The sequence below is a fragment of the Psittacula echo genome (genome assembly GCF_963264785.1).
Source record: "Psittacula echo genome assembly, chromosome: 1".
In the NCBI taxonomy this organism is placed as follows: domain Eukaryota; kingdom Metazoa; phylum Chordata; class Aves; order Psittaciformes; family Psittacidae; genus Psittacula; species Psittacula echo.
In genome coordinates, this window is record NC_137735.1 from 143,880,142 (window position 1) to 144,011,879 (window position 131,738).

General features: G+C 41.4%; 5 protein-coding genes across 5 annotated transcripts; 2 read left to right on the forward strand and 3 right to left on the reverse strand.

Annotated features, from left to right (window-relative positions):
- Positions 1 to 19,698: 19,698 nt before the first annotated feature.
- Positions 19,699 to 40,777, forward strand: TRABD (TraB domain containing). Its single transcript, XM_080639156.1, has 9 exons — positions 19,699 to 19,725; positions 21,656 to 21,734; positions 24,323 to 24,489; positions 25,472 to 25,612; positions 30,729 to 30,839; positions 32,192 to 32,331; positions 34,522 to 34,694; positions 37,301 to 37,412; positions 40,364 to 40,777. The coding sequence occupies exons 2-9, from the start codon at positions 21,671 to 21,673 to the stop codon at positions 40,539 to 40,541; spliced, it is 1,086 nt and encodes a 361-aa protein (XP_080495282.1). The 5' UTR covers positions 19,699 to 19,725; positions 21,656 to 21,670; the 3' UTR covers positions 40,542 to 40,777.
- A 9,613-nt stretch (positions 40,778 to 50,390) lies between these two features.
- Positions 50,391 to 65,073, forward strand: SELENOO (selenoprotein O). Its single transcript, XM_080634078.1, has 9 exons — positions 50,391 to 50,933; positions 52,443 to 52,646; positions 53,579 to 53,759; positions 56,526 to 56,656; positions 57,064 to 57,344; positions 57,603 to 57,756; positions 59,900 to 60,085; positions 61,202 to 61,358; positions 62,015 to 65,073. The coding sequence occupies exons 1-9, from the start codon at positions 50,485 to 50,487 to the stop codon at positions 62,198 to 62,200; spliced, it is 1,929 nt and encodes a 642-aa protein (XP_080490204.1). The 5' UTR covers positions 50,391 to 50,484; the 3' UTR covers positions 62,201 to 65,073.
- Positions 65,074 to 67,941: 2,868 nt separating this feature from the next.
- Positions 67,942 to 90,661, reverse strand: TUBGCP6 (tubulin gamma complex component 6). The gene is made up of 26 exons (XM_080612969.1): positions 90,618 to 90,661; positions 89,165 to 89,972; positions 88,039 to 88,202; positions 86,439 to 86,649; positions 85,764 to 85,937; positions 84,561 to 84,682; positions 84,152 to 84,227; positions 83,549 to 83,658; positions 81,733 to 81,824; positions 81,496 to 81,635; positions 79,693 to 79,842; positions 78,969 to 79,050; positions 78,805 to 78,893; positions 78,505 to 78,620; positions 77,661 to 77,799; positions 77,457 to 77,573; positions 75,923 to 77,228; positions 75,485 to 75,540; positions 75,032 to 75,224; positions 74,383 to 74,551; positions 72,864 to 73,005; positions 71,995 to 72,189; positions 71,594 to 71,726; positions 71,147 to 71,360; positions 70,079 to 70,278; positions 67,942 to 68,333 (listed from the first exon to the last, which is right to left on the reverse strand). Exons 2-26 carry the CDS (start codon positions 89,909 to 89,911, stop codon positions 68,242 to 68,244), a joined length of 5,229 nt encoding a protein of 1,742 aa, XP_080469095.1. The 5' UTR covers positions 89,912 to 89,972; positions 90,618 to 90,661; the 3' UTR covers positions 67,942 to 68,241.
- Positions 90,662 to 92,046: 1,385 nt separating this feature from the next.
- On the reverse strand, positions 92,047 to 109,798 carry HDAC10 (histone deacetylase 10; the record flags this gene model as incomplete). Its single annotated transcript, XM_080638938.1, is given in 21 exon segments — positions 92,047 to 92,573; positions 93,191 to 93,350; positions 95,153 to 95,338; positions 95,775 to 95,859; positions 97,407 to 97,460; positions 97,955 to 98,037; positions 99,575 to 99,665; positions 100,066 to 100,339; positions 100,885 to 100,952; positions 102,610 to 102,716; positions 103,704 to 103,793; positions 104,149 to 104,208; positions 104,594 to 104,659; positions 105,178 to 105,304; positions 105,962 to 106,030; positions 106,236 to 106,340; positions 106,992 to 107,089; positions 107,768 to 107,864; positions 108,677 to 108,811; positions 109,699 to 109,777; positions 109,780 to 109,798. Coding segments are annotated over 21 exon segments (2,079 nt in total). The 3' UTR covers positions 92,047 to 92,547.
- Positions 109,799 to 112,879: 3,081 nt separating this feature from the next.
- Positions 112,880 to 115,980, reverse strand: LOC308228413 (secreted frizzled-related protein 2-like; the record flags this gene model as incomplete). Its single annotated transcript, XM_080631729.1, has 4 exons — positions 112,880 to 113,190; positions 113,983 to 114,075; positions 114,978 to 115,147; positions 115,694 to 115,980. 4 exons carry the CDS (start codon positions 115,978 to 115,980, stop codon positions 112,880 to 112,882), a joined length of 861 nt encoding a protein of 286 aa, XP_080487855.1.
- Positions 115,981 to 131,738: the final 15,758 nt, after the last annotated feature.

The window sequence follows — 131,738 nt, forward strand, 5'->3', positions numbered from 1 at the left end:
AGGAAAAAAAGCAGATTTAGCTAGCAGATCACAGCTCTCTAACACAATGCTGGCCATTATTACCATCCCCAAGATAAGTTTGCTTGTGAAGAACTTCACTTTTGATAAGGAATCTCCACATGTGTGAAAATAAGTTCCTGGGTTTTTTTACAAGGACATTTTTTACAAGGGACTTTTTACAAAGGCATGTAGTGTCAGGACAAGGGGAAATGGCTTTAAACTGAAAGAGGAGAGATTTAGATTAGGTATAAAGAAGAAATTCTTTACTGTGAGGGTGGAGAGACACTGGCAAAGGTTGCCCAGAGAAGCTGTAGGTGCCTCATCCCTGGAAGTGTTCAAGGCCAGGCTGGATAGGACTTTGAGTAACCTGGTCTAATGGGAGGTGCCCCTGCCCATGGCACAGGGTAGGAACTAGATGATCTTTAAGATCCCTTCCAACCCAGACCATTCTATGATTCTATGACTTAAATTGGGCTAAGTCACATTTATAATTGTTTGTAAATATTTTGTATCACAAATGGTTCTGCCTTGTAATGACAGTTCTGAGACGTCACTGGGACATTTATCACACCAAGTAAAGCTCTTAGTACTGATATTTACCACCTGTAGGCTTGCCAAAACCTTAGTGTGTCTCATCTACTTCTTTCACAGCTAAGTAGTATTATTTCAGGGTCTTCTGCTGATAGCAAGATTAACTGCACAAGAAAAGGTGTCTGAGGTCAATATGTTTATTACAATACCTAGAAAACATGTTTGATAACTCCAGTGTGCCATCTGTGAACGCTGCTTTAAACCAATTTATTTTTTATGATGCTCAAGTCATACGTATCATACACATCTATAATGTTGTAGTTTTGTTTTGTTTTCCTAAGATAGAGCAGCAAATTTAGGCAGTAACCTGGCTGGGAACTACTCAGTTTTTCAGATGGAGGAATTTTGTTGCAGGGCACAGGTAGCCCTTCAGCAAGTGGTTTAGGAAGTTATTGCTGTTAGTTCCTAGATTCTCATCAGAGATGGAGGGACAGATTACAAGAATGCTTCCAGGCCACTGTCATGCCCAATAGCATGGATTTGCATAAACCTTCACAAGTTCCTTAGGGGCACTAAACTCTTTAAACCACTCTACCAGGACCACAAGCCCACGTGCAAGTGGAAGGAAGCTGTCCATTGTGGTCATAGAGTAGTTTTCACCTTTTTTCCCTAAAAGTCCTTTTCAAACTTGTTGCCCTTGTTTCCCCCATTAAGTTCTTCACTTTCTCAGAAAACATTTGGCTTAAGGTAAAATTCCTGTGTTCAGATCATCAAAAGCATATTCATGGCCCCCCTGTTCCACACTTCAGCTTAAGCTCAACAAAGCAAATAAGGAGCATTTCTCTTTCTTGATTGTATCTACTTCCTTCTCCTCACTCTCACCCTTAGGTATATGCTCCAGGATTTTCTGCAGAAAATTTGATCAACTTGTATTTCTTGGCGTTTACACCTCCTCATTTCAAGGTCTATTAGAGGGCACAGGCACAGGAACTGACATTCTTACTCAAATCCATGCGAGGTAATTGAATATTCTGATCTGAAATAGGTACAATTTTGGATTTTAGGTTCTGATTCTGCATCATACAACTATTCCTTACTACTGAAACATGTACACAAACCAAGCTAGCATTAAGGTGGCCTAATGATTTTATCAGCAACTTAATTTTTTTTCAGGAGAAAGGCATTATGAAGGGACCTTCCATGAGTTAAGCACTTTTCCGATCTAAAATATCCCAAAAACTGCAAAAGCAGATGGGATTTGTGAATCAGAGTATTTCTAGCTAATAGTAATAAAGGCGTTGCAATCTTATGTCAGGCTTGATTTTTTTAATCAAATGATACAGTTGAAGGAAATACAATGTTAACAGTATTAACCCTGTTAATGATGGTCTTCAGCCTTAGCCCACTCAGAGCAAGCTCCTGGAGCCAGGTCCTGTAGCCACTGAAGTATTACAGAACTTTGCCAGGGACTTCAGATGTGCAAGACTTGTCCTTAAATGAACACACGCACACAAAAGGAGTCTTAGAGCTCATGCAGATAGGGGAGTTGATGAGCAGTCAGGCTGACCACAGCACTTTTGAGTAATTCCCATATGGCCATGTGGGGAAGCCACTGCACCACCTACTCCAAATCAATTTACTGTTTGCTTAGAGTGATCCCCCAGGGAGTCAGTGGAAAGCAGGCTGCATCCTGCTCTTTCAATCCACAGCTCAATTTGTGCAGGACAAGCTATTAGTCCTTATGTACGCCTCAAGACTCATGAGAAGGGAGGAATTTAACAGAAAAGTCCCATTGCTAAATTGTCGTCGCGCACGGAGGGAACACCAGCACAATCAATATGATTGATAAAAGTGATCCGTTTATTGTGCTCAAATAATGGGTATATATAGTGTCAAACTGCCACATACACACAGCTTCCCGTAGTGATTGGTTGGCATATACAGCATTGGGTACATTCCAGGTGCATTTCGGTGATTTCCCCTGCTCATATACACATCCTCCTCTCAAGGTCTCTGCTCCTAGTTCACAGACAATTTTTAGCTACAAGGTTGGCCGGCTGGTCTTCTATCTCTATTGGTTAACTTCCAGGGTTTTTCCACTGCTGGCAACTGTACACAACTGGTGTTTTTTCTCACTTTCACAGAATCTGTGCTTAATTAAGCTCAGACATGGGAACATGACCTTTGCTTGCTAACCATGCCTCCACACTAAACCAGGGTTTTCAACACACCTTTAAACTAAGATTCTGGAACTATCCTTTATTCCTTGCATCCACATCTCACATTGACATCAGCAATGATTTTCAGTGCTTCATAATCCAGCCTTTATCTCCAATTCATTTGTTTATTTATTTACAGGGATTACACTCAAAGCCTCCCATAATGCCATACAGCTTTCAAATCTGAGTGCATTAAGGATTGCAAACTGGCTTTAGCCCAGACTTTTCTGCTCTGTAGCTCTAATCCAGCCTGTTATTAGTTGAAGACAGCATTGTGTGGTTTAATTGTTCTTGCGTAGGAACAAATAGCTCCATTGTCTCTCCTTGTCTTTCAAAGCCTATGGGTACTAGGCTCTTTTGCAAGACTTCTGGTTTCCTCCAGAAAGATTACCTTGCACAATCCTAGGCTCCCTCACAGGGGCACATCTCTAGTTTGCCTTCTTTTCTAGTCTTGCCTAGCTCTGATTTGCTTCCTGGATGATCCTTCTTCCTGGACAAGGAAAGCCCAGAGTGTGTCACTCACATCCATCTCACTGTCACACTGTTCACTCCATATGACTCCCAGATGATCCCCAAAACACCCCTGTGCTGACACAGCTCCTGCTACCCAGGCTGTCGCTCCCAGCTACTTGGAGCGCAGTGCCTCTACGGTGCACAGCGTTGTGGTGTGCAGGCCAGCTGTGAATTTAATGGAAAGGGCAAGAGGAAGAGGAAAATGCAGAGAAAGAACAAGGGGACTGTATGGCTCTCCGCCCCCTCTGCCATGAGCAGTATCCTGATCCACATCCTCACTGCAGGTTGCAGCCTGCCTGCACCCACACTACTGCCTCCAGCAGGGCAACCAGAGCTGGGCCTGGAGCACCAAAGCCTTGCTCACAGTCATCAGCTTCCCTTAACAGCAACCACTCTTGACAGACAGGCTGCAAGCATCATGTGAGTTTTAAGGGTAAATTGTAAAGTCCAGAGGGAGCCGAGCTAGAGCAGTGTGTGGTTTGGTTCTTCCGATTTGCCAAATCAGCTTTGTTGAAGCCAGTTCAAACCACGTCCAGCAGCTCAGTCAGCAAAGCAGTGTTGAAGGAACACTTCAACAGTGGGGACCTTCCCAGCACTGCTGTGGGTTGTAGCCTTCAGAAAGATACCCAGATCCCACGCAGGGCACTGGGGCTGGCTGGCAGCCTGGATGCTGCAATCCCTGCAATCCCTGCCCTCCCCTGGCCACCTCTGCATGAGGAATAGGAAGGCCATATCCCCTCTGGTCACAGCAGAATCGCACTTATATTTTCCCTCTCAGCACTTTGCATGCAGTTTAGATGATGTTATTCTGGAGCAACGTAGATATACTTCATGCTCTCGACCTTAGGGAGTTAGGTATATCACCAGAGCTGGCCTGCAGGTGCTTTTTCTGAATAACAAAAACACAGCGAGTGAGATTGAAATGACGTAAACCTGCCTCTCTTCCAGGGAAGCCAGTCACATACATTCTGCGGAGCTATTAACCAATCCTCATGTTCTTCTGCTTCTCATTCGCAGTCCGAAATGGATGGTGCCTCCGAAAATCACGTCAGAAATGACATGAAGTTTCGGGAGAGTCCCACGCTACCGCCCGCGGAAGCCAAATGACGCTAACGCAAGGAGGCCGCCAGAGGGCGCCGCAGCCCCGCGCAGCGCCCTGCCCGCCGCTCGGTTGAGCGCCATGGCCGCCTGCCCACCACCCCTCGCTCCGGAAGCTGCGGGCCTGCGCGGCCGCGGCCCAGCCCCTGGGCAGCAGTGCCGAGGCTGCCCCAGCGCGGTGGTGGTAGAGTCTGCCGCCCTGTTCCACAGCCCCGGCACTCGGCAGAAAGGTCTGGTTTGTGAGGACGGGTGCGCGTAAACTGTAGTCACCATAGGTGACGGGAGGCGGCGGGAGAGACAGAATCCCTTTTGTTATCAAAGAAGCATTTCTAAGACCTTGTCCTGTACAATTCACAGGGAAATCTCTGAAATATGCGAGGTACCATGAACACAAATACAGCACAATGCTTCCTGAAGTCAGGATTACTCAGCAATCATGAAGCAAGGGTCACCAAAGGCCACTAAGTTTGCTTCCTGGCCTGGGTTCTGCACAGCTCTCTTGTCCAGGTCCCTGCAGCGCAGACAGCAGTGGCCACCCCACCACCCCGCTCCTCCTGTGCTCGAAACACCAAAGGTGGTGGGAAACGGTCCAGCTGAGGGGAAAGCAAGTGTGTCCTGCGACCCGCACCCACCTCCACAGGCCAGAGGCTGGGACTTGTGGAGAAACCTCACCACTCACTAGTCTAGAGAAAGCAAAAGGAGACATGACAGTGTTTAAAGAGGTGAAGGCTGCTACAAAAAGCAGAGGGAGAAGGCTGCCCTCCAGACCTGCAGTGAGTAAGGCATAAGCTACTGGACTTGGATGCGAGCAAACACTAGTTCAGGTTGGACACTTGAACAACCTTCCTAACACATGGGTTTAAATGGTAAGGTTGGTTTGGGTGGTAGTGGTGAATCGTTTGTGATTGCAAGTTCTTAAGAATGTAGTGTGGCAGGGACAGACATATGCCTGTCCAGGAAGCAGCTTGGTGACTTCCCTGGCAATCTGTTCAGGGGCCAACTCAAATGTCACACTGGGTCTCTATTTTCTACAAACCAGAGATTGCTGAAGACAATTAAGCAATTCTAGCTAATATCACCATCACTGCTATCAGCTCCTGAGAAATGTGATGTAAACATAACTTGTCAAGAGAGAAAGGAGAGAGGAAGGGATGGAAGGATGAGGGCAGGAGGGAGGGAGAGAAGAAAAGAAGGGAGAGAGAGAGAGACCCTGCGCCCCTGGGACCAGCAGGCATGGAAATGCCAGGGTCTTTGCAGTTTGATGGACTTCCTCTCATTTCAGTGCTCCCTCTCCACTTTCGTAAGTATTGTGTACCACAGATCAGGCTGAAGCAGCACAGTTCAGAACTTCCAACCATACTGTTTCTTGTCAGTAGAAACTTGCATCTTATCTTGGTCCTCGTAAAGACATGTTCAACTACTGCAGCTCTCGCTGAGCCAGCAAAGGAAACACTGCCTGAAGTAACCCAACTGCTGACATAATCAGAGTGCAGCATCATGAGCTAAAGGAAAAACAGGCTAGCAAGGTTCACAGTATTCCCACAAGCAGAGGGCTTGCCAATTAGATCAGATCACATCAGGTGAGGTCTTCCCTGCAGGCTAAGGCAGTGCTTCCAAGCTCTGACCAAAAATCATTGAACCTTTGCAGCTGAAACAGTGGGAAGCTTGGGAACACGTCTGTAGTCCATCGAAGGGCTCATAAGGTTTGCACAATACACCAGTGATGGTGTAGCAGGAGGAGCTGCAGCTCCAGAAATGCTGAACTGACACTCAGGATGCACAGCTTGAACCAAACACATTACACTGCAAACAACCAGGGCTTGAGCCTGGCACACGCTGACAGTTGAGCAAATCTGAGTAAGCGACAATAAAACATGACTGCTGTGTAAGGGACACTGCTGTGACCTAAGATTGGGATTGCTGAGCAGCAGGACCTCAACATATGCTGCTACACAATGTAATACCCGCCACCTGCTACACTATAGCCCCACAGCGGATCCACTGCCAGGAAAAACCCATGTCTAAAAGAGGAGGGATTAGAAACAGACTCAGAAGCAAGCAGCTGTGGTCAGCGGAGAGCAGCTGAATCTGTGTCCTGGGTTCAGCAGTAGCAGTGATTTTTCTCCTTCTTAGTAGCTGGTGCAGCACTGTGTTTTTCACTTTCAGCCTGGGAACAGCACTGATAATACCGATGTTTTTAGTTGCTGCTCAGTAATGTTTACTCTGACCAAGGACTTTCTGAGCCTCATGCTCTGCCAGGGAGGAGGGGAAGCCGGGAGTAAGCAGAGACAGGACACCTGACCCGAACTAGCCAAAGAGGTATTCCATACCACAGCACATCATGCCCAGTATATAAACTGGAGAGAGGTACCCGGAAGGGTTAGATCACTGTTTGGGTCAGGCTGGGTATCGGTTGGCAGGTGGTGAGCAGTTGTATTCTCTTCCGTTGTTATTTCCCTTATCATTATTATTATTGGTGGTAGCACTAGTGGTTTGCGTTATACCTTAGTTACTGAACTGCTCTTATCTCAACCTGTGGGACTTACATTCTTTCGATTCTCCTCCCCATCCCTTTGGGAGTGGGGGGAAGAAGGGGGGAGTGAGCGAGCGGCTGCATGGTTTTGGGTTGCTGGCTGGGCTTAAACCACGACAATCTGGAAACCAGCATTTGGAGTGGGAATGTCCCCAGACGCCAAAAAAAGCCATCTGGTGCAACCCCAGGAAACACAATCAACTTGCTCATGTCCAGTGCAGTGTCCCATCTTCATCAGCGGCCTTCACCCATCAGCTGCGGGGAAAAAAAAGGTATTTGAAATCAGTGTACAGCACTAAGTTAAAATGCCCAAAGTGACATATTCTTCCTTATCTGTCAGACACTAGATGGCTTTTTTCCCCAGAAGGTCTGCATAGCTTATACCTTTACTTGATTACATGTATTCTGGATGTTCACACATGAAGTACCTGTTGTGTGCTTTGTGCTTTTATAGCAAGTTGAAACTATTATTACCCAAAATGGGAAGTGAAATTCCCAACTGTCTCAACATGTCCGTACTTGATTTCTACATACCACATACTTCTCAATCCTAAACTAACTCTGGCTGTGAAGTACAGTCAGAGATAGTAAGAAAAGAACAGAAAATGTGCCCTCAAATCTGTTCTAATGAAGGACTATTTAGGTAATAAACATGTGCTCAGACTAAATGCTGTGACCTATCAGAAACAGAACAGAGAAACAGGCAAAGGGAAGGACACAATTTCAGAAAATGATCAGTAGCTATAACAAACTCTTGACACACCTTTCTTGAAGAAGGTTTTCTTGACCAATAAAATATGTGTCAGCCTAGTAATAGGAAGTATCATCAAATACCCCTTGTACTTAAGCAGGCGGTGCAACACGCATCGCTTAGGTTTCGTGGGTGAAACATTAACTATTCTCCAGCTCAAGAGGAAAGAGAACAGACAGCACAGCAGTGGTAACCAGAGCAGGACTGCATAGAGTGGAAGGCACCAGCAGGGAGGCAGAGATGACACAATTTGACTTCCCTGCGTCTTTCATATTCGGCAGATCCACGACCAAGTCGTGTTTTCACATGGACACCTCGTGCAGTCCCACGCCTGATGATGATCTTACCCCTTACACCTCTACACATTTTCACCCTGCCTGCAACGGCGGCTATGCAACGCCCAACAGAGCAGGAGCTTTACGTTAGCAGCCACAATGGGGACAGCCCTGGGGAGCGCTCCAGAGTCTTGAAGACTTTCAAGTCCAGAACTTGAAGATCGGTACCGAGCTAGACCTCCGATGCCCGCTGGGCCTGGCTTAGGCGACAGCGAGGTCACTGCGGCCCCGAGCGCTGCTTCGGCCGGCCTGGGAGCAGCAGCCTCAGAGAGAATGCGGCTCGATTCCCCGCCAGAGGCTCCCGAGAGCGGCTGAAGGGGCTCGGCACCCGCTGCCAGCACCCCCGCGGCCGCCGCCGAGTCTTTCCCGTCTGGGGCTCCCGCAGAGACACCAGCAAACCCCGGGGGACCTCTTCACTGCACAGACCCAACCGACCCCACTGGGAGGCACAGACACCTGGGCGCACAGCTCCCGTCTCCTAACGCAGCGGGCTTGGCCGCGCAAGGCAGCCAAACGGAGGTAGGGAGGGGAGGAGGCAAGCGGGTTTCCGCGGCTGCCGGGCCCCGCGGCCCATGCGCCTGCCCGTGCGCCCTGGGAGCCGTAGTCCGCTGCGCCCGCTGCCCACCGCAGCTTCCGGGCCCTGCGGCGGCAGGGGACTACAAGGCCCAGGCTGCCCAGCGGCGCCGGTCCCGCCCCGTCCGTGAATGACTAGTGCAGCATGTTGTCCGGGTAGCGTGCCCGGCCGCCGGAGATTCGTGGCGCTGCCGACGCCTTCTTCCTCAGCGCCTCCGCCACCGAGCACGGCAAGTGAGCGAGGGGAGGCGGGGGAAAAGCCGGCCGCGGTGCCCGCTTCCTGCCAGGTCGGGGGGCCTTGGCGGTGCCATGTTGGGGCCAAGCCCCTGTGCGGACGAGTGTGTGTGGCAGGGGGACTGTTGCGTTTCTTCCCGTGCCCAGAGACCCGCGGGAGGGGGTGTGCGGTGAGCGGCGCGCCGTTCCCCCTTGCCGCCTTCCCTTCGCGTATGCCCCCTCCCCCGCCCTTCCAGGTATCCGGCCTGGAGGTACCGCCAGGCAGCGCCCGTTCGGGCGCGAGGCGGCCGGGACGTGGCTGGGGCCGCCCGCTCTTGCCGCTGGACGCGCTCCCTGGGCCTTGCGCCTGTGGCAGGCGAACCGGGAGGGCTGCGGTCGGCGCCCCACAGCGCCCGCGGGGCAGGGCTTCCGCGGCCAGTCCTGCGCTGCCCCTCCTGTGAACCTGCGGGCGGTGAGGCTGAGGGGTGTCTCCGGGCCGGGGCCGGCTCCCGCCAGGCGGGCGAGCTCTTCCTCGGTCTCGCAGCGGGGAGGCTGAGGCGTAAATCCCCGAACCGGCAGGAAAGGGGAGGCTGGAGGCCGCTGCCTGTCCCCTCCTTCCTGAGCCCTGCTCGGAGGCTGGCGCTGCCGGCTCGCCCGCTCCGAGAGGGCACGGCACTGGGAAACGCATCCGTCGGGGTGCGGCCCCGTGTGCGGTTACAGCAGCGCCCGCGCTTTCCGCTCGCTAGGGTAGGGCCGGTTCCTGGCGCGGGGGGTGATGGAGATGGCAGCGGGGCGCGGGCAGAGCACTGCGCGCTGTGCTATGTGTTCGCGGTGGCTGGTGGTTGGTTTGAGGGGTTGGTTGCGACGGTGAGCGGAAGGAGAGAAAAGTAGTTTTTCTCACTTCTTTTTTGGTCTCTAAACAGTTGTGACTCTTCAGACGCCGCGTTGTGCATCACGTGCAATAAACTGTGAAAGCAGGATTTTGATTTGAAAACAGTTCTGATTAAACCGGGTCTCAAAAAGATCTCGTGTCCCACAACCTGTGCTGGGCTTTTGAGGGAAATACATATACTGATGATCGTGTATGCGGGTATGCACACAAAGAAAGTGTTTATTTTTTGCTAGCTTTCAGAAAGAAAGAGAATGTTTTTATTTGGTAAAACTTTGCAGAAACTTGCAGCCGCTGAGTGGTTGCTGCTGGGCTGGAAAAGCTAGAGGATGTGCTTTAAAAAGTTAAATGCTCTTTTACATGTGTGGTGTCAGTAGTTGTCCTAAGGAATATCAAAGGTGTCTGGAGTGGCCTCACTTCTCCATTTTGTAGAGATGTGTATCAGTGCTGTAGTGATGTGTATCAGCTGAACCTACTGTTCAGCTCAATTATGCATGTATTCCTTCTTGGAAAGCTAACAGAGTAAAGAAAAAAAGCTAAACCAAACAGATTTCAAGGGTTTCCCTGCTGTATTTTAGCAGGGAACAGATCTTATACAGCAGAGGTAAACCACAAGTATGTTTAACTAGCCTAAGCTAAATGAGTTTATTAGATACTGGGTTACAGCTGTGGCTCTGGTTTGTGCCCTGTTCTTGTGGCTTTTGTTAGACTTTCAAGTTTCAGTAACTTGAGTTGCTGATGGTAAATTTGTCAGCCGTTGCAGTGTCTGGCACTCTTGTGTCTTAACTGTAGACTGAGATATTGCTTAATTCAGTGCTAGGAGAGTTATGCATATTTTTCAGTGCATTCTTTCTTCCATATGGCAAAATATGGTGAAACATTGCTGCTGCTGGCACCACAGCATTTGAGTAAAACACAGTGGTGTTGGCATCTTACTTGTGGAAGAGTCATCCAGTTGCTTTTTGTAAAATAGTACTTTTCGGAAAGCATCTTCTTTTTCCCTATTTGCTACTGCGAAAATATGGGGAAAGAGATTTCAGGCAGTCTTAGAAAATGAAAAAATGAAAGCAGGCCAGAGACAAGTGTGCTCAAGATTTAATGGGAGTGGTGCGTAACTACAGCTGTCTGAAGTGATCCTGTATCACTTCAGTATCAGTGATACTTCCAGTATCACTTGCCAGGCAGGGTCAGGAGGAAGGAGGGATTCTGCAGCTCTCCTTGTCCTGCCAGGGAGTGACCAGGCTGGTTAGCAGCATTGGTTGCCTGTCATAGACGTTTTACAATTAGTAGCATTATATTCTTGTTGGTAATGGTTGTTACTAGATAAATATTTGCAAATAGGTTTCCAGTGTGGATAATTTCTGAGGTGAGGCCTTCAATTACAGAAGGTTTTTGTAAAAGGCCATTAAAATTTGAGATGCTACAAACGTGTTAGTTAATACTGTGGTTTTCTATTTGAACATGGAAACTCCTAAGTTTTTCCCTGCCTCCAAAATGAGTTGGGGCATATAACTTTAATATTAACTGCAATTGATAGATTTGTATGAAAACATGCATGCACTCAGTGACCAGCTCTCTTCCTTTCCACTTCTTTTTCTTAAAAAAGTAGTAAAGGTAGCTGGAGGGGCTGTTTTCTCTCCTGCCTCCTTCCCAACCTCCCCCTGCCTTTGGCTGATATGCTGTGCATTTTGATTGGAATGCAGAGGCTTTGCATGTCCACACACAGCATTTAAGTGTCCAGATGACACCATGTACCAAGCTGTAGGAGAGACTACACTGGAGCTCCAGGAGTTCATGTTTTCATGTGGTTAATCACTGCAGGCTGTCTGCAGAATAACCTTGTCTGTAAGGACAGGCAACATTGGGCACATGGGTTGAGGGCTGTGTCTCTGTGCAGGAAGGGTGTGCACGCTTGCAGGAGGGAGCAAGAGTCTGCACCACAGCTTAGCAGCAACACGAATGCTGATGAAGTTGAAGGTCTCCAGTCACCTGTGCAGTACATCTGTTTCCTGGTCCTGCCCAGGTAGGACATGTATCTGGTGTGTTACACAACTGGGAGCCATCCTTCAGAAGGACGGTAAGACAGGTAGTTACAGGGTAACTGATAAAGAATGCCTGTGTGAGGAACCAGGATCAGGAATTGTTGAGGGGTTTTCTCATTTCTTTGGAGGGCAGCAGATAGGAATGGAAATAGGGATGATCTTTGAGGGAAGTTATCTTTTTTTTAAAACTATTGAGCTTGTCAGGTGCAGGGTGTTCTACACATTAAATGAGTGGTGTGGCTGGATGGAGTAGTGTGTGTCTGTAGTACTGAATGGTCAGTGCTAACCTGTGGCTCCTGTGTCTGCAGGCCAGCAGGCTGGAATTGGCTTGCTTTCCTGGACCTTTGTCTCTGGTAGCTCTGTCTTGAAACATGACCCTCTTTCTTCAGGTCCCTGCCACATCAGAGCTGTGTGTCTTTGCTTGCTGCCAGCACGTGCACCCATGTCATGTAACAATGCTTTTGGCTTCTATGATTGCTGTATGATTTTCAGAAAGATCAGCTTGTTCCCAGCTACTGTCTGGAGGCTAGGAGTTGAAGGGGCAGGCAGAAGAGCGCTGTAAATAATGTGTTTGACAGTTGGGCAGAATTTTGTCCTACAAAATCCCAATTTTGCCATCATAAGGGTTGCATTTAAAAGTGTTCATAACAAAATGAATGAATGTGTCTGCCAGTACTCTTGAGACCCAGCTTCTGTGTGTATCAGCAGACAGCCATTGACTCGTGGAATAATCATGTATATGGAGTTCTGCAGCAGTTCTGTGGACCACAGTCAGATGTCTTACAAGCCAGTAGTTAGTTGTCCATGGCAGAACTTCTCTACCCATCTGCTTTGCTGGCTGCTTGTAGGTAGTGAACAGAGAATAGCAAATTTTGTAGAACTCCATAGAAACTGTGCATGCAGCAGCTGTGTGCTCTTTTGCTGTTGCTCTACTTAGGAGTGTTTTCAGAGGGTTACCCAGCATCAGAAGTATGACTTGATTCATAGTTTTAATGGCCTGGAGAGAGATGTGCTGAGTGGGTATCTTACCCCAAACTCCTGATCGCAGGAGAGTTATAAAAGTATTTTGGTTCCAAATTGTCCCTGAATTCATATGATTCATGTTGAAATAAAATAGGAATGTGGCTTGGGTAGGTATGTAGGTTCTAAAACAGAGTGAGTTTCCGAGTAGCTGGCCTGACTTTGGGCCATGTCACTTTGGTCTTTCTGTCCCATGTTTCTAAATTTAGCAACCTGTTTACAGCCTCTTTAAACAGTAAGGATTTAGCCTATTGTTTGTTCTCAATTCTGCTGTGCATTAGCATCCTGATTCACCTCATTCTTACTCATTTCTTTTAGTATCGCTAGTCAATGTAATGACAATAATGTCTAAAACCAAAACATATAAGAATGCCTTCTTGTGTTCCACTGATAAAGGTAAATGTGTTCTCAGTACATCATTGTCTCAGGCCAGATATTCTCATGTTCCAGCACCTCCTTTCTCACAAAATTAATTTAGTTGTCTGTGACTTTTTTAATTTCCAAAGTATGCAAATGAATGTTGGCTACAGAGTGTAGGTCCCTGAGTTTAGGCTGCATACATCAGAACAGTTTGTGTTGCAGGAACATCTTGCCAATGCTCACAGGGTAAAGAAAAAAGAAATACGTGTTTTGGAGTTTATGAATTTCTGAGTCATGAGAAACCAGAGCCACAATCTACAACTATCTGTGATCACAGAACCAGTTGCTCAGTTAAGTTTGAAAGGCGTGGGTTGTGTCAAAGAGATACGTGCAATATGTAGAGTAGGTCACCTTGGTGATGGTTTTGAAATATATTCCAATTTCTGAATTTGTGGCTGCTGCATTAATTGGCAGGTTTCAACTGATGCATCGTTCAGAGTATGAGCAGTCTATCAACAAAGGAGAGACACCATTTGGAGCTGGTGGTAGTTTGTTTGTAAACACTTGTAAGGTTTCTGTGCAGAAGCATGGAAAAAGCCTCATCAACCTTAAATACTCTGTTTCCATTGCAGAGGGCAGTGCTGAGACTTAAGTGAGTATCTGTTGATTTGAATTTTACCTTCTTGGAGGTTCAATGGTAGGCATGGAAGGTACTTTGTTAGGTATTCCAGACAATGGGTAAAGAATACAGTGGTTTTTCAGTGGGAGAAAAGTTGTGTCTTTAATTTTTTGAAGTACTAATATGCCTCTTCTGTTTACATAAAGTAAGTCCTGTTAATTGGTAGTGGCATTAATATGACATGTGCTTATGCTGTACCAGCTAAACTGGATAACCATTGCTAGAGAAACTGCAGGTTTAGAGGATTATAAAGGAGCATGGCACATTTAGTGCATGTGGGTGTAAGTAAATGTTTATTGCTGCATCTCACGCTGAGCAGACCAGGGATGTATTCTGGCCAAGGATGCTGGTGTTGGAGTGCTGGGTCAGGAGGCTCATAGCAAGATAGCTGTTTATGTGTGCCTCTGGCTTACATCCAGCGCGGCTCAGTTCTGGTTCAGTTGTGGCATGACCTGTGTGAGCTGTGCTGTGTTCTCACAGGAGAACACCCACTTGATTGTTGGAGACCTTGAATCAAGTTCAGTCCTCAGCCTACCTCTTGTCTTTCCCACAATGACTCTAAAGGAACAAGGATGAGGTATGTTGGCATGTAGTGTGAGGAAGTGCTGTCCTGTGGGAGGAGGTATGGAGAGATCTTCTTCCAAAGGGCTAATGATTAAAAACAAAGGACAGTTCACATTGCAAAACTGAAATGCTTTGAAAGCTCCAGCAGCCTCCTAACTATTTGATTAGATACCAGAGGTCAGGTTTCTAGATGTATTGAAGTATTCATTTGCCTCAGTTCCTTATTTGTGAAAGAGGGAAGTACATATAAACCTATCTCAGAGGCTGTAGGGTTAATACTCTGAGTACTGACAGTTGTTGATACCTTCTTCAACGCTAGTGAATGTTGTAACTGTTGAAAGCAGTAATACATACACTCAGATCAGGGGGAGGGGTTAAGCATAAAAACTGCTGACTTTCTGTTTCAGTAAGAGGTGAAACAGTGTGGCTCCTGGCTTCTTAACTAGTTATTCTGATGCATGTGCAGTGTGTAGAAAATACGGAGCAATTAGTAGAACTTTATTTCTCTCTTGCAGTGTCAACATGTTGAAGATAGCAAATGCTGCTTCTTAAATTTTGCTATAGCTCAGAAGGAAGAAAGCATTCAATAGAAGTCTTTTTAAAGAGTAGCTCACTCTGATAGGTAGGGCATGAGAGGTTTTTTTATTATATTATTCAACTGAATCACTGTCTGAAGGAGGCAAATTTAAACAAGATAATAAAGGAAGAAGTTCAGCCCTGCTGTAGGAGGATACCTGTCTACCCACTGTGGTGTGCTTGGATTTTCTCACTGAACCACCTAATTGAAATAAAAGAAGAAAGGACGTTTGTTCTTCAATGGTAGCTCTTGTTGTAGTGCCTGTAACTTGCCTTGCTAGAACCTCTGAATTGTGAGTGTCTCCTTAAGGTGGCAAGCTCAGTTTCAGATGCCTAAATATGCAGCTAGAATTGAAACACTTTGGTCAGCTAAGACTACCCAGTATGAAAAGTAAGCCAGTAGTCAGTGAGAAGATTTCACCCAAAGAGGAAGCTCTGCTGAAGCTGTTTTGCGTTAGGAAAGCTGAAGGACTGATGTCAGATAACACGGCAGAGAGGTTTTTCTCGCACTGCTTTTGTCAGCCACTGTGTAGGGTAAACATTGCTAGAAGGTGTTGCACTTACCTGTGTGTTCCTTTCTGAACTTGTGTTGAGGGGAAGAGAATAATCCCCGAAGTGTAGGAGAAAAATATAGCCCCTTTTCCACAGGGCTGTTGTCATGTGAATGGTTGTCTTGCATGTGCTGTCAGGACAAAAAGACCTTGAAAGGAAATAGGTGAATATCAGATGAATAATGGCTAAATTTCAGGCTTGCAGTTCATTGGGTGGTCTCAAAAATTCCTGTTTAGTTGCCTAGGTATCTTGAGAGCTGGGGAAAGGGCTTCATTTGTTCATATGTGTACACATAAAAACCAATTTTTAATCACCCAGTGAATGGCAGGCTCCCTCAGACTAGCAAAGATGCAGCAAGAACAAGTATTCCACTTGATGGGGAAAAAGGTGATTGAATTGGGATTCGGTCATCAAGGAGTCCTTTCAAGAAAATTCCAGAGGCAAAACCTGCTCTTGCTGGATCATAAGGAGCCAGGTCAGATTCCTTCTAGCTCCAGGAGTTTTCTTGGTGGCACTCTGGGCAGGAAGAGTGAACTCCAGATCAAGACAGTCTCCTGGCAGATAAGAGAACAGAAATACTTTCTAATCTGTGATCTTTATGAGTGCTTAGAAAGCTGCATCTCTCAGTTTGCCTGAAAGAAATGCACTGTCATAGCCAAGATTTTCAGTATGTGATTTATCTCATGAGGGCCTCTTGCATGCCTTTGATGTAGCTGGAGGAGAGGGATTTGATTGGTTTCGCATGTTTGGGCCAAGTCCCGCCGTAAGTAGAACTTGAGGTTATGAGATGTTGTGGTATATGTATAATGGAACACAGTAATTGTCTGAACAGCTTCTTTTGCCAATGGCTTTACAACTAGGGGTTGAATTTCCTTCTGTTCCCTGGCAGGTTCTGCTGACCTTCTCTTTTTCACATGCACGTGTACCACCCCCTGTAATCTTCAATAATCTTTGCAGTGCTCTGCATTTCATCTCTGAATGACAGAGACTTTCATCTCCCTGCCAAGTTTGTTTAAAATTCACCTAAGGTTTAGCAAACACAGACAAAGAAGCTCTGCCTTGTTACCTTGTCTCATTTCTTTAGGAAGCTGAACTTTATCTAAATAAATAAATGCAAGGTTGAAAAAACAAGCTGTAACATATTTGGCAATGCTGTGATTCAAGTTGCTTGTCAAGATGCTTGTCAGGAATTTATCTAGATCAGCACCTTTTCTTGCTGAATACAATGAGATACAGTGAGAGGATATCTTGCTGGATACAGTGAGAGGAAGTATGTACAGATTCATATGCTTCGGTTCCTTATCTGTATAACAGCAAGTCACGTTCAGTCCTCCATCAGAGGTTTCAGGATTGCTATATCAAGTATCGTGGGATGTGGTTCTTCTGTGAATACACACATGTACAGGATGGTAACTTTTCCACATGGATGAGCTTGATCTTCTTGGAGTCCAAGATATTTGACTAGTTCCCAGGATGTATGTACTTTCTCCTATGTTGTTGCTGAGGATGCTGGCCAGCTGAGCAGCCAGCCTTGTCTTTACTCTGTTGACATGTGTGTTTTGTGCTTTTTGTCACTCGCACTAAACAAGAGTTTGAACACATGCAGCTTTTCATGACAGTCGTTCAGCTGAGTTTGTTTGCTGTTGGCAACCAGTTATAAGATTTTCTTAATATTAACTGAATAACTGGAATTCCTGGGCATATTCAAAGAAGTGGGGGATTAAATCCAGAAACAAGTCAGCATGAGTAAACTTCATTGAAGATCTCTCTTGCTCCAATATCAGAAACATCATTTACTGAGAATGGGATGAGATTTTCTAAGATGTCACTTGGTGGAAAAGAAATCACTTGGTGCTTCTGTATAGAAGTCTGTCCTTTAACTGAAACTTGCAGTTCACTATTTTTAAGAGCATTCCCATAGATAAGAGACATGCTTTCAAACCCCAGTAGACGTTCAGCAAGCTTACAACTTCGGTTTGTATTTAGGGCCAGTTGATGTACTGGCGGAAAAAACACTGGTATTTTGCACATAAAACAATTGAGAACCAAGCCCAGAGCTCAGCATCAGGGTACTGGCATACCCCTGACTGATGCTGTAGTTAGACAAATATTTTCTCAGAGGCCAGCATTGGCTTCAGCATCTCCACTTCATACTGTCCCTTCAGTTTTGCTACTGCAGTTGTTCCTGCAGCAGTTTGATTGTCTGAGCTTGTAATGCCTTGATAAGGTTATTTTTTAACCTGAATCTGCTCTCCAGTCTGGTTTACTGCACAAGTCGACAAATAGTTAAACTAGTTTGTCAGAGGCAGGACAGGATGAAAACAGGTGCTGGGTTTACTTAAGCACACAATGCCACCAGATAGCTCCTGGTCAGGCTGGCTGAGATGTTAGTGAGCTGCCAGGTTGCATTCAGGTTGCAGGTCTCGGAGCAAGGGTTTCCTTCTGCTGTGCTTATTTAGAGCTGTCCACACCACGTGTAAAGCCTGGAAACACTGAAGCAGAAAAGAGCAGTTCAGCTTCATCTACCATTTCAGCTTACTCAGACATCCAAGTTTCCTAGACTTGACCCCTCAGAAAGTGGGAAGGCATGGTCCTGGTTTTGAATTATGCATTGTAGCAAAACCAATGGAGTACTTTCGACGCCTGTTTTTGAATAAATAGTTTGTTGCTGAACCTCTTGGACTGTTTGCAGTGTGTAGTTCTTGTTTTAACAAAGTATTTACCCTGTAGCTTGGGGGCTGCGTCGGTAGCTGATGCCTGCTCGAGTCATGGGGCTCTGTTGGGTTTGATGGGGATTTTGCTCCAAGGAGTCCACAGAAGCCACGCTTTTGGCCACTGCATGTTTTTCTTTCCCAGCCTGCAGCTGTGATCTCCAGTTCGCTGGCTGTTCACTAGCAGTGGACAACTTCAAGGCACGAATTGCTGAAGTCCCTCCATACCTTCACACTTCCCACGCAAACGTTCTTTTTATAGAAATATATTTTAAGCAAAGCTAGAAAGCAAAACAACTCACTTGAAAACAAAGGCTAAAAACCAGGATGCAGAGTGTTGCATTTGGGGAAATGGGAGCTTTTGCCATCATGTCCTGGACTACTACGTCAGCACCCAGCCAACTTGCCTCCAGCCTCTCCCGGGTGTAAGGAAGGAGCCTGACTTGTCCTTCCTCTCCTTGAAGCAGGGCAGCAAATGTGGTCAGGATTGATCTCCAGCCTAATAAAATCAAGCAGACCTCACATGTGCTGTGAAACAGGTCAGAGGGAGGTAAGCCAAAGGACTGTAGTGAAGAAGCAGTGTTTTCTTGGAGTGTTTCACTTTTAGTGGGATAGCAGTGAGAATAAGAAGACTGAGCACGAAGTCGTGCGTTCAGTGTCTTGTGCAGTCCCTTGGAGTACCATCAAAGTCAAATCACAGCACTCTGCTACCTTCAGGGAGAACTTCTGGACTTGAACAATATGGGTGGAAGAAGTTCTCTTAAAGTTGAGAGATGGCAACCATTAAGCATTTGAAACCACACTTCCAAGGGTTTTCCACACAGTCATAATCTTGCTGATGTTCTGACCCTGGCATATTTGTAAATACATACATAATAACATGATGCAGATCAAGTAACAATGTGTGTGGCTCTCTAGTTGCGTATTAAGACTGCAACCGCTCTCCTGTTCCGTATAGCAGTGAAATCCTGTAAATGTAGATGATTTCTAAAATTTGCCTAAAAATTGTCTTGCTGTAGTTTGTTTGGACAAGACAGAACTATTGATCTGGTAGAGCAAGTCTTTTTGCTGTTGCTGAAACCTTTTTGGCAGCCATCTTGTATCTTCAATTACTTACGAGTGATCTGGAGGAAAAAGGCGTTTTTGTAGAATCTGAGACGGCAAAAGCACAAAATCTGAGTTCCCATGAAATCCACTCTTGTTTATCAAGAGATTCTCAGTGTGTTTCAGGACAGGACTATGCTCTTGATTTAGAGCCAACTCAAGAACTGGGTTGAAACAGGCTAATTATATCCTATTGTTGGGGGGGTGGGGTGGTTAACAGCAGCAGAGTTGACGAGGTGGCATTTTTGCATCTTCAATTTGTTGCTTTTATTACTTCAAATTTTATTAAGATTGTAGAGACATTACTGCTTCTCCTCCCATCCCTTACAGTTCTTAAACAAATATTCTGAGTTATAACGTAAATTTTTAATCCTCTTCCATTCCGTTTACTTCTTGCAGTTCTTGTGTGATTGGTGAAAATAAGTCTACGCTGCAGGGATACAAGAGGAGCAACAGCCTGAGGTAGGGCTTGGAGCTGAAGTTTCTTTCTCAGTACGATTGCAGGGGCGGTAGAGACTCTCAATCAGCCAGGTTCTTCCACTCATCCTCAGGGAAAGTCTGCGAAGTCTGAAGGTTGAGACCACCTGTGTGAGACCCCTTTTAAAATGGGGTGGGGGGCTAAAGTGCTGGTTTTTTTGCCACATTTAGGTTCTTCCTTTTCTCCTTTCACATCCATGTATTTCAAAACCTTTTTGTGGTGAAGCTCTGGAATGTTTCCTTATGAGCCAAAAGAATGCTGGTTCCTGTGTCCTGTTAATTAAAAAATGAAAAAAGGAGCAGCAGACTTAATGTGGTGCTTAGTGCTTTTCCCACTGCGATGTTGTTGTGATGACAAAGCCAGCATAAGTGACAGGATTAATTCCATATGTTACAGATGGATACATTTTTCCAAAATATTTTTGTGACTAGAGTTACGTATGCAAGCAGTAAAGTCAAGCCATATGTTGTGATCAAAAGCTGAGCTGGTGTTAAATTATATTTGTGAATGTAATTGCAATTTGCAGTATAATTGCAGTTTGCAGTTGTCACCGAACAGACTTCTGCCTTGTAGTGAATGGGTAATATGTGACTGTGAATCTTTTAAACTTTGCACTGTAAAGCTGTTGTACTTTTTGGTCTTACTCCATGAAATGTATGGTAAGTTTTGCCTTGCCTTCAGTGGGGTCAAGGTAAGACACCAGGATTTATTATCTGAAAATTACTGTTTGGCATAATGGAATGCAAGAAGAAATTAATTACTCTTATTGAAAGCTTTTAACAGTTGGATGTGCTTTGTACAGTCCTGTTTTAAATCTCACCGGGTTAAGTACAAAGTAAATAAACCAGTCATTCTAGCTCAAAATCTGACATCCTTCAGGAAAGCTTGGCTGCTTGCTTGCTGACTCATTAACACTGACTTCCATTTAGAAAGCACTTGAATGATGGTAGGTTCACATCCTGTCTAACTTTTTGACTTAATGTTGTTCAAGAATTCCAGATCCTCTCAATGATCATTCTGATTCAACTTTGAATTAATGTAGCTGCCTAAAGACAGTTTAGAGTTGACCTTTCCCTGATTCTTAACTCTCTCTTTTCTGCATTAATCTTGCCTTTTTGACATGAATGACATAGGCTGAATGACTGGGATTGTTTGAGTTCTATGCATGGCCTGCCTAAAGCCTGCCTGTTAGTTAAAAATAAGAAAGGTTTTGTTAGCCAAAGACCTGCCTCATGTACTTCTAGTGATAATATTTAATATTAATCCCAAGTCAGTCCTTGGGAATCTTTTAAATTACTTTCCGACACTTTAGAGAGCAAAACTACACAGATGCTTTGCATCCTTTTGACTTTGATTTCTGATGTATGTAAAGCCAACATACACATTAAGTTGGGAGTGTGTATTGTAAGTATTCCAAGAGAATAAAATACTTGAGCAGACTCTTCTATAATGGATATGTGTATTTTTGTGAGCACTGGTTAACTTTGTCAGACTCCTGGCAGACTAATGCTTGCTGGTAGTTGAGCCAAGTATGCCATCTTATAAATGTCAATGGTGTTATAATAATCAGTGCACATCTTGGCTTCCAACACAGAAATGTACTACTGTAGCTAGTGATAAACTCGTTCTTTTTATTCTAGAATCAGATTTTGGTTTTTAATGCCATGTCGGGGATAAATATTATCTTCTAAAATAGGCATATAATAGTTTTTAATATGTTATTTCTCATACTTATCCAGCTAGGAGAAAAAACGGTTGTAAAACCACAAATGTTTTGAATTGTTCACACTGCTTAAATTATTTACTTGCTTGAATATTATATGTAGGTTCAAATTGAGTAAACTCACAAGGGGAAAGATGTATTAAAGCATTTCATTATAATTCCCAGCCTCTTTTTGAATTTGTTTCATACAGGCTGCTGCAGATCCAATGTCTTCCTCTGATGCACCAGAAGATGGCCCAAAGGAAACATCAAGTGTATCGCAGAATATCAGTATGTTTCTGGTTTGACTGGGGAGGGTATATCACGTTGGAAGTTTATTAAGCTAAACCTCCATGTCTTTTCCTTCCCTAATAAGGATGTGGCTGTTGGCACACAAGGGAGATGTGAATGAGGTCATATCTGACTTAATCTGTTCTTGATTTGTGGAAAAGCCCAGTTGTATAAACCAAATTTGGAAAGAGCAATGACATATCGATTGTCAGTTTGCTGCTCCCATGCTCTCAAAAGAAAGTAAATGGTTTGTGATTTAAGAGATCTATTTGGCTATTGTTTTAAGCTTAGTTTTTGCTCTCTAAGCCAGAGATGTATAAATACGTATTTGCTTAAACATTCTGGCATTTAGTGTTGTGACGTTGAATAAGTTGTTCCAAGTGGAATACTTTTCCCTTGCTAGCGTTATAATATTTTGATATGAAAGCCAAGCCTGCAGGAATAGAAGTATTATTCCAGCCAGAACTGTCTTGTAAAGCCCAGGAAGAGCATCAGTCCTTACCTTTTAGTGGTAAGGATCAGATAATGACAGACAGTCCTTTCTCAGGAGGAGAAAAACCAAAAGCTTCTTAAGATTTGTTTTATGTTTTGTGATACACTGTTGTCATGTTAATGCACATGGTGCCCATTATGAACAATAGGAACATTTGGGTTGTGCTTTCTGGCAAATAATAAGCTCTGAACCACGATAGGGTGAATTAGTTGGTAACAGCAGCATTGCTGTAATGTTGAAGTTGCTCAATAATCCCTAAGGACTGCAGCTTTCAGAAATAACAATCATGGGAGCAAACAGAGCCTTGACTAAAGCTATGGGAAAACCATTCAGACCTAAAGAAGCAGATTAATTTTTTATGTTGCTTTTTACTCCAGATATGGAAGTTGGTTTAATAAAAACCATGGCTGCTCCTGAGAATGTTTTTCTTGATTATGTACTTAAATGATAGCATCTGGTACTGCACTGATACAGCAGTTTTTCTTCACATGGAACATTATTCAGTCCAGTTCTGAATATATGTATGAGGTGAAGGCCGGAAAATTAATAGAGATTAAATCCTTTAAGAGTTACTGAATACATGGAAACCACTTTCAACTGGCGGAATCTGAGCTATAAATGGCCTTAGGCTAGGAGGGTATTTGGAGAAGGTGTTGTGCACACTTCCCATTTCTTATATTCTTCCTTAGATATCTACTTTTGACCATTGTGGGGGGAGGATGTTTGCTTAGGTAGATTTTGGTTGATCTATTATGGCTACTTTTATGATTATGTGGCTGAGAGCTACAAATGCAACAGCTCTACTCTTCTTGCTTTTACCATCATGTTTTCCCCAACCCTTCCTTAGGAACATGGTCTTAGATCAGACCATACTGACTGCAACGCACCGTGTTCTTGGGTATTGATCATGAAGTAGTAGGCTACTAAAATGCTAACCAAGAAGGGTGTTGGAGGGTGACTTTTGTTTTGTGTTTTTTGTTTGGGTTTGTGTTGGTTTTGACATGAAATCTTGAGATGAGTATTTGTGGGACACATCTGGGGCCAGAGCCACACAGTTAAACCTGATGTGTTAAATGAATGTATGGTAGGAGGCTGTAATTTATGTGCATCTTTGACATCCTGCCTGCAAACTGTTCACTAACCTTTATTTTTTCCCTGGGATTATGATCTTATTCCAGGCTTCTGGACCACTTGAGACCTCTGCTAACTTGTGCAGCAGCTTGCCAGAGAGAGAGAGTTGGTTGAAAACAAAACTCTTGATGGCTTTTTTTTTTTTCTCCCTAAGATTCATTACAGCTTAAAGATGATTTACTCGAAGTTACTGTATTTCCCATTGATGCAGAACTGAAGCTTTTCTATCTCAGTTAATGAGGCTTTCTGGCATTTAACAAGCAACTGTAATGGACCTAATAGCTATTCCTATTTGCCATGGCAAGCTTGACATAGATGGGCTAAACTCCTGTTGTACTATTCTGTTGTAAATAGTTCATTGTTGAAAGTAGGGAAGAATGATTGGTTTCCTGACCTGAATAACTCTTAAGGTTTAATTTTCAATTGTATACTGATACATGGTGTGTTAATCACAGAAAAGGCTAAGACTGGTACTATAGGTATCCTGTATGTGCCAATATGTGCAAGTGACTTTACCAGCACATTCACACCAGTGTACTTGTGTTGCTATTTTATACAGACAAAATCCCAAAAGGGAATGCTTTTGTTCTAGAATTTAAAAATGCTCTTTTTTCTTTATTTTTTTTCCTTCAATTTAGTGTATATCTTTTCTAAGTATTCTTTGCTTCTCTGTCCACCTCACCTGCCACACAGCTTCTCTCTTTCCCTTACTGAACTGCGTGGACAACCTGTCCCAGTGTCCACAGGGTAGGAAACCTGGACTGAGACCCATGCTTGGAGGCAGCCTCTCCAGTGGTGGCACTCTCAATGATGTAGCCTCAGAATTGAATGTAAGATTACAGTGGTAAATCAATGGCCTTTTAGCTCTGCTCTGCTGTTTAGTGGTGACATTTTTTTCTGTTTTACTTACTTGCATTTTATAGTCAAGTATGCTTTTTTTTTCTGCTTTTCTTTACATTTATAGCTGATGCAGATGCATTTAAAATTCTCCTGGAGATGAAGATTAAGAAGAGGCAGAAAAAGCCTACTTTACCAAGCACTGTGACTGAGCTTGACACTGAGGATGGTTCTAAAGTATATGTGGTTGGAACAGCCCACTTTAGTGACAGCAGCAAAAAGGATGTAGTGAAGGTAAATACTAGGTGGGAGCCCTTTGGCAGGATGTTTACAATGTTGTCAGGTTACCATTACATAGAAGGCAGTCCAGCTTTGACGTGGTTCTGTAACCTCCAGACTCTGTTCTTTCCTATTAGCTGTTGGAGGGCTATCAGCGCTGTGGCCTGAGCTAGGAGGCAGACCCATTATCTTAATAATTTTTTTATGCAATACATTGCTTTCCCATCTCAAATATTTTTATTTGTCCTTAAATAATGCAGTTACAGTTGTCAGTGTTACAAATAGAAGTCTAGCTAGGGAATTTACATTCCCTGTCACAGTACAGCATCGCGTCGCACTGACAGTGCATACTATGGTTGTTGTATACTTGCTGTGATGGGGACATGCTGAGAAAATGCAAAGCCTAGCACACAGACTGCAGTTTACAGCTTTTCTCTGCTTGGAGTGTGTAATACTAAGCTGTAAAACCACGCCATCCCAAATTTGGATTCCATTCTCAAGATGCAAATAGTTCTGAAGCTCTAGTGAAAGTAGGAACTATTTCATACTCTACCTCATGCAAAGTCTGAAGTTTAGAGTGGCTTTATTTTCCAGGAGCTAGAGGGGAAGGAATCTTGGGCCAGAATCATTAACCCTAGTTCTTACAAAGCTTATTCCAACTCAAATTGCAAATAATTGCAGAGTATGATCAAAGGAACTTTGTGAATGTAAAATGTTTAACATCAAGTTTTTCTTCCCTCCTCCCTGCATAATGTGTTTCCCACCTCCCTGTCCCAAAGCTTCCAGTATATAAGGCATTTCACTGTTATCCTCCTTAAAATATTTCTCAATACATAGTTATTTGGAGAACTCTTATTTACTCTTTTACTGTTCTTTTAATTGAAAATAACTGCTGGAATGTGCTTTTTATTAAGTCCCTTTTCTCATGGAAGTGTCTATTGGCTGCATTTCTCTTTAATCCTTCCAAAACTGGTGTAAATAAATTCATCTTTTTCAGACAATACAAGATGTGCAGCCTGATGTAGTTGTGGTGGAACTGTGCCAGTACAGAGTTTCGATGTTAAAGATGGATGAGAAGACATTACTAAAAGAAGCCAAAGAAATAAATCTGGAAAAACTTCAACAAGCTATAAAGCAGGTATGAGTCCCATAGAGAGAACTAAAGGTTTCTGTTAAGAGTAATTTGTCAACCTGCAACCAAAACCAGTGTTACCATTAGCTGGGAACCTAATACTGTTGACCTAGGTGAGAATACCATTACAGTGGCAAAGTTAGGTTTAGTATTTTTCTTTTCAGGAGGAATATTGAGGGTTTCTGTTCCACAGGGGTGGTTTGGACAGTTGTTGACCCCACCAGGAATCCTCCTGGGTTTAACAGTTGCTCTGTTTGCAGGATGCAGGTCTAATTTCATAATTGTAATGCTCTGCTAATATATTAAATAGTATAATTCTTGCAATCTCCATCTGTGCCACAGCTGTTCAGGGATCACTTAATTTTAGTATTGTCTGTTGTGATCTGTTTAGCTGCTTTCCTTTGTCATCCTAGTGAGTTGCTCTTGTCAATTCTCATCCACTTGTCTTTTGAGTATTTTCTAATTGATAGTAGCCCTTGAAGGAGGTTTCTGAAAAATCTGGGCTGGAAAGTGGGATTCTGTTCAAATTACAGCTACTCTGGCAGTTTGGTGCCATCTGGGATGCGTGTGCAAAACAAGTGTTGTCCTGCGTTTTTTCAGTTTCAGCCAGTTACCTTGTATTTAAGTAATTTTAAGCTAGGCACAGTGAAACAGCACAAAGGTGGCTTAAAAATGACAGGACATTTGATTAGAATGGCAGTATGTGGTCAATAGTAAAGAGAGGTTCCAGTGTCCAGCTGAATGAACAGATTAATAGATTGTTATTTGGCTGTATGGTAAGTATATATTGGAATTGTTTTATTGATGTAATTGGGGAATTTTTAGGATTGCACCCCTCATATGAATATCACCTGCATCCATGCAGAAGCACTTGTAGTGGCTGGAGGATAGTCTACTGTGTGTATAGTGTCTTGGTGCAGGCTTTCTGACTCACCGGCAGTAACGTGTCTTTCCTGTTTTCTTTATGTCCTGTCAAAGGAAAGGACATTGCAAAACACTTGCATATTGCATGAATTACTGCATCTGTTTATTTTGGGTAAGGTGAATTGTTGTGATGTGTGTAGCCAAAAGAATATGTGCTCACAATGACCAGAGCAGCATAGCTGGGGATCTTCTGACCTCATCAACAGGCACAGAAGCCTATTTTTAATATCAAAGCTAAATGCAACAGTTTTTGTTGTGCTTCTTTGTTAAAAGCAAAAGGACAATGAAAATCAAACAGCAGACTTTTCTCTGTGGTGTAAATTCATGTTGGCATCTTTGTAATTATCACTTCCTGCTAGGGTTTGAAGTGATCTTGTGTGCAGACTGTAGGCTTCAGACTGTGTTGGCTTCAAAGCTAGAGAATAACATGAAGATCCTTCCTACTATTACAGCTTAATCTTAACTTTTGTTACCATGTATAATGCAAATAATAAGATTTGGTCATTGCACCTTCTAAATAATATATTTCTCCATCTATAGTCTCAGCCCAACCTTAACACTTTGCTTCGGTAGCAGTATGGATTATATAGGGAGAACCAGGAAAAAGAGTCCAACTGTCTCATGTTAAATGGTAGTGTGTTTGATAGTGTCTGGTAGAAATCAAGCCAGCTGGTAGGTTGCTTGCTCATGCTTCAGCTGTCTTCTCACTGAAACATGCATTCAGGCCCAAAAGCTACACCAAAAGTCAAAACTACTTGCAGCTTTCATCCTTGAGTATCAAATGAGGAAAACTGTGTCTCATTATAATCACTTGTGTAAAACTTAAGCAGTAAAATTGCATTTCATCGGTCTTAATTGAAGTTGGAAAATGAGCAGAATGTTAACATGAAACTATTACACACTCACAATGGGTCACTGGTACTCACAGCTTACCAAGAAACTGTTGCATGTTAAAAACAGCCTTCTTCCTCCAGACCCTCCTTGAATTTTAAAACCCTTACAGTTGTTTGCAGAGAACTACCTGTTTGCTTTCCATTAAGCAAAGCAACACAGTGCAGGCTGGTATCTGGCTCAAATGTGGATTACCTGAAGATACACAGTAACAATTGGCTTAAACCAAACTGATGAGACAGGTTTTGTCTTATCTTCTCCCCTGTCTTACTGTTTCTACTGTCCCTTCGGTGACCAAACCACAGTCCCATGTTAGTCTGAATAGGGCTTGCTTTTTAGCTGTATCATGTCCATCATGTATCATGGCTGTGTGATTGCTAGTCCTGACATAGGAGGAGTTGAGAAACTTTGTTCTGGGGCAGAAGAGAAAGTGGCCTGGTGACAGCAAAATCTTAGCTTAGCCTCACTTTTTTAACCTACTCTTTTAGGCTGAAGTTACCTGTGCAGGAATATATTGTTATAGTGTATGTAACTTTTTTAATGCTTCTGGCCAGTTAAAAAGGTCTCATTTTGCGCAGTGTAATACAGCCCTCTATGTTTAAATAACCTGCAGGATTGTCTTATTTAGTAAGATGGATATGGTGTGAATCAGTAGATGACTGGTACATTCATGTGGACAGGAGCAGGCTGCTGTCATTTGTTACTGCACTTTAAAGTCAAACCTCCAGTGCACTTGAAGGAAGCAGTACGAAACCAGTTCAGGCTCCAGGTGGCAAGGCTGTGTTTGCACAGGACTGTGTCCAGGGGAATTAGGGTTTTTAAAAGAAGAAATCCAGAGGACTAAAATTCAGACTGTTTCTGCCCACAGTTGTGCAGTTAGTGCTGGATCTGTGACTTGTTATGCAGTTAAAGAGTAGCCCCAAGGCCTCCTTCTTTGGCTGTGTTCCCATATGTAGTATAAGCATTTCTGTGCTGAGTCTGCTTTAGAAGCCCTCTGGCAGCTGCCAGTAACAGATGTCTGGGGAAAGGCATTAGAACCTGCAGTTGTACTTTGCTTGGGTATTCCTACCTCTTCCTGTCCTTTTCACTATCTCCATGCTAGTCATGGTGTCTGATAGATTGTGTCTTCCTCAGACATCCTTTCCCAAACCTCACAAGTATATAACATGTTTAATCTCCTCTCATATGTTTGGTATTTGCACGTTTTCTAGTTCAGGTATCTTGTTTTCAAGACAGCTGTTCACTAAAGGTTGTACAGCAGCCCGTTGATACTGAGATTTTTATTTTGTTCCTTTCCTGGTAATCCCTTTTTTCGTTCTTGCTTTCTAACTGCCATTGAACACTGGGCTGATAAAATTAGTATTTCACATTCTCTCTCGTGTGCTAATAGCTCTGCATCCCTCTGCCTGTGCAGTTAAGTTTTTTCTTACTTGTGCATTGCTTTGATTTATGACTGTTGCATCTAACTTGTGAAATTGCCAGCCACTCAGATTTAATGTTCTTTTGTGATCACCTTTCCTTTATCTGACATGGAATAATGTGATATCAGTAAAAACCTTATTTATTGTCTTGCTCCTGTTGTTTTTTGTACATTTTGCTCTTTATCCCCTGACAGTATCTGGCTGGCCAGTTGTTGCTGGTTTCTGCATAGGCTGCTTGTCACCTTTTATCTCTTTGATGCTGAGCAAATATGGCAGGCACTGATATCCATGCAGGTTGAACACAGATAACTGGGACACACTTCAAAGATGCATTCCTCTGTTAGCCAGCAGCATGAATCTTTCTGTCACTGTGTAGAAATGAAACTTCAAATACATCAGTCCTAAAGGGAAGAGCAGCCAGCAAATAACCTCAGGCTGCATTATCCCAGTTTTCTTTGTGGGCATCTTTTCTGAACTTTTGGAAACCCTTGTCCCCCAGGCTTTGGAACTGTATCTCAAGGTTGCTCAAAACCCTTTATCTTGCTGCCCTTTCTTCCTCATCTCTCCCCAGGAGCCCAGTGCCCTGTTTTTCTGCCATGCTTGCTAGTTTGTAGCATGACAAAACAGATAATCAACTGGTTTTGAAAATAGGCCCTCTTTTGCCAGCTCTGGTCCTCTGTGGCTCTTCAGTCCATTTAATTGTAGAAACTGCCTACAGCCTTTGGAGAGGTCACACAAGTATCAGATGTGGCACAGGGTGGGTCATTTGAGCGTGGCCCTAAATACAACAAATGCAGACCAGGACCTTCCTCTGGTAACTTCAAGCAGCTATATTAATTTAGGCTATCCTGTGTAACCTAATCTTTGATTATGTGAAGCTTGTGATACAGCAGGAAATGAGCCTTTGGTGAGGGAAGGGGGAATGCCTCTACTGGTAGTGGCGTGGGCTGATGCTAAATTGGAGGAGATATGTAACTAAGGTGCAGGTTTCACTCTGGGACTGGTAACACTCACCCACCGAGTCTTAGTTGTAAAAATAGCTGGTTGAGGACAGCCAGAGCTGGACAGAAGGAACAGCTGTGAATGGATTTTTTTGTAAAAGGATAGGGAAGGGAAATTCTGCGTAAGTATATTTGAGGTTTCTTTTTCTTTTTAGAAAGAAGAATCCTTAATTTAGTTCTTTGTTCAGAAAGTTATAGACTGTGCAAGGAGGGGCCTTCAGTCTGCTTATTGGGAATGAATCACACTTGGGATTGTGAGGCTTTTGCAAAGGTGTCATGTGCTGAAGTCATGCACCGCTGTTTCTTGCACAATGCGAGATTCTGTTTCTGCATCAGTTAACCTAACTGGTCCTCAAGCCTAGTTTTTCCCAGGGTTGTGGAAGTGTTTATGATTAGACCATTAGCTATTTCCCTTTCAGTATATCTAGAACATGGCATTCACTCTACAGCCAGCGCAATATACTCCTGTGTTTGGGGTGGTTTTTTTGTAACCAGATGGATCAAGAACAGTCAAATGCACAGTATGGGCTGTTCACCTTTCGGTTATTCAGATGCCTTCTTCAGGCAGGTGAAGTAAATATAGACTGAAGTAAGCCTGCCTGCCCTCCTTTATTTTCTTAACTCTGCCATGCGTTTTTGTTGAAAGTGAGAATACCTTGGCCACACTGAAGTGAAAAGCTACTTTACAACTGATACAAATTGATATAAGAGCAGATACTGATCAGTGAATTGGCTCCAAAAGACAGCTTCAGTGCTGCTTCTTCACTAAGATAATTAATATGGATTTTTCATGACTGTGAGCAGTGTATTCTTCTTCGAAATCCACACAGCTTGTTAATTTTTTTTTTTTAACTTATAATAATGTTTTTCTCCCTCTTCCGCCAGAATGGAGTCATGTCTGGATTGATGCAAATGCTGCTTCTGAAGGTCTCTGCTCACATCACAGAACAGCTGGGAATGGCCCCAGGAGGAGAATTCAGGGAGGCTTTCAAAGAGGTGCGAACTTGAAATGGTTTTTCTGAGGTCAAGGTACTGGCCTTTTGCTCCCAGAGTTGAACTAAATAAAACCATTTTTTAGTGACTGGAAAGGAGTACTCTGGCCACACTTGTGCTGAAGCCTATGAAGGTCTAAGAATTGGTTTCAGCTTCAAAGTGTACTTGAAAGTATAGATGTCTGTAGCCCTAAGTGGCATGAAAGAAACTCCACAAAGGCTTCAGATGATAAGGGTTTTTCCTGATGGTATTTCTGGTGGCATTTGTTTCTATTTCATTAATAATTTATTGCTTCTTGTGTTCCTGCTAAATAACTGGTTTTGAATTCTGGATATGGATCCTGATCCTACTGTTGATGGTGTCAGGGTTTCAGGTTGACAACCAACTCTAAAGCATTAATGCGATCTAACACGCTCATCTAGAAAGATCGTTAGGGAAATGAAATATGTGACTCGTCTGCTAGTCACATCTGGTCTGAGAACATTCCTTTTTAAGGTACTGCCAGCTCTGATACTGGGAAGTAAATAGCTGGACTTCTGCTGTGTATCACAGCTACTCTGTTTCTTTTTGTCAGGGGATCCTGAGGCACTATTTCCCCTCTATATATCCGCCTTGCAGAACTGATCTTGCCATTTTTTTAAGTTACATATTAGTAAGGAAATCTGAGATAACATAGTTGTTAAAGAATCTGAAATTACTTGGTTGGTTTATCCGTAACAAAAAGATAACTATGTCAAGGCTTAGTTTCCTGAGCATTCCAGGCCACAGTGAAACGTTTAAGTGGGAAACTAAAAATGTATCTAAATTAGCTCTGTCCTGTTCTGAAGTGGCTGTTTGATATTTTTAAACAAGCATGCATAGGGAAGAACTTTCTATAAATTCTGTACTGTGCTAAAATTTGTCAGTCTGGGCTACAGTGAAGTCTCACCTCATGTTGTTGTGTGGTATCTGACATCAGTTCTTGTTTCATAAGCTCCTTCTTGAATATATCTTACCATGAGAAAGTGATGGATTACTGATCCTGACAAGTCCTAGGTAAAAGCAAAATGACCACAGTTGTTGTTAGACTTTATTCAGATCCAGAGAGATACTGAGCCCCTTCTGTTTAGCTTTGGTCATAAGCAGAAGCTTAATGCTTAGGTGAAAGTAACCCAAAGAGGGTGGCATTACAAATCAATGTTGTTACTGTAATACTTACTGCATCTTGTAGCTATGAAGCAGTATTTTAGAAACTTTACTGCAAAACCAAAACATGTTTTGCATGTTGAAATATGACACTACTTGCCACTTATTTTAAGTTATCTTGTGTAGAACAATAAAACAAACATTCTCTTAATTTGTATCTTCTTTTTCAGGCCAGTAAAGTACCTTTCTGTAAATTCCATCTTGGAGACCGGCCCATCCCTGTTACATTTAAGAGAGCAATTGCTGCACTTTCTTTCTGGCAAAAAGTCAAACTTGCCTGGGGCCTTTGCTTCTTGTCTGACCCAATCAGGTATGAATAAGCATCCCATATGTTTATTGTGGTGAATTGCTGAGTTCTTTAGTTTGACTTCAGTACAAGCTGGAAGTCTTTGGTACCCAACCTGCTGCAATTAAACTTGAAGTTAATGAGAAGGATAAATATACAAATTACCCTGCAATAAACCATATTTTCTGAAAAGAAAGCTGGCTTTCTGGTCCTGTTCCAGCTCTTTCTTTAATTGCTTTTTGATACATTACTGCCAGGTAAAGTGAAAGATTTAGTGCTGGAGAATTCCTAATGTGCTTAAGAAAAAGCTTTTTTAAGCTTTTATGTATTGATTTATTTTTATTTATTTCTATGCTGAAAATAATCCTTTCCACTACTGTGTGTGAATATTGTAAATAGAAGAGAGTAGGGCCTTGGCATGCTGATTTATACCTCCTTAAGATTTCCAAAGGGCTTGGGCAACGATTCCTGTTGTGCTAATTTATGTGTAGATCAGGGCAGCATGAGAACTGAATCTGCTGACTGAGCATATGTTTGGAACAAGAGAAAACATTTAAATTTGTGAACAACATGTGGACTGTTAGTGATTATTGCCTTTATAAAGGCATATTGTTAAGAACATTTGCCTTACAGTGATATTTCCCAGACAGCTCTTCTCTTTCTTAGTTTGGTTTCCCCTGCCCTTTAGAGACATCCCTGCGCTAAGTTTGCTTCCTCTTTCCACAAGCAGGTGTGTGTAACTTGCTTGAACTGGGTGAGAACATAAGCACAGCTGTTCTAAATTCAGCCTGCTCCTGCCAGACTTGCAGTGGTGGGAGGCTTGCCAGAAATGTATCCTCTGACTCTCAGTGCCTCTGTCATGCCTTGTGACTTCAACTTTTCCCTACTCAGGAAATGATCTATGGCATTTTTTATAGGCTTTTAAAATTGGTCCAGGGCTCAAGCTGTAGTTGTATCAATCAAACCTGCTGTTTTTCTGTACTTAATTGTCATTTCCTGTAAATATTTGCTGTTACAATAATCTGTAAAATGAGTTTGACTCTGTTTCAAGCTATAACTACAGTTCATGCGCAAAAAGTAAGTTTTCTTACTAGTCTAATACCAGCATGAAACTGTTTGCAGGCTTTTGGGGAGGGCATTGAAGAATGTATTTCTCTGTAGCTTCTCCCACTCTTTTATCCATCCTAAGAACATTTTGGTTTTGAACTGGAATATCAAGATAATTATAGTACATGCACACTAGCTTCCCACTGGAGTTTGACAATAATCTCAATTGTTGTCATAGAATTGATCTGCTACGTTGATTTTTACAAATAACATGGGTAGAGGTTGAAAAGAAGAAGTGGTTATATTTGGCAAGTTATTGGGGGTAGGTATTGTGCACCCAGCCATCAATGTGAGATTCCACGGAAAATGGAGTAATAATTCAACATCAGGTTTTTTTTCATTGCCCTGTTGACGTTTGTAGTGTTCTTTTGATCTTGGAAACTAAAGAAAGCACCTTTGGCATCATTCTTCAGTATAGACAAGAGATGTGAAAACAGATGATTCTGTTGCCACAGACTATGACTGTACTACAGCTGTGGGTGCAAACAGAAGGTTAACAGCACCTATGAAAAATACTAAAGCTCATTACGTTTGTTCCTGCAGCTTTTATTTATTTTCTGCCTGTTTCCTATTCTTCTGTTCAAGTAATTGATTTACAACTTTGACTTCCTTGCTGAAGACCTGTGACTGACACTAGGAACCTGCAGAACTTTTTCCATCCCCTCAGACTGCCTTAGGCTGTGCTTTTTTTTAACTTAAATACAGCTTCTGTGTGTTCAGTGATGAGATCTGCTTACTCCAGAGGGTTCTGTGTTGGCTCTTCTAAGCTTACTAATATACACTGAAAGTGGGACACCATGATAACAGTGTCCTTTGAAGCGCTGGTCCTTTGCTCAGTTGAGTTATCAGCTTTTAAACTGGGAAGAGTGAAAATCCAGTTGAACTGCCTAGAGGCAAGTGACCTCTCTCCCTTTCCCTCACTGTAGAGGCATTGTTAGGTATCCAGTTCTACAAGTTTATGGAGACTGTTTTGGTTTTGGAGAAAAGAACTGGTTGGAGGAGATAGGTGAATGGTGTGTATAATACCCAATTGTTTTGACTAAATGGTTTGTCTTTATCAGGCTCCAAAAGCTTAACAGATACTGAGAAAACTTACCTTTCTTTCAGTAAAGATGATGTGGAGAAATGCAAACAGAAGGATTTATTGGAGCAGATGATGGCAGAAATGATTGGAGAATTCCCTGATCTTCATCGAACGATTGTCTCGGAACGAGATATTTACTTGACCTACATGCTGAAGCAAGCAGCAAAGCAGATAGAACTACCTCGAGCTTCAGAAAGTAATTGTTTTAAAGCACATGTTGTAACCAGCAACATGTTCTTTGTGTACTAGTGTGTTCAGCTCTCAGGAAATCTGGGGTGTTCTGTTCATGTGTGCCACATGTCATGTGAGATTACAGTGCTTAAAAAAAATTATGAAGGGATGTTACTCAGCTGTTGCAGCCACCTAGAGCAGTGACTCCAAATTATGATGCCTTTCTCACAGTGCTATTTAAATAAAACTGGAAAATACTAATTAGCCTGACAGGCATCTGGTATTGCAGCACAAGATGGGACAGTCTAGGCTTATGTCCACCTCAGTGCCATCCTGTTATCTCACGAAATTCATTGTCGTCATGACTAGCTGCTCAGAAACACATTTCTTACTTAATTATCTCTAACTTCAGACTTCTTCATACTTTGCCTGTTATAAATTGGGCTGTTAGGAACCCTGATGATGTGGCAATGATAATGAAACATGTTACTCTGCATGTTTCAGCAAGAATAACTGAGTTTCTCTAGCCTTTGGAAGTATTTTGCTGCCACATGTGATCTGCATGCCCTTTCTATATATAAGTATACTGAGGTACAAGTTACCTCTTATTTACTGTGTTAAGAAGATACTCATTGTCATCACTTCAGTGCAGGCCTCTGGCACTATCTTGTGGTTGAAAAAATAGCAAGGGGATTGCACTTGTGTTCTTGCATCTCCCATGCCTAATATTATCTCAGTGCTGCCTTCATAAAGTTTGTCCAAATACACATTATATCCTTTTAGCTCAGATGGTACGACTGAGAGGCACAGATATGTTCAGATGGTCCAAAGAGCAGGCTGAAGATTTATTGTTGGTCCTGGCTGCTCATGAGCCACAAGAGGAATTGCTCTTTGATTTCTTTCCCCCCTTAAATCTACCTTCTTAAAAGCTTAGTCTCTGGAACACTGGTTTAGTGAATGCCTATGAAATTGAAAGGGGTTTGTGTATGTTATGAAGGACTTAAAATACAAGATGGGACCATAGAAGACAACAACGTGAGCGACTACCTGATTGATAGTCCTTGTCTCTTAGTTAACAAGAGACAATGCCAGACAGTTTTGTTTAAAAGTTGTGCATTTATATTATATACATGCAATCTGTTCTATGTGTTCACGCTTTCAAGAGGCAAAAAAGGAGGAAAAAAACCAAAAAGGCAAGTTATATAATTAAGATACCCACAATTCAGATGAGCAGAAATATGACATCACTGCCATTGTCCAAATCAGTTGCTATTGTAGGGACATAATAAGGGGAAATTCCTGGACACTATTTGCAGGATTCAAATACACTTTAGGTCTGATACATTCCTAAACTAGGTCTGATTAGTTTCTAGCCTTTGTCTGGCTATTTGCTTGGGGGATCTCTTCCAAGGAGCTTGCAGATGTCACTTGCGCATTTAGTTTTTCATTCTGTCTTTACTCCATGCAACATATTCTGAGAGGGGGATGGAAGTTTCACTAAGGACTAAGTTTCAGGCAGGATGCTAAGCATTGCTGAGTCCTGCTTAGAAGCACACAAGAACACATGGGTGAGGTTGAAGTAGATGTGGTGTGCTTTGGATAGCCCATTCTGCTGAAGCGCTGTGCTCTGCCTCTGTAGTTGCAGCTCTGATTTAGAGCAACCCTAAAATAGGCTGAGAAGAGGCAAGTCCAAAGAAATTATTTTGAAAATGCATTTAATGGTTTTGGTGTTCTCAGTGCAGTTTTGTTTCACTTTGAGGGGGCTGCTTTTAATTTTCTGTTACTATTTCTGGAAAAATCAAGAGTGGGTTTCTAAAGCAAGACAATGGAACTTACATTCTATATTTATGTATTACATTTATGTCTAACTTTCCTCATAGGAAAGCAGCCTGGTTACTATTGTTTAGCAAGTTTTCTGTGAATTATTTTTATTGTGGCCCAGTACCATTTTTTCATTGGGGGGAGAGTAATCCCACAACTTTCAGGAACAACATTTTAACTTCCACTGGGTGTTGTGAAATTTGGACGGTAGATGGGAGGTGAGGGTGAGAGCTGGCAGGTGTTGCAGTGATCAGATAGTGACTGGCTAGCTGCTGCACACAAATGGATGGGGTTTGCTGTTATGTGCTGAGGCCAGGTCTGTTACCAGTAAATTTAACAGGGGCAGGTGTAGGCTCAAGTGCTGTTCGATTGCTCATTGTTAGCCCAGGTCTTGTCACAATTTAGATGTGTGCCAGATGCCACTGCCCAAAGTGGTGGAGAAAACCCTCTGTTCAGGAGACAGCAAAGACCAGGGCTGTTCCTGATAGGCAATACAGAAACATGACCCACACAGAGAAGGAAAGAAACTAATTTGCTGACTGTCCTGCCCTGAGGCTGGAGCATGAGCCCTGGCTGGATCTGTTTACCAAAACCAGTATGTCCTGAAAATCCAGAAACTGTACTGATTCTTTTTTTCAGACTTTTAAAATAAGAGGCAGCAGATGAGCGTTTACTTCTAGTTTTAATGTCTAGTAGTAAGAGTCCCTACCGCTTGGAGAGCTGAATTTTGTAATCTCACACATTGCCTATTTATTTATAGCTAGGAATTAGTTCTTTTACTAATCTTTTCTCTCCATCTCTCTTTCGCAGGTGAACCTAGAAAATACATCCCAGCTGTTGTAGTTGGTGTTGTTGGGATGGGTCATGTACCTGGAATTGAAAAGAACTGGAACTCTGACTTAAACATCCAGGAAATAATGAGGTAACAGTCATAATTTCCTATGTGTTGACATAACAGATTCTCTTGCTAGAAGACAGCAGTAATTGGTTTGTTTGGGGTTTTTTTTTAATTCTTCGTCACAGCTTGAAGAAGCATTACTGCTGTCACCCCTGTCCTGTCAGCTCACTGACTTGCAGTGCTCACAGATTGTGCTTACTGGAAAGAAAAAGAAAATATCCAAGGGGAAAAACTAAATAGTTGGATATCAAGGGAAGTGGAGGAGATGAGGGAGATGCCCTTGTCTAGGAATAAAATGCATTGATTCACATTTCAGTCTTTTAAATCAAGAATTCAGATGAGGGCTGTAGCAGATGTTGAAAACAGAACCAGGCTTCCAGTATAGCTTTTGTATCGTATTATACAAATTATGTATATCTATATTATATATAGATATATAGTATTTGTAGTATTCAAAGCTTTTGTTGTGTTGGGACACTGTTGGCTCTGACAAGCTTACTCTCACAGTTGCTCGTAGCCTATTTTTAGCTATATGTATATATATAAAAAGTAATAATATGTTCTAATATGTATATCTAAATATAGGCTGATTTAAGTGATGTATCTGGTCAACTCTGCTTCAAAGTACCTATTAAAATAGATGTATGTACTTTTAAAAAGAAGGAATTGGAGAACCAAGATATTCAGACTGTGTATCCTATAAAGCCACTAAGGTCAGGACTTTAGAAATGTAGGAAGGATTATAGTACAACCTGGTAGTGCTGGTTGCAGTGGGTTAGGATGATAGAGCCTTTCAAATATTGGCACTCTGTCTTATCACATTGGTTTACTGTGTTTATGCAAGTGCCTCACTCATCTGTTCAGAATCTCTAAAAAATAGAAGTGGCTGTGCCTCACCTAACTGGTGCAGTTTGGCATTAAAATACAATTTAGACAGACTTTCAGTGTCTGGATCCAGTAATGCAATGTACAGAAGCACTGCCTAACCATTTATAAGTCTCTTTTAAGGCTAAGCCTTGCCTGGAGTCATGAACTAGATGTCCATATTCCTTTGCAAATAACCTGTAAAATGAGGTTGCCCAGATCTATATGGCTAATGTTGCTTGCATTACTGACATTACAGAACTGAATAGCCCAAAGCCAGATTACATGTCTTCAAGGTTACAGAGTGGGTCTTTTCCATCAAAGTTTAAGCTCTTTGATGTGATTGTGTTTACCGTGCCAGTGCCGTGACTAAGTGGAAGGGTTACCAGTATCTTTCATAAGACAGTAATATTGCATTAGCTTGACTTTCTAAAATAATATGAAGCAAATTATATTCTTAAGATTACTATAGTTGAGGCACATTTCTCATTAAACTTTTTTACCCCTTGTGTTGTTGCACTGCAGTTGCAGAGCAGAGTTGCAGGGCTTTTGTGTGTTAGTGGCTGTCACCTCTCTAAAGTGGAAAGTTTTTCAGACTTCTACAGGTATTTAGCTAGGTTGCATGAGTTGCAGTGATCTTGGAAATTGTCTGCATAGAAACACACACATTTCTCAGACTTCCACTTTTTAAGGTTCATGCATCAAATCTGACCCTGAGCAGACGTTGCTGTTCGTTTCAGATTGTTACGAATTGATTTTTTATTGCACTGAGGAACTCCAATTGAGAAAAGATAGAGAAGCAGGAAAGAAAATGTAAAGGCATCTCTTTACCCCATCTCCTGTTCAGTGTGTGTGCTTTTTTGAAACCCTTCCTGTGCATTTCCTTTAATCTGAAAATCTCACCAGGAACAGCTTTGCCCTACTTCGAGCACATGGATCTAAACTGCGTCTAGTTCTACCCTAATATGAGTGCATCTAACCAGGTTTGAGTGTGCCTGTGCTTTTGCACCACTGTAACTGATTGCTACTGAATACATGAGAAACGTTTTCTAGCTAAATGAGAACTTGTGGTTGTTTTGAAGTGACACACAGAGACCGCTGTCACCTGTGAGAGGATTGTCCGAGTTGCACTGTAGGCATGCTGTGGGTGCAGGCTCAGCTGAGCTACTGCAGAGCTTGTTAGTGAAGGTGCAGGGCTGCTTGTGTATGTGGCTGTGCTTTTAAAGACAGCTTTATTTTGAAAGTAGTATTAGCTGTTCATTTAGTACGCAGGTTAGTAAGACTGTTTGAAGGTGGGATAGACCTGGCGTATCTGTTGTCCTCTGCCCTCGTGGTTCCGTGTGGCCATTGCAGAGAAGAGGTGGCTCTGTGAAGATCTTGAAGCCAGCAATACCTGTCAGACTGGAGAGCAGCTTCATGCGAAGCCTCTCTGGTTTGTCCATACTGTCCCCTGCAAAGCCCCAGAGTGCTCGTGTTTGGAGCCCGCAGCTAGGCTGGGAAGCCTGCCTGGCATCCAGTGTGCACCTTGCTGAAACACTCTCTGAATCTGAAAGGGCCAGCCTGGCTCCAGTCCTACCCCTCTGGCTGCACAAACCTGACCAGGTCCTGACACGCATTATCCAGAATATTCAAGCTGTTTTCCTCCGCTGTCCTGAATGACAGTGGATTGACTGTACAGATGTTGGACTTGGGCTGTCCCCTGCATTTCTTCTGACTTTTATCTCTGTGCAGAGATAGGCATAGTAATATATAGTTTGACAAACAATATTAACTTCTAGTATTCTTCAAGAAGTCTTGATGTTTCTTAGTTATTTTGATAGGGTGTTGGGCAAATTAAAGTCCGTAGCCATTAAGAGTGGCATTGTATGTAAGTGGAAAAGGCTTTATTATTATTTTTGTTGTTATTTAATTAGGGTGTGTCCCTTGAATGTGAAAGAATGTTGTTTGTTCATGACACATCTGTTACCTGAAAGCTTCGTGCACTATCAGGGGGAAGGGGAGAAAAGATCCTTGTTGGATCTTTTGGAAAAAGATTGGTTGGAAATGGCTGGAAAATGCCTGCTGTTTCCAGCTACACAGATGTTAACACTATTTTATATCTTTTGCTTCAGTGTGCCTCCTCCATCAGCTTCAAATAAGATTTTCAAATTTGTCATAAAAGCAACAGTTTTTGGACTGATGGGATACGGCTGCTATCGAATAGGTCAAAGGACAGTGCAGTTTATTCTCTCGATGCCAGCAGCACAGAACTATCTTCAGAAGCTGACAGAAATAAGGTCTCATCATTGAACATTGAGTGGAGGAACTATAAGAAGAAGGTGGCTGAAAAAGGGTGACAGGCAACAGATGTGAGCTGGACTAAAAGAAGCGTGAGATGAGGATCCTAATCATGGATGACTCACATTGGGCAACACTGAATCACTGTATAGTAAAAGATTTGATACTAAAATTACACCAGCTATGATCTAATGAGTAGGTTTGATTCCTGGTAAGTGTGTTGCATGAAACCACATGATTCCAGATTGAAGAAATATGTACGCAAATATATATATTATATATATGCATATTGTGTATATATAATGTATATTTCTGATGATGTAGTACAGCTTAAGGAGTGTATGTTCATGGCTTCTTTTCAAGAGGAACAGAACAACACAAAGTAACCTAATCGGCTGCATCTGCTCCGAAGTTCAGGGACACTTGTCTTGAGTGATTCTTTGCTTTTTTTCCCTTGGGTATAATAATACCTAGTGAGTGTTTCTGGTGCCAGACACTTTTACACGTAACTTAGAAGGACGTCTTCTCAATGTGTGTTTTATACTTCAAACATTTAGGCTTTTTTAAACTTGAGAGCTTTCAAACAATTTCAGAACTGTACAGGCTGTCATACGTACACTGCTCCAATTTTTTACAAGCCTTACTGAAGAACAGGAACGTTGCCTTTAGATTGCACCCCTCATTACTGCCACCACTTGGATTGTTTTTCTCCTGCATAGAGAAGGTATAGCCACACCATCATAATGCAATGTGGTTTGTGTCAGATGTTTACAGGACACTCTGTTCCTTTAGATTAGCTTATTTAAAGTGTATTATTTAGCCAAATCCTGCTGGATTCAGTATTGTAAATTGAAGAGACTAGACATACCAAAATATTGTTTTGTTGGTTGCTTTTTTTTTTTTCTTTTGGAGACTTTCTAGCTGGTAAAATTCAATATATTGATGTTTTGCTTTAAGTTATCTACAGCTTTTTAAGGTATCTGCAGGTATTTTAAAAGCTCTGTAGATCTTGGATTTCTGTGCTCAGGTAATTTTACACAAACAAAAACAAATTAAGGTAAATTTTAGGTATGAGCCTTAAACTTGGGTGGGACTAATGCTGAATGATTGTCGCAGAGCATTCTTGCAGACTTAATGTTTTATGCTTTTTAGCCAGAGGTAATCACCGTGTAAGTCGTCCATTCATTACTCAGTCATTTTCTTCAGTTAATACCTTAAGTTGATGGTTTTACTCTTTTTTTACAAAGCATATCAGCAGATTCTTCAAGGAACCTGTTAGTGGATGGAGAATTTGCAGTTTACCTTCCCACTGTTGCAAACTGGCAGATCATATGCATGCAGGATTTACTCAATGGCACTGGAAAGCCTGATGAATTTGCAGAACTAACAATCCTATGAATTCATACACGAATGCTCAGTGTTGTATTATTCAATGTGCTGTACTCTTTATGTAACATAATCAGTGGTTCAGGTCCATTCTTTTCTGTTCTAGTCAGTCCTTTCAGTCTTAACAGCATTCTGTAAAATTTAAATACATGTTGAATTGTCCCAGCCCCTCCTCAACCCTGTGAAGCCATATTGTATTCGTTTGGTGACATGTACATTTGTTTTATGCATTTGTACATGTGATGTAAATTTGAAGTATTTTTAACAATGTGTGCCTTTACTCCAAAGTGATTTAAAGTAAACAGCAGTATGTTCTATGATATAAAGAATAAAGTATTTTAACCACCCTTTCTGTTGAAGGCATTTATTTTCCTTATTCATCAGTATTCGCATTGAGAACAAACACTGGTTAGCTAGGTCTAGGACATGGTAATTTCACCATCTGACATATTTGTCTGAACAAGAATGTCAGGTGGAGTAAAAACCTCCCACTGATGGGCATCTGAGTGTAATGCTGAAGTAGGAAAACTGGTTTCTCTGCCCAACGTATGTTACCAGTTAAGAGAGGAAAGGATGAGTTTCCCTACCCTACTGAACATGCAGGGAGACTGACCTCTCAGTGTGAGTACCTAAATTCAGAGTCCAGAGTTAGGCATGGTGAGCTGACTGTTGTTGTTGCTGCTTTTCTTTTAATATCTCTCCAGTGCTCAATCATGCAAGGAGCTGATGGCCTTAGTCCCAGCCCAGCAAAGCGCTCAAACACTGGCTGAGCATCAGGCACAATCACTTGTGCTAAAAGTGCTGCCTTCTGCATGGAAGTTACAGAATCATTAAGTGGAAAAGGTGTTTAATGGCAAAAAGCATTTAGTCTTTCAAACTGAGCCAGGTAAATTAATATGACCGTTACTTAAAAAAAACTATTAATGAAGTATTCATACTGGATAGATAAGCTGCATTCCATACAGATAATGTACCAGCTGCGTACTCTGCTCTTTGCACACTTTGTCAGCCAGTGGTCCATACTTTTTGATTGTGTGTGCAGCAGAGTGCAGTCCTGTTTTCCTTGGTCAGGCAAAGTTCCCTTCAGCACTTGGAGCTGCATCTGCAAAGTAAACTGTTGCTGGGACCAGCAGATGACCTGCACAGCACATGAGCTGTCAAGCACTGCTCAGTCAGGCAGCCTCAGCTTGCGCACCCAGAGAGCAGCTGCCTGTTCTTGAGTGGATTGTTCCCCATCATGCTGCTGGCCAGGGTTGCTTTCATGATGTCTCTTTTCTATACCAAATACTGAACCAAATTTAAAAGTCTATGTCTGAAGGTGACTAACACTGCCTGGATTTCCACTGGAAGCTGTTTTTCTGTGTGTGTATTGTCAAACATCTAAAAGGTGCTGAGAAATATATCAAGTTATCTCAAAGTGCCAGGCAATAGTGGGAACTACACGTGGAAAAGAAACAACACACTGTCACTTGTGTAACTCTAAGATACTCCTGTATGTATTTTCCTGTTTCTTTCTAAAACTGAAATAAACTTTAATTTTAGACTTGAGTGTGTTGAGACTGATTTTATTTGCATGATTTGGGGGCGGTTCTTAAGAATTTGCAGGAGAAGGATCACTTTCAGCTCCGATTGATGGACAGACCAGCATTGTGCTCAGCTCTTGCGTTGGATGTGTGTGGAACACAGGACACAAGTAGCTCCAGAGATCCAAAGCTGAAATGGATGTATTGACCATTCAGGTGAAAAAAATACAACCAGTGTGCTTATTCCACAGCTTATTCCCACTTCTGGGTCTGTCTGGGAAGGGGATGGGGAATAGCTGGAGCAGCTGTCCTGTTCAGCAGGTCCCAGCTGGAGTATCCACCTCCTTGTCCCTGCCTTGCACATGCTGCTGTCTTACTGACCTGGAGCAAATGAAGCTTTCTGTACTCCAGGGAGGTGACAGCAGCAAAGATGGGGATAGCCTTATCCTCACTTCCAGTAGGGGAAAAGGTGGCAACTGAGAACATGCTCTTGCTCCAGCACAGGACCTTGCCCTTGGGCCCTGGCTCCTTCAGTAGCTCCATGCTGGAGGGGCTGTGGCGCAACATGAGAAAATGCTAACCTTGCTTGTTTAATGTTGGTTCGTTTGATATTGTATGTGGAAGCTCTAGTGGTGCTAGTCTGGGGGGGAAGAGCATGTGTGTAAGAAGATGTACACTATCATGATACTCAGTGCTGATGCATCAAGACTGATGAGGGAAAGTGGAAAGAGTCAGACTAAAAAGCTGTTATATACTTACCTCAGTTTGAATGGGTTGTATCTCCTCCTGGCTAAGTGAGGTTCTTTCAGAGTTAAAATTCATAAACTGGGTAAAAAAAATTAGGAGTGATGTTTTTATTTTGGTGGTTATCAATGCACTGCATCTCTGCCTGCGTCCATGGCCAGCAGGAGTGTTAGTACAGCCCCTGGAGCTGTGTGCAGCCCAAACTGGTGAGATCACTTGGTCCTTTACCCTCGAGCAGCGCAGAAGACTTCTCAGTATGCACCACCTGCCCGTGAGCATCTTCTCTCCACCTTCCTGCATCTCTCTTCCTGCTTCCATCCCTGTGTTCTCTTGCCAGCTGGGACCGTGTTGCATTTTTATTTTGCCTTCTGCAGTAGCTGGAAAATATGAGTAATAGTAATAATTTAGTGCCATCTACTGTCTGCAGGTGGTTTTACCTGGTGCATCTGTGTTTAAGTTAACAGCCCCTAAACTGTTCTCTAAAGGAGACAGGTACCTTGGAGAGATACTTTGGAGATACCTTGGAGATACTGGGTTTTGACTCACAGATGTGGTACCTGGTATTAACTAAACACAAAACAGAGGCAGCCTGCATAGTTACTGACTTGCAGTATATATCCATTTCTTCTTGTTGTGATTGTATTGATGCTTGAGGGGCAGGTTCTTGATGAATCAGCAATAATATATTAATCTCCACTTTAAAAATTTAAATATCTGCCAAACAACATGATGTTGCTTCCAGGGTAAATAGAGAATTACATTGCTAGAGAAGAACATCCTTAGTGCACCTAAATTTTACTGTTGTAAGAATCATGGGTTTTAAAACACTTGAAATTAGCACAGATTGCTTCATTTGTAGCATCTCAAGGATAGACTTAATGTGCCCTTCATGTAAGGCCCAGTCGCAGCAGACCTTTACTCTTATTCTTCTAAAAGGTTAACGCATTTTGTTTGTCACATTGAGGGACTGCTGCTCTTCTAAGGTAGCTGGAGACTCAGTGGGCTTCTCACTCAACCCCACCGTGACCACCCTGGCAGGCTCTTGGTGCCGCTCTTTGGCATGTGGCAAAGCGGGAGGACTTGGGGAGCCCACAGCAGCCTTGATGGTTCATCGTGGTCATCGTCAGTTTCTTGCCTGGCCACTACATACATGGATTGCTACCTGTCTGAATGTGCACAGGCAGCTGGCCAGCAGCAGCATTCCTGGGCCTGACCCGTAAGGTCATCCCTCACCAGGATGCCCAGATCTGTTAGAGGAAGGCTTGTAGGAGGCAGCGCTCCCACAGTGTGGACCACTCCCCTGTGATGGGGTGTGACGCCGCTCCTCAGATCAGTTACCCCAAGATATAACTGAGGAACGCTGTTTATTGACTGCTGAATACAGCATGAGAAAAGTAGAGAAACAAAAATAACCAGAACTTAAGTACCATAATAGTGACCAAGTTACATGTTTATGCAAATTGTAAGGCACAGCTATGAAGCTATGAGCTCTTCATCTCAGATCTAACACATCTCACGCACAGCCACCCCTCCATGGCAGTTTTGTAAGTGCCAAGGTGCAGATTCATGCCCCCACACCACACTATGAAGCCAGAGACCTGATGGAGCCAGTCCAGCAGCTTATCCCAGGCAATGCTCCCAGCCTCTCAGGGCTTGAGTCTGCAGGTCACTGCCACTGCCAGCTGTAGGCATCCACACTCCATCAGCAGGAGCCCTCTGGTCCTCTTCAGTTGACTTAATCCCTCAGCATCAGGAGCCACCTTTCTGACATCTCCTCTCCTCCACCCAAATCCCTCTCAAATAAACAACCTGCTTCCAATTACTTCCTCCCCACTGGTCCTGGTTTTGTTACAGCCACACCTAACTGTGGCAATTTCAGACGCCATTAACCCAGCCTTACATGGTGTTACTGGCTGAAATACCAACTGCAGGCAGCCTGGCTCCCCACAACTCCCCCATAGTTGTCCCATTAGGCTTAGTTTACCTCCTGCAGTTATCAGACACAACTATTCCCCATTAGCCTTGATTCCCGTGCAAGCTGCCCAAGCACTAGCAGGACCTTATCTGTCAGTTTACATACTGGAGGCAGCAGCAGGGGCATTTGCTTGTCACTCTTCTGCCAGCACTGCCAGGGCCTTGGCTCTATGGGGCTGCATGCTCCAGCAGGACACCTTGCTCACAAGCCACCCCCTGGTCTGCTGATCTCCTCCAAGGACAGACAGACAGACCACTCCGGATGCTGATAAACACAATCCCTTCCAGCTGGAGGCCACCACAACTGTTAAGGCTGGCAATGCACGCAAGGTGTTCAACTGGGCACATGAGCACATTCCTCCCTTTTGAAACAAACAGGGCATATACAGAATAAAGAACAACATGACTTCTATCATAACTAACAACAAGTACAGGATTAAGTGCATTAAGTGCTGCATAGCAGTAGTACAGGATTAAGTGCATTAAGTGCTGTATAACAGTAGCTGTGGAAACCAGCTCATGATATGACATAGCAACAACATACAGTTCAGAGTTTCAGTCTCCAGTTCTGACAGTTCCTTACTCGCCAAGGTGGTCTCAGGCTTGCAACTTGTCTGTTCTCCAGCTTCTCAGCTCTCTTCTGTATGCTGTCATGTTGTCTGAATACCCCATCCCAGCGAGGCCGCTCAGCTCCCAGACAGACATCATCAGTCCCACAGTTTGGAACAAAACTCCACTTTTGAGAACAGGCAAACGAATGTAATGCCACCTGGTGTAACACCACAGCTTTGGTCTTCTCCTGGAGCCACAGAGATCACCTTTATCCTTCCGCTCTCCTTACAGGCGAAGCAATGCATATACAGTCTGCATCATTACCAAACACCACCAGTTACACTCTTAGAAGCCACAAGAACACATGAAGGGGGCCTGCAATGCTTTTACAATATTCTTGCTGATGTTTAAGCACAACAATAAGCACCTTGAAGATGGTTCTTGGTGACACAGTGCTCCACACCCATGATCAATCCCACAGCCATGTGTGATCCTGAAGACCAGTCTTACCAACATGTTGGAAACATTCCCTGTGGTTTCAGGGCAGTGGGCCCCATCTACAAACAAAACATACAACACTCACCCCACCCCCTTTTTGTTCCATTTAGTTTTGTGTTTCCCAACCCACAAAACACAGCCACCCCTAAATTTTCTCTGGGCCCTCCCCTTCATACCCAGGGCGTGGATAGGACCACATTTCCCATGTCTGTGGGGCAGGACCACAGTGGTGCCTGGCAAGCTCTTTGTTCCCATGGCCTAGCACACAAACAGGAATGCTCCATCTTAGTCTTCTTTCTTCAGCAATTAGCTTCTGCCTCACCTTGATGCACCTATGAGCTCCCTCCAGTACCCTGTAGGGCTGTGCATGGCAGGAAATATGAGTCAACTGATTCACCCCTTTTACAGGACTTGGGAACTGAAGCACCTGTAAAGTGATTTCCTGTATCTGAACCAGTTAAGACTGGAGGACTGCGTCTGTTCAATACTTCACATAGTCACCAAACAGTGATGTTAGCAGTAGTCTCAGACGCTGCCACTGCCTCTGTCCATCTTGCTGTTCTGCCAGTAACAACAAATACAAACAGACACAACCCCCTCTTCAGCCCCTTAAAGAGACCCACACAATTGATCTGCCACTGTTCAAGTGGTGCCCACTCCCAGGGCTCAGAAGCATAACCCAATGTGGATTTACAGTTCACAGAATGGTTGAGTTGGAAGGGACCTTTACAGATCATCTAGTGTAATCCCTGGGGTTGCAAGGAGCTTCCACCATTCACACACCCCACAGCCCTGGGGTATGTGAATTTCGCACTGACTGAAAACAGACATTTTAAATCCCAGTCCAGTCACCCTTCAGTGCACCCCCCGAGCCTCCTCATAACCCTTCATGCTTCAGTACTCTATGGGTACTAGAACAGGAAGAGGGGATGTCTCTGGCTGGAAGCACCTCATACTCTCCATTTACTACCCGTGATTCTGTTTTACTTTTAGACTGGCACTTTGCTGAATTGGGAGCTCCTGCAGTCACTTCACTTCTAGGTAGCAAAGCAATACAGTTTCCCTCTGTACAGATCTACCTTGAACTCATACAGGAAATTAATTCCTAAAATGTTTGCTGCCCAACCTCCCCCCCCTTTATCCACCCATCCACAACTGGGCTTCTACTTTTCCCTTTCCCACTACAAATACCCAAACAGATTTAGGCAGGACCCTGATAATCTAATAACATTGTTTCTGATCCCATAGCAATTAAGAAAGTAATTTCCCTACCCTTCAACAGACATCATACCCCCATGGAGCCCCTGCCCCCTGCACATCAGGTCAGTGTGGTGGATGCCAATCCCACCGACACCAGGGGATGCAGCTCTTAATCTTTAAGGTCCCCCAAGGATGGGTATAGCTTTCTGTTTGGGATAGGGTGAGGAGCTGATGCATTCATCTGCTTCAGCTTTTCCCAAATCTCCTCTTGCTTCACCCCCTTTTCCTGAAAGATTTTCTTCATTTTGGCAAGTAAAACTCTTGTGGGCTGGCTATCTAGCTCTGCTTCATTCATCCCCTGGCTTATTAAATATCTCCAGATTGTCCCTCTAGGAATGTACTTCCTCCCATTCACCCCCATCCTGTCCTTCTTTGCCACCCCCTGCCCCTCAGCTTCCATCAGGGTCCCCATGTTCTCCAAGGCAGCCATGCATTCACCGAGGGGGCGGCCGATTAACGTAGCCCCCAGGCTGATGAAAATCCCCTTGTGCAGCTCGGGGGCACGGCAGGCCAGCACTGCCACGTCCCCCTGCTCCACGTTCACCCCACACACATCAAAGTCAGGGGGCACTGGCTTCTCCCTCTGCTTTAGCACCCGCAGTAAGACATTCCCACACACGTAGGCTGACGCCTCCTGGACATCCTTCCAGGGTGCCCCGTCCATGTTATCTCTGAGGGGCTCGTACTCTCCCAGGTTCCTGGCCACCAGCCGCAAGATCTCTCCCCCCGACACCTCCTCAGCAGGCAGGGCTCTGACGACGGCCCCCACCTTGGGCCACGGCAGCCCGATGGCGGTCACCACCCGCTTTGCCACCTCCTGCGTGAAGGCAGAGCACCGCTCCAGGGCCCACATTCGGTTCACCCACACGGGCCACCCCTCCTTCTGTTTCCTCCAAACCTTCTCTTTCCCGGACATATCCCCCTCTCCCTGGCCTCCATTTCCCTCCGCCGGCTTTACTTTCCTAGCCGCCGCAGCACCCACTCCTTGCACCGACAGCTCTTCCTGCGCCTCCACACTCCAGCCGTCCCCATCCGACACTTCTGGATCCCAGTCTGCCTTACTGAGAGCTGCCACCTTCCTCTGGTCCAAGCCGCTCCCCAGCGTCAGCAGGGTGCCCAAGCAGTGCACCCTCCTCCGCAGGCGGGCGTTCTCTGCCGCCTCGTCCCGCAGCTCGTCCCGCAGCTGGCGCAGCTGTTCTTCCTGCTCGCTCAGCAGCGAGCTGTCGCACCGCAGCGCCAGCACTTCGTTCCGAGCCACCTGCAGGTTGCTCTGCAGGTTCCGGATGCGCTGCTCCTTCTCCTCCACCGCCGCCTGCAAAGCCCGCGCCAGGTCGAACAACAGCCACTGCAGGGCCGAGCATTTCTTCTCGCCCTTGGGGTGGTACACCGACACGTAGTTCAGCCACTGCCTCTCCGCACCTTTCAGGGTCGGGTCCTGCCCGACGACTTTATAATCCCACGGGTCCCCTCCGTGCTCCAGCATGGCCTGCACCAGCACACCCCTCTCCTCGCGGCTCGGGGAGCTCTCCAGATCCTCCTTCTCCTTTGACTTTCCTCCCCTCGTCAGCCAGGACATCTTAACGCCACCCAGCCCAGCGCCGAGCCGGGACGCGTGCCGCGCAGAGGCGCTTCCTCCTCACACCCGAGGCGCACCTGAGGCGAACGCTCCGTGCCCTGAATAACGGGTGCCAAGGCACCAGCAAAGCGGCAGCAAGCACTCACCCCCCGAGACCTGCTGTAGGCTGCAGTCAGCAGCCCCTCAGCGATGCCTCCAGGCGAGCGGAGGCCACCCCTCACGGGGCCGGCTATTACTTCGCTGTCCGCCCCGCTGCCAGCGCACCGCTTCCCGCCGCCCGGCTCCCGCCCACACCCTAGGGCCCGCTGCGCCCGCCCCTGTCCCCGCCCTCCCCGCGGGCAGGCGGATGGCGGTGACGCTCTTCGGCCGCCGCAGCTTCCCCGCGCTGCTGCTGCTGCGGCCGGCGGTGGGCCCGTGCCGGCACGGGGCCGCGGGTGCCGCCATGCAGCAGGGTGCCGCTCCCGAGGGCGGCGCGGGCTGGCTGGGTGCCCTGCGCTTCGACAACCTTGCGCTGCGATCGCTGCCGGTGGACGCCTCGGAGGCCGGCGGGCCGCGGGCCGTGCCCGGCGCCTGCTTCTCCCGCGTGCGGCCCAGCCCGCTGCAGAACCCGCGGCTGGTGGCCATGTCGCTGCCGGCGCTGGCGCTGCTGGGGCTGGAGGAGCCCGCGGCCGACCGTGAGGCGGCGGAGGCCGAGGCGGCGCTGTACTTCAGCGGGAACCGGCTGCTGGCGGGCTCGGAGCCCGCGGCTCACTGCTACTGCGGGCACCAGTTCGGCAGCTTCGCGGGGCAGCTGGGCGACGGCGCCGCCATGTACTTGGGCGAGGTGCTGGGCCCGCGGGGCGAGCGCTGGGAGATCCAGCTCAAGGGCGCCGGCCTCACACCCTTCTCCCGGTAAGGCCCCGCGGCGCGGCCCGGCCTGGCCCAGCGGGTAGGGGCGGTGCCGGAGGATCCCAGTGGAGCTGGGTTTTGTGGGAGCGGCACCCCGCAGCCCCCCGCGAGGCGACCCCGCCGTGCGGGGAGGCCGGGACGGGGACTGCCTGCTGCCTGCCTGCCCCGGCAGGTGCTGGTGCAGCTGGTCCCGTTCTGAGGATCGCTCCCCGGGGCTGAGGTCGGCTCTTAAGCCCTCACGTTTCCCCTTCGCTGCAGCAAGTGTGGTGCTTTAATGCCAAAGCAGAAGGTGGCAAAATTTCCTCTGGAAAATAAGACTGTAACAGCTTCTCCGTCTCGGGTTATCCTCCTCTGAGTCTTTCCCCCTTGAGGAGGACGCAGACCATGGTGGCAGTGGGGCCAGCAGTGTTTACACAGCTATTACTAACTGCCAAAGTGCTTGTTGCTGTGTTATCCTATGCCCCACAAGAATGGTATTTAAAATCATAGAATGGTTTGGGTTGGAAGGAACCTTAAAGATCATCCAGTTCCAAACCCCCTTTCCATGAGCGGGGACACCTTCCACTAGACCAGGTTGTTTTAAGCCCTGTCTTGTGGCAGCTGGTCCTTATGCCAGCAGTGCCTTTCCTCCATCCTTCCTTTCTTCTGTCCTTCCTGTGGGAGGGAGTGGTGGAAAAGCCCCAGAAATGGCATGCTGTTCAAATCCCTGCAGGAGATGTATGTCTGCTTTAGTTAGTTTACCCTGCACTGCTTTTAATCTTTCAGGTAATTTTTTCTGCTTGCATTTCCTATATTTTATGTTCCGGCTGTGCACAGGCTCAATACCACCTCAGTTTCATACAAGTGGTGCTCTGAAGGTCTTCTCCAGTGAAGATTAAGGAAATCATACTGAAAACCTCAGATATGGTGGTAGCGTTTTAGGTCTGCCCTGGGCAGCTCTCTTGCTTGCCTGCTTCTACTGAAGTGCTGGGACTGTGGGCTCAGAACCACTGGCATCTGTTCTGTTCACTTGTTCTCTATTGAATAAACTAGTTTGCTATTTGCTGTCTGTTTGGGTGCTCTTTAAATGCAACTGCCATGCATACCTCTATTTAACATCCGTTTTCTAGATTACTTACCCAGAGAGATCCAGCTAATACTACTTTTTAAGTGCCATAACAGTAGCCATTCACCTTTTATATAATAAAATAGATCTACTTGCCCAGTTATTTTTTTAAAGGCTCTATTGTGTCAATAGAAACAACAGAGTTAATGATTAGAAGGGATATGTGTAACTGAAAGGTTTATCTTCTTCTGTTACTCATGGTCTTCATTGCAGGCGTGTTGTGTCCATATAAATTGAACTTTAACAGAAGTTGGAAGGTCCAGCTTTTATTCTTGGATCTGCCACTACTTTGTCGTATGGCCATGAACACTGTGTGTCACTTCTAGGCTTTTGTTTCCCCACTGCTAAGGGTAGACAGGAGTTCCTGCCTTTATAGCCTGAAAAATGTCTATGTCCTCTTGTTGCAGACAAGCTGATGGCCGGAAGGTCCTGCGATCGAGCATACGGGAGTTTCTGTGCAGCGAGGCAATGTTTCACCTCGGAATACCAACAACAAGGGCTGGAACATGTGTGACATCGGACTCAAAAGTCGTCCGTGACATATTTTATGATGGGAATCCAAAAAATGAAAGGTGTACGGTTGTTCTGCGGATAGCTTCTACATTTATAAGGTAGAAGTATTTTTTGTTGGGGTTTTTTATTCTTTTAAAGCCGAGCACATCAGTCTTTTAAAACACCATTTTAAATGTTTACAAAACACTTGCCTGTTTCTTGCAAACCTCCTCACGGGGGTTTGGAACTCTTTTGGTGGGGTGTAGGAAGCTACTGCTCTTGTCCAGTGGATGGGATGAGCTGACTTCATAGCACAGAGACAGATAAACCCTGAAGATGCTAGCCAGGTAAGAAGAAGAACTGAGTTCTGCAGACCTCAGAGGAGTTTTTTCACATTTATGCCTGCACAGAATACATGGGGGGTTTTGATGCTGGTAATTGGGTTTAGCTGTACCCTTAATTCAAAGCTATTCTAATACTGTACTGTCACAGTTTGAGTGTTTTTCCCTGCCTAAGAAGTGTTCGAAGTTCCTGCTCTGACACACAACATTAGGAGTTTCAGGAAGTTGCATTACTTCTTATAAGGTAATAGAACCTTAGAATTAGAGGAAGATGAGATGTAAGGAATATATCCATGTATATGTAAGTGTGTGTATGTGTGTATTTATATATATACGTGGAAAAACCTAACTTACATGCTTGATGTACAGTCTGGTATTTTAGTAAGTCCTATTCCTGTATCTTTACTCAGGGAAAGAATTTTTCTGTAGAAGTGGTTGTAAGAGACTTTAACAAGCTGGTTTTCAGTACTGTCTATGTCCTGATCTGTCAGTTTAGCTGTATGTATGTGCTTCCTTGTGTTGAGTCACTGAGCCTTGGTAGGTTCAGTGCAGGAATCTTGTGGGTCTTTTCTGTAGGTCATTGGAGGATTGACATTAAGCTGGAGATTATGTGGTGTTAGGGTTACAACAGTAGATGTTTTTATTGCATGTAATATGACGTTAATAGTACCAGGTAATACTTAAACATGTTTTTATTATTTTAAAAACAGATTTGGTTCATTTGAAATTTTCAAACCTCCTGACGAATACACAGGACGCAAAGGCCCCAGTGTTAACCGCAATGATATTCGAATACAGATGCTTGATTACGTGATCAGCACTTTCTATCCAGAAATCCAAGAGGCTTATTCAGACAACAGTATTCAGAGGAATGCTGCTTTCTTCAAAGAGGTAAGAAAGATCAGAGCCTCTTCCTAAATCCATAGTGGTCATCTTTATGAACTTCATCTGCAAGCACAGATGACTGGAGTTGGTTAATACCTTGTATCCTCTGATTGCCTTTGAAGAAAACACTGTTAATAGGGCTATGTATTGATGAAAGCAATGTTGATATTGATCACACCTGTGAAAGTGGTTTTAACCTTTTTAACAGTAAATCATGATTTCTCTGCTCTGGGAGAGCTTCCCAAGGCTTGTCTCCATTTGCTGAGAGTGTCCTAGACTGCAAGGGGGAATTCTGGCCCTGACTGTCAGATGGCGAATTGATGGTACCAAGACATCACCTGCAAGGCATCGTTTTATAAAGTACTGAGAACATTGAGTCCCTTTCTGTCTCTCATGTTCCAAGTTACAAACAGGAATATTTTAGTATTGGAATGTTTGAAATGCATGTTCAGAACAGCCCAGTAAGAGGTCAAAAGGCAGGCTTAAAATCATTCTCTGGATTTTGTGGGGTTTGACTTTGGGGGTGTGGGGGTCATGTTTGTTTTGTCGTTTGGTTAGGTTTGGGGAGTGTTTTGGTTTGCTTTTCTTGGGGTTTTCTTGTTTTGATTTTCGTTGTTGTTGGGGGGGGTGTTGTTGTGTTTGGTTTATTTTCCTTTAACACAGCCTGAGCCTACTTGCAATAGTTCTTCAGAAGCAAATGTTTTACTGCCCCCCATCCTGGCATCCTTTCTTATTGCCCCCGTTTCCATTTCTTTGTTTATTTGTTGTGCTCCTGCCTGTGCCTTTTGTGCTTGGTGCCTGTGCTGGCATTGCATCCTCACGCTTTCTCTCGAGTGGAGACTTTCCATACCTTTCTCCATCTGAAAAGCATCCCAGTTCCTTACCTAATTTGAGAAGCACATCTATCTTTTTAGTAGTGGTGATGTGCTGCCAGCTCAGCTGTAATGTGTTTTATCTTTCTTTATGCACTGTGGAAGAAATGGAGAAAAAAAAGTACAAGTGTTTGCTTTCTAGACAGTGCTGTCAAATGCAAACACCATTATCTGTACTTCTGAAATAATTTGTAGGAGGTGTGTTTAAATTTAAATGATTGTGCCCTTGAGATAGTGCTGTTACTTATTTATACATAGTACTTGTTTTCTGGTATGGCTAGTAGTAGAAAAACATAATCAAAAAGAATAAAGGTCAAAGTGAGTGCAGAGCTGTCTTTCTAATCAATATACCCATCTGTGAGTGGCACCCAAGCTTTGATTGCTTTTATGTGTTATCAGTAGTGGGATTTCTCTTTTTCTCTGGCAGAGTGTAATGGATTCACACAAAGACATCAGCAGTCGGGATACTGCCTTACTGCTGGAATGCTTGCATCCCAGTGCTGATTGCCGAGACTTCTTTTGGTTTTTTTACCACCTCCCTGGCACAGAGCCCTTGCGCAGGTTGTGTCCCCATTACTGGCTCGTGGTGTGCCAGTAACCAGTTATGGACATATGCAGCTGACTGCCCTGTTCAGCAAAAATGGGTAAAGTACGTAGCATGAGAATGTTGTAAAAAGTGGAAGCATGAGATCTCAAGGGGAACCAAAAGTTTCTGTTCCAGGTGTCATTTGTGGGTTTTACTCCTTGTCACATTATCCCAGGACAAGTTTTTTCCATTTATTCTTCCTTGCCTGACTGCACACTCTTAAAAAAGGGAAAATTCTGGGTTTGAATACAGAGGCATAGAACTGATGTTTCGTCTGTTAACTAAATAATTTCTAAACCTTAATAAAATACACTGCAGTCTGGAGAGCTTTAAATTTCTGTACATTGATAACTATTTGGGAAGGTGAGTGATTTCATCTGTGCAAATAGTTTGATTTAAAAGTTTTAGCTAGTGCCAGTGTAAAATTTGTATTTACAGCAACTCAGTAAAGGATTTAGAAATAGCTAGGTTTATCTAAAAGCCAGGTTAGCTTCCTGAATTTTAGATTCCATAGGGCATATCTAGTTGTAGTTGACAGTTGGGCCGACATAATTCAATAACTAGAACTGCTTTAAAATGTTATGCTATTTCTTTGAAGAATGGGGCACTGTGACTGCATTCAAGGATTCCACAGCAGTAAGTCTTCAGTCAAGCAATGGAAGAACTCTGATGAAACATGCTTTCAGTGAAGAGTGGCATTTAAATCAAATTGCTGTTCTTTGAATAGGTTTTCTTAACCTTGTAGCTTTTTTCCACTCTCAGCAATTGAGGGAAGTACTTATCAGTACTAAAATTTGTTAGCAGGAATCTTTTCTTTTGTGCAAACCACTTGCCTTCCTGTAAATCACTCCTACATACCAAGTAAACCAAAAGGCTGACTTTATGCTGGGCTTTGTTGCATAAAGTTAACTTTATTTCTTAGGCTTTGCTTATGTTTTCTTCTACCTGCAGTTGAACAGTCTTTAAAATTTCTGGTGAACAAAACAATATATTTGTATAATGACTACAGTAGTTGGCAAGTCTGTTGTCAAACAATTTACCGTATTTCAGTGTTCTGTCTCTAGCGCATTTTAAAGCTGTCAGTTGAGTTGCAGTCAAGTAGGGGGGGAAGAAGAGGAGACAAACAGAAAAGGGAGGCTGAGAAACAGAAGGAGAGAAGCCAGCTGTTAAGATATTTGTGTGTGGCATACTGCCAGAATCTGCTTCTGCAGGAGCTGTAGAAACATCAGTTCAGACTAGGAAATGCTGGGAAATACAAGAATGTATTGGAAATATATTGTGTTGATAAATGGGGAAAAAACACCTTTCTTTTAGATAACGAAACGAACAGCGAGGCTGGTAGCTGAATGGCAGTGTGTTGGGTTTTGCCATGGCGTGCTGAATACAGATAACATGAGCATAGTTGGACTAACCATTGACTATGGCCCTTTTGGATTTATGGACAGGTCAGTGTGGCGTAATTATTTGAAATGTGTGTTATGTATTTGCTGTGTAGAGCTGTCTTGATGTTCGCGGTTGCTTTAATATGTTAACTTTAAAGCAGATTTATGAACCTTCTTTATGGCAAAGTAGATTAAGTTAGTTCTAGTCGCCCTGTAATTCTTCTTTTCAACTTCTTTTTAACCATATTCACATCTCGAAGTGTTAGACTGTTCTTGTAGCCTGTGGGGTTTCTCAGTGTTTGAGAGGGCAGGAAATTATCTAATGAGGTAACTGGGAGAAAAGAACCAAGGAGGATTCTCTTTCCAAAATCTTCCAGTTTCCTAGGGGAGACTGAAGTAACAAAAATAATACTTCTTACTCTACTGGTGTCCAGATAACTAGAAAATGCTAACTATTTCTTCATTTGTAGATATGACCCTGAGCACATTTGCAATGGTTCTGATAACACAGGGCGCTATGCTTACAACAAGCAACCAGAGATTTGCAAGTGGAACCTGGGGAAGCTTGCTGAAGCTCTAGTTCCAGAGCTGCCCCTGGAAATAAGTGAACTCATCCTGGAAGAGGAATATGATGCAGAATTTGAGAAACATTATTTACAGAAGATGAGGAAGAAGCTAGGCCTGATCCAGCTGGAACTAGAAGAAGATAGTAAACTGGTATCAGAACTCCTTGAAACCATGCATCTCACAGGTTGGTCAAGAGCACAGAAGGTTATTGTGTAGTTGCTCATCAGTATCTGTAATCAAACCAAAATGTAGTTTATACTACATTTATAGTGTGTGTGTATACATATATATATATATATATATGTATGTATGAAAGAGGCAAATAACCTCTTCAGAGTGGTGACCTGAGTGGTGCTGCTGTGGGGGGAGTTAGGAAGGAGGTGTGGGACCCGTTTTCCTGCTGATTGTTTAGTTGTATTATTCATAGAATTCACCTTTTCAGGTGGAGACTTCACAAACATTTTCTACTTGCTGAGTTCATTCTCAGTGGTAGACTCTGATCCTTCAAAACTGGAAGACTTCTTAAAAGAGCTTACAAGTCAGTGTGCTTCTGTGGATGAACTGAAAGTTGCTTTCAGACCACAAATGGATCCAAGGTAATACTCTTCATTACTTAAACACTTTGGCCTGTGCTTTTAGTTTCATTATAACCATAATGAACCCTGCATGCTGTGTCATATTTGACTGATTTTAGATTTTGCTATTTCACTGTTAACTGGATGCATCATGATCTACAGCAGTGCAAATTCTTGTGTGTTTTGTGACTGGCGTATGCTCAGCAGTGACTTGCAGCAGTTGGCTCTAGGGCTAAAGTTGTCCGAGATTTTGCTTGGTCCTTTTTTCTTTTTCTCATCTGTCTCTGCTGACTAAGGCCATGAGAGTGCCAGATGGTGAAGTGATGCAGAAATATTTTATAGAAGAAATGGATTTGAACAACAATGGTACCATGTTCTGCCAATGTACTGACAGCAAATCACTTTCAGCCACCAGGCTAAGTATAACCTAAATGCACACTTCAGGCTTTGAAAACTGTGTGGTACCATCCATGTCCCATTTGATGGGCCATGTTCTGCAGTCCAGCTACTTTGAGTGTGGAAAGAATCAGTTTGTTCAACTGCTGCTTATAACAGTGACTGTAGCAGTTTTTCACTTTCTGGAGCAGTGGAAACCAGGGAATGAGTGTGACCCATTCATTTGTCATATTTTTCCTAGCATCTTCCCAGATGGGGAAAAAAATTCAAGTGGGGGTATTTTGGGCATGTTTTTCCCCTCCCTCTGTTCAATATGTGCTCCATGAAGTAATGAACCTACAGAAAAAGCTGAAGAATTTGATGTGGTGTTAATAATTTGCATAAAGCAGGGAGTAGAGAAAATGGGTTGGGGTGAAACTTGTATTAACAAATTTGGGGTTATGCCAAGGTGGTTGGCTGTAGCCATTTATCATTTTGGAGGTATTATGGGTTATTTAAGTTTTGTGGTGATACACTAAAATGAAAAATAATTAAATAAGCGGTATCCACCACCTTAATTTATTTAAGTTCCAGTTTTCAGCTACTTTGGTATTGTTAGCAGATACCATGCAATATGAAGGTAGCTCCTGTGACAGAGACAAGGCAGAATTTCATTAAACACTGCATTCAGGCTTTGAGAAATGTGAAACGTAGCTATAAATCATCATGATATGGATATAAAGCTTTGGAGGGGAATAGCACTGTGTTAAAGTGCGTGCAGAGCTGTTTTCATCACAGCACTTGGATATTGTAGAGCTGGGTGTGTCAGATGTGTAAATCAGATTTGGATACTATTATATAAACTCAGAAATCAAAGCACCTATCTTATCTTTGCTTACTAAAAGCAGGGAAGTATAATCTGATATAATGAGTTGTCTGTCTTGGGGCCAGGGAATAGCATTCTTCTCCTTTGTTTATAAATGCATTATAGAAGGAAATAAAAACACTCAGTGTAGTTTGATATGCTCCAACTTATACTCTTTGGGGGTTTTTATTCATTTTACTTTATCCTGTAGTGCAGTTGTGAATCCAGGAAAAATGAAAGTTAGCATAGCATAGTGTTGAAAGCTGCTGTACAGCGACAGCTAACACAGTCAGACTGGAAAAGAATCAACCCTAGTCAAACTCGCAGCAAAATAGCCTGGATATGTTAGGAATTTATTGCCACAGAGCACTTCTCATTCTGTGATTTAGACTGGCTAACTAAAAAGAAATTAGATAAACAAACTTATCTTGTATGACTTACATGAGGTACCTTCCCCCAGGTCATTTGGGTTTTTATTGGTACTGGTAAAATCGTAGGCGTTGGATCCTTATTCTGCATGCTGATACAGTGTTAATGTCAGGAAAAGAAATTGAAAACACACAGAACCTATGGACTCTGTATTATCTTGATGCCTAAGTTCAAATTCCTTATTCCAAAGTCCTTTCAAAGTTCCAAGGGTATTCTGATGAGAATTGCACATCTAAAACCCACTGGGAATCCTGGAAATCTGTACTTTAAGTAGGACAGGAATGCAAACACGCACACTGAAGAATGGGGGAGAAACAGTAAAATTAGCATAATTTATTATTTAAAAATTGTTCTGTTAATGAAGTGCTGTTATTTAAGATCCCCAGTGAAATCACTGATTATTGTGAATGTTTCATATCTACTTTATGGTTGCAAAAAGATGGTTCTTGATAGGCAGCCCAAGGTTAGTATGTAATGTGTTCCTTTTGTTCCCAGACAACTGTCAATGATGCTGATGCTGGCTCAGTCTAATCCTCAGCTGTTTGCACTAATTGGAACAAAAGCCAATATAAACAAAGAGCTAGAACGCATAGAACAGTTCTCCAAACTGCAGCAGTTAACAGAAGATGATTTACTCAGCAAAAATAAAAGACACTGGAAAGAATGGCTAGAGAAATACAGGTGAGGTTTCTCACTATTCAGAGCAGTGTATTTCATTTCCTCATTTTATTTGAGAACAACATGCCTATCTCTTGAAAAAACGCCCTGTATCAAGGTATATAGTCTGGGAGAGATGTGGGGCCATGCAACTCTGGATATTAACTACATCTGTGTTGCTGTGAATGTTTGTATTATGTATACTAGATTTTGGGGAGGATTAGGGGTATAGGAATCACCTGGCATCAAATCTAGTATTAAAGTGCTTCAAGAACATTTACGTTGAATTCTAGCAGAGAGTAATTCCAGTTGTGAGCTGTTAAATGCTCACTAACTGCAACTGACTGACCTGTCAGCTTTTTATCCTTCTGATTTTTTTTCTGAAAGGAAGAAGATCTATTTATTAATATAGAAATCAAGTAGAAGTGTTCTTAGTCTAGGAGTAACTCTAAAAGAAATCATTAGGAGGAAAAGAATGGCCAGACTATTGTAATAGGCCTGACTTAAAAGCCTAAAAACTTAGTGTCGGGGGGGGGTTGGGTGTGTGTTTGGTTTTGGTTGGTTTGTTTGGGGTTTTGTTTGTTTGGTTTTTTGTTGTTGTGGGTTTTTTTTTTAACAAAGAACCCCGTGTTAGTAGAGCATTAGTTGGTTAGGTCAGGACTGCATTCCTCACCTGGCTGTCTATGATCATGTTTTCCAGTGGGGCTGAGAGTTTTAGCAAGTATTCCAGCTGAAAGGTAGCTCAAACAGCCTCAGCTGTATTGTATCCCCTTGGACAGAATGTCACATACTTTAACCAATAAACAACCATAGAAATCCTTAAAGACAAGATCTAAATGCAATGGTCTTTGTGGAGCAGTGCAGAACAGACTGTGCACCAGTGTCTCAGTCTGACTTGTCAGAGAATATGCAAGGTGTGCCGCTTCCTTGAGCCTAGTTAGAACCTGCTGATGGTCTGTAATGCTGTTTTTAAATGAAGGGTTTTTATGTGCTGTCATGCTGCATTTTATAAACTGAGGGGATTATTGGTGATGTAATGTTTATTAAAAACTACAAATTAAGGATCTCAAGGCAAGGAAACGTTTCAACTTTTACGTGTGATTCTTGATCCCAACCATTGTTTTCACTGGTTGATTTCAGAGACCGTTTGCAAAAAGAAATAGAAAGTGTTAGTGATGCTGATGCTTGGAACACTCATCGTGTGAAGGTTATGAATTCCAACAATCCAAAATATATCCTGAGAAATTATATTGCCCAGAATGCCATAGAAGCAGCTGAAAATGGGGATTTCTCAGAGGTATGCTCTTACTCCTGGGCTTGCGTGGATGTGTAGTGGTACTGTTGATAACTGACATTAGGCTGGTGAAATTCCTTCTGGCATGTCAGGCAGTAAGGGGGTTGGGAATTTGTGGTTCAGAAGGCCTGTAGTATTTTTGAGGGAGCTGTAAATTTAATGACTGCAAAATGAAGAAAGGAATTGAAAATCTGAATCTGAGCTTCACCACCTTTTGGGGACTGATCCCAGGATTACCTTGTTTTGCTGTCTTCAGAATGGTGTTTACCTTGGGAAGCAGTTAGGGATTAATGTACACTCATTCCTTGCTGTGCTGTTGTCTTTTAAAACTGGTTTTCACCTGTGGTGTTCAGCTGGGGAATTGTTACATGCAGAATATGGGAAAATGAATTAATTGTGAGAAATGACACAAGGACTTGTATTTGATACTTGTATTTCAAATTACCTGAGCTTGACTTCCACACAGATACAAACTCAGCCAGCTACAATTTTACAGTTTTCAGCTTCTTTGATACGCATATTGTTTATCTATTTAACATTTGGTTTGCCTGGGGTTTGCATATTAAATACAATGCACCCAATCATTATTTGGTGTGAGGTTCTTTTCTACATCATTTTGATTTTACTTTTCTCATAACCATGCAATGTTTTCTTTTTAGGTAAGAAATGTACTGAAACTCTTGGAGAATCCATTCCAAGAAGCAGAAGATTTCAGGGGGGTAAAGGAGGATGCAGAAGAGGAGGGAGCAACTGCTGCAGCAACTGCTTGTGCCCAAGAGACCAGAAGCAGACTACCCTATAGCAGTAAACCTCCACTGTGGGCTTCAGAGCTCTGTGTTACATGATCTTCGTAACTGCCTTGTTTTGTTTTTTGCTGTAAACGGAAGAGTCTGACCCTCCTTCAGCAGTGAAGAATGCAGCAAGGCAAACATCAGAGTGCTATTAAGTTATTGAAACAACCCTGCATTTGGATGCATCTGCAGCAGTCTTCACCTATGCTTATTTGAAGCAATCATGGATCATTGGAACAAACCAATGACAATCAACAGTCTCCATATATCAGTAATTTAAATGTTTTGAGACTGAAAGTCTTTCCTTTATTCATACCACAAGTATTCATACACTGCAAGTAGAAAGCAATATTTTATGTTGAGGCAGGCTGAGTTTCAGACATCCAAATGGAGTTGTTATGTGAAGACAAAAAGAGCAAGTCAGGAATCTGATCTGTTTTTGTCTGATGTCTTAACTAATAGTACTTCTAACATTTATTTACTGCTTTCTCTATGCAGGGACTATTAGTTCTCTTTAATGGAGGAATAGATTTGGTGTTGCTTGTTTGAAGCTATGTTTCATTTAATTAAGAAGTTCATTTCTTGTGAACCTTCAGATTGATATTTAATCATTACCTATTTTCAGAGAATTTGTGCAGGCTGGGGCTTGGGGGAGCAATGGGATTTTATTTTTATTTAATACATTAAGAGCGAAATGAAGGGAGACCCATATGCATTTGCACTGGAAAGTCCTGGTGTTAAGGTTTATTCAGGTTCAGTATGTTCACATACAACATGTGTAAATATTTACTAAAATCATGGGTGCAGTTTGTAAGCCAGTTGACTTGGGCAAGGCCAGTTAGCCAAATCAGTGTGGACCTTAAACTACCCCAGTACCCAAATCCAGGTTCATTTGCTATTTATGTGCTCTTAACAGAGTCTTCTTGTACAAGAAGTGTGCAGGTGGGGTGCCTGTTTATTCACACTGGTCAGTGGGATTCTTCCATTCCCACTCTGGTCTTGCACCATTTAGTTTGCTTCCACAGTCTTTGAGAAGCTTGACACTGAAAGTTGTCATTCAGGACATGTTAATTTGAGCCTGTGTTAAAGATCATAGAGGATATGGGAGGCGGTGGGAGACTTGCTTGCAAATTACTTGTTGATAGTGTTTCAGTTGAGGTTTCAGCAGAAGGTTGGTTGCCACATCATTATTGCCACATCAGCCAAAACTGGTTGTTCCATAAGTTAGTTACTACTTGGCTTTCTGAACTGCTTTGTAAAGGACTTACTGGTTCAGGTACCTGAAATCTTGGGAAAGTTTGGTTTAATGCAAAGGTTTCTCTTTTCCAAAGAGACCACCATCTTACACTGTGAGTTTAAGTCTACTAAATTCCTCTTCCACCCCTGTGCAAGCTTAGTGTTAACTCAGGTTGATTTGTGCTCTTCTAAGTCTTCCTCAAAATACAAGCTACTGAAAAACAGGGAGAACAGTTGGGATGCGCTTATAATCTGCACTGATAACCAACTTGTCCTCCCTGCTACAACAGAGTGGGTGATGTTTTGAATGTAAATGTTGTTGTGTCTTGTCTTCGACCTGGAGAAACTGATGCTGAATAATGACTTGTGACAAGCTAGAATCTTTGATGGCACTTTCTGTAATGTTTTGGAGCCCTTGCAGAAAAGGACAAGCTTGAAGGTGTATTTACTTAGTACCTGGAAGGATGATATAGTTGATATAGTTGAAAGAGGAAGTACCTTGGAGAAGTGGGCAACAACTAGTGCTGGCCCATGCAGCTGATTGCCTTCTAGAAATAACCCATTTCTGTAGGAGTCTGAGAATTAACTACCAGATTATTTTGTGTATAAAACACAAATTATGATGTACTTCTAAAGCTAAAATCCTGGAGAGAGGAATACTTTGAAATAGCCATTTTGAAAAGTGAAATTGAATGTAACTGTGAGGAATGAAAACGTGGTGGTGTTTCCTGCTAAATACATTCTTTGCTGATAGACAGATGCAGTGCAACAGGTTTTGAAAGCCTTTAATGATGATTTCAAACCCTTGGTGTGACTGCTTTGGAGTGCCACTCAGTGATGTTATATTTGTATAGATGAAGTGTGTTCACTGGTGGGTAGGAATATGAAGAGGGTCTGACTGCACATAGTCTAACTGCACTGATACTCAACTGCTTGATTTCTCAGTGCAAACAGTCATGTTGATGCTTTGTGTCTGAAGAAACCAAGTGGAAAGCTTGTGCTCTTCCTGCACACTCATTGCAACATGCAGGTAGTCGTTTCAGCTCTGATTCTTCTTGTTCTTGTTCTGGAGCAGGATGGAAACAGGAGGTTGAGGACAATTAGACCAGATTTTGTCCAGGCAAGAACTCTATCTCTTAGCTCAGTTCTTCAGAGAGAAGGGAATACAGCTTTTGACATTTGGGAGTCTAAATACTTGAATCATAAATTGCTGCTTGATTTTTACAGCTTGTATTTGCAATAGGTAAACCTGAAAATAGCACTACTTATTGGTCAAATATTCTGCTTGTATAAAAGCCGTGGGCTTGTGCTCACAATGAAAAATGAATTGGTGACTCTGCATCAACTGCTTTCTATGGAAACACATGATCAAACAGTCTGTGGCTGTGGAGCTGGAAGGACCCTTGCATCAAAGCAGGTGGTACCAGGTCACAAAACTGAACTGCGAAGCTCCTGGGGACATGTCTCTGGGTGGTCTCACTTGGTAGAGGATGGTGTCACGTCCTCTCATGACTCTCTTAAGATTTCACTGTAACTCTGCTTGATGAGCTTGTAACTCTGTAATTCCCAAATGCTTTGCTGTCAGCTCTCACTTTGGAATGTTTTGTGGGATGTTTTTCTTTTGGTTTTGTTTGTATTTTCCCCAAACAAGCGCTGTGGCTTTCTTGGAATCTTTTATAAAAAAATTAAAATTCAATTTTAATATTCTTTTTCATGCCTGTTTTCTGAAAGAGTTTTGCTCTTAACCACAGTTTGCAGACTTCACTTCTTTATAAGTATTTGCTCTATGTTGACATCTGATGGCCAGACCATATCACAGACATCTCACTTCGTATTTCTGCAGTGTTTTCTGAGGAGTAGATCATCACAGGTACAGTCTCCTGCCTCACCAGGGATCCTGGTAGTGTGCTTGGAGCAAGGTAAGAACCCTCACCTTTTACAAAGAGACACCTCCTTCCTAGTTACTTGGCCATGAGACCTATGCTGACACCTCTTTTATTCTTCCTGACATCACTGGAATTAAACCCACCCCTTTATGTCAACAGATACAGGATGTGATTTCAAACTGCTCACAGAAATAGGCCATTGGATAGAAAGTGAAGATGCATTTTGTTTGTTTAAACTGAGTAGTTGATGCAGACTATTTTTTTCCCAAAAAAAAATTTCCATACTGAAGTGTTCACATAACACTGGAGTTGAAAATACACATTAGTTTTTCTTGTTTCAGCTAAATCTGGGTATGTCCTTTCTAAACAAGTAGTGTTTTCCAAATGCAAACTGATTTTACTTTGTGCAGGGTCTGGACAGGACAGAGTTAACATTCTTCATAGCAGCCAGTGTGGGGTTGTGTTTTTGATTTGCAACTAAACCTTGGGCTGATAACAGAGCTGCATCTTGGCTCTTGCTAAGCAGTGTTTGCACAGCATCAAGGCTGCCTCTTCCTCTGCTCTGCCCCTGCCTGGGCGATAGGCGAAAAGTTGGGAAGGAGCCATAGCCAACCTGAACTGGCCAAAGGGCTGGTCCATGCCATACAGCATCATGCTCAGCAATAAATAAGGAGGGAGGAGGGAGGGTTCCTTCATTTCCATAGTTTGCTCCCTTTTCGTGTTTCTAAAGAAAGCCACTTGTCCCTAAGGAAGCAGGTCATCGCTGTAACACTGTGCCTGAAGCCCAAACTTTGCTGTTAGGCTTTTTTAAGAAGGATGACTTTGGTGAAATGATCAGCATTAGAGAACTCAGGGTGAAGCCTGAGATGTGATGCAAATTCAAACAGCAGTGTTTAAGCTGAGTCAGAAAGATCATAGAATAGTTGAGGTTGGAACAGGTCTCAGGCAATAGTCTAACCCAAATTAATGCCACCCCCATCCCCAAAATGTTATATTTATTTTATATATTTTTATATATATATTATATATTTATATTATATATTTATAAATGTTTGAAAATGAAAAGTATGACAATGGTGAGAGTGTAAGGGATTAAGAGAAAAAAAATAAAGACTTAAAATGATTAAGTTTAAGGGAAACTATTTGTTCGGTGTTGGTTTAGTGTTCTTTCACAAAAGTATGCTACAAATGTAGCAATAATAGGCTAGTTTTGTAACACCAGAGAAGGAAACCTTGGGTTAGTATACAGTGGGCTGATGTGCGGCAGTGCTCAGGGTTTGCATTTGAGAAGTCTGATTTTTAGCTATTGCTGATATTGCTGCTCTTTTCCTTCACCATAAAGGAGTCCTTCAGAAGTCAACAGGCAGAGAGCTTCTCGTTTTGTATAATGGTATCAGGTTAATTTAGGTGCTCTGAATCCCTTTTTCTCTCTTTCCTCTTACTACCCTCTCTTTGCTGCCTCTGTCAATGGTCAGCTGAGGCACTTGAGGCATTCCCGAGAGCTGACTGCAGGTCGGCAGCGTGATGTTCCTCCAGGAGCTACACCGGGCTCATGGACAAGCTAAAACTTTGTCTTTCTATAGATACACCGTAACGCCAAAGGTCCCACACATCAGGTACCGCTGCGCTCCCTAGTGGGAGTGGGGTGTCAGGACAAGGCATCTGCAACAGAAGGTAGCTCACACGTACACACCTGCCCTTACACCTTCCTGAAGAGCAAGCCTGGCAGAGGAACAGTTCTCTGCCTGCCCAGGCAACAGACAGCTCACTCTGAAAGCCACCTGCTCTTTCAATGTACTGTTCTGCAGAACAGAAGGAAGCTAGTTAATTAAATATAGCACAGATAAACAGCATACAAGATGTGTCAGCTGTGCACTCACACATTTTTATACTGACTTTGGTATCAGGGCAGGAGCAGGAACTCAGGTCAAGTTTACACTTGGAATATTCTGACTCTAATGCTTAATTTCTATTTCAGAAAAATAAAAATTGTAAAACTACCTACACATAATCAGAAAATAATCCTATTCACTGGTCCATAGTACTGGTAACATGCTGCCTGTGCCTGTACTTCTATGTAAGTCATCACTGATCAAACAATGTAATGTATCCATATTTTAAGCAACTGAGACTCTTTTCACTATATAGGGGAAAAAAAGACAAAAAAGAACAGAAAAATTATTAGTAAATTGAAAATGTGATCCTGCAGCTGAGAGGAGTAGTTGGAAGATATCTGGAATTTGAGCTTTGTTACACTTTAGTGATGCTGAATTTCTGGTTTAGGTGTTTTACATATTCACCACAAAAGGTGGATAGCTTAAATCAGGGATAAGGAAACTAAGTTTGGCATGAGTGACCTAACAATTATCAACTGCTTGAATAGTCAAATACTGTTATCTCCTACCTTAGCACAATGTGTTTTTATGATGCCCTCTTCCACTGTGACTAATAGCCTTGAAGAAATCAGTTATGTTCAGATTGAAAATCAGTATCATCAGCTTGACAATAAAACTCGTCAAATAGGTACTTACGTCTCTTTGACCACTTGTACATCATGCTCAGTTTTAGAAAGTATCTGTTAATTTATTTCACATACATGTATTTACATTGCAAGAAATTCACAACACTGAAAATAGAACATTTACACATTCACAGATATACAGGTTTGCACTCTCTCCCCTGTTAAGATCAGGCACTCGGCTCTTCTGTCTTGGCAATAATGACAACATCAATTCTCAGCAGATTAAATAACTGGTAGGTGTGGTGGATTTTAAGATGCATCATTCTCTGTATGTGGTGGTTATATTCTTTAAGCTGGTGGTTATATTCTTCAAGCTATTAGATGGCGGGTTATTTCACTGAAGAAAAATGCCTCTTGCATGGCATTTGCATAAGCTTCTATACATAATAAGCATATAGGATTATCTTTTTGTGGTTTACCATGCTATTATCAGTGATCCTACTCTAGACAGGTCAGTTATCCTTGTAGTAGTTATTAAAGTTGATTCGCAGCAGGAAGTCCTCCAAGTGGGGTTGGTATCCTCTATTTACAAGCTTTGTTACCACTGAAAGAAAAACAAAACATAAACCAGGCTTCAACTAAGATGAACATTCTAAAGTCAGCCTTGGCAGCTCTTGCGCATTTTAACTGAAACAAAAAAGCAGCCTAATGTATAAATCTGAAGGTCCAATGTCTCTTTCTGAAATTACAAAGTATTTTAAAGAAGATGTAAAAGAAAGATTATGTGTCAGTTCTAAGTGAAACTGTATTACTCCAATAAGAAGGAAATGCTTTCTCAAGTTGCTTTCACAGTAAGACAGTGTGTTCTTATCATAATCTCGACTGACCAGGAAGCATGTTTAGGTTCTCTGGATGTGAAAGAAGCAGCTCTGCTAAACTTTTCTTGAGCATAGTCCATTGTGAGAGAGAAAAACCAAAGTGAAATTCCTGGGACATACTCCTCAAGCTCTATGAATGAACAGACTGCTTTAAACATCCTTAGTAACAAAGGGAAAAGGCAATAGAAATTCCCTAAGCTCACAAACATCCCATGCAGTAGCCGAAAGGGAATTAGCAAGCAGCAGTACCATGCAAGGAAGAAGGGAAAGTGTATAGTTAGAAGTTAGGGCCTGAGCCAAAGCCATTGAAGTCCAGACTACTTTGTATTGGCTTTCAATGGATTCTGGATCAACCCATTGTGAGAGCATTTTACCATACACGGTGACTGAAGGTACAAGTGTAGATGAACAAGCACATATTTGTTTTGTAGTGCTTAATAGAGAGGGTGTAAAGAACCAGGTCACTCAGCAGATTTCCTTACAGAACGGTCTATTAATCTCTGTCCATGAAGCAACCATAGATCTCGTAGTATGGGCTTAGGTGGCTCCCAGAGGTGTTCTGGCTTCCTGTGGAATTTGGAAGCAGCCATTCTAACTCATCCTGAAATACCTGGGTTTGGTCCTTTGACACCATTTTTGGACACCCTTAAAGAATAAAAAGGGCAGCTCATTTCCTGAAGAATACAGTCTGACTAGAAAATATTCCAGAAAAATAGATCCAAGGAAAACAGTTGCACTTCCTTCAGGAATTAAGGGTTCTTTTAAAAAAAAACAACCACCAAACTCTCATGCACCACCTTTTACACTCAGGGGCAGGTTAAGTAACTTCTACTAAAAACACAAGCAAGATCTGAAAGAGAAATGGAGAGGAAAGACAGATAACCATTTCTTCACATTATAAGCTGATAGTGAGGAGAAACTTCATTATGCTACAGCAAAGAACATCTGGCAAATTATCTGTGCAGTTGAAAACACACTTTTCTGGGGCACTGGATATAAGCTCCAACTACTGCTTGGAGCTTCTCTGAGCTTTAGTCCAACACAAGCATCAGAATTTTAGAATCTTATGACAAGGGTAATACTCAACTAATGCAGATGTATCTAAAATTACTTCTAAGTACTATCTACCTCTCACTGCCACCAATAAAAAGTGCCAGAAACCAATTCCAAAGAAAAGAAAATGTAAGCACGTACACAGAGCTAAATACCAAACACTCACTTTGCAAATTAGCAAAAACTTATGGTTGGTTTGGGGATACCTGTTAGATTTCTTGTGTGGCCATTTTAATTGATGGATATGCAGAGCTTTGCAAGCCACACGAATGCAGTTTTCATTTGGGAAATACATGTTCTAACACACGCTAAGTACACACATCTTCCTACTAGGGCAATGTAATTCCAAAACCCCTTTGTAATTTTTTCAGTTGTCAGTTGACTTTTTCCTCCATCTAGAATTGATTCCATTTCTTACCTTTGAATAAGAAGTGGGAGTAATACTTGAAGGTGTTGTACGACTGCTGCATTAGACCAAAGTTGGGATGAACGGCCATTTGCTTCCCTGCATCGAAGCTCCAGGACTGAGAGATCAGCTGGCTGCGGAACTTCAAAATAAGGCTGAAGATGCTGTGTATAATGTTCATCACAGGGGCTGCCTTCTCTGTCAACAGACCCCTAACAACAGAGCAAAAACAAATTCAGAGGTGTGGTTGACATTTAGAAACATTATCATGCTCTGAGTCTTCTTCAGCTTTAATGCCCTCTCATCCCATCCCCTGGTACCCAAACAGCAGCTTTAGCCAAGTTTCTTCTCATTAAAACTGAAAAAGAGAGATATAAAAGAATGGGTTTCTTTTCTTGCTCATACTTTCTATTCTTTATAATCTCCTCTCCCTCCATCTCCCCACTTCATTATTCCAGTGTATCCTTTCTAAGAAGAAACCAAACAACCCTTGCTCCTCCCCTCTTATTCAGATTGCCCTTCTGCCTCATATATGCCAACCAAAGAGCTAAATGCTTATGGTTCCTGAAAGACAGATGTCTGCAGAGAGGCATCAGGTCACATTTGTTCCTTCAAAGTCCAGCCCTGGTCACTGCACATATATTAAAGGCATGTACAATGAATACAGAAGTGTTTTACTTCAGCTAGGCTTACTTGTGCACACTACTCATGCTGAATGAAACAGCATTCATTTACAAAGGCTACGACAAAGATGGGGTGAAAGGAAAACAGAGCTGTGGCCAAGTGTGCCTTTTAGTGTTCAGGTTAGAGCTGTTCTGAGTAGACCTAAAACTTGCAGAGGCAGGGTAAACAGGAGATGGAGCTAACTCCAAGGAGTTTGGGGATGGGTAGCTGAGGAAAGCATCAAAGTATGGACCTCATAACATGCTATGAAGTTTGTTTCCCTTATGTAAGAACACATTTATAGGTAAAGACTACTTAGTGTGTCAGGTAGAAGTCAGTTTTGCACACATAAGTTAGACTAGACTGGCTGCTTCATCCACTTAAAGATTTGAAGTAAAAATAAATACGGTAGCTTGCCTGAAGATTGCTTTGTTGAGGTATTCAGCATGTGTTCTGTGAATTTCTTCCAGGTTACCTACAGAAGACAGTTTGTTTCCAAATTCACACCAGGTAACATGAAGAATCTGATTAGCAATGTAGCCTTGAATAACCTTCACAAAATGCTGCATTTCATGTTTATAGAGCTGGAGCTGTCGAAACTGAACAGAATTTGATGCGTGACTGACTAAAGCTGAAAACAAAAACGGAAATACATTACCATCAGCACCCAAGGAGACCATCTAAAATCAGGATTTGCAAGGAATTAAGGTTTTTGCTAGTAGAATCTATTTAAAATGCCAGGGAAGTTTCTTTAAGAAATTGTGCCTTTTGAAGCTTGATGTGACTATTTAGAAGCGATTATCTAGCACAGGGTGACAAAAGCACTTCATACAGGACACTCTCTACTTCACTCATTATACGTACCAGTGCGTTTCAAGTGAAACCAAACATCCTTGAGAGTCCACACCATGTGCTTCAGCTGAAGCAAAAAGGAAAAGATCTTGTTGTATTTATTCATGCAGCTCTCAGTAATGACAATGTTTAGAGGCCAGTCAACCTGAAAGAAATAACAGTGCTGATCTAACTATATTTTGTGTTAGAAATTATAAGAATATTTCAGATACAAGTATTTCAGGGACATACAAATTAGTATATGTATTTTAATAATGCAGTGCAGTGGCCAGGCTAATTCAATCATGTAATTTCCAGTACACAATTTTTTTACTCCATTCTTAAAGGTATTCCGTTATTAAGAACATATTCATGTATCACCATAAGAACCATGGTATAATTGAGGTATTCTACTTTTCTCCATGCTGTCTTACCTTGTACCTTAGTTCTAAGCAACTCAGAGCATCAGGTGCATTGGGCTTGAATACTTCCGGAAGATACTTGAGGGCAAAAGAAAGATTGGAAGCAAGCTGGGTGTCACCATGGAGGCTGTACTGTAATGCTTTATTTAGGATGGAATTAAGAACCAGTGGATTCAGCAGTTCACCAGGTGTTTGTCCTGATCCAAGCTAGGGAAAAGATACCAACAAAACAAACCAATCCTAATTACACAGTATTAACAAAGAGTCTTGGCTCCTGAACACCTACAGCCACATAGCTCCACTGGCAACCAGCTATATTAACCAATGCTATCCCTCCTACCTTGCTGTCTTCCCCATGAACACTGGGTTAAGTCATTAAAATACTGTCTCATCAGAAGGCCCAGCACCTTCTTCAGATGCCCTCCCCTCTGCTCTTTAGTATATCTGAGATAAGAGTAGGTATTCTGCAACACAGGCCTTTCTACTGGATTTTAGTCAAATGGCAATGGGCTCTTCCAGCCTTGCTGCAACAGCGCAGTAGTTTTCCCAGGAAAGTGTGAAATGCCCTTCCATGACTACTTGTCTGACAAAGTTTAAAATTATTATGTGTCAAATCCTTGTACTCTCTCTATTCCTGGGATTAGCAGTAGGAAATACTACTCTCTTCCCTGGGACTTCCTTGGGCCTGGGCATCCCTTCCATGCAAAGGACCTTCTTTTGACTCAGTCCTAACAATGTTAAGAGTTCCTTACTACAAGGTTTCTTGACACAGCACAAAAGAGGAAATCAGCACAAGGCAGGATTCTAATTCACACTGTTCCTTCATTCCCAAGCTAAAGCAGGCAATCCAAAACCAGCAGTTAAGACAACAAAACAAATACCTTCTCAAACAAAAGGTCACTGAGCGACTGAGCAAACTCCCCATCTTCCATCAACAAGAAGTGTCTCAGTGCTTCAAAATGCTTCTCCACATTCAGTTCCACAAAGTAGTAATCAACTATTGCTTTGTTCACAAGAGAAACACTAAGAATAAAAACAAAGAAAACGTATTCTTCTTACAAGCAACTCCTTCCTTACTGTTAACATTCAGGTGTGGCTACATGAGATTAATGCTCCAGTACTTAACTCTGACATCCAAGACAGGATGATATTCACATAAGCAAAAAAAATGAAACAAATAAAATCTCTATCCAGAATATAGCAGAATTAAAAACTACTACTTCAGCTAACTGCGTTTTGAACAGTACTGGGGAATTATTTTAAAACTGGCTACGTATAATGGTTTTTAGAACATGCTGCTAGGCCTGGAGCAACATTTTGTCAATAGGCTTCTATCTCTGTCACCTACACAAACAAATTAAGAAAACGCTATTAAATCCCTGAGAAGAATATCCTAATTGGTAGAGCTCTGACACTAGATACTGAGGGCAGGTCTATAAGCAATATAGGTCTATATTACAATTTTCAGTACAGTGTAGGTATTCAAGCCAGCTTTAAATAATTTAACTTGCATACCAGGGATAGGCTAAATCTGCCAGCACACAACTCAGGCCTGCTCACTTTGCTTTACTGAACACACGAATCTGTATAGAGATTGTTCTGATTGATAGCAATCTGGATGTTTAAAACTAAGTTAGATAATTACATCTTCCTACACTGCACCAAACTTTGAGTCTAGTACACTCTGAGTTGGTAGATGGAAATCCAGACTTACAAGAAAGTAGATTCCCAAACAGTAAGCATGTCAACACATCTGAGAATAACTGTTTTTATGCCAGAAGCTGATCTTGTACATAATAACAGAAACTTTTCTTTAAAATACCATTAGATTTATTGAGAAAATGGTCCAACATACGTGTTTTCCCTATATATTCCAAAAGTAACAAGAACAGCTTCTATTAAACTTTAAACAAACAGCCTTGAAGCTGAAGTTCAGTAGAAACATAGAATATATCCCAATCAATATGCATGAGCTTTCACATCATCAAAAGATTTTTCTTTCCCCTCTTATCTTTCATCTGCCAAATAAAAACTAGCACAAACATTATAAATAATACACCTTCTTTTTAAAAGAACAAGGAAACCAATGGTGTCAAAACCACTGCTGCATAATCCACGAGTTTGAGAGCAAACAGTTCCCTTTAAGCCCTGGTATTTCAAACAGACCTTGAAAGCTTTAATTTATGAATAAAAATATAGGTAAGTTTATGTTATTATTTACATTAAATGTAAATCTGAATGTTTTAGCTAGTTATGGACCATCCACTGAACCACTTCTGGGAGCAAAGAGAAAAATTAAGGGAACAGATCTATGCACAACTCCTGTCTCAAAAAAGAACTAATAAAGAATACAACACTAATGGCTAAATTATTGATTCACTATTTCTAACAAACACTCACTGAGATACAAGTGGAGCAGTAATAGACCGTTTCATCAGCACTGGCAGGGATAAGAGCTCACTCAGCTGTACAGCCGTTTCATCTGTCGCTGACTGTACCATAGGATCCACAGGAAAAGTGTAGGATCTTGGTATCACATGATGCAAGAGATGGGAAACTGGTAGTTCTGCTAAATTTAAAAACATACAAGCATTGTAAGCTACTCTAATTAAGCAATTCAATAATCTGTTCAATAATCTGTTCAATAATCTTTTATTCAATAATCTATTAACCTCTACAAACCCCTCTAGGTTAGAAAATCATAGAATCATAGAATCACAGAACAGTTACGGTTGGAAAGGACCTTAAGATCATCTACTTCCAACCCCCCTGCCATGGGCAGGGACACCCCACACTAAACCATGCCACCCAAGGCTCTGTCCAACCTGGCCTTGAACACCGCCAGGGAGGGAGCATTCACAACCTCCCTGGGCAACATAATGTGTCAAAATGAATTTCTCGTCTCTGTGCCCAGAAACAAAGTGTTTGGCTACTGCAGTTCATAAGACTGGCAATTTCTGGCAATTTAGGCAATTTTTTTGGCACTCAGCTTTCTTGCTGAAGTTTCCCACATTTGCTGTTGATCTACTGTTGCAACAGTTCTACTCACACATCAGATCATAACTATCTTGATATTTTTCAATACAATACTGATCCGATAAGGCTTTCAAATAAGCTTGTTCTTTCTTCCATGTATCTTCCTCTCTCCCTTCCTCCTCCTTAGTCTTTGGAGTATTAGCTTCAGAAGACAAAGTTTCTTCAGGCACAGTATCTTGTGGACTTGCTTTTTCAGGTTCTTGTGCCTAAAACAAAAAAAATTGGACAAATTTCATGAGAGATGCTGTATCTGTCTACTCACACTTAATGTGTTCTTACAGGTAATTTACTTGTTGTTCCAACTGAAAATAAAAGAGCTTACTCACCTGTACTTTTCTGACACGTAAAACCAGTACGGTATTACAGTGATTACCAGATTAGGACAGAAACTTACTGTCTCAACTACCAGTATGTTTAATCTTCAAAGGAAAAGGAAATCTTCACAATAACTACTTTTGTTTCTTACCTGTACGGTCTGTGAGGAATCTGGAGAAGGGTCCTTGTTGACCACATCTGCCACTACTGTAATTAGAAGTAAATTAAAGACAATACTAAATACTTAGTTCACACTTCAGATCTGCTCCCAAAGTTCTTCAAGATTTCTCTATAGACTATCACAGGTACAACCACCCCAATAACAGTCCACCCAGGCAGTTTTATGTCTATTTTCTACTCAAGATCACAACAGATCCTGTTTCAGTTTCAGAATACAATTTTTTAATGCTGTTTCTTCTATATAGGAGAAAGACTTACCTCAAATTCTTTTCTCTGAATTCTAACAGAGGAATCTGAGTTATGCAAGGAATTAAGTAATAAATACCCATTTTGAACATAGACATTTATAGTTACTTTCATGAGCCCTTAAACAAATGCTGACTGAATAAACTTAGTTTTAATTTACCACCTTCTTTTTCTTCCATCGTATTTTCTTTTTTGTCATCTTTAATAATAGCATCAGGAAGGACTGGAACACTGTCAGATGACTGCAACTGTGGTGAAGTCTTTTTCTTCATTTGTGATGCTTTTGCTTCCTCTATGCTCCCTTCAGCAGGAGATGGTTCTTCACTGTATAGAAGTGTCTGAACTGTGGACTCAGTGGAAGGACTCGAAATGATTTTACGATGAGGTATTGGATCATCTTCTGTAGATGGGGCCCACTTCCCTATTTGGATGCTTGACTGGGATGCATGACCAAACGGGCTCCAACGAGATTTCAGAGGTTCTGTATCTGAAACCAGTTCTCCAATTTTGATGTGTGACTGTGAAGCATGCCCATGGATGCTCCACCGAGGCCTAGCTGAGATCACCTCTGACACATTTTCACCAATCTTGATATTGGCATCAGATGCATGACCATGGATGTTCCATCGAGGCCTTGTAGGAGCTACATTTGACACATACTCTCCAATCTTAATATTGGCTTCTGAAGCATGTCCGTGAATATTCCACCTGGGCCTTGAGGGCTCTACCTCCGAAGCATATTCCCCAATTTTGATATGAGCTTCAGAAACATGTCCATGAATATTCCATCGGGGTCGGCTAGATTCAACTTCAGAAGTATAGCTGCTGATTTTCATGTGGGAGTCGGAAGAATGCCCATAAGGACTCGCATGTGGCTGGTAAGTCTCCACATGAGGTACATACTCTCCCACTCTAATGTTGGAATCAGATGCATGTCCATGAATATTCCACCGAGGCCTTCTGTACTCTACATCAAATTCATTTTCTCCAACTCTAACATGTCCCTGCCAAGATGCAGATGGTCTGAGAACTGTATTAAAATCATACTCGTTTTGCTGATGCAATGGTGCATTGTCTTCTCCTTCCAGTGCTCCTCTCAAGACAGGCTGATTTTCATTTACTTGAGGAGTCTCAGAAAGATCTGAGTTAATATTTCGGAATGCTTCATCTAGCAAAGACCCTTGTACGCTAATAGCAACAGGTTGTTCATCCTGTGGCTTTGGTAAGAAATCTTCTATATTCACACTGGATTCAGGCAGGGAATCAGCACTGCGGAGAGGACTGCATGCTTTCTCTGAACTCTGGGGACTGCTTTCAGATCCAGCTGCTTTAGGCTGAAAATGCTGATCAGGGTTATCATTTGTTGGCTCAGGCAGCGCCTTGTCAGCAGAAGTAGCATATTCCAGTCCAGACTCAGATTTTTTTTGGCCAATTTTCTCATTGACATGTGGAGGTTTCAGAGAAGACACCTAAAAAAGAAATAATTACTACAGTGTATGACTAGTCACATAATCAAGCTACTTCTGAGACACACTTTATCACCATTTTTTCAGATGTACTACAAATAGTGTGGTAACTAGTCACCCTGCTGTTATAGTGAACCTCGTGTTTACTGAACTGAAATGAATCACGAAATGAACTCCCTTGAGGGACACCTGGAACAGTAACCTGGAGCTGATGTAAGAAAATAAACTCACCTGTGAATGTGGATCTTTCACAGTAGGGGTTTTATCTGAAGCCAGCTGGCACTGTTTGTAAGGAATAATATCTAATTTTCTCCTGTAGCTTCCATCTGGAAGTTTTTCAAGCATTTCCTGTAAGTAAAAAAGACAAAACCAAGTCTTTAAGTACCAAATGCCAAATTCTCTAAATTACATTTCTTAAAGCTTTTCAGAAGATACCTCGATGCGTTTTTGATCTTCTAACAGAAACTTAAGACGGGCTGTTTCCAACTTGTGTCGCTGGATTTTCCATAGGGCTCTTTGTTCCCTACGGGCTGCATCATCAGAAAGTTTGCTATAATGGTCAATTAATTCCTGCCTAAAAAGATAAAAATAAAGCTAAGTTATGGATTTTCACATACTCATTTTCCTCTTTGTTTCCAAAGAAAAAGACTTTTCAGCACTTTAGAACTGAGAAACAATTGCTTAAAAGCAGAAGCCAGAGGCTTCAAACCCAGAGAATTTCTCTCCAGTGCAGAAAACAAAGGAATTATTCTTAGTCATTATGACAAAGTGTTCTTAGTCAATATGTATTTCTATAAATATTCCTAGTAGGTCACTCATTTATCTTAAATATTTTTAGATATAACAAAAGACAGTGAAACATAACTATATGCAGAACAATAGCAATTCGAATAATTATTGATCTAACTCCTCTGCTTTTTACTTCTGCTTTGACATACATGTGATCATTTTTGCTGTGGGCTCAGCTTTTAATTGTAAGATGTAGTTACATTTTTTTCCTGAAATTCTTTTGATAACAAAACCCAGACTAGAGAGGGCTGGCACAAATCAGTGGCTCCCAGACTTTTAGGCTACTAACTGTTCCCAAATGACAAAATTGCTCACAGATTACCAAAAAATCCTTACATCACCTTTTAACTGCAAATATTACCCTTGTACAGCAATATCTGGGAACTGCTAGTACCATAGATTTTAATATACAGTTATTTTTCCTGAGGTTTTCATGGTTATGGTGGTTTTGCAGTATCCAAGCTTTGGGAGAATACTCAGAAGCATTTACCTTGCCTTTTTTTCCAGTTCTTCTTCTAAAGCTTTCAGCCTTTTTTCTCTTTCTCTGAGCTCTCGGGCATAGCTGAAATCATCATCAATCTCTTCTTGCTTTATTGCAAGACGGCGCTGCATAAATATTTAACACTTTTAAAAGCCACTCTCAATACCAGCTGTAATACACACACCTGCGAGAAGTTCATATTTGTACCCCACTCATTCAATTCATTCAACTTCAGTACAATAGATCAAGATATCCTTTCAATTATTTGCCTAAGAAATAAAATTGGCCTTTAGAAACACACAGAAGTACCTCCTGGTCCTTTGCAAATTGCTCTTTCAGCTTCTGAAACTGTTCCCGTTTCTTTGCATCCAAAGCCATTCGTTCTGACATTTGTCGATCTGTATTAAAATGGATATTGTTAGTTTATATTAACAAACCCACTGGAAAATACATGAAACACTACTGCAACTTACCATTAATGGCTTTTAGCACTTTACTAGCAGTTTCTCTAGCATGAACAATTAATTCTTGTTTGGCTATTTCCATGCGTAAATCCTAAAAAGAACCCAAACAAAAACACACATGGAATTTTTTTTATCATTTTAGACTTGAAAATACACTGTTAAAAAGACAGGCACACACTTTATCAAGGTTATTAATTTATGGCTACAAGACAGAAATATTAATAAAGCAATTAATTGTACAGAAAGTCTCTGAGCTAATTTTAAAAGTTAATACTGCAGGCCTTTCCACAAGCTAAATCCATCATGTATACACTATATTGGTGGCATCTGAAAGCTAGAAATCTCTTTGTAACTTGAAGAGTTCTGAAAAAACAAGTAGCTATGCAAATTACAAAGAGTCTCATCTTCTTACTAACTAGCTTGTCACATTTGTTACATTAAAATTTAACCATCTTTTCACTACTTTTCAGTAGAAGGGCAAATCTGCTACTGCAAGGAATAAAATGGAACTCCAAAACTCATTTGATACATGAAAATGTCAACACACCACCTATACTTTTACAAGCTATATTAAGTAAGTTTATGTGTTGTGATAATAATTCAAACAGCAACTGACCAATGAAAAGATTCTGACAATAAATACAAATTATTTCAGAGTTCCAAAAAAAATTGAAAAAATAGTATTTAAAGAATAAATCCCAACAATAAGGTCTTCATTCTTTTATTCATTTACCTTTTCCTCCTTGCTTATGGAACTGTATCGGGCAATTCTTTCCATTCGACCCACATACACTGCACAATCTCTCTCTATTTCTTTCAGCTCCTCAAGCGAAAAAATAACTGAAATCCGGGGAACAGGAATATCTGACCAGCATATATAGTGCTGAAAAATGAGAAATGTCCTTTTATATACATTTCTAAGAGTAAAATGTTACATTATGAACTCAAATTATGTATTTTTTAACTTAGCACTGCTTCAAGGCACTGAAACAAGCTTCCACACAGGATCTGTAATGTTTATTAATATCACTGGTTTTAGCACTTATATCATTCAAACTAGGAGACAGAGGTATAATGTTCCAGAACTTGGATCACCAGGAAAATTCTCAGAGTCCCCTTTTTTCCCAATTAATTGGATAGGAATCTAAAGTCTGATACGTACATTTATACTAGTTGTGTTCTAAATGCCTACAGCTTTGTTTTTCTGAACATCCAAATTAACTAAGGCTGAGTAATGCAGCACTTGAATGCATCCCTTCTATCAAAAGTTAGTGCTTGTTTACTTACATCCCCCACAGATCCCCATTTAAGTAGGAACTGTCTGGAACACAACTAACACACATCTACAGGAAAGAGCTCTACACAAAACTCTCAAAAATACAGACAGTGCACATCACAGAGTACCTGTTCTGTAAGCTGAATGTCTTAGGTCTTTCTGCTCCACCTCAGCTTTCCTAGCTTTCTCAAGCTGTTCTACTCAGTGCAGAAAACAGACAAAAAACCAAGAGCACACAAGTACGCTCATACTGCGGTCCCCAGTCTGGTTAAAGCCCAGAGCTGTGTTCCTGGGACTTTGTTAGCCAAATCAAAAGGGAACAGCCAGCTGTTCAGGGCATTACCATGAAAAGGAATGAAATGTGTCTGGCACTCTCTGACAGATGGAAGATGATTGAACCAGGGTGCTACACATCCTAGGGGAATGCTCTATCTGTTACGATACTGTGATAGTGACTGATAAAGCTGTAATTTATAAAGGAAATGATGGCTGACGCTGTTTTATAGAAAGCCCAGTACTACTGGCACATCTGAGTTGTGGTTGGAGAATGCTTATCGAAACAGACTCAGGAGAACTAGCAGAGGGCCATCTTGAGGTATCAGGCTTATGACTGATACCTGATGTCAAGATAACTGATAATGAGCTGCTCAGCTCTGTCTAAACTAGGCAACTCTGACCTTGAAGAGAATGGAAAGAGTGCCTTTAGACATCTCTGTGGTTGTTTCTTTGTTAGACATGCACAGAGAAGAGGGAAAACACAAAGTAGTTCAATATGTTTTCCTTATCAAGAACAAGACTCGTTCTGCAAAATATGAATAAACTATTTAAGCACTTTTTGAAGATGTAGTGATAGAGGTGAAACTCTATGGAGAACTGAGTCAAGACCTGGTAAGTGAGGCATCTTTAAACATTAAAAAAACAGGACTATGAGTTGGGTGAAAAATGGAAGGCACTTGCTTGGAAAACCTAAAACATTTCTGCTTTGAATACTAAGGAAAGTAAGAACTATAGCATGTGCCTTGGATACAATTAAATGGATGCTGTTAAAAATGTGTATTTCTGCAGTGAGGTGTTAGCAAGTAAGAGGGGATAATCAGCCCACAAGCATCTGTGAGCAAGTAGTTGCCTTTCATGAATTAACATTCTACTTAGGCAACACCATCTTTCAATAAAGAAGCAAACTTGCTAAAATCCTAGAATCTTGCTCTAAAGGGACATGATTTTCTCAATGGAATAGGAAGGAACCAAACCAAAACTTACCCTAGGACAGCACAACTTCAGCAAATTAATGGTTTTCCCACATATGTATACATCATTAGCGATATGTTTAAGAAATACAGGGACACAGTCTTCTACTTCTTTTGAAATCAAAACATAACCGTGAGTCCAGTAATGTTTATCTACATATCAAACAAAAAGATGAAAGTATGTATTTTTAATTATTTCATTAACTACACAAATTATATAAATTAGAAATGCTCCATATACATACTGTACCTCTGAAACAAAGATAATCCTCATTCACCTGGATCATAAATTCTCCATAAACATCTCTGAACACACCACTGTATACCCAGTCATAGATAAATCTAAAAAATATAATTGTACATTATTGAGAATCAATCCTCTCCTCTTCTCAACTTTATGATAACCAAACAGTAAGAATATTCTCTAAAACATCAAAACAAACAAGCTATAGGCAGGATAAAACCCAGCAATTAAGTGCTGTCACAGTGATATTTAAAGATATATGTAGGATTATGTCACTACATTTTTCATAAACCATCTTTATATAGAACATTTCAGTGATGAGTTAAGATGCAAGAACACTGCCTTAATTAAAACCATCTTTTAATTTCTGTATATTAATTTACTAAGTATATATCAAAAATTTCAATAAATCTTTGCAGCACATCAAAAGCATAGGGAGAAATAAGCAGGAAGAATTTATTTTAAAGAGAGGTAACTTGAGCAGGGAGAAACTGAAAGGCTATAAAACAAAGATGCAATATTAAACACTTTTTCCCTTGACCTAGAGCCATTTTTAATATACATGCAGTAATGAGATCTACTGCTTTGGAATATTTATTCATGCTTTTTCTTATTTCCTCTGTGTGAAACCAAACTTCTGAAGAAATAAAAAATACAATTATCTGAAACTATAGGTAAAAAAAGCTCAGAGCACCTTAGAGATTATATTTTCTTTTCTTACTAGGTGCAGTATTAACACTGTTTCTAGACATTGGGTCAGTGTAACAGGCAGGAAGCATTTAGCAGAGGAATGACTGTTCAATTTTAAGGTTGTAAGTAAAAAGTTAATAAAGTGTTAAATCTGATGTTTCTATGATTTATTTGAGCAAAAACTATTACTTAATTTCTTTCAGGTTAATAAATGAGTGAGATAACAATTTCTGCAGATGAGACCTCCTTCTGCAGCAGCCCTGATTGAACATGATTGATGCTTCAGTGGAGATCTGCAACAAATTCAGGGGTCAATATTGTCTATAAGTAGCACATACTAGTGAGCGTACTTTCGTATTTTTTTAGGTTCCTGCCCTTGCTATTTCAGAAATCTGGCTCTCTTCGACAAAGTGCAGGGCAGGAGCTGTGAAGATATTTCAGTGAGTCTTCTAGTAAATCTGAAACTAAATTTCTCCAGAGAACATTTTATGTAGAAGGAAGAAAAAACAAGAAGGGGGCCTTGGGAGGAATCTTCAATTTAGAGCATTTTGACAAATTTTGGTTTTCTCTTTCTAGTATCATTGCGTCTATTAAGTATCACTGTAAACAAAACTGCCGCAATCCAAGGAACTCCACTTCCAATTGTTAGTTAGTTCCATCTACTTAATGAACAACAGATCTATTAATTTTTATTATTATTATTTTTGCTTACTGAAAGCCCACAAGAATTAAGACAGTGGAAATAAACATGAACTTTTCCAGTTCGTGCAAGATGAAAAGGAACTTGTTAGTTGCCAGTTTCAGGATTTTACTACAAGTATGAGAAGAAAAGAAATAATTGAAGTTTATCCAACTCTTATATTTCAGTATGAATTTCCAGGACCAGCAGCAAGAAAGAAGTCTTACTTATATGTATTTATTTACTAATCTAGTCACACATAAAACCCTTATGTTGCTACTGAGCTGCAAAAGAGAGGGAAAGAAGGATTCAGCAAAATTAATTCAGTATGTATTTGCAGATACATCTTATATTTTCTCTGAGAATGTGAAAAGCCATTGTTAAATTACTCACCAGATTAGTAATTCAGAACTGCTCTTAAACACAATTATGCAGAGAACAGTATGGACGCACCTTGTGTATGGTTCACAGCTTGTCTTCAACAGAGAGAGAAGAACTGGATAATGCTCATTGCTGCAGTTGTTGAGAGCCTCTTTGTACAGATATGAAAGCAATTTAACACCCTAAGAAAATGGAAACATATTCTAATATTAGGCCACAAACTTAACTATAATAACGAAAGATTCATAAATGCATAGCTTTACATGTTTCACTAGACACAGAATGCAGGATTCATCTCATGTCCTCTAGTTCTCTGCAACTAAGATCACTTTACTTGAGCTGCTTATCTCAAATTCACTTTGTAGCCAATGGAGGGAAATATGTATGTTTAGACTTGGATCCATATGACTTGCTACAAACACCTCCTTTAGAATTAAATTAAATGAAATGCACTCTAAGGATTATTTTGGGTCCTTCATTTACTTTAGGAAGTAAACAAAATTACCAATTTTAAAATACCTGGAGAAAGGATCATGGCACTCTAACTGGAGGTGCAAGGCCATGTCTTTCATAGCAAAGGGACCACTAAAAATTGCATGTAAAATCCTACCTAATTTTGAAGAATATTAACAATGTAACCAAACCCAAACATAAATATATCAAATGAATTATCACCGTAGGAAATGAAGCACCAGCTCCACCACTGATCCCCAGGGCTGTTGTTCCTATACCACAAAGTTCAGCTAAATACCTAAAAAAACAGTATTAAAATACATAAAAAACATATTAAAATAACCAGAAGTCTCTGAGACCACTTTGATGAACTTTACTAGAGCTGAGTATCATACAACAACCCTACTGTATCAACTGAATGGTAACACGGTAACAAAGAAATTGAATATAAACACCTTATATGTTTTCCCTAGAATCCTCTGGTTAGAAATAAATCTGTTAAAATAGAGGGAAAATACTAAAAAACTATGTAAGAATGCCCATACAGTATTGTCTGGTTTAGTGAATATGAAGAAACAGATTGCATCTTTTCTGCTACGAAAAGCTTAAATATTTAATATTATTCTCTTACCTCAACTGACGACCTAATTTTCTGAAGAGAAAGCTGATTGTCAGAAGACTTAAAGTAGGAGGAGTTGACAAAACACAGGCTCGGTAATATTGAAGATACTTTCTCAGCCCACTTGTGAATGCCTAGTACCAACAGAAAATATTCAAAGTTGTTAACAGTCTGTCTGTGTCTCACATTAATTACATCATTATGAAAGCAAATGTTTTACTGAAATACTCTGCATATTAGGTAAGAGGGGCCTGTATACTGAAGTAAGAGGGAGGTAAGAGTCTGTGCAGCAGCAGATATTCAAATTAGCCAGATGACTCCTCTACACTCTTTATATATCCAATGCACAGAGCCTGTACCCACGCAGTGCATATCAAAGCATCTTGATTCAGCTTCTTTGAATTGCCCTTTGAGGAGCCCCCTGTTCTCAAACAGCTATAATATATGCGTGGGAAACCAGTTTCCTTACTTTTATGCCTAAACTGGATACGGAAAAATCTCACCTAGAACTTTTTCTAACAAGAGAAGGAGAGAGATTTTCCTATTCTATGTTTGCTAACATTGCTGTAAATCAAACATTCAGAAGGAATACATTTTCATTGTCTTCAATACATTTTCACTGGAATGCCTTTTCATAGGAATACATTTTCATTGTCTTCATAACCAATCCTAACTTAATTCTATGCAATAGAAAGATATTTCACAGTGTACATACAGTTCAGCATAATATACAGACATCTGACAGGGAAAATTTGCACTTAATTCTGCACTGAGAAAAAGTAATTAAAGCTACTAAATATAACATTTCTGTATTTTAGTTTTTATTTTTTAAATATATATTATATATACATACTGTGTTAAGAAGGTTATTATATTTTAATTTTATGCAACTTAATGTATAAATATGTGATGGTTTTAACATCTAAAAACGATATTCCTTTAGTCCTCAGAAGAACAAAATCACTAAACAAATCATACTTGAGGTAACGAAGACTTTTTACCATGTGTTTCAGTGCAAGCAAGCCCTAAGCACACAGAGCTGTGATTTAAACGCAGTAGCCCTGTTCATTGCCAACCTGGGATGAGCATTACACTTGATATGCCTTGCAGTTTTGCAGAATGCAGAAATTCCAGCTTTACACAAAATGGAAGTTACCTTCTCTACTTAAGATAACTGGCCCATTAAATCTAGATGATTTAATACAATCGTTTTACCTGAAACACAAGTCCTTTGCTGTATGAAGAATCTAAAACTGGTTGAAGAGAAAACCGACTTAGTCGCGTGTAATAGGTTCCATACTCTGCAACTTCAGAGAGCAGGTTGTGCATTGTCTCTGGTGAAGTTCCAGATACATATACCCCCTCCTTTATCACAAATGTCTGAGCAGCCTGAAAGGATATAGAGAGGGAAAAAAAAGCAGATTCAAATATTTCATAGCTTTATTCTGACTTAAAATAGCAAACATTTACACACAAAAATAACACATTTTCAGTTTAGATACTCTGGTAAATGAGACTATACAGCTAGAACAGTGTGATAAACATTAAACTGTAACAAAATTTCAGGAGTATGAATGGTATTTGCAAATGTACAGAATAAAACTCATTATCTAATTCCTTCAAGAAAATCCAATCTACAAAACTATTTACACATCTCTTTTCAAGTATTCATAAACCTGGTTTCACTTACAGGCTTACAAATGCTCTTAGCCCACTGCAATAACATCGCTATTACAATATATAAATACTGCCTTATTGCCATTAGGTCCCATTCAACTTTTTAATAGTACCCACAACTGCAAGATCTCAAAAGAAAGAAATGTATTGAAATGGAGACCTCTACAAAGTAAAAAGATTTGACTAAGAAGTGCAGTTAAAAATCTTCCATACCTGATTGAGTGAAAATGTAGTAGATACCACACCAATAAGGACATTCAAGACATCCTTTACCAGTTCAGGTTCTTTCATTAGCACAAGCTGTGGAAGCTGAAGCACAGTATTGCTAAACAGTTGTAATTCCCCTTCTCGAAGTTTGTAAAATTTGTCAAAAGCTTCTCTCCCAGCCTCAGTAAGATAGGGTTCCTCTTTCTTACCAGGTGGACTGTGTCGGAGCAAACACAATGTTACAACGTGATTATATGAAAAGAAGGAAATATAACTCCTAAATCAAAAACGGCATTTCAGAATTTTACACAGCCAGTAGTGACCACAGAAAAGTAGGCATTTTCAGGGGAATGTGCATTCCATCAAATGAAACTGTAGCCCAGACTCAGTACAACGAAGAAATAGGCAGATAATTTGAACATCAGATCAGAGACAGAAATCATGATAGATAACTACCAGCCTCTTTTGTGGCCTTTCCTCATGCAGTTTTCACATTAAGAAAATGAAGTCAATATATACCAGATTTCCAGGGTCCATGTAATATTAATATTCAAACATGTTCAAGAGCAATATACTCAAAATGCTGTAGCGACTTGCATTAACATGTTTCATCTCTTCCCGGTGATGATTACTGTCCCCTCCAAAACAATGTCTCCCTGAATTACTCAAAAAATTCTGAATTCTAGTAGCATGCATTACATGAAAGCTGTCAGACATATGGTCTGTATAGGACTTTAAGATCCTTGCAGTCTAAATGGTAGCAAAAAAACCTGTCATAATTAGAAACAAAGCTTGAGCATGCTAGAGGAGCTTTGAAAAATCAGATTAGGAAACTTGTGAGCTTCTCAGGCTCAGAGCTGAAAAAACAGTATATAACAATACCACAGACACACCACTAGCTTACTACTTAAAACTGCAGAAAACATACAGAGCAAAGTTTCTCCAAGAAGCAGGCACAATACTGTCTATCAGGAATGTAAGAAGGACCCCTGCCATACCTTCCTTTTTCTTTTTTCTTCCATTTTAGGGAAGCCAGGAAGCTTTAACAGGGCTATATAGTGTCCTCTCAGGGGATTCATCTTCTACTCAACAGCCAAAAGAACTACAACCCTAACTACACCATCAAGAAATCCATAGTAATAATTTCTGGTTTGGTTATAGACAGGGAAAATTAATACAATACTGTACAGTACTGGGATATACGGGTTTGATTATCCTCATGCTCTACAATTACTACTTTCTCTTTGGAACTGAAAATATGGGATCATTTTAGACTGAGATAAATTGTATAGTGCAAAAGAAGTCAGATTAGTTAGAAAAATGTTGCATTTCACACAAACAGCAAGCATTCCCATAATCCCTTCAGTGATTTTGACAAAGACAATTTTCTCTCTTGCTATGAAACAGCTGCAATCCAAGAACTAGTTTGTTGAAACTGCACGACTGTTATTCCTCTCTCAATCATTAATGCTCTATATTGAATGTTGCGAATTAAACATTAATATTTCATCATTTATACTGAGGTCATTTGGAACTAAGATGAAATGCACCTCCATACATTTGCATGTGACGCGTAACAAGTTTGCCAGTAACAGCAGACACATACTATCCAATTCTTTCCCAACATCTTCGTTTGCTGGGTCCGTATGTAAGTACTGCATCCCACAAGTCTATGTCTGGAGTCATGCTCGGCTCTGACTGAGAATCTGGAGTCAGATTGGATGCTGACTGGAATCCCTCATCTTCCGACTGGTCTATACTTTGGGGAACCTGTCAGAGAGAGTTCAAATGTTATACATTGAAACATTTTGCTGAAGAAATATATGCTAATAAAGAAGATTTCCTGCTATCACTCATGATCAAATGACTACATAACAAAGCCTGTGTTGCGCACCCTCCCATTACATCTATTTTGATTTTTTCCCTGTAAGCACTCTTTCCATTTGGTAAGCCTCTACTGATACTAATGCCCATACATAAACCAACAATCACCACCAAAATAATACACTAAATTTGTGGGTATTAAACTCCAGACTTACTCCTTTGGTAAGCATATAGTTCTACAAGTTGAGAACCTGATGTCTGCATATTCAATATGTTACACAAACAAAATCATACTGCTAGGCATTTCATTTGAGCAAGTGATCCAGGTCCTAATTATTCAAATTTGTAAACATTTTGTTAACTCTGACTAACATAGTTTGTTCCTTTATGCTTATTCATATGCGGAAAACCTGCAGGTTTCCAAACAGTGTATTTGCCATATCCTCAGCTCCCACTCAACAGGAGTTGTATGTGCAGAACAGTATTCAACTTCAGTAAAAGACAATCGCACCCACATAAAAAGCAGCACGTTCTTCAAGAAATCACAAACTTTCCAGTCTGATGGAAAGAGTGCAGCACTTACTCAGAAAGGTTCTGCCTCCCCTAAGTTATGAGTTGCATTCATATGTGCACACTGAATGCCACAGCAGTTTTCCTTTTTAATCTCTCTGCCTTCAAGTTTCATTTAAGATCCTGAGTTAAGGGAGCCTGCAAAAGCTATCCATATGTTAAGCAGAAAGAACAAAATGAGGATTAGGAGTACAGAAAAGGATCCCTGCTTCATCTTTAATTCCAACACTGTATACTTCTATTACAAATTAAATGACTACCTATAGTTTGAACTATAGTTTCAAAGTGGCATACTGAAAGCATGCATACATTCAAGTCCAAAACAAATGATACCATACTTTAATTGCAAGTCCAGACAAATCTGCATTGTCAGGCACTGGCGGTAAATCCAGCTTGATGTCCATGTCATAGGTACGGCTATGGACAAGAGCACCGAAGAGCGAGACCCGTGTTTCTTTCTCAAACCTGTCCCCAGCCGGACAGTCCCGTGAGAAGAGCCCTATGGCCGGGAGCCCGGTGCCAGGGGCAGATTCCATGATCTGAAGCGTCTTCTGAATTGTGTCGTTGAACTGACATTCTTCATTTGTTATTAGAGATTGTATATCAGCTTCAAATACACTTACATCGTAATAATCATAACCCTGATACTTGACATTTCTCCCAACATATTTGTTGTTCAGAAAATAGTCCTTTTTTTGTGGTACAAGCTGGGGAGGCCCTGTTCCAGCAAGCTGTACCAAGAGATCCAAGACAGCATTAACTTCAGTAAATGGTAAGCATTCAGCTGTTTCCAGTTCCTCCACAAGATTCTCCAGTCTATCTGCCTGAGCACCGAGGCCAGCAACTCTTAAGTTGAAAGACAGCATCAAGATCTTGTTTTTCACTGGCAGCCTGGAAACATTTGACTGCAGCTTACGAGCCTCCTCTTGGAAAAGGTTCATGAACAGGGCATTATAAGCAACCCTTTTCAGATTTTGCTTAGCCCTTCTCTTGCTGACCTTCTGCCTGCCCAGGTGGACCTTCCATGGCAAACCTGTCAAGTGTGCTTCACACAAATCACTGAACAACTGAGTGATGCTCTCCATTTCAAATCAAACTGTCAGGTTACAGCAGTTACAGTCCAGGGCTCTGGTTTCATGTGAAGATCTGAAAAATACCAAGAAGAAACACTTGTGATGTGTATAAGAAAGATGAGTGTGCTTTAACTTAAACTAAGCCCAAAAACTAAAGAGAAGAAAACAGACCTAGCACATATTTAGGACACAAGCTATAAAAATAACAGCATGACTTTGATCACAAGCATACTGATGGTGATACAAGCTTAATTCCAAGCGCCTGATTTTGCTCGGCACACTGAAATAGAAGAGAGAAGGCTGTCCTGATCTAATACAGGATTTCCTGTGGGAACACCTCCAGGGCTTTACCACCCTGTATCCTCTCGGGAGACATCACCACCCCGCTCTCCCCACCGCGGTGCCCGCCGCAGAAGCCAGGGGGCCACGCAGGGAGCGGGCGAGAAGATGAGGGCAAAGAGGCGCGGGTGCTGATGGTGACGGGCAGCGCAGGGCAGGGCTGGGCTGGAGCGGCACCGGCCACCCCCGGCGCGGCTGCGGAGTACCCGCAGAAAACGCGCGGGGGGCGACAGCACCACCCGGAGCAGCTCCCGCGGCGGGGCTTGATCGCTGGACATCCACTGGGCCCAGCCCTGCAGCCCCTGCTCGCCCCCAGCAGCACACGCTGACAGCACCCCGCCCCGGCCCCGCTCCCGCCCCAGCCCCGCTCCCGCCGTACCTCTGGCGGCTGCCGGGGCCGCCTCAGCCGCTCCTTCCCCCGTCGCGGGCCGCCAAACACGGCGCTGACGTCACGCGAGCGCGACGAGCCGCGAAGAGGCCCTGGGCGTGGCGGCCGGCGGGAGCCGCTGCCGGGGGCTAAGGGCGGTGCTGGGCACGCGCGGGCAGGGGGCTCGGGGCCTCGGTACCCCCGTTAGCACAGCGCGGTCGGACGCGGTACATACAGCGCCGGGTTACGGAGCTGGCGGGTTGCAAACTATCCCTGCGGTGCCTGCACGTAACGTGTGAGCCCAGTTTACACGAAATAACACAACGCTACCAGAAAGCAATAAACCACGGTCGGGGCCCGAGCTGCACAATGTGGCTGCAGCCTTCTGACCACACTTACAAACTAGTTCTACCACGAGTACACGGTTTTCATCTTAATTCGTGTTTTAATAGAACGCATCAAGATCTTAGAAAAATACATAGCAAAATATGACATTTCATAATTCGAACTATGTGAAAATTCAGCTGAATGAAGGCACGTAAAAGAGCTATTTCTGAGAAAATGTTTGGGTTGGTGGTTTTTACCCTTGAAAATGCTGAACTGTCGATTTTATTTATCTATTTATTTCTTTTCTCCAGTGGAGAAAGAAGAATTAACAAAAAATTCTCCTGTTCTGAAAAGTTCTGAAGCTAACGTTTGCCATTGCACAGCTTCCAGTTAAAGTAATTACTTTTTGGAATTTGAAGTTGAGTTTAAAGCAGAACATCTTCATTGTCTTCAACTTTCATTTGTGAAAATGCCTGACATGGCTTTTAGTTTCTTTTGAAACCGATTTTCAGTTCAAAATGTTCAAGGATTGGGTATGGACTGGGTATAATTTCCCAGCCTGCAGTAACTGAAAGGCAGTGCCAAAGGGAAGGGTATCACTGAGAACAGAAAACTGCAAAGACAGATTTAGTTACTAAAATAATGTCAAGTTGATCCCAGCAGCAACACCAGTATAAACATCATTTTTAGTGTCTGAAATTAAAAGGTCACATTATTGAAGTCCCAGTCACACAGAGAAGTGCTTTTAAGAATGAGCCCTAAGTTACAATCTGGAGTGCTGCAAAATGAGGCAGACTCTGTCTACTGCCTTGGAATGTTTATTTAATTTTGAGAATCGACATGATGTAAGCCTTAGGCCACTACCAAACTTCTGGGGGTTTGGGGTTCTTATTTGTTACAAAAACAAGTTACATTTGGAAAGAGGAGTGAGTGAAGTCCCCTCTACACTGCTCTATTCAATTATGCCAGTTTATAAATGCAATTTTTCTTTTTTCTCTCATGCCCATACCCATTATCATCACAAGTGAAATTTTATTTCATAATCTGATATAAAGGATCCACCTAACATTGTCTATTCTTTTAATTTTTCTAATGGGTAGTTGTCAGTTGTAAAAAGAAAGAAAAGCAGCTGAACACCTACAGTGTGTGCATGTCTTATATCACACTTGTGATGATAATAGTTGTTAAGCTTAAACTCCCAATGAAGCAGTGGTGGTGGCAGCAGTGCAAGCACTCTTGCATAATGTTGAATAGTATTAAAATGTTTTGGCTGTTATGATTGCTCATTTCATATGCTTGTCTTCTGGAATTCTTGAACTTGAGTCAAGTTACTGCATATGCAAGCCTGCTTTACAATGTCACAAACGACACAGGCCCCAGTTTGCAGTCATGAAGTACAGGAATTGTTTCAGGCGTCAGTCCCAAATAACTAGTGCCAATACAGAATTTGCAGAGTTCTCCAGCTGAAAATACTCATTTAAGCTGTTTTAAAAACAGAAGACAATTGTGAACAGCTCTCACTCTGTTTAGAGATTGACCAGCTCTTTTCCTGATGATTTAAAAGGCAACATGAACAGCAACACATTTTCTTCTGCTGCATAAAATGATTCTGAAGTCAATTTCTTGAAATACCATCCTTCACTGAAAAGATCAGTAAGAAAAACAGTTGTTAATCAAAGCTCATACCCCAATTCCCAACCCCATAAGAACGTTTTTATTGGAACCAGAACACTGCTCTTGGCCATTTCTTCTGAAGGAGAGACAGGCATTCTCCTTCAGAGAGATGCCCACCTTTATCATTGCTTTTTCTGTTGAAAAACAAAAGTTTATCTGATTTCTGCACAAATGCAGTACCTCAGCATGACTGATCAGTATTGAGTTCAGTGATTTGTGGATGCGATAAATGCATGAAAGTGTCACCTGATTTGGCACTATATTCAGAAAACACATTAGCAGTCAGAGCCAGTGCACATCTCACATCTTAATAACCGTTCTTTAAAGCATTTAACATTTTGGTAGTTTCACTTCAAGATTTTGGAGTAACAGTATTCAAAGTTCCCAAGGGTACACTTACTATGCTATGAAATTTGGTGCTTTCTGGCTGAAGTGGCAGAATTAAAGCATTCAGAATTTCATGCTTTTTACATTAGATCAATTGTTCCCACTGACTTTAATATCCCACTGACTAAAAGGATTCAGCTGATTTTTACCATCTTTTCAGAAACTTGCATATCTAAAGATAAAACCAGACAGCTTACCTGAACACTGAAGCATTTTCCATTCCTGCTGAAATTGGTCTCTTAATATTTTTATTTTATTTACTTTTTCCTGGGTAGGAGGTACAAAAGCTCCAAAGTGAGGTGTAGAAGTACCCACTAATGCTTTGGCTACACTTTGCACTAAGTTTATCTCTGTATCCTATTTAAGAAGAAAAAAAAAATACTCCTGGTAACCAAACTTTCTTTGTTTCAGTAATACATGGAGTACTTTAAAACAAGCTTTTGTAATTAAGCTACTAGTATAAGTAGCAAGAATGAGCAACTTTCCTTTTTCAAATAAAAATGTGTCAAAATGGAGAAGTTTTACTGAAAAAGGCAAATTATTTTTTATCTCCTGTAAAATTTGTTTCTTTCAGAGAGAGAAGGAATCTCAGTTTTCCTTTAGTGACTGAAAAGAAATAATGCTGGGTTAAAGACACAAAATATTAGGCAGGAAAGGGGCCATGCAGCTTGCTTATTTCATGCACCATTTACTTTCTATAGGTAGAAAACAGCGATGTATTTTCCTTCATCAAGAAGTGACTTTTCTGGACTCTGACAGTTTAAATCAATATCATTTGCTCACAGAAATTCTATTGTGAAATGTTGATAGCATGTAAAAATTATTTAATTTGGAAGACTGCAACTCTATTTTATTTTTAAGAGACAGCAGTATTTTTCATTTATTCTAAAAAGCCAAACACATGCATTAGAAACTCCCCAGACATTACATAAACTTGTTATGGAGCTACCTGCAGAGTACCAGTAAAAAAGTACCAGCCATTTTGTAATGATGTATACCTAAGTTCTTTTTATCTCCCAGTTTCCCTTTAGAATGCCAGTAATTCTTTCCATTTCATATTCCTAATTAGTAACATGCAAATACACTATTCATGTCTACTGCATATCAATGTACAAATTACTGTAGCTTGGACAACTTACATATCAGCACTGCAAATTAAATGACATTTGAGAAGACTACAGAATTAAGTATGTCAAAACCCATTTAACTGGCAGCTAAATGAATAGTGTATCTTTAAGTGGATACTTGCTGGGGAACAGATAAGAATATGTGAACAATTATTCGTTGTTTCTCATTAAAGAAGAGCTAGAATGTACAAAAGCAATCAAAAATTACTGTTTCACAGAACAGGCAGCAACTGTGTTACTCACAGCCACAGGATGCTGCAGAGGCCAAGAGTGTAAACTGAGTTCTTTAAGAGATTAGATAAATTCATGGAAGATACGCTCCTCACATTTATCACACACAGGTCTGGATACAGCTTCTGATTTCCTAAATTTAGAAATCTTTAAGGTGGTGATGTGTGGAAAAACTAGACTAGGGAAAGATCCGTATATTCTCCATTTCCTTTACCATGCTGTCTACCAGAAACACACTGGGACTACGTTATGTATTATGGCAGTTAAGACCACTTAAAGGATATGTGCCATTCTGATTTACCTTCTGCATGATTGACATCGTGTGTGATAAAGTACAGCATGGGGGAGAGAAGGAGAGGAAATTTAGTGGTTTATGATAAACAGGCCATTGGGCCGCTTACAGTCACATTTCATGGAAAGAGGCCATACAATTTAACAGAAACAAGCATCTCTTTTCAGGAGACAGCTTTGAGGAATGAATCCCAGATGGAAAGGGAAGTTGTAGCAAATTGTCAGTCAAACATCTATTGTTCATAGACATAACCATGGGCTCACATTCATGCCTCAGCTTCTCAGTCATGGAGGCTGCCTACAGCTCAGTACTCAGCTGTGTCTTGTTCTCGGGACAGAAAGAAATTTAGGCTGCTTGCATCATGAACTCAGGAGTACCAAAGGCAGTAGAGATACAGCCAATATCTTCTACTAGGCAGCCTGGAAGCAGTTCATTCTACAGGTGCTGCTGTTTGATTTCAGTTCTGTCCCAGCCACTTTGAAATACCACAGCTTAGCACTATTTCTTACCTCGATCACTGCAAAAACGCGAGACTCAGCTAATCCTTGTAGCAAACCAAAAAGCAGAGAAATCCCACTTATTCCAAGGCTCCTGTTTGGTCCAACAGCTATTACTGTCAAGTCTGGCTGATAACTGTATGCTACAGGAAGAATTACTCCAAGTACAGCAGAAAAGAAGTCATTTCCTTTGGCATCCTTTAACAACAAGAGACTGTTAGCACAAATGTAAAGCCCCAAATTCCCAGATATAAAACAAAACAGTAAGGTAAATCTCAAAAAGCTTTTGATTGACCTAGGAAATTGGACACTGCTCTATTCTCACAGCAATTTTTACATTAAACATGCAGATTATTTATCTTTTCTTTAATGTCTTCACACTTTAACTCTGCCTTCTTGAAGATGAATCACAGTAGCTACTTAAGGTTTCCACAGCCCTGTGCATTCTAATATACTCTAAAGATCTGTGAAGGAGTAGTACCCTGGCAAGGGCAAGAAAAGGAACTATTTTCAAAGGTCCAAATTGCAGTGAGAGGTGTGATTCTCAGTGACATTTTATGAATCTGTAAACATATTTTATTATTTCTGTTTAAAAATTTTTTCCCTAATGTTGTTTCCAGAAAGTGAATCTTACCTCTTTCCAGCTTAGAGAAATATAGTGTTTGGAGCTGGTCTTTCCAAACTGTTCTTTCTCACAAATATGTACCATGAGTATTTTTCTGCAAATAAAACCCACATCTGAGTATTTAACCAACAATTTCCAATGAGACAGAAAAGAACTTTTCTTTCATCATTCTTTAAATACAAATTCATAACACAGGAGCAAGTAACTATTTGCATTACTACGTGCCTTAATGTAAACACTAATTAAAATGGAAATAAATTTTAAGGTAGTTTTTAAAGAAGAGTATTAAAAACTATGGGTAAATTACTTCTAAGAAAAAGGGGAAGTGGCAAAAAAAATTACAGATCAGTAAAGATTACTTCCAATAAGGAACTCTGCATCAACAGCATGTGCCCCCTGCAGTTATAGGAAGACTGTGCACATGGTTTTTAGTAATTTTAGTGTCTGAAATTAAAAGGTCACATTATTGAAGTCCCAATCACACAGAGAAGTGCTTTAAAAAATGAGCCCTAAATCACAATCTGGAATGCTGCAAATGGAGGCAGACTGTGGCTATTTGCCTAGGGATGTTTATTTAATTTTGAGAATTGACATGATGTAAGCCTTAGGCCAGTACCAAATCTCTGGGAGGTTGGGGTTTTTTGTTACATACAATTTGATACTAACAATAATGTTAGTTATTATATTAGGGCAAATTACATGTCTTCTTTATTACTTTATATTTTCAATATTCTATGTCAGTAACAATTTTCAGTTAATATAGAGGGATTACTCTTTAAACCTAAATCTTAAAGTGGCATTTAGAGATAGCAGTTTGTCTTCAGAGATACATTTGGGGATGTTCTGTATTTTGTCTTACGCTAAACTTAATGAACATCATCTCACGACTGATTCCTTGGTGCAGAATTCATCATACATAAAGACAACTCATAAACATTTATAAAGCCTTTGGGATGTGACTCCCCGAAGTTGGTTGATGAGAAACTGAACATGAGCCGGCAGTGTGTGCTCGCACCCCAGAAAGCCAACCGTATCCTGGGCTGCATCAAAAGGAGTGTGACCAGCAGGTCGAAGGAGATGATCCTGTCTCTCTACTCTGCTCTCATGAGACCCCACTTGGAGTACTGTGTACTTCCTCAACATAAGAAGGACATGGAACTGTTGGAACAAGTCCAGAAGAGAGCCACAAGGATGATCAGGGGACTGGAGCACCTCCTGTATGAAGACAGGCTGAGAAAGTTGAGACTGTTCAGCCTGGAGAAGACTGCATGGAGACCTCATAGCAGCCTTCCAGTATCTGAAGGGAGCCTACAAGGACGCCAGAGGGGGACTCTTCATCAGGGACTGTAGTGATACAAGGGAACAAGGGGTAATGGGTTCAAACTAAAACAGGGGAAGTTCAGGATGTAAGGAAGAAGTTCTTTACTGTAAGGGTGGTGAGGCACTGGAACAGGTTGCCCAAAGAAGTGGTAAATGCTCCATCCCTAGCAGTGTTCAGGACTAGGCTGGACAGAGCTTTGAGCAACACTGTTCAGTGTGAGATGTCCCTGCCCATGGCAGGGGGGTTGGAACAAGATGATCTTAAAAGTCCTTTCCAACCTAAAACATTCTATGACTCTATGAAGTAAAGAGAAATCTCACCCATCTTCTGTATGTGGTATGATTTGCATGTCTCCAACAAATATACAAAGCACTCTGCAGAAAACAAAGAAAAATATGCATACATTTACATCCACAAGTATTTTTTTTCTATTAGTGCAATTTGTTTAAAGAGTTTGCATGTAGATTACATGCATAAAAATAACGTATATTGTTTCTGAATTTTATCCATTAAAAGTACAAAGAAAAAACATTTATGACAGCTCAAGGGAAGTTCTTTTCTCCCACAGAATACTTTTGAGAAAAAATGAAACCAAGAAAACGTACTTGGACCAAAGACACTAAATCTGACAAAGAAAACATAGGCTAGCACAGCAGTCATCCTTACAATGTTTTGCCTTTGGTAAGGCAAAAGGGGTTTGCTGGCATTTACAATATTGCCTAAACTACATACTGAAAATGCTTTGCATATGGAGATGCTATTTGTTTTAAAATTAAGGTTTCAAAGGCTGTTTGCCATACTTCAAACACCCAGTATCTTATTTTTACATTTTGTCAAACATCCCCAAATGCAAAAGATACAAATTCACCTTTGCAATCCGAACTGAACAGAATGTCTTAGTGCAACAGCAACAGACACAGAAGTGGGGGATACTGCAATTCCATTGCATACCTGCAAAATAGATTTCTCATTCAGAATTAATGCTGCACAAGATGATGCCTTTTGTATCAACTGTCTTTTTTCTTGTTTAGATGTAACATTCAAACAAAGCTATTGCTGTATGAAAGGAATCTTATTGATCTATCATAGTAGGGTTAAGAAAATGTTATTAATTCATTTTCTACTGAAAGGCCATATTTGATTGTTATGCCAAGAGCTGTTCTATAACTTCAGTGCTAAAAGGCAACTGTAAAAGTAGCTTTTGCAGGGGAAGGTCATATTTACTGGTTCTCTTAGATAGCCTGCAGATTGGATGTACTCAGTGTGCCAGTAGGCAAACTGCACCAGAAAAATACACCCTATGAAAAGGAGGTCATCCCTGAATTCTAATTCTGACTCTTCCTTTAACCTAGGCAAGCCACTCCTTTCTGGAAAATTCAATGGCAGTATTACTCACTCAGCCTTTCATGTTTCATTTATGTTGTGTAGTGCTTTGAACTCCACATGAAAGCTAAGCAAAAAGATAATGCATGCTCTCTCTGCTCACTCCTCTTTGTATCTGTCAACACAAAAAGCTCAGCTTAGTTTCTGCAGCTCATGGGAAGTTCTATTTCTTGACTTTTTTTTCTGTCTATTTATAGTCTTTCCTGGAGGTATGAGCAGTCTACAGCATTAGAAGTTTGTCCTTGAGATCTACATACATCCCTTCCAACAGCAAGAAGGTGGCTTACAAGAAAGAGGCCATTCTGGCAATTACTCTTCCTTGCTGGCCTGGTACTTTAGAAAGAGCTTTTTATTCAAAGGGAAAGACTAATTTATTATGATGTAGTATTCTTAACTCGTTTGCAGTTTTTCCTCTTTACTTCTCCAAGTTTTTATATATAAATACAAACATGCATCCTCCTGCCTGCCTTCTCTTCATTCCTTGACCCTGCAAGAATCAGAATGCTGAGAGTAATTCTAATTATTCTGGTCAGAATCACAGCATACAGTGGGGGTTTTAACAGCTCCACTAACTGGCAGGGGGTGTGTGCATGTGTAAATCAAAATTTACTGAGTAAACTGTTGTACAGATAATGGTAAATGGGTGCAACTGCACATAGCATGGCATCTTGTAATGAAAGGTAATGCAGAAGTGTTCCCTAAAGACAGGAGGCAAAACTGTGCATTAAGAGAGGAAATTTTTTTACATTTCTTGTTCAGATTTCTTGCTGTTGCTCACTGGTGCTCGACACACCAGCTTTTGCTCCCCTCAGCTGGAAGACAGAATACATGACTTGCCTCTATGAGAGTGATGAGAAGATTCTTACTGGCTCATACACTTTGAGAAGATCATTAGAAAGATGTCTTTGGGTTAACCACGAGCCCTACATAATTTTTTTCATCTTGAATATTCTTGTAGTTAAGCACATTCTAGCTGAGGATAGGATGGTTGTAAACTCCATAGTAACTAATATCTGGACAACAATATAGTAGAAGGAAAAGTCAGAGGAATCCAACTCTCCTCCTAGCCTCTTCCACCCCCAAGATCGAAACAGTTTATAATTACCTCCTTCTTAAGTATTTTATCTAGGACAGCCAACACACTGCCAAGAGAGAACAGAGTTTTGTCCTCTTTCACAATGTCTGTGTAAAAGCCACTGTAAAATAAGTTATATGAAGAAAACTCAGGTTAGAGGCAATGTGTTCAACAAAGACACAGTTAACAGTACTCTGCAGTTAGTACTGGCAGTGTAACATTTATATAGGTGCTACACATTGATTCTCAAAACCCTAGCTCTATCAGGAAGATGATAACACTGTTCTATCTCCACTGAAATAGTCTTATCTAAAAGTATTTTGATTAAATCCTTCAAAGAACTAAAGGCTGTGAGTGGTAACTAACACCAATGTCTTAATTTTTCAAAAGAAGAAACTCTGGCTATAACTGAGTAGAGTAAAGCCTAAAAGATGGCCATGGCAGAGAGACAGCTAGGTGGCAATCTGCACAGAGACCTCTCATCCTCATAATTAGGTGAAAATTAAATAAATAGGACCAACCTGACAAGAGCTTTGATTTCACTTTTGTCCATTTCCTTCACCAAATGAACAGGTCCAGAGAGAAAATGTGCTGACCCTTTAGAGTCAATTGTTGTTGCTGTTTTGATGGGAGGCACTGGAAATAGAATGTTTTTCATGTGCAGTTCCAAAAACCTTTCTACTTCAACAGTTTTGTTGTTGTTAGTTATCTTAGACTCATGCTCTGTGGAGGGATTTGGATCAGCTTTCGTTAGTAGGTGTGATCTGGTGCTCAAGTTTTGTAAAAATGATGTGTCTAGAGAGTGAAAAAAAAAGAAGGGTTTAACATGTATTAATCCCTGAGCAGTGTGTTAACATTTGGTTACATATATTACAATAATTATATTTATTATTAATGTACAGATGTACATTACAAAACAGTACATCTGTATTCATAATATGCATATTTATTTCTATGCACCAGCTACAATGTTTCCTGCCACAGATGTTACTTTTCAGTGCTGCTGTATTTGTTTTCATATAACAAAAGGTCATAAATTACAATAAATCTTATGCCCATACTTCTAACACAGAAAACAGCACCCTCAAACGAAGATATCAAAGTGCTAGTTTTTGGCATGATGCAAACATCATCATCAAGCCAAACATCAGCTTCAGAAGTTCTTTCCAGACCAGCTGAAGACATGGCCTTGAATGAAGCCTCAAACTGCTTCATCAGCCACTTGATGAATAGCTGGTAGTTCAATTATTTTAATCCATTGGTATTAATCTTAATAATTTTGAATTTCTGTATGAATCCATTTACTAAGCACATTTGCTTGAGTAAAGAGAAGCAGTTACCTTCATACATCAACCATTTCCAGTAGGGTTTATGGGCTGCTCTTACATTTTGAATAGATTCAACAGCACTACAAAGGAAACAGGATTAACAGTATCAGCAGTAATGAAAATAAAGGAAACAAATTTACCTTGAAGAAAAAAGCAAAAAAAAAAATCCAACTGAGAATGAACAAGCTCTGGTCTCTTCTGAGAATACAGAACAGAAAGAGAATGAGCCAGTGGGCAGACTGCTTGGAAAGATTAGATTTAAGAGTCAAAAAAAGAGAAGTGAAGAACAATACATGCAGTATGTGCACACATTTACACACACTGAGTGAAATCCTAACTCTGATCTTGGAGGAAGCACACCTGTGCCTGACTTAGGAAGGCAGGGTTTCACCTGTTTTTGTCAGACATTTTATCTACACAATGTAAAGATGTCATTAGATTTACTCAAAATCAAGCCTATCTGTTCAGTAACCAAGTAAATCACATTCCCTGCTATTCTTTGTGTTGAAATCCCTTTTATTATCACTGGTTATTTGCAGCACTACTGGCAAATGGTCCTATTATGTCAGCTATCATACAAACATAATTAAGATCATGTTAAACCCAGGAGAAATTCTGTGTCCTTGGGAGATTATTTGTAAGGTGTTCAGGTGCTTGATTAATATAATGGATAAATATGTATCAACTCTCTATTACCTAGGATGACAGCAAACAGATACTGGAATTGGTAGAGAAAAAGTGATACAGGGGATATGGGATGTGCTTGGAGCAAAATAACTCCCTTTGCTCCATCAGAGTTTACCAAACCAACTCTGCTCACAGCCTGTGTATATTTACACTCCTGACTGATCTGAGCTCCAAGTTTTAACCAATGCAGCCAACTGGTAGGAACTGCACCAGAATGCATGAGGAGCATTACTACTGGAAAACAACTCAGGACAACTATTGAGGTGGGAGAGGGACTGAGGATGGAACATGAAGATGTGGAGGAGATAGTACAGACAGGTAGAGAGAAAGGTGCTGTTTAGATGTGGGACTGATTCAGGCCCAAGGTTCAGAATGCTTTACTAGGTCAGATTCACCACTGTGCAAACACAATTCTGCTGTCTCCAAAAAGAAGTTAGACTCAAAGTTTAATTATCTTGGTTCAGGTCAAGTGCTTTCGCACCCCAGGCTGTGATGCTCCAAATGCCAGAAACAGGAGGAGTCATCACAACTGGCTTCGCACAGCATAAGCTGTCACTGACAAGAGAAAGGTCAGCTCCAGCTATTGCTGTACTACAGCAATGAAGTGGCTTTGAAGTCTGAAGAACTAATCCTTGCTATTACATTCTTTCCCAAATGCTGGCTGTTATTAACTGGCATTGCCTTGATTACAGCAGGATTGTGTCAGCCTTGAGTGAGACAGATCTCTACAGGATAACAAGGTCCAAGGATATATAGCATAAAATTATAAGCCACTAAGTTCTCACAACTTGAAGTAATTTCAGAAACAAAAGAACACAAAACTGTACCTTGGATGACTTTTTTTTTTTTAAAGTTATCCAGAGCAGAAAATAATATATAATAAACCATCATATTAAAACCTTAATATACCACCAAACCAGGTGTAGCACTTCCTGAAGCATAATATAAAGCATCACATTAAAACCTTGCTTCAGCAAAATGTTCACAGCATGCACATCTTTACCTCTCTGACAAATACATGGGTGGTTCTAAAATTCTTCATATGCTTACCTTAGGCAAGGTGCCATTTCTCCAGTTATTTGAGGTATAGGATCTCCAAGCAAAGTTCTTACAGTCATGCAGACAGATTCAGATAATGACTTTAAATGGTATCCACCCTAGGAAAAGGGTATTTCATGTCATTTAAGGAACAAGTACTTGTAACATCCTTCTGAATATCATCATGGAAAACAATTAAACTTTTGAAATATATCTGAAATCACAGAAATTGAAGATGATACGCAAGTACATCTAAATCAATGACTTCCAATATAAAACCAGTTAAGGTAGAGGCTGTTTTCTGAAATTCACTGGCATCCCACGGTTTGACTCACTTTATCATGGCTTGATTAATTTCTGAAATCAGACATGACTTTGTGATGGAAACCCTGGAAACATGCTTTTTCCTTTCCTATCCGTGATATGCTATCTTCAACAATTCTGATGGTAGACTCCTTAGAATGCAAATATTATCACTGTCCTCTAAAATGTCTGTGTATGGGAAATCTCCCTCAGCCTGGCACTTTTAAGATATGATTGTCCCAATGGTTCGGCAGAATTTGTAGAACAACTGAAGACAGATTGAAGACTGCTAGATTGCAGATGACAGACTTCCTGCACACCACCTGTGGAGCAGTCACACCATCGGCATTAGGAGGGGAATTTAGTAAAGGCTCCATTACTAAGTAAGAGTATATTTAGGTTAAGGGCTTTTTAAGCACTCCTGGAGTAAGACATAAATTGTAATGGTAATGCAGCTTATTCACTAAATACATTTTAATGAGTGTGGGACTGTCAAGAGCAGCAGGCTAGTCACTGTTCACAAGAACTGAACATATTTGTGGAGGATATGGGTTTTTTTGACAATGACCATATGCTCCTTTTTCAAAATGCTAAGTTAAATTAAAAAAAACCCCCACTTTTAAAGACATGTATTTCTTTTAATGTATAATAGCACTGTCAAACCTTAGCCATTTTTGCATTCCTGATTCTCAGAAAAGAATAAATTATTTTGTTAAGAAGTTTTATTTCCTAGCTTCTATCTTGCCCTACATAGCTCTAATACAAAGATCCTTCCCTTGGGAGTACGTTTTACAAGTCATTACCTCTAGGATGACACACAGCTTGCCATTAGCCAACTGCATCAGGAAATGGGTAAGGTGGGCAAAAACTTCGGGAGTGGCATTCATCTGACCCTAAAACAAAGAAAACATTTTGAGATGAAACCCTGAAACAAAAACATTGGTAAAAAATCCCCATACAATCTGAAATACATGAGTCTGAGTTGGAATACTGGAACACTTGCCTTTCATTGTATATAACAAAATGCTGAACCAACTGCTTTAAAGGTGCAAACCCCCCCCCCCCCCATAATTATGCCTATTGAATAATCTACCTTTACATGTTTTGTTGTAGTATTTAATGAGTTGGGGTCAACTTAAAGACTCTAACATGTATTTATAGCTCAGAGAAAGTGATATTCATAGGACATTGAAGAGGTAGATGAAAACAGATTCATGTCTGACAACAGAAAGGCCACAAGTTACTTACTTCGGGGTCACCAATTCCAGAATCATATCCAGAAGAGACAATGACCAGTTCAGGATCAAACTGTTATAAAACAGAGAGAGTTGTAGCACATTCTTGTGTCCTGTTTTCAATTTTGTACTGGAATTCAACTGTACCATGTTCAGCTGTTATTTCAGCTACAATATGGACACAAGATTCTCCTTGAATAAACACTAAGATCACCCTTTTACACTATTTTCATTCCTCCCGGAGAAGTTGCAGATCATAGTATTGAATATTTAAAAGCTAACATTCCTCAAATACTATTCAGATCAGGACATCAGTCATACCAGCAGAAATAAGGTGTTAACTATGCTACTGGCAATTCCTGTATTTCTACAGCATTCAATGGTAGCTGCTTAAGAAGTACTTAGGAAGTAGGTTTTGGTTTTGCTATTCATACAGCAGAGCAGAAAAAAAAAAATACCTCAAAAGCCACTGGAAGCAACACATGGAAGAATGCAGCAAGATAATCTGAATTTCCCATCCCAACCTGCAAAATATCAGAAATAAGGTCGTATTTTCCTGTTGGAATAACAAATTTTTTAAGGTTTCTTTAAGACTTTCAGGAAAGATAGTATCAAAAGTTAAGGGAACCTTATTATGAGGCCAGGTAAAACAAACTCAATTCAAGTAAGGTGCATTAATATCCACTGAAGTATGAGGTTCGGTTCTCTGCTGCGCAAGGATGGATGTAATCATCTCCTGAAACACTTTCTGATTTGATGGCCAGGCAAGATATTAACGAAAAAACAAATACACACATATGTTTATCTTCCTCTTTAAAACAAAACAAAAACCAAACAAAAAAAACCCCCTAAAAAACCCAAAAAAGCATTATCACATTCTGAGCCATATTTTGCAGCAGACATTCCAATGACAGGAAGGATGTACGCTGTGCTAAGACATCTGCCAGGATGCAAAGCAGTACACTTTTCAGAAAAAGCATTATATAAAGCATGAGATATAAAGCTACTGCATTTGCTTTGTGGTGCTGTAAACAACATTTACCTTATTCCAAGGCAAATTGATGTTAAAACCTTTTCCTTTTCCCCGACCCACAGCATCGTAATCAGATTCTTTGAGCGATGGCCAGAATTCCTGATGTTCATAGCGATGCCAGGAAAAATACAAAACACTGAAAGATATCCAAAACAAATACAACTTGACAAAAGCATTCTGGAACTGACTTTATATCCTGAACCTGGTAACTGCATTGACTGAAAGTAACAAAATAGAATTGTCTTTCCTCCTTAGTTTTCTTAATGGACTTGGACTGTGAAACTTAGCATAGCAGGTCCTATGGCAAAATTAACCTAAAAATTAACCTGCTAAAAATTTCTTGGAAGCATGCACTCCATTCAGCTCAAAGACAAGGCATTTTCAGAAGAGCTGACTTGTTTCTAGAACCTACTTCTGTGGCTTTTCTGAAAACAATATAAAGCTCATGTATTTTATCCAACTACTACTTAAATGCTTTAACTGAGAGATTTGTGAATACAGAGAATAGATGTACTGCCTGAATACTGGCATGAAGAGATCTTATTACTGGCAAACCAAAGTAATCATCTCAGTCATTTTGTGTTTGCTACTCTTTACAGTAGAACATATTTACATATTTTTCTTTTTGTTATATTTCCCCCTCTATTTTATAACAAGTAGAAAACCACAATGACTAAAATAGCAAGGAGAATGTTTTGTAAAACTCTAGTTTTAGAAATTTAAGAAATCTTATTCTCTACAAAGATAAGCAATCTTTCACCAGCTAATATAAAAAAATTAAAATTGTTCAAACCTTGGATCCTCTTCAAATATATACTGAGTTCCTTGCCCATGATGCACATCCCAGTCAACAATTAGGATTCTGCATAGATCAGTAAAAGAAAACATTCAGCAGAACCACCACAGCATCTTAATCTAAAGGAGGTATAGATTAATGTTTTTCTGACCCAAAACGTGTATGATGCCCAGAAAGCTCTAGAAATTAATCTAAAACAATACACTGTCAGAGTTATCTAAATGCCAAACTGGGGTATGAAAACCTTCTCTAGAGTCAGCCATGCACTTACCTCTGTAGACCGTATTTCAGTTTTGCATATTCTGCTGCAATAGCAACATTGTTGAACAAACAGAACCCATTAGCTGCACTTCTCTGGCTGTGGTGACCTGGAGGTCTAAACCAAAGTTTTAAATAGTTACAACAAAAGAATTTTTTGTAAGAATCATAGAATAGTTAGGGTTCGAAAGGACCTTAAGATCATCAAGTTCCAACTCCCCTGTCATGGGCAGGGACACTTCATACTGAACCATGTCATCCAAGGCTTTGTCCAGCCTGGCCTTGAACACTGCCAGGGATAGAGCATTCACAACTTCCCTGGGCAACCCATTCCAGTGCCTCACCACCCTTACAGTAAAGAACTTCCTCTTTATATCCAATCTAAACTTCCCCTGTTTAAGTTTTAACCCACTACCCCTTGTCCTATCACTACAGTCCCTAACAAAGAGTCCTGCCCCAGCATCCTTATAGGCCCCCTTCAGATACTGGAAGGCTGCTATGAGGTCTTCACACAGTCTTCTGATCTCCAGGCTGAACAGCCCCAACTTTCTCAGCCTATCTTCATACGGGAGGTGCTCCAGTCCACTGATCATCCTCGTGGCCCTCCTCTGGACTTGTTCCAACAGCTCTATGTCCTTTTTATGTTGAGGACACCAGAACTGCACGCAATACTCCAAGTGGGGTCTCACGAGAGCAGAGAAGAGGGGCAGGATCATCTCCTTCGACCTGTTGGTCACGCTCGTAAAAACTTTCAAACCTATTTTCTTACCTTACTAATGCCATTCCATTGCACACTTTTCCTGACATCACAGAGTCCACCAGCTGCAAAGTTGCTCCTACCGCTAGTCTGGCACAGCGGTAAGTGTTCTGAAATAAACTCATAGTTGCCATAAATCACTAATCAGCTTATTTAAATTAATCACATGTGACATGCTTTTGTACCCCAACAGCGAATTGTCTGGAGATAATTTTACCCAACTGAGGTTGCATGCAGACAGTTGAAAGTATTATTTTACAACATAGATTCCAATATGCTTTTGACTAGATTTATCTGTGATCACCTTATCCTTTAGAGGGATGCTCTCTCTGGAGCAGTTAAGAAACATGGGATGGACATACTGAACTGACTAATGGAATAACATGGCATCTTTGAGAGTAAGGAATGAAACCTTACAGAGACAGAGCATGAAAGACTTCACCTCCATTACCTAGCACAACATTCAAGATCAACTGTTACCAAAATAGGATTTGTAGCTCATTAATGGTCTACAGCGACATTAAGTGACAAAAATAGAGCTAAAATTTGGGTAGTGAGCTATACTGGCATGATATAATTAAAGAACAGATGACAGGACACTTGTCCAATTTATATTATAGCATTGCACTAAACTTGAAACAGATAACATCATAAATAAACGCAAGTCTATTTAAATAGCAAAAGAACATATTGCAAATTTTGCCCTATTTAGGAAAGTGTCAATTGGACGGATGCAGTAATACAAATACTTGTAACTCCCCATAGAGGAAGCAATTTAACTTACACACCGGATGAAAGAAGAAAGCATCATAATTTCCAGAGACTTTTTTCAGTTCCTCTTCATTCATTGTTTGGGTGCTTTTTGCCACTTCTAAGTATTCTGAACTGCAGAGGAGAGAGAGAGTTGAAACACTTCACTAAGCAACTAAAAAGGGGTTTTTAAACGTGAAATGCAATGAAAAGTAGCAGAACGTATGTTTAAAGGGGCTCTCTGTGAGATTTTGCAAGTCCAGTAGGTACTCTGGAATGCCACTTGCAGGGTAGTGAAAAAGTAAGTAGTGCTTTGAAAGTAAGGGTTCTTATATGTCATCATGCTCTACTCCCAACTCCCCTTGCCTCTCAGAAGGCTGTCCTCACGCTCTCTCACAAAGGCAAATGAGTGTACAAGTAACACACAGAACCATCTGCAGTTGGCTGCAAAATCATCACCCTGAAGTTAAAAATACTAGAGCAGATTTCATTGCCATGACTTCAGAATGGGCAAGCTGCTGTTCCCCCACAAAATCAGCTGTGAAGTTTCTCTGTTTAGTTTGCTCTATCTCAAAGATGCTTGGGAGAAACAGAAGGTCATTATCTTTCTAAAGAAATACTCATTTTTCTACACATTTTGAAGTCTCTTCACAATTTTGATTAGAAGTTTACTTCTGATCCTATGCATAAATCAGCATTCATTGCTTAATAACCCAAAGAAATGAGAATGGGGATTCAGTGGAATAGCAGATTCATACTTCAGCACCTACACCATACTGAACATCATTTGTCTAACTTTGAGTGTGACGCGTTTTCCATTGAAATAACTGGAAGTCACTGAAAGTTTTGGAGCAGATCTTTTCAAACAGAGTGAAGTATGACCTAGAAGTATGAGATTTGTTATTTTATTGAATTAATCTGAATGGTGATGAAAGTAGGTTTCAGACCTGTGAACCAACAGGATCTCCTCCTCGCTTCCTTCTCTGGCAGGCACATGGACACATCTTTCCAACAAATGGTAATACTTAAGCTGCTTATAGGAGGAGGACAGCCTTTCTGGGACTTCAATATCACAAACAGGACTAAAAATAAGCAATAACAGTATCACTATAAAATCATACTAGCACAGCTAATAAATACACTTCATAATGCCTAGCTTTTAATTTTGCATTGTAAGAAGATTCATTACCCACATAGGGTGATATGTGGGAGTAAAAGAGAAATACAGTCTTAAAATACTTTTTGCTTTGGAATTGAGTCAAAAATTGCTTCTAAAATATGCAAGCTGTATGTATGTATATAAAATATGTATGGTTCTTAAATCAAAAAGAAACACAACGGCATCATTTTTTGTTTGCTCTCTCACCACCGAAAGTAGCAACACTTAACTACAGACACAGGAATGCTGAAATGAAAAGCAGCAGATTACAATGAAGGTGGACAGAGAAGTGGGTTTGGGAGAGAAGACAACAGTGGGCTGGTACTCTGAGCACTGCAATGGTATTGGCCTAATTTATGTAAATTTAGCAAGTGTCATGCACCAATTTCTAACTGAATTTAATTGTCAGCTTTTATCTGAGTGAGTATATCCACATATACTGATAAACATATATCATATCTACAAGATAAATTATACTTTAGGTTTATAAACAATTTAATTAGCTTAAAATACTTTATTTAGGGGGCTATTCAGATGCCTAAAGCTAACACTTCTTGTTAAGGCCTGCCAGCCTGGAGGCCTACAGCTTCTCAAATCCAGCTTCAGGTTATCATCACAGCACCTGGATTCAAACAGGGAATAAAATAAAAACTTTTCTACAAAAGGAAAGGCTTCCCATTTACTAGGAAAATTACAGTGTTATCTACCACTGGGTGTTTCCTATTACATTTACAAAACCTGCATTTACTTGGTACTTCTCTGTGAAGTCCTGGTAAGAATCTATTCATGAAAACGACACCAGTGACTTACTCACTCCAAAGCAGTTTGTGAGTGGTCATCTCCTCATCATAAATCAGTGCTGTTCCCGAAGCCATTACTACAGACAACCAAAACAAAAATCCCAAGACATGTATTTCAGGCAGGAAATAAACATATCTTAAAATAAATTTAATATTATATTAGCTAGTGAGACTGTATGTGCACATCATATCTGCTGCAGGACAATGCTGCACTTTAGGCTTTGTACTTCCAGAACAAAATTAAAGAAAATCATTTAATACTCCTCCTGGAGGAACCAGGCAGGAATGCAAAGTTGAAACCGGATGCACACAGGCAGGATTCAAGATTACCTGAATTTTGGAGACCTGGGTGCAGGGCTTTGTGGTGTAGGTGAAGGAGGTATGTCACCTCTCCAAGCCCCTCTAGTCCACGCTCAGCTTTGCAAAGACTGCTGAGGACCTGAGCACCGGCCTCCTCATCTGCCATTACGCAGCGATATTTACCTGACACGGCTGATGTGAAGGGAAACAGCTACTTGTGAAAACTTAACTTACAAAGCCACGAAGTTGAAAAACAGGATTATATATACACCACGGACAAAACAGTTATAGGCGTCTGCTAGGTTCAAAACTCTATCAGTCTTTCAAAACCCCAGAGGCATTTAAGACAAACAAAGAAACCGGTGTGAAAACGAGGGTTAAGGTGCACAGTGGGCCGCCAGGCCGCCTCACCGAAGCCCCGGAGCCGCCGGAGGGCGTGTTACCGCGGGCCCGCTCCGTTCCTCGCCGCCCGCCCGTCGGGGAAGCCCGGCAGCCCCAACCGCCCTCACCGTGGGACTGCCTCGCCCGCGCCCCGCCGCAGGCGCTGTCAGATCCCAGTCTCCGGAGTCGGCGAGGGCGGGAACCCGGCGCGCCTCAGCCGTCGCCTGGGCCCAGGCGCCCAGAGCGCCGCAGCTCGGCCGGAAGCTCCTCCCGCGCGGCGGCTCTGGGAGTGCCGACGGGAGTCCCCGCCCTGCGGCCGGCTCTGAGAGCGGAGGGAGCGCGATTCGAACCGCTGCGCCTGGTTTTCGGCGGCAGTAGTGGTGCTGTTCGTCACACCGGTGCGTTTCGGGAGGCCGTGAAGTACACACCAAGGAAAACCTTCGCTTTGCCAGAGCCCTCTGAAGTGTGCCTGGTGGGCTGGATTGTGTTGTCGTGCCAAGGCTGGTTCAACCACGGGAGCAACAAAGCAAGCAAAAACCAACCAACCAAACAAAAAAAACACCCGAAAAAAACTCCCCCCAAAAACCCTAAAGAAACCCAACCACAACCCCTGGACTGCAGAGTGTCCTTTAATATAAAGAGAAATAAAATAAAAACTTCAACTAAAATGATTGCTCCTTCGTTTTTGCAAAGCAACCAGAATCTCATTCCCAGCAGGCAGCACCAGAGCCCAAACCTCTCTGCACCAAGGCCAGGTGCCAATGCTGCTCTTGCCGGTTCCGAGTGGATCATCATAGAATCATAGAATGGTGTGGGTTGCAAAGGACCTTAAAATCATCCAGTTTCAATCCTCTGCCATGGGCAGGGAGACCTCCCACTAGAACCAGGTTGCTCAAAGCCCCATCCAACCTGGCCTTGAACACTGCCAGGGATGGGGCAGCCATGGCTTCTCTGGGCAACCTGTGCCAAGGCCTCACCACCCTCAATCGTAAAGAATTTCTTCCTAATGTCTAGCCTAAATCTCCCCTCTTTCAGTTTAAAGCCATTCTCCCTTGTCCTGTCACTACATGCCTTTGTGAAAAGTCCCTCTCCAGGTTTGTAGGCCCCCTTTAGGCACTGGGACCTGCTCTAAGGTGTCCCCGGAGCCTTCTCTTCTCCAGGCTGAACAAGCCCGGCTATCTCTGCCTGTCAGTCAGGGTGGGCGGTCACAGCCCAGCGGGCTGCTGAGGAGGAGCCTCGGGAGGACCCTCCAGCAACAGCCGGCATGTGTCTAGCAGTCAGCTGCCTTTAAATATTTACCGCCTTTCCTGCAGGGACCAGCACAGACGCAGCAGGATCAAATGAACTGAGCTTTGGAACGACCTACTTTTTGCTAAGCAGGGACTTCATTATACAGTATAAACTGAACATAAACTGTGTCAACTTTTTTTTCCCCTCACTTTCTGTTAGTTTTACAGTTCATGGTAGAAAGTGATGGAGCAAGTGCCTTCAGGAGCATGCATACAAAGCTGCACTTATGGACGACATAGCAGGACTCCAGAGCAGTACAGGTGGGACTTTTAGAAAGCTACTGACCATAAACATTGTCATATTTGTTTCAAGAAAATGCGACCATAATAGACACTGTATTGCTGAAATAGCTTCTAATTTGAGTATTATCAATTACCTGTTTTTGTGTCTATTATACACATTTATAAAACTAAAATTAAGTCAAGGTCTGGCCATCTTCATGTAGTCTTTAGTATTAGTGTACTGCACTGACAATAAGGATGCTAATCATGTGGCATCTGTAATATTTCTCATTTCTTGAATATTATCACTCCATTGGTTCCCTGCAGACCACTTAGACAACTGGTAAAGTTTATACATTGGCTTTTGTAATGTGTCTGAAAACGAAAAGGACCTTTCAGTAGCAGGTGCGTGACTGTGATTCCAGTTGCACACTATCAGCTCTGTCATTGTAAAATGACACACAATGATCAAATCTTCTTGTGGCTGGGGCCAGCCACATCGTGTTTAGTTACTTTTTATTCCACTTATTTGTATTCCATATACTATTTATTCCACTTTGATGCCGGCAAAAGCGACCAGCAGAGGGCTGCCTTTCTTTAAAATACTCTAGGGGGAGAAAATGATGTGGGTTAATGAAACATTAAGCAAGGGAAAATTTAGATAACTGAAGGAAATGGCAGAATAGATGGTATAGAAATGTACATTTAAGATAGTCAGCTGGATTACAACTGTTTTACACTAGGTTTTGCACATAGTAAAAATTTTTTTTGAAATAACTCGAAGAAATATTTATACATGATTGGCCAAGTTCAAACTTCATGTGATTAGCTGTAACACTACAAAAAGGAGGCCTGATAACACTGGGCTTTAAGTTCAACTTATAATACCATTTTAAAAGACATTAAGACTTTACATTCCACTTATAATACATTCCTATTTACAAGGTAGGTTTGTCATGAGAAGTCTAATCATCTTTTTACAAATAATGTGATAAATATTTACAAGCATTTATGGTATCTCCATTTCTGAGTGGCCAAAGTCAGCTGGGAGTCTCTCCTCTGCCAGCGATAAACCTGTTTTACTAAAATGATGCCCTCTTCAATATTCCCCACAAGGAGATACACCATGGGGCGATGGGTTGGAGTCATCCTCTGTGTACAGTTTTCATTGATAAGCAGCCACTGCTGTATCATATTCTGAGTTTCATAAGGCAAGAGTGAGCCCTGGGTAATGAATTCCACTTGGCATTCAATGTTATACTCTTGGTCACCAAATACTGTTCTCTTCTTGGACAGCTTTACTTTCACTGCTAAGGAAAAAAAGGGAAACATGTAAGTCACTCCATTTATTTGAATGGCAAAAGAAACACTACCAACGAAAGCAGGATGAGTCCTTAAAAATACTATCATAATTTATGCTGATAGAGTATGGCAAGGCCTTCTCTAGCAGCAGTATACATTTTAAAACACTGTTTAAAAATAAAGGTGTGTAGTAAAGATCTTTTTAATTGAATTAGGCAACTAGGAAAAAATATTTTCACAGAAGTGAGTAATGCATTTTTACCATCATCCTGTGTGTCAGGCTTTTCAGGTAATTAGATATTGAAAGCTGCTGGTGTTGGTTTTGTATCACAAGTAAGAATTTCTTTTACTGATTTGATTTTCTGAGTCTCTTTTTCAGTAAGCTTTGTGTTATGAAAAGCTCATACACACAAATATCAAGGACACACTGTTCACTAGTAAAATACCAAAGCTTTAGTTTGGGTTTAACCACTAATAAAAGGCAAACCTGCTTATTTGGCTGCTTTTGCCAGAAATATTTTCCATAAAGCATGTTGTACTACAATGTAGCCAACTAAACAAGAACAGAAGAGCTGTTTGGTTGTAAACTAGATCATTGATGAATCTTTCATGCAAAATAAATCCTCCTTATATTTTGATTTGAAAGAACATATTCTGAAAAACAATTCAAAGTTAAGGGCCAAACTCTCCATCCTTTGAAATTCCAGCAGAAACTGTCATTATTGTAATCCTAATTTCAAAGCATTTTAGAAGGAGAGTTGTTATCCTCTTTAATAGCAGCAATATTAGCAAGGACTTACCGAAGTTACTGTCACAGAAAACTTCAAGAACTCTTTTGTGCGTAAAGAATTCCTCCACTGCTGGGCAGGTCTGGCAGGCAGGCTTTGGTAGGACTGCTGAGAGATGACAAAGTGTCATGATTGTGTTTTAAAAACTTTTGGTTTAATTTTCTGCTGTCAAAGCCTGAGAGCCCACTGTTTAACCACAGGGATGTCAGAGAAAATACACAAGTGGTCAGTGATAACACAGAAAGTCTACACACTTCTCTGAAAACATGGCTAGGGATTAAAAAGAGTTTCATTTTCCGTGTGCATTCAGTCTTGTTTGAACTGACAAGCTCAATTATCAACATCAAATACAGTAACAAATAGTATTATTTTTAATACTGCTACAGTGGGTGGGAAAGGGGTTAGGTGGCTGATTTTATCTGATTCTGGATGCAGCTGCATTAGGATTGTGAGTACATGAATTTGGGTGTGCTAGCAGCAACCGAGTCCTATTCTTTTCAGTAGAAGTTAATAAGCCTGAGTATCTGAATAGTTGAACGCTATTATCATGATATCTCTGGTTTCCCTAAAAAAAAAAAAAATCAGATAATAAATCATTCCAACTTTTCTAAGCTGATCTGAGAATCAGTTTATTGTATATGTAAAATTATTTGTGATAAGGGCCATTGATAAGTCTATAAAGAGACGTAAAAATAAATCAAACAGTGTGCTGCCATGGGTATGATACTGACCATAGCAGTGCAGGGTGATAACCGCCTTCCTCCACTATCTAAGCATAGACTATCTACACTTTCTTTTTTTGAAGTGATGCTGATTTACCCCATCTGAGCTCTGCCACAGCTCATGCTACAAGTACTAGCACTTTCCCCTGCCATCTGCCTGAACAGTACGGATAGACATGACCACTCATAAAATCACAGACTGCCTGGGAACAGTGTCCCTTGTATGTATATGATTCCCAGAAACACAGAATAGGGCTATGCTCCCCTCCACCCTTTTCCAGCTACCTTTGCGTGAGTATTTGTATTCCTTTGTGAGAGATGCCAGGCACATGTCCTCATCTGCAGGGAATCGATCACAGTCCAGACTGTCAGGCCAGAGGCGTCCATGGCACGCAAGCACAGGGGCACAGCTGTCATGGACAGCAACACACATACTCCTACAAGGATGGATAAACCTGTGGTCGAAGGAAATACCAGGCTGAATCACTTAAACTCGCTCAGTGATAACAGAAACTATTGCAACAGTGTGTTTTGTGCAAAGTGCAACATCTGCACTGATATTTAGCATCTTTCAATAATAATATAGTTCAAGAAATGACAGCTGTGCAAACTATGTGAGTGGTTTGTAATATGGACTTCACTGAGCTTACAGGATTAAGTCACAATTTTTAAAGTTCTTTTTATTACAACCTGGGAAAAGTGTCAGCATGAGGCTGATTCTATTCACAATAGGTGCTTCAACCCTAAATAAACAAGAATAAAGTTTCAACTATAACAAAATAAAACAGGATATCCCTTGACAGCATCATTCATTTTCCCAAGGCAAACTGAAGTGGAAGTAGAACATGCTTTCAGTACTTGTCTTTCTGATAAGTACAGAAAAGTTAGAATTACTTCAGAAAAAGTGGAGATTGCCTTTGGATTATGATAAACATTCATTTCATTTGCTCCCCATTCTGGCAAATAAAAGCTGGAGTTCTGTACTGTGCTGTGGTACTTACGTATCTAAACAGATGGGTGCGAACAGGGAGCACAGGAATGTCCTCACGTGAGGGTGACAGTCCGTGTGCGCAAGGTGCTGCCAGGTGGTGGATTTTAGGATAACCTCTGCCATGCTGGTGTGTCCCATCAGGTTGGGAAGCCTCATTTCAGAGTATCCAATCTTGTGGCACATGCCCATCTCCTTGGGTATCACTACGCATTTCGTGGATAATCCAATGTCAAAGCCCATTGCCACTCTGAGTAAACCATTCACAGCAAAAACAAGTATTTTTGCAGTCAAGAACATCTTCTAGTGACTCCTGGGCTGCTGAGCAGGCAGCTGTCAAGCCCCTAAGCGCCAGGGTATGCTGAAACCTTGTGGCTTATATATCCCAAGAGTTTAATGGACTGTGGTTATCAACTGCTTATCAAACCACTTGAGACAAGACCAGGTCTTATTGCCTATTCAAGGGGTTGTTGCGATAACCAGGGAGGTGGAGACAAACTATAGAAGTATGTTCCCTAAAGACACAGATCTGGTATAGACTTTCACGTGTCCCATGGTGTCAGTGGCTGAAGCATGCTATGTGGCATATTAAATTTTGACACCTAGAAGGTTTGCTGTGTGCTTTCTAAAACAAATTAAGAGAACCCCAGAAAAATGGTTGGGCAGACAAGCTGTCTCCTGGGGCTGCTGTGTCTCCTTTGTTTTCAGACACTGCTGACAGGGCAGAAAAAAACAGCGTAGATTGACTTATCAAGTGAAAATGTTTTGCTTGTGCTAATTGCCTGTGTCTCTTCCACTGTTTTACAATGTAGAAGAGATACTTTCTTTGGTCAAGCACTATAAAAGAGACAGCCTCCCACTACTAACCAAGTGTTTTGTCTGGAAATTTGGATCCCTATCCTGTTACATGCCAAAGTTCCTAACTTGTATTAATTTTAATAGACCTGAAAATAGAGAATTGCTTTACTGATTGGGGTATGTGCCTACCAGATGGCTACAGAGCTTACATCTTTTATTTATTCAAGTTCAGTGGTGGATTTAATATTGTAGGACTCTTGTGGCTATCGGCATATGTTCAGCTTGAGAAGGGAGTACATATATGGAAAAACACTATTATTATTTCAAATTAAACTGGCTACACTTAAAATTACTCAAATAATGCAGTTTTTCACCTATTTATTAATAAATTGTTATTATATTAAGCTGTGTGAAAGCAAATTATACCAGATGTGTACTTTTTATAGCAAAAAAAAAAAAGTGTTCAGTTTCTTAATCAAAAGTTAACAGAATTGCTGAGTACTTCACTACTGTTCTTAGTATAGTACTGCCAAATAGCCCTGCTACAGAGAAGCTTTGCAATCACTTAAGGTGACAGAGGTAATATGCAGTTTACCTGTTGTGAATGGAAAAGTCAGATCATTGGTTAAAAGAGTTGAATATTTAAACAAAACATTTTGTGGAAATTTCTCATTTGATGAAAAGAGTTTTCCAATTGATTATGGATGTTAATTTTTATTTCCTTTTCTTACTACATTTTTATTAACAGAAATGTTCAGATATTAATAATAATTAGGTGGATCTACTGTAAAATATCTGGCTTGACTATTAGACTAAAACGAGTATGTTCATAGTAGTGTATCATCCAGAATTACTGATGCTCGATTGAAATACAGGTTTCAGAAACAGCAGCTTTTTGTGCTTATACCTAGCTGTAGCACATTTAGACAATGTGCTACATATCATTTACATATTTATATCTAAATGTTAGATTATTAATCCTAGCATCTTTGAAACCAATGACAAAGCCCCAGTGACAACTCCTTAGCTGTCTTCTTTACCCTAAGCTACTGGGAAAATTATAGTTCCTGTTTAAATAAGTCAGAAAAAATTACAGCATGCAAGGTTCCAGTAACCAAAGCTGTATTTAAGAGAATTGTTAGTTTTTATTTTCATCTTTTGTTGCCAGCTCTGTATTTTTTCCTATTAATGTGGTTTCTCTGCATCTGTTATCTCACTTCAAAGCAAAGGAACTGAATACCAGGCCAATTTAGGCCTGATGGTAGCATCCCTTTGGCAGGTGCTCAATGTATTCCATAAGAAGTTGAAGAGCCTGACTAAAACTCAGTAAAAGTCCCGTTCTTGCTAAATCTATGCAGGTATCCCTGGGGGCCACACTTTCTCATAGCTGCCCTTGCTACCACTCTGCAACGAAGTGATGGCACGAAGCTGTTCAGCACACGGAGAGGGCAGACCCTCATACCCAGCCAGCTGTGCAGCTGCTTTGAATGGCTGCCTGGTGTCATCTGGGTCTCACCAGATTCAGAGCAAAGCCATAAGCCTCACATAAGCACAGGCATGGCTGCCCAGGGCGCAGAGCTCAGCTCTCACAGGCTCCAGAGCAGACACCCTGATGTCTCTCACCTGAGCATCACTTTGGTGTTCACTCCGATGGAGTGAAACTGGTCTCCATATGTGAGTGTCCCCCTTCTCCAGCAGGCTTCTGCATCCATTTATATTGCTGACATCTCTACCAAATAACCCTGCAATTCTATGAAATTAATCAAATTCCTCTCTGACCCTAAGAGTATTCTTTTGTAATACTTTTCTCATCTGATTGCTAGCTGAAAGCAAGATCTCTGGAGAAGGAAACCCTTTTGTTGCATGTAGGGCATGGTATTGCATGCGCACTCCTAAGTGATATAAAATATATATGAAGAGTGTATGGTCTCTCAATTATTTAGATATTTTTCTCTGTCACTGCTTCACAACCTACAAGAAAACTTGATTGATCCTAAAACCTGAGTCAACTCTGTTACTCCAGATAATGAGGGGTATTGTGCTGCCGAGGGCCTTGCTATGCCACTTCCCACCATGGTGTGCCTTGCAAACCACCCTGTGCCAGGCCAAGCTCTGGCTGTACGCAAGACCAGAAGTGCTGCCTTATGACACAGCAGGTTTGATTCTGAGAGCTCCCTCTGGGCCACCACTGATGGACAGAAAGAGACAGGCATAACTAGAGAGTGTGATATGAAAATGATCTAATAAGAGCTAATGCCTCTCCTGACAAATTTGTCTCCATAGAAACGTCTTAGAAATAAATAATCGTGTATCTGAGTCAGTTTCCTATCAGGGCTTCACAGAGGCTAGGTCATTTATGAGCCACTGCAGACCTGTACCTTAAGGATTCTTTTAGCCTCAGATAGGTCTCAAAGAAGGTCAGCTATTTTCTGGTGTTTTGCTTTTGGTGAGCTGACTTTCAGTGGGTCATCATTTTGTAATGCTAAGGAGAACAGTTTATCTCCATGTGAGTACAGTGGTATCTTGGACCACACAGGATGGTTAAGGCCTCAGTGAGACAGGAAGGAGTTGCACGCTACTGCTTGGCCATGTCTGGCATGGTGCTTCAGTGGAGAGCCTACAGGACTCGAGGGTGTGGAGGCCATCAGAAGAATGGCAAGCCGTCTGCTTTGCTTCTGTTTCTTCTTGTTTCCTTGCTTTCGACCAGAGTAGCCATTCATCCAGCAACAGCAAGCCTATGCATTTGTCAGGAATTCCAAGGCTCACTTGAGTGCTGAAGAATCAACACCAGCTCCGAGAACAAAACGCGCAGAAATGCCTTTGCTGGACACCTGTGAGTGCATTGGGTCAAGCTGGAGCTGAAACCAGAGCACTACCTGTCAGTCAGTCATTTTTGTTAGATTTTTTTTTGTCAGGAAAGAGCATCATATATGGGAGCTTCTGATCCTTCTCTTTTCTGACAGTCGCTGGGTTCAAGATGTTAGCTGGGTTGCATACCTTACCCGGTGCCATTTTTGTGTCATCATTTACCAAGGAATTTGGTGATTTGACACTTGTTTTTGCTACACTCACAAGCACTTCTAAGCATGGGAAAGACTTTGGCTGTGCTTCTGTTTAGGCTTAATTATTTCGATGTTCTTCATGAGCAGATGTTACCTTGAAGCTTTGTTTGACAGCAAGTAATTTATCATTTTTAGCAGGAGTCTTGCAGAGCAGTTATTAAAAATGAACATGTAAAGTAGGTTGCCATTGCTTCAAGTCAGGCAGATACTATCTCCTCAGCAGGGCATGAGCTGCAGCACACACGCTGCTGTGCCATTGAGTCACCTTTTTTGCAAATGCTCAGCTGCTCATTGACATGGTGTGGAAAAAACCATCAGGCAAATATGCACACAGCTCTCTTTTGGGAGCAGTAAACTGATTTATTGTTGCCACACCAGCTAAACATTCAAATTACACAAAAGCTGGCAGGGACACAGTATTTCTAGTCATAGTGATATATGTGCGTAGAGGTTGCTTGAATAAAGACTGTCTAAACTGAAAGAAAAAGACTAGTTTAGCAAACTATCACAAGAATTGCAGCCTCTGCATACATTTTGCACAGACAGCATAAAATATAAGACCTGAGGTTTAGACAAATTGGAAAGAGGGAGTCCAGCTAATGCCCTTTGAGGCTTCTGAACAAAGCTGTGTGGTTGTTCCCCTAACTACTGGATGCATTTATTGTTCCTGGATATGAGCAATAGTCACCTGCTGATGGACCCTGATAACAGGAAGAGCAGCTAGAGGCACACTCCCTGCCCACCACCTCTGTGCTGACTCCTTTGACTGTTACCAGGGAGACAGACAGAGATTAAGCAGGAGCCACCCATCAGACCCCAGTAAGAAATGGGACGGATTTTTTTCTTCAAAGAAAGTAGGGGTTTGAGAGCCAACTAGCAGATGTAGGCATTTTTGGTTTTAATCTAAGCATCTGTTGCAATATTCAGCTGGAGTCATTTTCATCTGGAGTCCAATTGCAGAGGTGCAAGTCTCTCAGACAAGGATCAAAGCCCATAACTGTGCACCCACAAAAGAAGGTCACAAAAGAAGGCTGTGGAGAGGCGGTCTCACTCTGATGACAGCTTTGCTGGACCAGCATCCTTACGCAGCAGGGCAGGGTTTATTTCATAATGTGTCCTTTGCTTTATGAAAAAACAATTAGGCCACAATGGTATGTGTAAAACAGCAGAGGAAAAGTCATAAAATGGTTTTGAAGAGGCCTTGTTAATTTGTCTCAATGGCTTTAGCATTGCTTTAATTTTTAAAGGACAGGAATACTGTATTTCCTTATAAATCTGTAATGCAAATTGTTAAAGGCTCACTTCTCTGGCATGCTGAGCTCTGTCCTTATTACTGTCAATCGATTAACTGACAGGAAAGTTTATTTTAATAGTCAAAGAGAAAGTCGGTGCTTTGGGTATCCCAGACTTAGTTTCTGACCCTGCCAGAAGCTTGCTGTGGAAGCTTTAACCCCACTGCGTTGTACTCCCCCACATATAGCCTGTCCTGGTTAACAGTGCCAGGGACATGTTGGACATTAAATGTGCTTGAATATAAAGTATTCAGATGCTACAAGAGCAGGGGTGAGGCATGTGAGTACCCACACAGATTCCATCAGTCTCACCTAAAGGCATAAGGGTGTCCTGAATACTATACAAAACCTGAGTAAGTAACATTCCCTAAGCAGGCCAAGTAAGTCAGGGATGGAAGAAGGGCATAGGGAGATTAGATGACTTGCTAACCAGCTAGCAGCTAACGCAGGCATACAACTCTTGAGTTTTGCCATTGCAATATTCATTGACCCATTCAGCTTTCAGGTCTCCAGCCCAGCAATATTTTTGTCACTGCAGAGAAGGGCAAGTTGTGTAAAGTGACTTCAGGGGAAGAACTGAAATCCTGTATTAACTTACTAGTGACTCACAAAACTGCATTCAAGCCATACCCCGTGTGCTGCACAGCAGGGCCTTATGGTAAACACTGTATTGTCTGAATGCTGTGTGAAGCTGTTCAAAGTAGCTGAAAGGAGGAGAGAAGCCCTGGCATGGTGGTCATTAAGAAAGTGGAATTTTGCTCTTCAATCATGAGCAGTGCAGCAGGCTCAGTGGTGTGGGTTTTGATCCAGGGGCAAGCAAATTCCAAATGATGGCTTTCACGAGGGAGCCAAATCTGTCTGCATTTAGGGTTTTACACTATTGATCAGGTACCAGATGAGCACCTTCCACAGAGAGCCAGCAGTAATAGCCACTCTTCTCTATTTAACCCCAGGTAAAAAATCAAACTTCTTAGGATTTTTTCTTTTCAGTGGGTATTGATTTGCTGGTGGGGCTGACTCTGCCTATTTGTCTTTTTAGTTTTTAGTCAGTTTTACCGGGTTTCAGTTTAGTTTTGCTCTGATTTCATTTTGTGGAAGAAGAACCATTTGACAAATGGAGTTTCGCATATTTCAGGCATAATGCTTGCTCTGCAGAAAAGCTCCTGTTTCTTTTAGACTTCAGCAGTTTGGGCAGTCTTTTGGTAACTGGGCTGATGCTGGTTTTCTCTCTATCAATGAGTCTCCGTCATACAGCTCCATAATGAGCAGCTCTAAATGAAATAAAAACTGAGGCTAAATGGACAGCACAACAAATCATTTCCAAACCTGCGTGAAAAAAGAGCAGTACAAGTAGACTCAAGGCTGTTCTATAAGTAGAAGGGGAACGCTGTTTGGGCTACAAGTAAACAGCCAGTACATACCAACTATTTGTAGTCCATTGAGAAAGTAAACAGGGTCATCTTGTCTGTTCCCCCTGATGCTTTCTTTGTCTGTGGCCTGTATACTGATCATCAAGATAAGATCGAAACACATTAAGTCTTGAAAATTATGTCTGGCTTCTGGCTGTCACTGGAGATAGCTCTATCAGTTAAGCAAGTAAAACCTTGGATGAGTGCTCTGCTGACTCCAGCCCATCCCTTTTAAGTTGCTTGGAGGTACTTTGCATCTAACTTCTATATACCCCAGCCACCTAGAGGAAAGGCTCTCAGCATCTGATATTATAACATTACATAGCAGCCCAGGCTTTGTTTGCCTGACAGCTCCTTCAGCCGTTTTCCCCTGGTTGTCTGATAAAAGCTATCACCACTCTCCATAAGCCTTGTTCCATCTCTACTACAGCATTACTAATGTTAAATGTACTAGGGCAGGAGAGCTCTTTTGTTTGCTGAGAGAGAAAAATGTTTTTACAAAATACATCCAGAGAGTGATACCAACCTGAGCACTCTGTTGTGTGTGGGAATGCTCTGTATGCTCTGGTTCCTTCCCTTTCACTGTGGCTTGTGCTGCACCATCGCCTCTGTTGAGATCAAAGACATTTGGTTTCTATTACCCTATCTTGCAGAAAAGTTCACAGATAAAGAAGTCTCCACCCTAATGATTAAACCCAATTTGGATTTAAAAACATGGGCAGAACCCTTCAGCCTGCAGACCAGGATTAGAGGGTCCATGACTCCATCACCCATTTGCTAATCTGAATGCAGACCATGTGTGGCCTGCCTGTGAAATGTTGTAATGTCATTTGGCTTTCACAGCCCTTTACCTTCATCCCAGGGCAATCATTTTCTTCTAGTGACGCTACCAGGAAATGAAATGGAGATGAATCCATCCTAAATAGCTACACAACAGCAAGAACTGAATAAAATATAAATATATTGGACAAAATATAGAGCAATCATTTAGAAATGGCTCAAAATCAAACAGTACCTAAACCATCTTTAAAACTGTGGTTTAATTTTCCCTCCCTCAGGGAGGGAGAATCAGACAAATAATTAAATTTAAGATTAATCAGGAGGGACATGTTTTGTTTTGTTTTGCTTTGTTTTGTTTTTTTTCTTAGGAACCATTTTCATTCTCTAAATAGCATTAAGGGTTTCATGCTGACTGCAGTGACCAGAGATTGATAACTGTATCCACAGGAGACTCTTTTCATTATGGAAACCATAGAGGGGCAAATAGTTTAGAGGGGAAGGTATTTTGAAATTAGACTCAAGAGCATCCAGAGACAAAAGATTTGTGATTGTAGCTCTAATTTCAGACCTTAAAAGGAGCATGTTTGCCTGGCAGCTTCTTCAGCTTTTTTTCCCCTGGTTATGTCTGCCTGATAAAAGTTATCACCACTCCTCGTAATCCTTGTTACATCTCTACTACAGCACTACCAATGTTAAATGTACTAGGGCAGGAGAGTTTGTTTTGTTTGCTGAGACAGAAAAATACTTTTACAAAGTACACCCAGAGAGTGACACCAACCGAAGCATTCGGTTGTGTGGGGAAATGCTCTGTATTTCTTTTCCCTTTTTTTCTCTCATCAGATTTTGCCATCCTTGCTTATGCTGTGTAGTACTTTTCTTCCTGATGTTCTATGAAAATGAAACAGAAGTACTGGAGTTATTTACAGGCTGATCCTGTACCCAAAGAAGGCAATGACAGTTTCTTAACCAATTATTATACCTTGAAAGCCAAAATTCTGCCTGTTTTGCTTCTCCTGAGTGTTACAATACCTCCTATTGATGTCAGTGTGGTTCTCATGGCATACCTTGATATGAGTAAGACTGACTCTTTTTGGTGAATTATCTTTCAGGAGGTTATATAGAAATGTTTGGGTTGGGAACATGAAATTAAAAAAAGGATTAAAGGATTCAGTATGGAAGGTACTTTGCCCTGCCATACAGCTGACTGAGTAAACACCTTCATCCTAATGTCTTGGCTCTAGCAAGGGATGCTGCAGGTGCATATGCCAAGCTTTAAAGGGAACAACTTCTCTTCCTGTGTTTACTGGTGTCCTTACACAGCTGTTCCCTTCTTGAACTCCAGTGGGAGAAGCCAGCTTGGATCCATGCCCACACATGTGAGAACACTCACTTGGTTATTTCTTTTTTTGAGGATAAGTGGTATTTGATTTATGTGCTAAGAACACTGCTTGAACAGACAAAGCTAACACAGAAAAATGAGGGTAACTGGTGCTTCAAATTCTGTGTACTTCCAAGTTTTCTTTTTTCTCCTTTCCAAGAGGAAATGACCATTTCTGGCACAGACTCTTTATAACCAGCCTTACTGACATGCCCATGGTTTTTAAGGCATTACTTTTCTGGACAAGAAGAAAGAGATTTAGTCTTCTTTAAACCTACTAACTGATCACAAGGATACATGAATCAGCTGGTGATGTCACATCACCATATTAGAGAAGAATTTATTAACCCTAGGAGAGCCCTCACGCATCCTCTGGTATGAATTTGGCATATTAAGGCAAGTCAGTTTTGGGGGCACAGTGATGCTCTTCGCATGCTCAGCTCAGCTCTTCAGCCTTTCCTGAGCATTTTCTCACAGGAGGTCGTGCTAAAATCTGAGGTTACAGTGCAAAGTGAATTTTCCCTTTCATAAATAATTTATATCTCAAAGTACTTTAATGGTGCCAAGCACAAGCTATGGAAAGCAATTCAAAAGCTGGAAGACATGCACTAGGTTCATAACACTAAACTCATCAAATTCAAGTGATCAAAACCACTAGTTAAGCCATAAAGCATAAAAAGCTATAAAATTCATTGGGAAACCTAAGGAAAAGTAGTTAATGTTCTGTTTTAGAGATTTAAAATGGCAATACTGAGTAGCTGTAGTAATTATAGTTGTAGTGAGCTGTTCGTGAAGAGAACCCCACTCATTTTAGAGAGTCTCCAAATACTCATTTGTTTACGTGTGGCCACAGTTTCACACCTGATAATTCAGCAACTTTAATGTACAGCATTACCAGGGTGTTTGGAAGCCGTAGGGGAAGTCATGTTAAAGCCTGTAACATGACATGGGACCCACAGTTTTATTCGTATCCTTGGTGACTTAGCCCTCCCACTCAGCCAGCAGGCAGGGCTCGATCTCAGCATTCACAGTATTCTCACTGCTGCAGATTTATCCCTCTCTGACAAGTCTGAGTGTTTATTTAAGGGATTAGTAATAACTTTGAAAAATCCTCCTGCATTGTCTTTGCTTTGCTTAAAGGAAATCTGTGCTGTCTTGAAGTTACTTTCTTTCCTATCTCATCGTTACCTTTGCCACAAATGCATCATGTATGAAAAACTTCATTAGGGCAAATCATGTTGTGACACTTATTTAGTCCAAATTCTGTTAATACAAATAGGGAATCACAGTGACTTACAGTAGATTTGCCAAATGGCAGTGAAAATATGTACTGATTCCATTTTATTTGGAGCATCGCCAATAAATCATTTCAACTTGACCTTAATTTAAAGTAAACCACCTATTTAGGTCAGGGCAGAAGGTGGGGGGCAGCCAGGGACAGCCCCAGCCCCAGATGTGTGTGGATCCCCAGGGATGGGGACAGGGCAGGCTCGGACATCGGCCCGCAGGTGATGATGGCTCAGTGGGATCCATGGCCTGGCACAGAGCTGTGGGGAGCTGCAGCTCAGGTAGGGGCAAGGCAGGAGCCTCAGTAGGGAGCAGCTCCCCCGGCCAGGGTTTGGCCCTGCAGTGTCTGGGAGCCTCCCCCGAGGGTCTCCACGGGGAAGGGGCTGCCTTTGGCTGCACCAGCTCAGAGCTGGCCCTCAGACCTGGCAGCCAAACCTCTGGGAGCCCTCAGGGATGCTCCCACAACCCCTACAGCAGAGCTCAGCATCATGCTTTCCTAAACAGCTACTGCACAAATGCTGTGTTTGTATTATGGCCAGAGGACAACAGCACAGAGACATTACAGTATCCACACCCATCACTTTGGGGTGAGCCCGATTTTCCAGCCACTGCTGGCTCTGTGCCCATGTCTGTGCTAAGTAAATTAACCATGCCTGGAGCAGTTTGCTGAATCTGAGAACTCCAGCTGGCAAGAAACTGCCCAACTCTTGCCCTCTAAAGCTGGCTGATGGCATCCCACTGCCCCAGGAACACCATCTGATCACCGCCAGCTCTTCAGCTGTGCTGGAGGAGTTGCAGGAAGACTGCAGCTGCCTCCAGCCATAGCCGTGTTAGTGATTTAACAGAGCGGGCAGGTCAGCACCTGGAAACACTCCCAGCCCTGGTGACTTTCCTAGTGCAGAGCCCACGTGTCCAACACAGCTCCCACAGGCTTGCATGTGCAAGCCCAGAGCACTCCCAGCTGCAGAAGGGACCAGGTCTCAGCCAACCAGCCAGAACACAAAGAACAGTCAAATGCAGCTTTGACAGATGTGGGGAGAAGGATCTATAGCATCTACAGCAAACCATTTTGGATACCACAACCATGACACAGGTGCTTTCATGCTCTACACTCTGCCTTGCAGTGATCACATAGTTGCCCCCTTCTTCAAGAGCTTGGGGGCAGGAGCTATAATCTCTTCTGGTAAAAACATCCTAGCACAATGACTTAGTCATTGCCCTCAGTAAAAAAGGTACCACATGAAGAAAAATACATAAACCTGCGTGATAAGACAAATACACAAGGAACTTGTAATCACCTAGGTAAACTGTGCTGACAGTAGTAATGATATGAACAGATTGAGACTCTTTGGACTATGATGAATCCCTGAGATGGATCTCCCTGTGGCTACATTTTTGCCTGGAAATCCAGAATGAAGAACCCTAGCTAACACACTCACTGAAGACACCTTACATTTAATGTAATCATTCAAATGGCATCAAACATATGCCTGATTTGATCATCTTGTTCAACAAGATGGAACAACACATATATTTCTAGCCGAACCTCCACCTCTGAAGGATGCTTTCCATGGAAGTTCCCTGCAGTGTTGTGCTTCCTTCATCAATATGCAAATGTGTTCTTAAAAAGGAGCCCTGCTTCAGGAGTAGCAGACATTTGTGCACCAGTCATACTTCCTCTTTATTCAAAGCTTATCCTATGTTAATTTTCTGCATTAAACTAAAAGTCTTCTTGGGATTCTTCTTAAGAGCTCAAACTCTAACCAAAAACACTTGGTTACTCCAGCCACGGTTCAGGATTCTTCCTGAGTAGCAATTTTGATTCCTTGTAACTGGCCTTTACTTGATAATATTATCCTAGATCTTGAAATGGGCTTGCTTCAGAGAAAACTTCAGTGAATGTTTTTCTGGTTACATTTCTTGGCAGTATTTTCTCTCCTCACAGCAGTGCACTACTGTTCTTATGAAAAAGGAAACTCAACCTTGACTCAAACCCAAAACTGGAAGGAGTTTCCTAGGAACAGCAAAGTGGTTGGACACCTGCCAAAGTGCACTACCTGGCAGCAGGAACACTTGGCATGTACAAATCGGGCTCTTAAAATACCTGGAAAAAAGCTGTCTTGGCCCAGGCCCCCAGGGGACCAAATGCCCACTGAGCACTATAATTTTACTGTTATAACCCACGATAATATTACTGTTAGAATAATAATAATAAAGAATTTCCCATTAATGTCAGACTGAATTGGATGAGGTGGCAGTCTTTGGTTGTCAGTACCACGAGTGTCACTCAGGTGAGGCCTCATAGCTGCAGTCACCATGCAAACACAGCAAGAGACATTTCCTGCTACCTGCAAGCACATGCTCCCAGGACACCACACTGTAAAACGGAGAGCATTCTCAAATGGACCTGAGCAATTTCTTTCACTACATTTCATTTGGTTGCTTCACAGTTGCCTCTTTTCCTCTCAAAGATAACAGCACATTCAAATACTTCAGTGAAGATCACAAAAATTGCATGCCTGGATCACTCAAACATAGCTGGGAAATGCACCTCATTGCTTACTCATGAAGCAGTGGAGTGCTTCACTTGGGGTGAACTAGAAAACTCTAGCATAGAAATATAATCAGGTTAAGTACAAAGGAGCTCTATTTGCAAAGCAGGATAATGGCATTCAAAAATCATGAATCCTGAAATTACTTTCCTTGTCCTATTTACCTCCTTGCAGAGGGATGCTGTTCCTGGTAGCTAAAAAGCATGCATCATTCCCGTGCCTGTGTGGTTGGTAGGTGGCAATGCAGTTTTTAGATCATTGTTACTATCCCAGAGGGCTGCAAATAAGCTGTGCACAAGAGCGGCTCATTAACTGGTGGTCCACAGAGTTTCAAAGAGTGCCTGCCTGATGAAAACCTCCTCCCTTGATCTTTCTCCAACTCATGCTTCTGAATTCTTAGATTTTGAGTGCTGTAGTCCATGAAACTGCTTATGGTATTATCTGGCTTACAAAACCAGTTGCCCTACAGCGTACTGAGGAGATGAAGAATTAATCAGCAGACATGGCAGGTGTTATGAGACACTATTCTTTCCCTGGTACCTGTAGGGACCATCTAATGCCCTGTAGGAGTATTCCATACCAAGATCCAGTGAATGACAGCATCTAACAGATGCTTTGTTGTCTGACAACCTTAGCTGAAGCAGATCAGAAGCATTTGCTATATGCATGTGAACAGCATATCAGAAAGTAGAAAGCTCAAAGAATCCCATCCAGCTCATATGCCTGGTAGTTCCAAATCAAGAACAAAGTGGATCTTCTGAAAACATTTTGCAGGACACATACTAGCACTCACCTCAGCGTTATCCTGTAAAGAACCCAAGATAAAACCCCAAATAATCAAGAAGTGAAACTGTGTGCCACATCTGGCACACAACACCACATTATCAAAATTCAACATCAATGATGAGTCTTCAGTGCAATGAAGACCTATACAAATCAAGACAAACTTGCTCAGTCAGTGGACACGTAGGTTTTCAGGACAAAGGTCCCATATATCCTACTAGGACTGTTAACTCACTGTGTTCAACTCGAAGTTACAAATGCTTGATGACTGTCAATCTGGCTTTGGCTTTTAAAATCAGGCTGAGGATTGCAATCGCATTTAAGGACCGAAATCCTGCCCTTCAAGAAAAAGCAGAGATGTCTGGTAAAATCCAAGATGCTCTAAGAAATAACTAGGTGGCAGTAGTACAATCAAAGCAGTTCTGTGGCTGACTTGAAATCTGGAAAATGGAAGAAAGGTTCACATCTGTGGCCTGACTTCCCAAATAAACTATATGAGCATCTTATATTACATGAACTGTACCTACAGTATTATGTTTCATGGAGTTCCCTCATACTGAAAATAATATTTTCAGGAGTGATGATACATCTGGGAATACACCATTGCTGTGTAAAAAGCAACCCCCAACCTTTATTTGTCACAATACATTTCAAGTACATGCAAAAGGTATTTACATTTCTCTAAGGCAAACAGAAATTGGGTCCTTATTCCTGAGTTGTTTAGCACCAGTAGAAATAGCAAATAAAAACGTAGGAAATGTTGTCTCTCTCTTCGAAGCAGCAGCTGCCTCCCATGCAAAATATTTCTGCTTCCCCCTTGCATTTCTTTTAATGAGCTATTTATACTGATAATTGCTGTTGTTATTTGGAGCTGTTTCTGCAGATTTCAGCCTCTTCACAGAAAAAGCTTGCCAAGATGTGACAAATTTTCCATGTTTGTTATTTTACCTTATGGACTCCTTGCTGATGAGACAGCACAGCAGTACTGCTGTCTTGGCTGGCACATGCACTAAGGTCTTCTCTTCAGATGTTTTGAGTTCTGTATTGCTCCAGTTATCTAGGAAAACTAACGTTATCATGTTACGTCTTCCTCATGAGGGCTAGCTGCTTCTCCAATACTGGGAGAGCGAAAAGCTCACCTCAGCCAAAAGACAGCCTTAGGGCTTTGTCTTCACTAAAGCTAAAGGCAGGGGAAGTGAAAATGTCCACTGAAGTGTTGGCATTTATGAAGAAAATGCAAGGCAGTTTTTCAATGAAAAATAATGCTCCCTCAACATCTCACTACCATTTGAGTCATCTGCATTATCTCTGCAGATATTTGCTAGAATTTAGGATGGTGAAGTTCCATTTAAAATACAGAAGGAGCATTTTCAAAGAAGTTTTTGACAATTTTAATTTCCCATTGTGTGGCTAAATCAAGCCTACTAACTCCAATAGGCACCTTTCTCCCATGACTTATTAGGACTACCACAGAGTATGAACCTAAGAGAAAACATCTGTTCTGTAAAAAACTAAAGTTCCTATTTAACACAAAAGTGTAGTCCAAGCAAGAAGTCAATATTGCAAAATGGGGTATGACTCTTCAGTGTGCCTTCCTCAGTGACCTGTAGTGTGGAAAAATGTTCTGTTTCAAATTACATTCTCCGCTTTTTGTTTTATGCATTCCTGAAACTCTGTTTTTAATGACTCTGCAAATACATCAATAATTCAAGGTTTTTGTCACCATTTAGTCTAAGTGCCCATCTCAGCTAATCAATGCTCATCACCAACAATTTGCAAACAAATGCTAGTATTTACAGGTGTTCAACTTAACATTCATTGAAAGAAAACAACTGTGTCTTGATAAAACTTCTGTCTTAAATTGTTTTTTAAAAACCCCAAGTAATTTCTTACTTCTTTTCCAATTATTACCTCCCAGGATCTAATGTCTTTCTTCACAACTGTTTCACTTAGTAGCAACACAGAGCAACATATTGTATTGGGAATAATCCACATCCAAATAGTCAATTGTAAAGACATTACCTACCTTTAGCAAGGACAAACAATCTCACATGAAAATTCTTCACCGAGGGTTTACCAATTTATTGCCCTACCTCTGAGAGATTATTATGAACTAAGCACCTAGGAAAATATAGTAAATATAAGAGGAACTCATGAAGTGTCTAACCAATCTATCCCATCAGGAAGCTGACTCCCTTTGGTGATGCACCTCTTGACAGAAGGTCTGAGGGCTTTTCCAAGTAAACTGAGCTCAGAAGGCTAAACCCAGGAATGGTTGTTATTCTGCACCTGGCAACACCTCTGTACACTGTGAACAAAACCGCTTGCTGCAGGTATTCCCAATGAACAGCTGCAGAGTAGCATTTTTATCCTCATTTAATTTTCTATGACGTGACCTGCACGCAGCTTTACTTCTAAAATCAGCAGTGCTGAATCTATAACCAGCAAGTCCTCTGAGAAAGAGGTACTTTCTCAGTGATCATTTCAATACTAGGAAGCTAGAAACCTTACAAAACTTTAGAAAGTCTTAAAATTTATTTCTCCCTGGAAATCCTTGTTCCCTAGTCTATAATATAAAGAGACTGCACTGTATTTGGAGGAAAATATTCTGCCCCTTGACAGTCATTGTTTATCCAATGTCTGTTCACTAAGTGTTTGTGAAGTCATGTTCTGCTATGCTGGTTACTTTGAAAAACATCTAGTACATCCACACTTCT

Excerpts from the sequence above, each read along its gene's own strand:
- TRABD (XM_080639156.1), top strand. The coding sequence starts at position 21,671 with ATGTCTTCCTCTGATGCACCAGAAGATGGCCCAAAGGAAACATCAAGT. Across the intron at positions 21,735-24,322 it reads AAGTGTATCGCAGAATATCA|CTGATGCAGATGCATTTAAA; the intron begins GTATGTTTCTGG and ends TTACATTTATAG. Across the intron at positions 24,490-25,471 it reads GCAAAAAGGATGTAGTGAAG|ACAATACAAGATGTGCAGCC; the intron begins GTAAATACTAGG and ends CATCTTTTTCAG.
- SELENOO (XM_080634078.1), top strand. The coding sequence starts at position 50,485 with ATGCAGCAGGGTGCCGCTCCCGAGGGCGGCGCGGGCTGGCTGGGTGCC. Across the intron at positions 52,647-53,578 it reads ATAGCTTCTACATTTATAAG|ATTTGGTTCATTTGAAATTT; the intron begins GTAGAAGTATTT and ends TTTTAAAAACAG. Across the intron at positions 56,657-57,063 it reads CCTTTTGGATTTATGGACAG|ATATGACCCTGAGCACATTT; the intron begins GTCAGTGTGGCG and ends CTTCATTTGTAG.
- TUBGCP6 (XM_080612969.1), bottom strand. The coding sequence starts at position 89,911 with ATGGAGAGCATCACTCAGTTGTTCAGTGATTTGTGTGAAGCACACTTG. Across the intron at positions 83,659-84,151 it reads CTGGTGCTTCATTTCCTACG|GGTGTTAAATTGCTTTCATA; the intron begins GTGATAATTCAT and ends CCATTTTCTTAG. Across the intron at positions 81,636-81,732 it reads GGATTATCTTTGTTTCAGAG|ATAAACATTACTGGACTCAC; the intron begins GTACAGTATGTA and ends TTTGATATGTAG.